This window comes from Nicotiana sylvestris, chromosome 10, assembly GCF_000393655.2.
Source record: "Nicotiana sylvestris chromosome 10, ASM39365v2, whole genome shotgun sequence".
Lineage (NCBI taxonomy): Eukaryota > Viridiplantae > Streptophyta > Magnoliopsida > Solanales > Solanaceae > Nicotiana > Nicotiana sylvestris.
The window spans coordinates 5,340,783-5,484,961 of NC_091066.1; the positions used below are offsets into that span (position 1 = coordinate 5,340,783).

Here is a 144,179-nt window from a genome sequence, read left to right on the forward strand (position 1 = left end):
AAAATAATAATATATATATATATACACACACACTTAAATAATTGAATATTCAATTAGGAAATATTAATATTTTTAATATTACTAATTACTAAGAATGAGTATCATTAATTATTAATTAAGTTAGAATGAAAAATAAAAAAAAAAAAGAGAAAGGAAAAGTATAAAGCCCATAAAGTGGGAAGGCAAAAGGCAAAGCCTTAAACAAAAAACTAAAAAGCCTGAAGGCTAAAAAGCCTTAACAGAACAAAAGGCTTATACGTTCATTCAACAAAGGCAAAAGGGCTGAGAAGTCTTATACGATAAACTGAAGCAGAATGCGACGAAACAGAGGCAGCGAGCCAGCGACTCACGCATGCAACGAAAAAAATTTTAGGGTTCTTTACAAATCACCTATTCTTGAATTCAGGTATATAAAATTTCATATTGTCAATTACCCTAAGTAGTAATAGATAAGAATTAAATAGTTAATTTCCTTCTTTCTCTATATTAACAGTAAAGTTCCGTGTTTAGGTGCGAAACTTTAAAATTAATTAAAATGCATTGATTTTTGTAGAATCGATTGTTTGATTGGTGTCAATTGGACTGGGGCTTACGTATTGGTTCGAGAAGTGTTGAGGTGAGTTGATATAACCATTTACCAAAGTGGTTTAACTCACAAAAGTATGCATACACGGTATTTGATAAATTGGCTAAAAGAGTGAATATGTACTTAATTGGAGTGAGTGAGTTCCTATTAGCTTAGAATTATTTTAGTTAAAGTTAGGTGATTTATTTTGATATATGTGCATAAATTTTTATATTTTTGTGTTATTCTTAAGTGCCATTTTCATGTTGAAAATTCATGAAAAAACAAGAATATTTAGAAATAATTTTGAATGCTTATTTCATTTTTATGCCTTACCTTACATTTAAGAATTCTAGAATAAGTATGTTCGAAAGATTTAGACTTGAAAAGTCACAAGAAGAAGTTTTAGAAAGAAAAGATTTTTGGGAGTATCCTTTATTCTGAGAAGGGGTTATCGTCCAGGTCGCGAGGGTCCTGACCAAGGCGTTGACTTCCTGAAACTACTTATGCCAAAGTAGGGAGCACACGAGCCGAGGGTCTCGTTGCTGAGAATTCACTTAGCCGGGCTAAGGTATGATATATGAGCGCTGAGAAACATGAAGCGAGTGGCGCCTCGTGGATTGGGCCTATTCGATCAGGTTGGGATCGAACCCGTGCCGATCACTCCGTGACTAAGACAGAAATAGGTCAGAATAGTTGGAACTCCCAAAAAATAATGAGAAGTATTTTTTTGAAAAAGAAAAGAATTTCTTTTAGAATATTCATAAACTGCTAGTATGCAATTATTTTAGAATTATTCTTATAAGCTTTATTTTACATGCATTTAGAACTTTTGCTCGTAATGTATATGTTAGTAAAGTTTCGCTCCCAGTTGTTGAGACTCACTGAGTACAATGGATGGTACTGACGTTCTCTTTTGGGAACCTACGTTGGTCTGCGGTACAACGTAGGAACCAATTTTGCAGGCGAGCAGGCTACAGGTTAGGACTTCCTTCTCTTCCAGTGCTATTGGTGAGCTCCACTTTTGTTCGTGGAGTATTCCTTTGAGTCATCTTTATTTAGTTATTTCTTTGTTTACTTAGAGAACTGGCCAAGAAATCTCATGTCTTGAGCAGTGCGTCAGTTTATCAGTAGAGGCTTCATAGACATAGTCATTCGGTTAAGATTTAGATATTTTTGATAATAACTTAGCAGTGATTCAGTAGTTACTATGAACAAAGTTTTGGAGTTGATTTATTTAAATATTTAAATTAATCAAAAGTATTTGGTTGGATGTTGCCTTGTTGCATATAAAGTTTGGAGTTATAATAGATTTGATAAGTAGAGATGATTCTCTCGGTCATGTTAGTGATCGAGTGTCGGTCCCGGCTTGTTCAGAAAATGTGTCGTGACACTATCCTTCGCCAACCCCACTTGCCATTTATTCATCAATAAAATATTTGGGAAGTAGATCTCATTAAAGCAGGAATATTTGCTGCCATTATTTCTTCTCTGGAACTGACGTCTCATATGTCACTTCCATTTAATGTTCATGACGTGTGGCATCCCCTGATTGGTTCTGCAACTTTTCAGCACCTTTTAGGGCTTTTTTACGGCTTCATCAATTACGAAGCGACAACTTCCATCATGACATTTCCAACATTACACCTTTTCCTTTGACGGTTGCTTCTGAGTATAAATATAACTTTCGTCTTTGTCTTTCTCATAAAAAAGTTTAGAATATTCACACTTGTTCTCTTCTTCCTCGTAGTACTATGTCTTCTTCAAACCCTAACCCTCGAAGAGTCCCCATTGTTGATGACCTTCCTCTTGCTCCTGTTAGGAGTAGAAGAGGAGGAAGACTTTGTAGTTTGGGGTCTTCATCGTTACGGGGTTCTTCTATACCTCCAGTGAGTTCTACTCCACCTTCTAGAACTAAGGGTTCTCTTTCCCATAGATCTTCGTCTAGAAGTAAAGATTCTAATGAACCCCTTCGTGAGCCTTTGGTAAATGAAAATGTTCCTGCTGAACTATCTTTTTACACTGATAGAGAATTGATCAGAAACCAAGTTTCTTCTATGTCTTCTTTAGATCGTGTTGATATTTACCCATCTCAAATTACTGAAGATCTGATCTCTATTGTTCGTATGGATTGCCACTGGAGACATGATTTCCCCATTATAATTCCCAATGCGAACCAAAGGATTACATCTTAATTGACTGGGTTTTATTTTGTGTATACATACCCTTTTACACTGAATTTTAAACCCCTCATTGATCCTGTTATCATCAAATTCTGCCATTTTTTCGATGTTTGTTTAGGACAGATTGACCCCATTGTGTGGAGGGTTGTTGCATGCTTAAGGAATTTAACTAATATGGCTAATTTGCCCTTTAATTTCTTCCATTTGGTTCACCTCTACTCTCCTAAACTTTTCATCCATGGGATTTTCACTTTAGTATCGAGAAGTAAGAGAGTGTTAGTTAGCCTAGAGGATGATAAGGACCGTGGCTGGTATGCCATGTTTGTTGATGCCCCTACTGTTGGTTTAGTGGGTGAAGAGAATGTTCCATTTTATGAGAAGTGGAATTTTTCACGTAAGTTTTCCTTTTACAACTTTTTCTATCCTTTCTCTTTATTTTTCTCGCTACCGTTTAACTTTTTCCAGCAACCATGGGAACTGTTGATGAGATTCCCAATTTCCGTGGTTGGTAGGAAAGTTATTGAATGTTGCTCCAATGGAAGGTATATCTTAGAAAAACCTGTCACATAGGTTTGGTTGGAAGGTGAAAACTCATGGTAAAGGCTTTTCTCATCTCTTCTTCTATTCACCCTTTCTTCAGAATTTGTTTTGATCCTTCTTTTTATCAGGATTTCTCATTCGAGGCATTAGTGTTGATGTTGTCGTAGCTTCTAGAGTTTCTTTGGAAAGAGCTCAAGAGATAATCTTGGGTTCTTCATCGAAAAGGAAGGCCGATACGACCCAGGATTCTGAAGAAAAAGAAGAAGACAGGATGGAAGTTCCTTGATTAAAAGGCCACTGGCCAGAAGACGCGTCTTTTCAGACGATAAAGCAACTCCTCCCCGTTCTATTCCCATAACCGAGCCTGTTGAAGCCACCTTGGTGAGCTCTGATGATGACACTCCTGCGATCGTTCGTGACTCTGATGATCAGCTTTTTTCCCGTGTGTTTGAGTGTGTATTCGAATCGGTTTATCGATAAATCGAATCGATTATTTGTTATCGGTTTATTAATATCGATTTATCGATTTCGATTTCGATTTTGAAATTTTTCTTATCAAGTTATCAATTTCGTCCTCTTCGGTTATCGGTTTATCCTAAAAAAAATATACCCTTATTCTATAATACTACCTTTTCCTTCACTTAAGTCCCTAATCAGCTAACCTTATTATTTCCTCCCTTCTTCAGCGCCGCTTTCTCTTCAATCTTCACTTCACTTTCTACTTACAAAGTACAAATCTAGCTCTGTTGATGATTCAAAACTCGCTACTGTCGCCGTTGATTATCGCCTTTTCGGAAAGCTCTTAGCAGGTACCATATAAAGATTATAGTCATTTTAATACTAAAAAAGGTTCTATATTTTTGATAGATAGCAATGACAAAGTTTTAGTGATACATAATTCCTTTTTAATTCTTAATGTTCTTCTAAGTGGATACAAACCAAAGCTAAAACTTTTACTTGCAGTTGCGCTCACTTGACAGCTCTCTCTAAGACGAGATTCACTTGGTAAGACTTTGTTCTTTTAAATTCAGTTTTTATTGAAAATTGCTGAAAGTCTTGGGTTGTCTTGTTTTATATCTAAAAATAGTTGTGAAAAATGGTTCCTTTATCTAGAACATCAAGAGATAAGGGAGGTCTTCCTTGAAATTTTGATTGCTGTGAGCAGCTTGTGGTCAGGGTTTATGACTTTGCTGTTATAGTATTAGAGAGTGTTGCCTGAATCTTGCACCAAATAACACGGTAGAGAACACCATACATGTCCGAGTTCTTATTTAAAGTAGGAAATTTGAAAAAGTAGCTTCGTCACATTGAAAGTAATAGATGCACTTTCTTGCTGTCCATCGGGTGTTAATGAAAGGCACATGAAGTTCTGCTATGTATTCTATTCCTTGTTATAGTTTGGTATCAGTAACAACTTTGCACTTAAGAGTCTAATATGGCTAAAAATGATAAAATTGATCAAGTGGTTGATGAAAGTAGAGGTTCTGAGTCTACTGCTACAACTACTCACCTAGATTTCCTATTCTTTCTAAGATGGCTCGAGATGTGCTTGCTATTCATATTTCAAGTGTGGCATCTGAAAGTGCATTTAGTACCGGAGGACCTATTCTTGACCAATTTAGGAGTTCATTAACTCCTAAATTGGTTGAAACTCTAGTGTGCCTTCAAGATTGGCTTAGGAGTAAATCGCTTCCTGTAAATGTTGAGGAAGATTTAGATTTTCTCGAGACACTTGAGGAAGGTATGTATATTTTAATTAACTTTATTGTATTGCTTAAGATATTTAAATAATATATTAATTGCTTGACTTGTTAATATATATTCTTATTAGATTTTACTAATCTTGGCAAAGAAGCTTCCACCGATGATGTTTGCTAGAGTTTGTTAGCTGCTATGTAAGTTCTCTATTTTAAATAATATACTTGTAAAAGAATGTGATGTATTACAAAGTTCTTAATATTTGTCTTAATTTCTTCCAGGTTTAAAGGTTAGGACTTTCAGCAAGAGATACCACATTTAAGGAATGATCATATTTAAAGCTCAAGGGAATGAAGTTCAAATTAATGATGTATTTTGTTTTGCTTAGAGAAAATGTATTAGAACTTACCAGTTTGGTATAAGATTTGGAGAGAATGAGGCATTTTAAGAGTTGATTCAACTACCTCTGGAACTATGCTTTGGAAATACTATTTGTTTTGTTAAACTAATATTGTTAACGGATTAGTCACCTTTTAAAGATGTTGCTAGTTCTGGTTGCCCTACAGCAGGGAGAGAGTACTAGTTCATGGTTTGGTTTTGTCATGCTTTCTTAGCCTTGAAATAATGTCATTTTGGTTTTGTCATGCGTTCTTAGCCTTGAAAAATGACATTATTTCAAGAAGATGGACAGCCATAGTTGCTTAACTTTGATGAATGATATTGTTCATTCTACTTTGAAGGTATTTTTCCTTTACTTACTAACAAGTTTTTTTTAAAAAAAAAAATTCTTATTTCTATGAGTTGTCACGCAGGCTAACCTCATTGGTATAGAATTGATGGGAAGAATTTCCCTTCTGGAAAGGAAAGCCCGTGAGTTTGAAAAGTCTATCCACGAGGCTGAGGAAATAGTCAGGGGAGCACAGCTAGAGCAGCCAATTGGAAAGAGCAGTTTGAGAATGCTCAGGGAACTATAGAAGAATTTCTAGAGAGTAGAAATCTCCTGGAGCAACAGAAGCGAGGTCTGACTTTTGAGTTAGCAGTTGCCAAGGCTTCTTCAAACCAATTTGAAAAAGATAAGGAGCGCCTTGAGTGTTCATTTTCAGAACAACTATCAAATTGCAGTGAAGAAATCAGAGAACTTAAGGCACTCTTGGCCAAGAAAGAAGAGTATGCAGGGGAGTTAGTGCAAAGCTTGACTCAAGCTCAAGCTGATTTAAAAATCTCTCCTGATAAGGTACATGCCTTAGAGAGTTCTCATGACTCCCTTGAAGCATCCTTTGATTCCTCTTTAGTTGAAAATCAAGTGTTAAAGAATGATCTTGCTATGTGAGAAAGGGAGTATGAACTTCTTGAGGAGAATTTTAACATAGAGGTGAGTTGGGCTTTTCTAAACTCTCATCGTGATGCTTTAATGGAGGCCAGTCAAGAAAACTTTGATTTAAACTCAGAGTTGGCCAAAGTTTTAGAGACCATTGAGAGAACCCAACAACCACTTGACTTTCCCTCTCCGTCAATTGAAGCTCTCGTAGCTGAAGAACCTTTAAATGAAGAAGTCGTTGATGTGGCAGTTGAAGTTGAAAATGCTGCAATTCCAGCCTTAGAGGGTGAAACTTCTATGACTCAGTTTGTGAAAGTTGAAGCTTCCGTGACTCTTGCTTCCCTCGTTGATCCTAACACTTCAAGCTCAGCTGAAACCGCTCTTGTTGCTGCTTCTTCAGAAGTTGCCACCGTGCCTGTGGCTGAAAGTGAAATTAATATTGCAACTTCTGATGTGCTAAACCCTTCAATTGGATGATGGTTTTATCTCTTAGTTAGTTTTTAAGGGATTTTTTGGTGAAAGTCCTCAGTTATCATAATGAGGCACTTGTATAAACTTTTATTGACTAAGTTTCTACTTAGTCTTTTTAATTATATTAAGAAGTTTTGTTAATACTTCAATGTGTTCTATTCTTGTCTTTTCCTTACTTATTTAGGACTTATAGAGTAGTTTAGCATTTTTATCCTTTGAAAATGCTTTATGATTCTTCTCATGACTTATTAACATGAGGTTTATAAAAGAGGGCCCTTTTATATATATCGACACTTAATGAAGAAGACGTCTCAACTTCATAATGGTGTTACAATACGATGAAAGAAATAGGAATACACATGTTTTGTTCAAAACAATTTTGACAAGTTTTTATTCATGAACTTGGACAAGCTTTTGAATATTACATGTGTTAAAATACATCTATAACTTTCTCGTAACTATTTTTCTTGTAACAGATTTTTACAATATAAAATAGACAAGGTTTTTCCTCATAACCCGTTTCAGCACATAGTCATGACCCTATCTTCATGTATTAAGAAGGGTTTGAGAGGTGACTCTGTTGTTCTCATGAGTTTGATACACTATGATGATATCAATCTCCTTTTGTTCTAATGGGAAAGAACACTATGATGAACGCTGGAAACTCCGTAACTTTTGCTCAACACTTGACACTTTGTATCTGTGTATGTAATATGTAGTCCCCCAAGTGTTTGAGCGGTGAAGTATGAAGCCTCAAGCACTTGTTTGTTTCTATCAATTTTGGTCCTTTTCCTGGAACAGAAAAACATACGAAACTCGGAGGTGCGATTAGAGATGAAGACTGCCTAACCCGTGTATATTTCTATCAGATTAATTTGTAACCCTAGGCTGGGAATTTTAGAATATTCCACTTTGCCGTGCAGGTCGTGACTCATCATTTGGTACGAGTTAGGGTTTTTGCCCAGCATTTAAAATCGTTAGTAGAGTTTTAATAATTCAAAGAAAAAAATTCTAATATAGCGATACCTGATCGTAGATACTTTCTCAGAAATAATATCTCTTTAGGTGGACTGCATTCCAATGTGAAGGTAGAATCTTGCCATCCATTGTCTCCAACTCGTATGCTCCTTTTCCTGCAATGTCACGAACTCTGTAGGGTCCTTCCCATGTTGGACTTAGCTTTCCTGAATTAGCAGCTTTTGTAGATTGGAACACCTTTTTAAGTACGAAGTCCCCAATTTTAAAGAATCTGAGGCATGCTTTCCTGTTATAATACCGTTCGATTACTTGTTTTTGTGTTGTCATTCTTATTAATGCAGCTTCTCTTCTTCCTTCGAGCAAATCAAGGTTCACCCGCATCTCTTCGTCATTTGATTTCTCCATTTCCTGAACGTACCGTGTACTTGGTTCTCCTATTTCAACTGGAATTAAGGTCTCCGCACCATAAACCATTGAAAATGGTGTTTCTCCCGTGCTTGTTTTTGTCGTTGTACGATAAGCCTATAGTACTCCAGGTAATACCTCAGGCCAATTACCTTTTGAATCCTGTAACCTTTTCTTCAAGTTGTTGATAATAACCTTGTTTGTGGATTCCGCTTGTCCATTACCCACTGGATGGTATGGTGTAGATGTTATCCTTTTAATTTGCCAACTTTGAAAGAATTTTGTGATTTGAGATCCTATGAATTGCGGACCATTATCACACACGATTTCCTTTGGTACTCCAAAGCGGCATATTATATTCCTCCAAATGAAGTCTTTAACTTCTTTCTCTCGTACCTGTTTAAATGCTCCTGCTTCTACCCATTTAGTGAAATAATCAGTAAGTACAAGTAGAAACTTCACCTGACCTTTTGCTTGTGGTAATGGACCTACGATATCCATTCCCCATTTCATGAAGGGCCACAGAGTTATGACATGATGTAATAGCTCCTCTGGTCTATGCATATTATTGCCGTATCTTTGACATTTGTCACACTTGGACACAAAACCGTTTGCTTCTTCTTCCATTTTAGGCCAATAATACCCTGCTCGAATCAGCGTTTTTACTAACGACCTTCCTCCTGCGTGATTTCCACAATGTCCTTCATGTACTTCCCTCATTACATATTCTGTTTGAGAAGGTCCGATACACCTTGCTAATGGTCCACCGAACATCTTTCGATAAAGATTTCCTTGATGTAAACAATAACGAGCAGCTTTTTTGCGAAGTGCATAAGCTTTTCCTTTGTCATCAGGCACGGTTATGTGCTGTAAAAAAGCAATAATTTCGTTTCTCCAATCCCATGTTAAATGATTAAAATTTACCTCGTTTTTATCAGGTTCGAGAATGGAATGAAATAAATGTACGACTGAAGCATTTGCATCGTTTGCTACGTCTGCTACAGATGCGAGATTAGCTAAAGCATCTGCCTCCGCATTCTCATCTCTTGGGATATGCATTACTTTTCAAGTTTGGAATTGCTATATTAGTTCCCGTACCTTTGCGAGATATTCTTGCATTCGTGTCTCCCTGGCTGTATAAGTCCCCAGCATTTGATTGACCACGAGTTGAGAATCACTCTTGATTATAATTTGTGTTATGCCGAGTTCTCGTGCCAATTCTAAACCTGCAATTACAGCCTCATACTCTGCTTCATTGTTAGTTATAGAATGACATTTTATAGCCTGTCTAATAGTCTCACCCGTAAGTGGTATGAGGACTATCCCCAGGCCTGATCCTTTTACATTAGATGAACCGTCAGTGAATAAAATCCAAGTCCCCGGGTTTGCACCATTAAAAACTTGTAATTCTTTTTCTGCTTCTAAATGCATCCTCTAACTAAAATCAGCTACTAAATCGGCTAATACTTGAGATTTTATAGCAGTTCTAGGTTGATAAATGATTTCGTATTCACTTAATTCTATGGCCCATTTTGCTAACCTTCCTGACAATTCATGTTTATGCAAAATGTTTCGTAATGGAAAAGCAGTAACTACAACAATGGGATGGCATTGAAAATAAGGTCTTAATTTTCTAGATGTCATTATCAAAGCTAATGCTAATTTTTCTAGTTGTGGATATCGTGTTTCAGCATCTAGTAAAGACTTGCTTACATAATATATAGGAGATTGTTTACCTTGGTCCTCACGGACTAAAACAGCACTTACCGCAACTTCTGACATAGCCAGATAGATGAGAAGCTTTTCTCCTACCTTTGGTTTTGCCAATAACGGTGGTTTTGACAAATAAGCTTTCAAATTTCTAAGTGTTTGTTGACAATCTTCATTCCATTCAAAATGATCTTGCTTTTTGAGTGCAGAGAAAAACTTAAAACACTTTTCTGAAGATTTGGAAATAAATCTCCCCAAAGCTGCAATTCTTCCCGTTAATCGTTGAACTTCCTTTTTATTAGTAAGGATATTAGGAATTTCTTCTATTTCTTTGATCTGAGAAGGATTTACCTCAATACCACGATTAGAAATAAGAAAACCCAAAAATTTACCTTATGCAACTCCAAATGCACATTTTTCTGGGTTGAGTTTCATATTAAATTTTCGCAAAATTTCAAATGTAACAGATAGATGAGAAATATGATCATGAAACTGCTGGGTTTTGACGAGCATATCATCTATATATACCTCCATTGTCTTTCCTAAATGCTCTTGGAACATTTTTGTGACCAACCTTTGATAGGTTGCCCCAGCATTTTTGAGACCAAAGGGCATTACTTTATAACAGTAAGTCCCCCTATCTGTGATGAAAGAAGTTTATTCTTCATCACTAGGGTCCATTTTAATTTGGTTGTACCCTGAATATGCATCTAAAAAACTTAAAAGTTCATGTCCTGCAGTTGCATCAATTAATTGATCTATATGTGGTAAAGGGAAAGAATCTTTCGGGCAGGCTTTGTTAAGATCTGTATAATCCACGCAAACCCGCCACTTACCATTTTTTTAGGTACAACAACTGTGTTTGCTAACCAATTAGGATACTTTACCTCGCGGATTGATCCAATTTTCAATAGCTTTTAGACCTCATCCTGAATCACCTGATTTTTGAAAGCTCCTTGCTTTCTTTTCTTTTGCTTTATTGGTGTGAAGGATGGGTCTTCATTTAGTTTATGAGTCATCACATCCGGTGGTATCCCTGTCATATCAGCATGGGACCAAGCAAAACAGTCCACGTTAGCTTTTAAAAATTTAATCATCATACCTCGCATGTCTGAGCTTAAATTGGCTCCAACGTAAACCTTCCGTTCAGGCCACTGCTCGAATAATATCACAGCCTCGAGTTCTTCAATTGTTGTTTTGATATTTTCATTCTCTTCAGGTTCTTGAATTGTATCAGGTCTCGAGTCTAAATCTATCTTTTCTTGTTCAGCTGAGGTTTGATCCTTGATTCCTTCAACTGTTTCTGTAATTGCTATTTTTCTTTATTTACGGTGCTCGTACCTATTACAGCATTGATACTCCTAGCTGTCTGCTGATCCCCACGAATTTGGAAAATTCCCCATGGTGATGGGAATTTAATAACTTGATGTAGAGTTGATGGGACAACATCCATATCATGTATCCACGGTCTCCCCATGATCATATTGTAAGCCATTTCCATATCTACTACCTGAAATTTAGTTTCTTTAACAACACCTGCAACAAAGGTTGTTAGAATTACCTCTCCTTTTGTTATCACACTTGAATTGTCGAAGCCTGACAAGGTATGCGCCTTGGGTATCATTTTGTCTTCAGCTTGCATTTCACGTAATACCCTTAGTAGTATAATATTTACGGAACTCCCTGGATCAATCAAAACTCGTTTTACATTAGTATCATGTACAAGTAAAGATATTACCAGTGCGTCATTATGTGGGGTTATTACTCCTTCGGTATCTGCATCATCGAATGAAATACTTTCATTTTCTAAAACCTGCCGTACCCATTTCCCGTGTGTTATCGTTACTTTAGAAACCTTATTGGAAGCCGTATATGTTACACCGTGAATATCTTCTCCTCCACTGATAACATTCACGGTTCTTTTGGGTGAAGGGGGCTTTGGTGGCTCTTGCCTATTTTTCATATAGGCTTGTTTTCCTTTTTCACTAGATAGCTCAGTGAGGTACCCTTGCTTCAATAGATGATCCACTTCACTCTGCAAGAATCTACATTCTGAAGTTTTGTGCCTACGATCATTGTGAAATTCGCACCAATGATCTGGATTGCGTCTATTTGGATTTGACCGCATCTCTTTTGGCCATCGTACCTTATCTACCATGCTTCTCAAAATAGCCACAATCTCAGAGATAGTGACATTAAAGTTATATCCGCCGAACCTTGCCTTTAAACTCCTGTCATCATCTCGTGACTCTTGTCTGTTCCGATCATTTCTAAATCTTGATGAGGAACTAGATTCCCTGTTCCTCGATTTTTGATCATATTGCTGACTATCTTGCTTTGACCGTGAGTCTTTTCCTGCAGGTCCTATATATGGATCGTACCTGTTTTTTCCTTATCTTTTTTCGGTTTCTAATTTTTTTGAACCGCCCCTTTCTTCATGATGAAACTTAGGTACGATACTTCTTCAATTCGCAGCTTCGTACTGTACCTATTGTAAATATCATTCCAAGTGGTTGCAGGGAATTCTCGAAGACTTTCTTTGAGTCTTCTCGTGGCTTCAGAACTTTTGTCATTTAAATTACTTGCAAAAGCTATTGCATCCCAGTTGTCAGGTACACGGGGTAGAGTCATTCTTTCACGCTGGAATCTATCAACAAAGTCTCTGAGCAACTCTGAATCCCCTTGTTTGATTTTGAAAATATCTTCCATTCTTTTCTCAACCTTTTGAGCTCCCGAGTGTGCTTTAATAAAAGAATCTGCAAGCTCAGCAAAAGAATTTATAGAATTTTCAGATAAAAGAGAATACCAGGTTAATGCACCCTTGGTGAGTGTTTCTCCAAATTTCTTGACCAGTACTGATTCAATTTCTTGTTTGGTCAAGTCGTTGCCTTTCAAGCCTGTTGTAAATGCAGTCACATGGTCACGTGGGTCTGTAGTACCATCATATTTCGGGATGTCAGGCATTTTGAACTTTTTAGGAATTGGAAGGGGAGCAGCACTTGGCTTCCAAGGTTGTTGTGAATATTTGTCTATATCCACTCCTTTAATTACAGGTGGAACTCCGGGGATTTGCTATATGCGTTCGTTTTGTTCCTTAAGCCGTTTCTGCAAGGTTAGTACTAAATTTTGCAAATGAGAATTATTTGAATTACCTGGTTCTCCTTCCTGTGGTTCACTGGGGGTTCCTCCATTTCCAGAATTAGCAAGGCCAGAACGAGGATTTTCCAATGTACTATTATTAGGCGTAGGTGTGGATGGAGTAACAGGTAATCAACTAACCAGAGCCTGAAGAGCTTTGCTAACCCGTGCATCGATTTCTTTTTGTAAAGCTTCATCTACCCCTTCAAAATGTTCAGATTGCTCTTGTTGATCAGTACGAGATTCAGGAGTGCCTTCACGAGATTGACGTGGTGAATTTTGAGGGGAGGGAACCACTTCAATGTTCTGTAAATCTCCTTGATTTTGATGGATTTGATTTTCATGGTTTCCCAAGGTGTTTTCATTGTTATTGTTGGTGTTGTTGTTTGACATGGTGATGACAATGGACAAGATGTAGCTTAAAAGAAAAGATTATCAGATTCCCGGTAACCAAACTAATTTGTTTAACCAAAAATCTGAGTCTTTGGTCAAAGCTAGAAATAAAAAGAAATTCGGGTTACTGATAATCAGGAGACGAAAATAATAAAATATTTTTGAGAACGATGATAAAGCAGTAAATAGTTTTGTATTTCGGTAAGATCTCAATAGTATTTCGTGTCCCTACAGATGTTGAGTCCTTCTCCTTTTATAGTTGATTCTAGGAGAAGGTGTGATGCCTTTGTCTTAATGAGACAATTATGAGCAATAAATGCCATTAAAAGAAACGTTACACAATAATTTTTAATAAATACAAAGATTCCTACGTATTTGATATTTAATGCTGAATTTGGACTCTTTTGCGTCATCAGATTCATATCTTCAATCCCCTCCGATCTTCGGTCTTTAAATAACTAGAATAGGTACGAGACTCGTGCCACTTAAGTAATGGTCTATACCTATGTTGCTTTCTTCTAACTCATATCTGTTGTCACCCGTGCCTCTTGACTAATTATTGCGATTTGACCTTCTGACCAGCACACGTGTCATGACACGTCATCTTCAATATACAGACTCAGTTTTTTCCCAATACAATTTTCACTTGCGACTTTAAAAAGTAGTAGTTGGATTGCTGATGCTCGCCGCTTGAATTACCATAAGTTCTTTTAGTATTAGGGTGATATGTTGTCACCCTAATATCGTCATCCATGTTCTACTTGGCGAGAATTAAATGTCAACTTCTGTTTAGCAATAGTTAACTGGTAGAAGTTGTTTAGTCTTAATTATTACAAGTTGTTTAGTTGCATTTTCCTAATCCTACGTTTTTGGTAGTTACAAAAGTAGCCAGAACCATTCACGGTGTATATGACAAGAATGATCTTTTCGTCCATATTAGTTAGGCGTGTTTATAGCGATATACTTTGCATGGAATCCCCCAAATTTTCTTATTGGTGTAATCGATAACCGAATCGATAAGCCCCAAAAATCGATAAATCAAAATTGAAAAAATCGAAACCTTATTGAAACAATAACGATAAGCATATGTACAAATCGATAATCGATAAGTAATTATGGATAAGGGTCAAAATCAAATCGATAAATCGAATGCACACCCATAGGTTTGACAGTGATAATTTGGGTTTAGTTTCTGATGAAGTACCCCTTGCCTCATTTACCATGCATGTTCCTGTGGCGTCTTCTTTACCAGTTGTAACTATTACCGTTACTGCTCTGCCCCAAGCTATTTTAACTTCTTCCATAGTTCCCTCTACTATTGTCCTTCATACTGGGGTTGGTTCCTCGAGTGGAAGTGGATCTATAAAGCAGATTATCATCGAGGTTCCTACCGATGTCAACCTTTTGAGAAAGTCAGGTCAGGTTGACGTGTGGTTGAAACCTCTGATCGGTCCAGTTTAGAAATCCAAGCTCGAGAGTCACAACTCTTTGACTTGGATGAATGACATAGTTCAGTCATCATTAAAGGTATTTGTTACTTTTCACACTTTATTACATCCTTATTTAATTAAGGTTCTTACCCCCTTTTTTTAGATCAATCTTGTTAGCACAGAGATGATGAAGAGAGTTTCTCATACGGAGCAGTTAATGCACAATTATCAAATTGAAGCAGACAACTGGAAAGGACAATATGAAAGCCTTCAAATTAATATGGAAGTGTTAGAAGAAAACGAGTGCACTTTAGAGCAACAATTAAAGGTTTTGACTTTAGAGAGCAGTTGAGAAGGCTTCCTCAAATCAAGTTGACAAGGACAAAAATCTCCTCGAGACATCGTTTTCTGAGCAACTCTCCAAAGCCAGTGAAGAGATTAGAGAGTTGAAGGCTTTGCTAAGTGAGAAAGAGGTTTACACTGGTGAACTTGTGCAAACACCTACTCAGACCCAAGAAGATCTCCATGAGTCTTCTAATAAGGTCAGTTTTTTAGAAAGTTCACTTGCTCCTCTGCAAGCTTCGTATTATTCTGCCTTGGCTGAGAATGAAAAGCTCTAAAACGAGATTGATCAATGGGAGAAAGATTATGAGATTCTTGAGGACAAAACTGTTATTAAAGTGAGTTGGGCGATTTTAAACACACGCTACGATACCCTTATGAAGGCTAGCCAAGAGGGTTTCAACTTGGATGCTGAGTTAGCCAAGATAAAGGAGACTATTGAAAAAACTCAGCAAGACCAATATTTTCATTCTCCCATGGATGATACTCCCGAGCATGTTAAAGATGATATGGGTACGGTAAATGCCCCAACTCCTTCAAGCCAGCTCGAACCTTCTGCTGCTAGTGATACTGCTTTAGATCCTTCTTCAGCCCCTCAGTGAAAATTTATAAAGTGTGACTCTTTTTTTTTCTTGGTGGAATGTGGTTTTAACCCTCGGTCCTATTTGGGGGTTTAGTTTTTTGGAAATGACAAGTCCCCAGACCTTTTCGGAGAATTTTGTATAAATGACAAATAGTTTACAGCTAGGTTCATACTCAGTCTAAACTTTAATATTAAGAAGTTTTTGTTTAACTTAATTTCTTGAGCTTCTGTTTTGTTCGTTCCTGCCTTTATATTCAAGATCCTGTTTGTTAATTCGTGGGTTTTTGTCTTACCTTTTTTTTTTTTTCTAAAAGGCTTTATTATCTTCATGGATATCTGAATCAAACATGAATTTTTTTTATGAAAGAGGTCCCTTTATACTTGGCACTTAATGAAGAAGACATCTCAACTTCATAATGGTGTAAATATACGAAAAAAGAAATAGGAACACACATGTTTCTTGAAATAACTTTGATAAAGTTTTTATCTGAGCTTTGTCAAGTTTAAGTAACATCTTACATGTATTTAAACATCTTCTATAACTTTTCGTAACTGTTTTTATTACAACAGATTTGCAAAAAAATAAATAAAATGCAAGGGATTTTTTTTATACTCATGACTAAACATTGTCTTTAACCTAGACATCATAAAACTTTGAAATCTATATGAATGTTTTTTGACTGGCTTGTGTTATTGGCTCATGATTTTGCTTTGCACTTATACATTTGATGAGTAGACTTTTGGGCTTGACTCGAATTTAACTTGCATTCAATCTTCTTTGCCTTCTTTATACATATGCCCTATGTATATTATATAGTCCCCCAAGTATTTGAGCTTTGAAGAATGAAATCTCGAGCACTTGATTATTCCTTCCATGCGGTCCTTTTCCTGGAAAGGAAAAACATACGGGACTCAGAGGTATGATTTTAGATGAAGACTGCTTAACCCATTTAAATTTCTATCAGAATAGTTGTAACCTTAGACCGGGAATTTATATTCTTCCACGTGTCTTGCAGGTCGTGATTCATCTCTTAGTATGGGTTAGCTTTTTGCCTATCATCTAAAATCGTTAGTAAAATTTTAATAATTCAAAATAAAATTTTAAAATGAGGGTACTTGCCCGTGATATTTCCTTTCCTTAGAAATAGTATCTCTTCAAATGAACAACATTCCAATGTGAAGGTAGAATCTTGCCATCCATTATTTCCAGCTTGTATGCTCATTTTTCTACGATACCGTGAATCTTGTAAGGTCCTTCCCAAGTTTGACTTAACTTTCCTGCATTATCTGCTCTCGTTGATTGGAAAACCTTCTTGAGTACGAAGTCCCCAATCTTGAAGTATCTTAGACGAGCTTTCCGATTATAATATCGTTCCATAACTTGTTTTTGCGATGCCATCCTTATTAGTGTTGCTTCCCTCCTTTCTTCATGTAAATCTAGGTTTATTCGCATTTCTTCTTCGTTTGAATCCTTAGTTGCTTGTGTATATCTCGTGCTTGGTTCCCCTATCTCGACTGGGATCAAGGCTTCAGCTCCGTATACAAGTGAGAATGGTGTTTCGCCCGTACTTGTTTTTGTTGTTGTGTGGTAAGCCCACAAAACAACAGGTAACACCTTTGGCCAATTGCCTTTGGATTCCTCCAATATTTTCTTCAAATTGTTGATAATGACTTTATTCGTTGATTCTGCTTGTCCATTACCCACCGGATGGTAAGGCGTTGAAGTAATCCTTTTAATTTGCCAACTTTGAAAAATTTATGTGATTTGTGCACTTATAAATTGCAGGCCGTTTTCACATACTATTTCCTTTGGTACGCTGAATTGGCATATGATGTTTTGCCAAATGAAATCTCTAACCTCTTTTTCTCATACCTGTTTAAAAGCACCTGCTTCTACCCACTTAGTAAAGTAATCAGTGAGTACTAGCAAAAATCTTACGTTGCCTTTGGCCAGCGGTAGTGGTCCCACGATGTCCATCCCCCAGTTCATAAAAGGCCACGGTACAATGACCGAATGTAATAATTCTGCAGGTCTATGCATGTCGTCTCCGTATCTTGGCAATTGTCACATTTAGCCACAAATATTTTCGCTTCTTCTTCCATTTTGGGCCAATAATAGCCAGCTCTAATCATGGTTTTCACTAAGGATCTTCCTCCGGCATGATTTCCACAATGCCCTTCGTGTATTTCTCTCATCACATACTCTGTTTGATAAGGTCCGAGGCATCTTTCTAGGGGACCACCGAACATTCTACGATAAAGATTACCTTGCTTCAAACAATACCGAGCAGCTTTTTTACGAAGTGCTTGAGCCTTTGTCTTATCCTCAGGGACAATTCCATACTGCAAAAAAGTGACAATCTCGTTCCTCCAATCCCAAGTTAAATTATTGAAATTTACCTCGTTTTTGTCTTGATCAAGTACTGATTGAAATAGATGAATTACAGAAGCATTTTCATCATTTGTCACTTCTACTGTAGATGCAAGATTAGCTAGGGCATCTGCCTCAACATTTTCTTCTCTTGGTATCTACACAACTTTCCAAGTTTGGAATTGCTTAACTAGATCACGTGCCTTTTCCAGGTATTGCTGCATTCTTGTCTCTCTAGCTGTATAAGTCCCCAGCATTTGGTTAACTACGAGTTGCGAATCGCTTTTGATTACGACCTGTTCTATGATAAGCTCGCGTGCCAGTTCTAAACTTGCAATCACAGCTTCATACTCTGCCTCATTGTTAGTAACAGGGTGACATTTTATGGCTTGTCATATTTTTTCACCCGTAGATGGTACCAAAACAATTCCTAGACCTGCCCCTTTTACATTTGATGAACCATCAGTGAATAAAATCTAAGTTCCTTGATTAGACCCGTTGAATACTTGTAGTTCTTTTTCTACTTCTAGTTGCATCCCTTGGCTAAAATCGGCCAAAAGGTTTGCCAACACCTGTGACTTTATTGCAATTCTAGGTTGATATGTAATGTTATATTCACTCAATTCTATGGCCCACTTGGCTAACCTACCTGATAACTCATGTTTATGTAATATATTACGCAGGGGACAGACAGTTACTACAGATATGGGGTGGCATTGAAAATAAGGTCTTAATTTCCTAGATGTCATAATTAATGCAAGTGCAAGTTTTTCTAGATGAGGATATCGAGTCTCAGCATCTAATAATGACTTACTAACATAGTGAATTGGAGACTGTTTACCTTGGTCTTCACGAACCAAAACAGCACTCACCGCTACTTCTGAAACAACAAGGTAGATAATAACTTTTCCCCATCTTTTGGTTTTGCAAGCAACAGTGAATTTGACAAGTATACTTTCAAATTTTTGAGTGCTTGATGACATTCTTCAGACCATTCGAACTGATCCTGCTTTTTTAGAGCTGAAAAGAACTTAAAGCATTTTTCTGATGATTTGGAAATAAATATTTCCAAGGCTGCAATTCTTCCCGTTAGTCTCTATACCTCTCTTTTACTTGTAAGTATATCAGGAATTTCCTCAATAGCTTTAATCTATGTGGGATTTACTTCAGTGCCACGGTTAGAAACAAGAAATCCCAAAAACTTACCTGATGAAATGCTAAATGCACATTTCTCGGGATTTAGCTTCATGTTAAATTTACGGAGAATCTGAAATATATCAGACAGGTGTTGAATATGATCCCCTGCCTGTTGAGATTTGACCAACATATCATCTATGTAGACTTCCATAGTTTTTCCTAAATGTTCTTGGAATATTTTGGTCACCAACCTTTGATATGTGGCTCCAGCATTTTTGAGGCCAAGTGGCATTACTTTGTAATAGCAAGTCCCCCTGTCTGTTATAAATGAAATTTTTCCTCATCTAGCGGATCCATTTTTATTTGGTTATACCCTGAATATGCATCTAAAAAACTTAACAATTCATGTCTTGCAGTAGCATCAATTAGTTGATCTATATGCGGTAATGGAAAAGAATCTTTAGGACAAGCTTTATTTAGGTTAGTATAATCTACACAAACTCGCCACTTACCATTCTTTTTTGGTATTACTACAGTATTAGCTAACCAATTTGGATATTTTACCTCGCGGATAGACCCAAGTTTTAAAAGTTTTTGCAACTCATCTTGAATCAACTGATTTTTGAAATATCCTTGCTTTCTTTTCTTTTGTTTGACAGGTGGATATGGTGGATCTTAATTTAATTTGTGAGTCATTACTTCCGGGGGTATTTCTGTCATATCAGAATGGGACCAAGCAAAACAATCCACGTTAGTTTTCAAGAATTCAGTCAACTTACCTTTCACTTTGTGGCTTAGGTTGACCCCAATGTAGACTTTCCTTTCAGGCCAAGGTGTGACTAATTCTACAGCTTCCAACTCCTCAATCATCATTTTGATGTTTTCATTTTCTTCCAGTTCTTGGATGGAATCGGGCCTCGAGTCTACATTTCCGCCCGTGTTCAGTAGAGGCTTGTGTTGCAGCATCCTCAACTAGATTCTGTAATTGCTATTTTTCTTCATTTTTTGTGCTTGAATCTGCTACTGAGTTGATGCTCCTAGATGTTTGTTGATCACCACGGATTTGAGGTATTTCCCATTGTGAAGGAAATTTAATAACTTGATGTAGGGGATATGGCACAGTATCCATTTCGTGAATCCATGGTCTTCCGAGAATTATATTATAAGCCATATCCATCTCTACCACCTGAAATTTTGTATCTTTGACAACTCCTTCTGCGAATGTTGTGAGTATCACCTCCCCTTTTGTTACGACGCTTGAATTGTCAAAACCAGATAAAGTATGCGCTTTGGGTACCAGCTTATCTTTGGCTTGCATTTCGTTTAACACTCTTAGCAAAATGATGTTCACGGAGCTACCTGGATCAATCAAAACTCATTTCACACTAGTGTCATGTACAACAACAACATCCCAGTATAATCCCACAAGTGGGGTCTGAGGAGGGTAATATGTACGTAGACATTTCCCTTACCCCGAGGGGCAGAGAGGCTGTTTCTAGGAGACCCTCGGCTCAAGAAAGCGAAGAGACGATATATTAGTACTATCAATAGACTCATAATAAAATAACATAAAATAAAATAACAACAATATAAGAAATATAGAAAGTACGAAAAAGATGGAAGATATAATAATATACTAGTGTCATGTACAAGTAGAGATATTACTAGTGCATCATTGTATGGAATTAGTACGCCATCTGCATCTGCATCATCGAATGTAATACTTTATTGTTCCAAAATATGTCGAACCCGCTTCCCGTGTGTGACTGTAACCTTTGAAACTTTCTTAGCTGCCGTATATGTCATGCCATTAATTTCTTCTCCTCCGCTTATAACATTAACGGTCCTTTTTGGTGAAGGAGGTTTAGGGGGCTCCTGCCTGTTCTTCATATATGCTTGCTTACCTTTTTCACTAAACAATTCGGTTAGATATCCTTTCTTTAAGAAATGATCAACTTCACCTTGCAACAATCTACAATTTGTCGTTTTGTGACCATAATCATTGTGAAACTCGCACCAGAAATCAGGAGTTTGTCTATTCGGGTTTGATCTGATTTCCTTTGGCCACCTCACCTTATCACCCATGTTTCTTAATCCTGCTACTAACTCTGATGTGCTAACATTGAAATTGTAATCGCCACATTTTTCCTTCGAGCCTCTATCATCATCTCGCGTCTCTCATGCGTTTCGCTTTTTTCCAAACCTTGATGATGAGCCTGACTCTCTATCTCTCGATCTATGATCGTACTTTGAATTATCCTGCTTTGAACGCGAGTCTCTTCCTGCTGGTCCCATGTAGGGCTCGTATCTATTTTTATCAGACCTTTTTCAGTTTCAGCACGTCTTGAACTTACCCTCTCCTCTTTTTGAGACCGAGAGATGATATCTTCTTCTATCCTCAACTTCATATTGTATCTGTTGTAAATATCATTCCAAGTTGTTGCTGAAAATTCACTTAGACTTTCCTTGAGTCGTCTCGTGGCTTCTGAACTTTTCTCATTTAAATTACTGGCAAAAGCCATAGCTTCCCAGTTATCAGGTACACGCGGCAACGTCATCTTTTCACGCTGGAATCTGTCTACGAATTCTCTGAGCAGCTCCAAATCTCCTTGCTTTATTTTGAAAATATCCTCCATTCCTTTTTCGACTTTTTGAGCTCCCGAGTTTACTTTGATAAATGAATCTGCAAGCTCAGCAAAAGAATTTATAGATTTTTCGGGTAAAAAATAATACCATGTTAATGCTCCCTTAGTGAGTGTTTCACCGAATTTTTTGACCAATACAGATTCAATTTCTTGTTTGGTCAAATCGTTTCCCTTAGTGAGCACCTATCCCTTCTTGTTTTCTTGGATCTCTGCCCGTGCCTGCTAGAGCTCGTGCCTCTTCAAATATCCTTCGCCAACTTTCATTCCTTTACCAGTCCACGTGCCATGACATGTCACCTCATAATTAATTCTATACATGAACTTAAATTTTCCCAATACACTTATTATTCCCTTGGTTTCTGTTGATGATATCGATATATTGTCTCTTTTCTCTTTTCGTGTTCTTGAGCCGAGGGTCTTTCGAAAATATCCTCTCTATTCCCTCGAGGTAGGGATAAGATCTGACATACACACTACCCTCTTCATACCCTTACTAGTAAGATTTTATTGGGTTATTGTTATTATTGCAAAGACGGATCTAAGATTTGAATGTTCAAGTTCGGAATTATACTCTTCCACAACTCATTAGTTTACTAGGTTCGAAATTTGTACTCATTTAATGAATTTTAAACAAATACAATATCCGATTGTAAACAATAATCGAAACATTCACCATACAAATATATTTCAAAATGTCAGCGACAATTCTTTTTCTGAGTGATTTTCTAAAAATATATATAGAGGATCGGAGAGTTAGTATGAATAATAAATTCATGAAAAAAAAATCTGTCGCTAAGTTACAATTAATATCTCTGCTATATTCTAAATGTTTGAATCACCTCCGAGATATTGTTTATTACAATCTTAAATATTATGAAATCACACTACCAGAAAACTGCCTCCAGAAATACCAACCGAAATCGGTCGGAAAATTGAAAAAACCGACTAATTTCTGATAGACTTTAGTCCGTCGAAATTAGGCTGATCGGTAATAAATAGAGACCGAAATTGATCGCAATTTTCGATCGATTTCGGTCAATTAATTAAATTTCACAAACGACCCAAAAAAGAAAATCTGTCGGAAAAATAATTATGCAATTAAAAAATGCACCATCTGAAAATCGAATCCGGGTTTGTACTGTGAAAAAAATACTATTCTACCGCTAGACCATTAGTACATTTTGCTTTAACATTTTATTTTATTTTATTTGTACTCTTTAATTGCATTTTCACGCGAAAATAACCTACTGATTTCGGTCGGTTTTATTAAAAATATAAAATTACCATCGAAGTCGGTCGGTTTTTTAAAATGACTGACTGAAATAACCGACCGATGTTGGTCAGTTTTTTTGAATTTAAATTTAAATTTAGTTTATATGAATAACCGACCGATTTCTTAAAAATAAATTTCGCGGAATGTTAAAATAGTTTTCAGCATTTTTGCGCAAAAAAAACCCGACCGAAGTTTATCGATTTCGTAAAAAAAAAGATAAAATATTTTGAAAAACCGACCGAAACTAAAGCCGGTCGGTTGATTTTGGCCGAATTTCTAGCTTTAATATTTAATATTTACGTGTATGTTTATAAAATAAAAAACGGGAAACGCCGTTGCCGGGGATCGAACCCGGGTCACCCGCGTGACAGGCGGGAATACTTACCACTATACTACAACGACTTTGTTGTTTGTTTGAAGGCAAGTTTAATTTAATATTCATTTCTGTATAGCTGTTTTTTCTTCATAAAATAGCACCAAGTAATAAGATTCAAAAATAAAAGAAGTAAATATGCGAAGAAATTAAGTGTCCGGATTCAACATATATATACATGAAATAAAGTTAACATTTTATAAACAATGTAATTTTAATTTTCGGAAAGGGGATTCGAATAAATCAACTAATGTGTACTCCAACTTCCTGGAAACGACATGAATTGATCAAGAAGATTTTATGATGTGTATACATGTTAAATTTCTTTTTATATTAATACATATAATTCAAGCCTATAAAAGTAATTAATTTTTTGGACCTATAGAGTTCGCCCATGTTATAACTAGTTCGGATGTAATTTCACTAGACAAAATTTATATATTATTCCATGCAAATACTATGAGAGTCATGAATTATGACCTAAAAATTCAAAAACGTTACATTTGAGATTTCAACCTATATTTTTCTTATGTTAAGGTAGGGATAAAGTCTGGGTACACTCTATCCTCTCCAGACATCACTAGTGAGATTACACTAGATTGTTGTTGATGTTGTTGTTGTATAATCAAAAAAATTAAGAGAATCAAATTCAAAATTTTATGCATATATACAAAAATTAATGTTATCTTGTTTACGTAGTGTAACTTTCCAACGAATTCAATTCTCACTCATTGCATACAACTCTGTACAATATGCATGTCCAACTAGTTTTTACAACTTGATTACCCTCTCAAAGTACGTGGCTTAAGTAGCTAAGGATTTCCTAGTCGAATTACAGCTTGTTTGGATGGTTGTTACCAGTTGTATCGTATCGTATTGTATTGTTACTTTAAATACAATGTTTGTTTTGAATGTTATTTAAATTTTATTGTATCGTATCGTTAAATCCGTCGTTACGTAACGATGAAATGTGTCACTTTATGTAACGACCGATTTGGTGTGGTCGCGTCGTTTCCTTGTGTTTTTCTCTCAATCTCACCCTTCATTATTATTAAATAATTTTATTTTATCATTAACCCTACCCTTTTATATACCATCTCATAATTTTTCTTTATAATATTGCAAGTTTATTCATCATATTACTGGTGCATGATACCATGAAACGACGACAAAACAACACAATCCATCCAAACATTGCATTCATCAAACGATACAATACAATACAATACAATACGATACATTATGAAACGATAGATAACAATCATCCAAACAAGCTGTTAGAGAAACTTGCAATAATTTGATGTGATTATAAAAAAGATTTCTTGCCCGTTAATGATTAATTTCATAAAATTTCTAAAATCAACCTTAATTTGTAAAGGGCGATTAAATTAATTCTATCATTTGTGAAGGGTGAATATCAATTTTCCTTTAAAAATTAAATTCCCTCTTCAACCTTGAACAATAAACATAACACATAAATACTCCTTTTGATTTATTTTATATGATCTTATTTGGACTCCTGTTTAAGAAAGAAAAAAAAGAATAGTTGAGTCTTTTGGTGCCATAATATTTAATGTGGCTATAAAACTTGTGACTTTTTTCTCGGACGGTCTTATTTTCAAGCTTCCACGATTGATCCAGATTTTTCATTTTCATAAAGCTTTAAGTAGGTGTTTGGACATAAGAATTGTAAAATTCCAAAAAATGGTGAAATTTTTTTCAAGTGAAAATGGTATTTGAAATTTAGAGTTGCGCTTGGACATAAAATTCAGTTTTTGAAGTTTTGTGAGTAATTTGAGTGAAAATTTTGAAAAATAGTTTTTTGGAGTTTTTCAAATTTTTGAAAAATTTTCAAAATGCATCTTCAAGTGAAAATTGGAAAATTTATGAACAAACACTGATTTCGAAAAAAAATTATGTCCAAACGGGCTCTAACTTTTCTCCCGTGAGAATTTAAGGTTAAGTTATTTTCAAAATTATAAAAGAGTCATTTAAAAAAAATATACTTAAAAACAAATCTATTAAAATATAGTCACATAAATTGAATGGAAGGACCATAATTGAAGAATTTTAACTTGATGGAACTCAATTAGAACTCTATGGCTTTCCTACAACAATAAGCATCACAAGGGTTTAGGAGGGGTTTTCAGGATTACGGCTTTTGACGGTTGTTTCTTTCCCATGTTTATCCGCCGTCTAATTCCTCCTAAAACCCTCTACATAGTCTCCTTACACCGGCAGTGGTCAGCTCGGAATCTCCGTTCCATTCACAATGCACACCAAGTGTTTGATAAAAGTCTTAAACCAGCTCTTGTTTCCATTCACCAATCCATGCTCAATTGGATACACCAAAACCGTAAAATTGAAGCTCTTAAGCTATTCAAGAATCAGCTCCAAATGGGTATCTCAGAAATCGATGAAGTTGCAATAGCCTTAGCTCTAAAGGGTTGTCGTGAAAATGTAAATCTTGGGTCTCAAATCCACAGCTTGGCCATTACCAGTGGGTTCATTTCATTTACAACAGTCCCAAATTCATTAATGAGCATGTACTGTAAAAATGGACATTTTAATAAGGCTTTGTGTGTGTTTAACAGCCTTGATTTTCCTGATAGAGTTTCTTATAATACCCTGCTTTCGGGTTTTGAAAATGGTAAAGAGGCATTGAGTTTTGCTCTTTGGATGCATTCCATTGGGTTTATGTTTGATGCTGTGAGTTATACTACTGCTCTTAGTCATTGCACGAATGAAGAGGAATTTCGCTTTGGTATCCAATTGCATTCTCTTGTTCTGAAGTTCGGATTGGAGAATGACGTTTTCGTTGGGAATGCACTTGTGACTATGTATTCGAAGTGGGGTAGTAATATGGCGGAAGCTGAAAGAGTGTTTTATGAAATGTTGCATAAAGATTTGGTTTCGTGGAATGCATTGCTCTCGGGCTATGCACAGGAAGGGAGTTACTCGTGCCAAGCCACTTTGGGGTTTAGGGAAATGATGAAGGCAGGAGTGAAACCTGATCATGTGTCATTCACCAGTGCTGTATCTGCTTGTGGACAGGAAAGATCTTTGGATCTTGCGAAGCAGATACATGGTTTGGTTATTAAGATGGCGTATGGTACTCATGTTTCAGTGTGTAATGTTTTGATATCGTTGTACTATAAGTGTGATGTCACCGAAGATGCAAATAAGGTTTTCCAAAGTATGACGGAACGTAACGTAGTGTCTTGGACGACAATGCTTTCCATCAATGATGAAAGTGCTGTATCTGTTTTTAATGGGATGCGGAGGGATGGGGTTTACCCTAATCACGTTACTTTTGTTGGATTAATTCATTCTATAACTGTCAAGAGTTCGTTACCAGAGGGCCAAATGATTCACGGATGTTGTTTAAAAACGAACTTCTTCTCAGAACTAAATGTTGCTAATAGCTTCATTAGCATGTATGCTAAGTTTGAATTAATGGAAGACGTGTTTAAGGTTTTTGAAGAGCTCGACCAGAGAGATCTCATATCGTGGAACGCATTGATTTCTGCATATGCTCAAAATGGAATGTCTCGAGAAGCTTTACAAACATTCTTGTCAGCATCAATGAAGTTGCTACCTAATGAATACACGTTTGGCAGTGTCTTGAGCGCGATCGCCTCATCTGAGTGCATTTCTTTAAAGCACGGCCAGCGATGCCATGCTTGTTTGATTAAGCGGGGTTTCAACAGGAATCCAATTGTTTCAGGTGCTCTTCTTGACATGTATGCTAAACGTGGGAGTATCGCTGAATCTCGAGGAGTTTTCTATGAGATAGCTGACAGGAGCCAAGTTTCGTGGACTGCTATTATTTCTGCTCATTCGAGGCATGGAGATTATGAATCGGTAATGGCTTTGTTTAAGGAGATGAGGAAGAAAGGCGTGAGTCCTGACTCAATAACTTTTCTTTCTATACTCACAGCATGTGGTCGAAAAGGGATGGTTGATATGGGAGTAGATATTTTCAATTCCATGGTTAGAGATTACTCCATTGAACCATCTTCAGAGCACTATTCTTGTATGGTGGATATGTTTGGTCGGGCGGGGAGGTTAAAGGAGGCTGAAATATTTTTGGTTCAGATTCCAGGAGGACCTGGATTGTCTGTGTTGCAAAGCTTACTTGGTGCATGTAGGATTTATGGAAATGTGGAGATGGCAACAAAAGTAGCCAATACTTTGATTGCATTAGAACCGGAGCAGTCAGGTTCATATGTCTTGATGTCGAATTTGTTTGCAGAGAAGGGGCAATGGGAAAAGGTAGCAAACATCAGAAAAGGAATGAGAGACAAGGGAGTGAGGAAAGAGATAGGATTCAGCTGGGTAGATGTAATAGGTAGCATTGATTGTTCTTTAAATTTGCATGGATTTTCATCGGATGACAAGTCTCACCCCCAGACCGAGGAGATATATAGGATGGCAGAATGGATTGGTTCAGAGCTGAAGTATTTGGAGCACGAAGAAGAAGAGAGCGAGTCTGTGGCATTAGCGTGTATAATATGAGTTCCTTAAAAAACTTGCTGGAACCTATTAAGCTGCTGCAGTTGAGAACCATGCTATTTTCTTGGTCACATTGTGGTTGATGTTGGTGCTGGTAGTTGCATTTTGTCATTATTTGAAGCTCAGGCGATCTACTTGTAGCAATGCATTTTGTGCTTTTCGGTGAACGATATCAACATCTGCTGATATACTCTATCTTTTCTTTTTCCCACCTATCTCTCAAACCAAAAAACTCTCTCAGGCCGGTACAAAGCACGTTTATGCCATATAGGCTTCTGAAATGGCTGACTATGCCAGGAGACTTATTGCTGGAAATCCATCACCGAGTAAAAAGTTACTGTAAGTGTTCTTTTTTACTTGTTTAAGCTGACCCCAACTAGTATGCGATTGAGGTGTTGTTGATTGATTGATTGTTCTTTTGCCTTATTTGGGTGTCTTTTCCAGTGCTATTCTACATATTCATATAGTATCTTGGTTGTGCTTCTTATTCTTTTTTGTATGTCTTCTATTCATGATGTTTAGGTAGTCAAAAGAAAAGGTTGAAGAGGTAGAATTACCTGAGAAAGCTGATATTTTGATCTCTGAGCCAATGGGTAAGCTTATCTAGTTAGTCTTGTTCTTAATATTTGATAGATCGATCATGTTAACTTCCTAGATAGAGCATTGTGTTGGTATACTTTGGTCATGCTGCGAGCTTGTTAAAGTTACTCTCTTGGAGTGACGACTAAAGTTCTTTATGAAACTTATCTACAGCTATGTGAGTGATACAGTGCTCATACCTTACAGGTACTTGATTAGTTAAAGAAAGAATGCTGGAGTCTTATGGGGGGCTTTGGTCCAGTTATAAGAGCATAGCACATACATGTGTGGGTTAGGCGCACGTCACAGGTTCGAACCCTTCTGCATACAAAAGTCTGGTATTTAAGTGGAGTAGTATAGAAGGGTGGGCTCATTATTGGCCGAGTTCTGAACCGTGCACCATTGACCCGCAGGGAATTCTCAAGAATTCTGGAGTCTTGTATGATTGCAAGACCAATTTTTTGTTCAAAATCTTTAATTTGCTTGTATACAGGGTTTTCCATCAGTAATAAAAATTGTTTACCTTATAATTTAGTCTTCCTACACTAATCAATATGGATCCCAAGGGCACCTACAGAGGTCTTTATGGTTGGCGGCTAGAGGAGCGATTTTGACTGCCAAAAATTTGAGTTAGAGGAGGGTCTCCTATGTTAGTTGGTGTTTCACGTGCACGAATTTGAGAGGATGTGGATCACCTTCTATTGTGAGATGGCATTCTGATTATGGTGGGAGATTTTGAGATGGTTTGGGTTAGTGTGGACCATGCTGAGTATAATGAAGGATGCTCGATTTAGCTAGGCATTTAGAAGACGGAAGAGAAGAGAAGAGAAGACATAGAGCGTAGGATATTGCTCCGTTGGCTTTAATGTGAGTTGTACGGAGTGAGAGAAATAAGAGAGCGTTTGAGGGAAGTGAGTTTGCTTTTGTACATTTGAAGAAAATTTCTTATCTTTGATATCTTTTTGGTACACCCATAAGGTTCCTATTTAAATTGAAGAATGGGTGTCTTCAGCAGAGAACCATTCATTTTTGTAGGTTCTCTACATTTTGGTATACTTCTATAGGGGAGTTTATCCCCCATTATTAATGAATTTCTTCCTTGTTCAAGAAAAATTCTCATTATTCAGCATTTGCTAATGTTTTGTTTCCTTAGTGTAGAATATAATGTCCTGAATTTCTGCAGACAGCTCAAGTCTTTTTTGCCAAAAAAGACTTCATTTTAAGATGCATTCAATAGAATCATGAAAGGATTTTTTGATCGGTATAGATTCTTGTTTTTTCTTCTCCTTTTTGTAATACAATAGTTATCTTTTCGATTTCAAGCGGAGTCGAATCCTTGCGACAAAAAAATACTAGGTGATTTTTCGCATCTGTCTAAGCATAGCAGAATTATCTAGTAACCGTACTAGTTGTATAACAGATATCCGATGAAATGGTCGAGGTGCGTGCAACTCGGTCCAATTACTACCGTTATTAAAAACTTCTCTAGTTTCATCTATGCCTGCTACCTCCCACGAGTAAAAGTACCGATTAAATTTGCCCATAAAGACTTAGGCGAATGGAAAGAAATCAAAAACATTTTTTTAGCGCACTTGGGCACATCCTTTTAGAATTTAAAAGAAAAACAATAATAAAAGGGAAAACGAGGTGAACGAACTTCATTCAAAGAAGAAATTAAACCAACTAGGAATATCATTAATTGGCTTTAGTTTGCGTACATTAATCCTCATTTTCACTTTGTTAGTGACACAATCAAGGGGTCATTATCACTGAGATTAGAGAATGTAAGGGATAAGGCAATTCCCCTCCGTTGTGTTAATTATGTTTAATATATCAAGGGAATTGATCCTTTATTCCTAGATGTATATTACTTTATTCTCAATATATGAATGTAATTGGTCTAATAAATCAAATTAACTTTTTAAAAATTTGATTTTGGGGGAATAAACGTAAACAAACCAAATCAATATCTCTTTTAGCTTATTCTCTTTTATAGCCAAATATACACTAGCGATATTGTCTGTTTTGGGTCTAGGCCCGTACGGTGCCACATATCATTCAGTATTGCACGCGAAGTGGCTCTAATATCATATGTAATAGCCCAACCTACTAGTGATATTGTCCGCTTTGGGCCTAGGCCCGCACGAGTTTAAAACGCGTCACTAGAGTTTAAAATATGTCTACTTATATACTCAGTATCTCTCCCGTGTTTTGTCAATGTGGAATTCGCGTAGGGTGTCACAGAAGGAAAAATCCCAATCAAATTCTTGAACAAATACTATACGTATCTTTTAAAAAAGCTCTCACTTTTTGCATATCCAATGAGATTTATACAGTATAATATGGAGAATAGATTCACTACTAATTTAAGGTGAAGAATACGATTAAGAAAGAGTGTTGATGCTTATTTGTCACTTTATTAAGAGAAAATTCCATTCGTTAACTAAACAAAACATATATGTATAGCTGGCCAAAGAAAGTAAAGGTATCATAAAATTCTCTTTTACCAATGCAAAAAGCAATTAGCTTGTGAATCAAGCCTTCTAATATATGAGATTAGAGTATGTAATCATCATCTAATTATGAGATGCCTTAAAATCTTTATACGCAAGAATCATTTTGCTAATGTATATCTTGATCGTGATTACATATTGTGCCATTTGATCCTATTATATTATATTGTTATTGATACTATTTGTTACTTTATTTTTTTTTTTTTAGCCGAGGGTCTATCGGAAATAATCTCTCTACCTTCATAAGATAGGAATAAAGTCTGCGTACACATTACCTTCCCTAAACCCCACCGGTGAGATTATACTAATTTTTTTTGTTTATTGTTGTTATTGTATATCGTGATCGTGAAAAATATTGAAAATTTGTTTTTTTTCTTCTTTTGGTATTTGTCTAGTGAGTACACCACTTTTTAAAAGGTAAAGTTTTGCCAACTTTGCATGCATGTAATTTTCAGGAGGGCATCAAAATTCAAAACCCTTTTTTCTTCGATTAAGAATGCATCACTACTTTTTTGCTTGTAGAATATAAGGTTTATATAAATCTCCAAATAATAAGGAGATGATCAAATTGTTAAGGAAATTGTAGAACTCGTTTTTATACCTTGAGAATAAGATAAAACATCAAAACGGAGTGACTATGTTGCAATAACACAATAAAATGTTTGCAGGGAACCTTGGAGTAACAGTAAAGTTGTTTTCATGTGACCTATACGTCATGAGTTCGAGCCGTGGAAGTAGCCACTAATGTTTGCATTAGGTTAGTTTGTCTACATCATACCACTTGGGTGCGGCCCTCTTCGGATCCAGTGTGAATCTCGGATGCCCTGTGCACCAAGCTGTCTTTTTAACGGAATAAAATATTTATACTACCAAAGATTGTGATGGGATGAATAGGACCCTGATCTCCATCCTTTTAAGTTCGAGTCTTTAGAATGAAAAAAATTCTAATAAAATGCGCTTTCCCTATACCTTACCTTATGCGAATCCCGATTAGTCATAATCTGAATACAGGGTCAGTCCGGCAGAGTTAGAGTGTTCCGAGCAGGTTCGGCTGAACCCAGTAGCTTTGATTCGAATCCTATATTTGTCTTTAAAAATTAAATATATATATATATATATATATATAATATTAATTTAGAACTCAGTAACTTAAAACAACTAGAATTCCGAACCCATAAACTTGAAGTTTTGGTTCCGCTTCTGTCCAAATAGTACAAGACACTAAGTGGGATACATATTTGCCACTTGTTTTACATCATTGAATGCGTAATGTATACATTGTGCAAGAATATTATCTTGTTTCGTGTGGCTTTAACTTTTGGCTTAGCTTTTAGGGGAGAGCTTGGAATTTGTACACAGAGATAAGCCAAATTCTTCCCTAACGAGGGAACCAAGGTCTTACCATACATCCGATAACCATAAAAATGTATAATAATTGTATTATATTTTTTGTGGATAATATACAAAAATGTGTATATATATAAAAATATACATTTTTCGCCTATTATTTTGAAGCGGCTATACAGAATCAAGAGTCCCTCTTATTCCTTTCCAGCTTCTGCTACAACATGTTGGAAATTTCGTCTCCCTTTGACATATGAAATATCTCCTATAGATTAATGTAATTTTCTCTCTATATAGTACATTCTAATGTTATCATTGCATCTTTTCGAACAAAGTAAAGGCACAACCTATACACAAAGTGTTAGATCTGAATTTAATGATGCAAATAATATATCTGTGCAGGAACTCAAGGAAGCATCCAAGATTGAAGGAATCAAGAGGAAGGAAAACATCCAAGATTGAAGGAATCAAGAGGAAGGAATCAATTAACCATCTGGAGATTCAGAATCAATCAGAGATTGATTTAAATGGAAAAGAATCAATCGAAGATCTTGCTAGATAATCAATCAAGCTGCTATTTTAAGAAAGAGCAATAATCAAGGAGTAAAACTCGCATTATCAAAGCCTGTAGAAGGAAAGCTATCAATGAGGAAGAGCAATGGCAAGCTGCTAATTTCAGAAGGACCAATAATCAAGGAGTAAAACTCGCTCATCAAGATCTGTAGAAGGAAAGCTATCAATGCCCTCTCATCAAGGAAGAGCAACGACAAATAACCTTATTCTTGGAAAGAATCAATCTCTTTCCAAGGATCAAATCTCTTGGATTGTCAAATCTCTTCAGCAAACGGCCTCCTACAAAGTATTTATACACATCCTTAAGGCTTAGACAAACATACTTTGATCGAACCAAACACTATCTCTTTGTTCTACTGCAAACAAATATTGTAGCTCTCTAAGACCTGTTGTGTAACAAGTTAGAGAAGAAAGAGAGAACAACACTGGTGAGGCATTGCATCAAAAGAGAAGAGTGATATAGGAACTAAGCTATCACGTCATTTCCATTGTACTCGAAGAAACGCATTCACTAAAGAGAAATACCTTGCAACCCAAGGGGACTGGACTGAGATTCACATTGAATCCGAACCAGTATAAAAATTCCGGTGTCTTTAATTCCTGCATTTACTTTCATCATCTTATATTTTGTTATTACAACCATTAGTTTATTGCATCTAGTCGACTAATTGGAAAATCAGTCAACTAACAGAGATTAAGTTTAAAAATATACAATTTACCCCCCCCCCTCCTGTACTTTCAATTGGTATAAGAGCAAGGCTCACATTTTTCTTTTGCTTAACAGTTTGTGAGAAAAAATTATGGCAAATCAAGTTATCATAGGAGCTCTCTTCCAGGAAGGAACTTCACAAGTTAGACCACCATATTTCAATGGACAATATTTCTCTCACTAGAAAGTGCGTATGGAGATCTATGCCAAGGCATATGATGTTAAAGTTTGGAGAGTCATCAAAAAGGGGAACTATCCCCTGCCAGTTGCTACTCCACCACTTGTTGATCCTGAAGATATAGACTCAAATATAAAAGAGCAAATGGAAGTGATACAAGTTAACAATAAAGCGAGAAACCTGCTTTATAATGCCATAAGTGGTGAAGAGTATGAGAAAATCTCTAGCTGTGAGACAACCAGAGAAATGTGGGACAAGATTGAGGTTACATATGAAGGAACCAACAAAGTAAAGGAAACACATATCAACATGTTGGTTCATGATTACGAACTCTTTTCAATGAAAGAAGGAGAGTCTATTGAAGAGATGTTTTCCAGATTCAGCAAAATAATTAGCGATCTAAAAGCATTTGGAAAACCATATACGAGTGGTGATCAAGTTAGAAAAATTCTCAGAAGCCTACCAACCACTTGCCAGACTAAAGTAGTCACACTTGAATCTCTGGATCTAAATAATTTATCCTATGATTAACTACGAGGAGAACTCATAGCCTTTGAAAAGACACATCTCAAGAAGACTAGTCAAGAAAAAAAAAAGGAAAACAGTCGCATACAAGGCCTCAACTGAAGTAGTTGAAAATAAAATCGATGATGATCCTGAAGCTCTACAATAAGATATTGCTATGCTATCAAGAAACATGAATGACTTAACGAGAAGATTCAGAAATACGAGAAAAGGAAGAATTCCACCTAGGCGATCCAGGCAATACAACGAACAAGACAAGAATGATGGAAAATACTATGAGTGTGGAAGATTTGGACACATTCAAGCTGAGTGCCCAGATCTAAAAAAAAAAAATTTCAGAGGCTTTAACAAGAACAAATCTTTTGGAAGTTGGAGCGATGAAGACAGTTCAGAACACGAAAAGATAGCAAATCTTTGCTTCATGACGATTCTGGAAAACGAGATGAACAAATCCTCGGATGTTGCACGGACGAGGACACCTCAAATGACGAATGCAAAGATGACTATGAGAACGGTTTCATGGCACGAGGTGAAACAAGTGAGGTAAGATCTTACAACTGTGAAAGATGCAATGAATTGCATGATATTTTTGATTTAACTTTGAAAGAGTCTCAAAAAATGATGAATGAGCTTAAGAGACTAAATGAAGAAGTTAAAGACTAGAAACTCAAATATGAAGTATGTGAAATTGAAAAAGAAGTACTTCAAGAAGAATTTGAGGAATTGCAAATGCAATTCAATGGCATGCGCAAATCCACCAGTCACAGTTCTGACAGATCAAACCAGGCGAATTACAAGTCAACTGAAAAAGGACCAGCCAGAATAAAGTCCACTAGTACTAATATTAATGAAAGACCTAAAGGTGGGTCAGGAGTTACGTGTCACTACTGTAACAAAAGTGGACATAAATATTCTTTTTGTCACTTTCGTAAAGCAAATATTTTAGGATGGGTTTGGAAACCAAAAAATAATTCTGAATCTAGCAATACTAACCCTCTAGGACCCAAGCAAGCTTGGGTACCTAAAAAAAAAGTAATCATTATGTTTTGCAGGAACACCACAGAATAAGCCGCAAAGGAAAATGGTACTTAGACAGTGCGTGTTCCAGTCACATGACAAGTGATAAAAACCTGTTCAAAGAAGTTACAAAAATTGATGGAGGAAGCGATAAGTTTGGGGACGACTTAAAGAGAAAGATAATTGGTATTGGAACAATTCCCTTCAATAACAACTATGACATTACTGAAGTTTATCTCGTCGATGGACTCAACTACAATATTTTGAGTATACGTCAACTATGCGACTCAGGATATGAGGTAAATTTTAAGAAAACAGGATGTGCTATTGAAGACGAGACATGTAAAACAGTCCTCCCAGGAAAAAGGTATGGAAATGTTTATATCCTTGATGGTTTTGAAAAGATAGATGGTCATATTTGCTTAACATCTATGTCTGATGATCCATGGTTATGGCATAGGAAACTTGGTCATGCAAGCATGCATTTGATAGAAAAATTGTCCAAACATGAGTTAGTTATTGGTCTACCCAAAGTGAATTTTTCTAGAACTCATATCTGTGATGCATGTCAAATAGGTAAGCAAACCAGAAACTCTTTCAAAACTAAAGATATTGTATCTACTTCTAAACCATTGCAATTGCTTCATATGGACTTATTTGGGCCTACTAGAACTGCTAGTATAGGAGGAAAAAGATATGTTTTTGTTATTGTTGATGATTATTCACGTTTCACTTGGGTAATTTTCTTATCTCATAAAGATGAAGCATTAAGAAATTTTGAGATTTTCTGCAAAATGGTTGAAAGAGAAAAAGGGATATCTGATTTCAACAATTCAGAGTGATCATGAAGGAGAATTTGAAAGTAGAGCATTTGAAGACTTTTGTAATGATCAGGGATACACTCATAATTTCTCTGCACCACGATCACCACAGCAAAATGGGGTTGTTGAGAGGAAAAATAGAACCCTTCAAGACATGGCAAGACCCATGTTACTAGATCATTCACTGCAAAATCACTTTTGGGCAGAAAGTGTAAGTACAACATGTCACATTCTCAACCGATGTCTTATAAGGCCCATTCTGAAGAAGACTCCTTATGAACTATGAAAAGGTAAATGTCCTAATATCGTTACTTTTATCCCTTCGGAAGTAAGTGTTTTATTCACAATAACGGTAAGGACAACCTTGGAAAATTCGATCCAAGGAGTGATGAAGGTATTTTTCTGGGCTACTCATTAAATAGTAGATCTTTTAGAGTCTATAATAAACGCACATTATGTGTGGAAGAATCTGTACATGTTATATTCGACAAAAATAACCCCTTGGTCGAGAAAGGAATTACTGCAGATGATGAAGACCAAGCTCAAGAAACTCAGGAGACAAGCAAATCTCAAGAGTCAACTGATAAATCTGCTACGATAGAGTCAGCTAATGAAATCAGCAGCAGTGTACCAGATCATCCGATCAAGTCGAGTATTAATGTAGTGCATCCAAATGAATGGAGAAGCGAACCTGAATATCCTCAAAATTCATCATAGGGGATCCAAATGAAGGAATGAAAACCAGAGGAGCTCTCAAAAATAAAGCAAATTTAGCATTAATCTCTCAAGTTGAACCAAAAAAGATAGAGGAAGCTCTAAAAGATTCAAGTTGGGTACGAGCAATGCAGGAAGAGTTAGATCAGTTTGGTAAAAATCAAGTGTGGAAATTGATACCCAAACCTAAAAATGTTATGTAATTGGAACAAAGTGGGTCTTTAGAAATAAATTGAACGAGGATGGAAAGGTCATAAGGAATAAAGCCAGATTAGCTGCTCAGTTATATTCACAACAGGAAGGAGTCGACTATGATGAAACTTTCGCTCCAATTAGCTCGCTTGGAGTCTATACGAATCCTTCTAGCATATGCGTCGTTTAAGGGATTTAGGTTGTTTCATATGGACGTCAAAAGTGCCTTTTTGAACGGATTTATTAAGGAAGAAGTATACGTGAAACAACCACCTCGGTTTATAGATTCAAAGTTTTCCTATCATGTATATAAGCTAACTAAGGCACTATATGGACTAAAGCAAGCTCCATGTGCATGGTATGATAGACTTAGTTCTTTTCTTATTGATCATGGCTTCACAAGAGGTAAAGTAGACACTATCTTGTTTATTAAAAGATCATTAGAAGGTAATCTCATTATTCAGATTTATGTTGATGATATTATATTTGGTAGTGCTAACCCTCTTATGTGCAAGGAATTTTCAAATCTTATGCAAAGTGAATTCAAAATGAGCATGATGTGAGAGCTAACATTCTTCCTTGGACTTCAAATTCAACAATCTGAAGAAAGAACCTTTATATGTCAGACCAAATACACAAAGGAACTGATTCAAATATTTGGCATGAGCAATGCAAAATCCATTGGCACATCAATGAGTCCTTCAACGAGTCTAGACAAAGATGAACAAGGAATTCCTGTTGATGAAACTAAGTATCGTGGAATGATTGGCTCATTATTGTATTTGACTGCAAGTCGACCAGATATTATGTTCTGCCAGGTTTCAGTCAGCTCTTAGGGAATCTCATCTGACTGCATTAAAGAGAATCATTTGATATCTCATTGGGACTGTCTCTTATAGACTATGGTATCCTCGCTCTAACTCTTTTAAATTAGAAGATTTTTTAGATGCTGACCTTGCAGGTGATAAAGAAGATGGAAAGAGCACAAGTGGTACATGACAATTACTTGGAAAGACATTGATATCCTGGAACAGTAAAAAATAAGCATCAGTTGCATTATCTACCACTGAAGCCGAATACATTGCTATTGGACAATGTTGTGCACACTTACTGTGGATGTCCCATCAACTGGGTGACTATGAACTTTCCTTTAAACCTAAACAAGTCTTTTGTGATAATTCAAGTGCTATTTATCTTTCAAAAAATCCTGTGCATCATTCTAGAGTAAAGCATATAGATATCAAACATCATTTTATTAGAGATCATGTTCTTAAGGGAGACATAGAAATATCTTTTGTTGGAACAACTGATCAGTTAGCCGATATTTTTACTAAGCCATTATTAGAGGATAGATTTTGTGCTTTAAGAAAATTACTTGGTATTACTTGCTTGAATAATAACCTGTAGGACCTATGTATAATACAGTTACTTTTGTAGGTTTAATAATTGTCTTTTACTCTTGCATTAATTACGCCTCCATTTTCCCTCTCTTTTCTTCTTCTTTCACATCAGTTCCGTCGTTCAAAGTTGGAAAGCCAATCATCACGTCTATTCAACTGATGCCTTTTCCTTTTTTGTACTCAACCATCAGAAGGTTCTCTTCTTAAGGCGGAGATCTCTTTTCAATCACTTTCATCCCTATCATCTAGAAAATCCTTCTCCAAAGCTCTGCTCAAACCACTATCGTTCAATGGCCAAACAACCCAAGAACCCATCCGCCTCCACCAGAAAAAGTACCTGCTCCAAAGCAAAACCCTTTTCTATGCCCCAGAACAAGTAGACCTAGGGTGCGACCACTCTAAGGGTTTTGCCTTTTCGCAGGGAGATTTGTTGATCCTTCTCAAATCTTAGAAGAAAAAGCCCTAGAAAACGACCTATGGAAGACCCCCCTACTCCAAAGAAATCCAAGATAGATCTTTCTGTCTCTCTAGAATCTGACCTAAATTTCTCGGATTCTCCAAACATGGATCTCTTCATTTTCTTGAAAGACAAGCCCATTGCTTATGGAAGGGTAGTCGACCTCGATGACATGAAAGAACTAAATTGTAAGGTAAAAATTCTTTTTGTTCATCAAAGGTGGTATAAGTTCTTCTTTATTCCTCCGCCTAAGGTCTATGAACCCCTGGTAAAGATATTTTATGCTAATCTTTGCTCTAGTAAACCTGATAAGTTGGAATCTTTAGTGTTAGGTAAGCACATTGTTCTTGATTGTGCCATGTTTTATTCACCCTTTCAGTATAAATGTTCTGGTTTTCCTATGCTTTTCAAAAATACATGGCCTGATGATTTTAAAATTTCCTTTGATCAAGCTAACGGTGTATTGCTGAGTGTCCCTCTGAATCCCTTCCCAACCAGTTAGGCCCCAGTGATGTTAGTTTCGAAAATTGAGTCCTGGATCACATTGTAGGAACTACTCTGCTTCCCCGCACTAGTTCCTTTTCCACCTTCTCTCAAAGAGACACTTTCTTAGTATACTGCCTTGTGACCAAACTCAAAGTTAAGTTATCCTCCTGGGTCATTAATTTCATGATTGAAAGTGCAGAAGATTCCACCAGTCTACCCTATGGGATGGCCATCACTCACATCCTGGAAGCTCACCAAATTTCTCTGTCCGCTTATCCTTTTATCACTGTTTCAAAATATTACAATTCTAGAGCCTTTGCAAGTATGGGATATGTGAGTGTGAAAGACTCCTGGGTTAAGAAGCACGAAGGTGATGTAAAGCATGCTCCTATAGATCCCAAACCTAAACCATCCGCCTCTCATCCCAGCCTTGGTGATCCTGATCTTGGCGAGAAGCGTCGTACCATTGACATTCAACTCTCTGAAATCAAAAATTTCCTCACAGCCACTCAGTCAACTGTTGGTGACATTCATGCCATTTCCAAAGAAACAAGGTCTGATGTGTCCAAGATAAGAGTTGTCATTCCAGAGTAAGGGAGAATGCTGTCAAGGCTTTTAGGGGAATTCATGACAGGTTGGATGGAATGAGCATCTCGGCCAATGATAGCTTTGAACAACTAAAAGAGGCCATCTGCAACACTCTTACCTATTTTCTGCGTTGTTAATGTGGTTGCTTAAGACAAATTTTTTTTGTTGTGCTGTTAACTCAGCCATTCGACAATTTCTGTTTTTGTTTTGTTTTGGTTGTTTCTTTTGTACTATAACTCTGCTGCATAATGCTATATGTTCTGTTTTAGTTCGTGGGTTGTTATGTTTATTCCCTTTTTGCTGATGCCAAAAAGGGGGAGAAGAGTATATGTATTTGTATACAGGTATAGTTGACTGAAGGGTAAATATACGCTAGCATCGACTGAAGGGTAAATGTCAACTAGCATCCTCTACGGCAGGAGTCGGCCACAACATCTATAACCATGGACTAGTCAACTGCATGAACTGAGAGGGAGTACCATAAACCAGTCAACCGTATACATTGAGGGGGAGTAAAACATAGGGAAGTCAACAATTGTTTATACATATATATTATTTTGTCATTATCTAAAAGGGGGAGATTGTTAGATCTGATTTTAATGATGCAAATAATATATCTGTGCAGGAACTCAAGGAAGCATCCAAGATTGAAAGAATCAAGAGGAAGGAAAGCATCCAAGATTGAAGGAATCAAGAGGAATGAATCAATTAACCATCTGGAGATTCAGAATCAATCAGAGATTGATTTAAATGGAAAAGAAGCAATCGAAAGATCTTGCTAGATAATCAATCAAGTTGCTATTTTCAGGAAGAGCAATAATCAAGGAGTAAAACTCACGTTATCAAAGCTTGTAGAAGGAAAGCTATCAATGAGGAAGAGCAATGGCAAGCTGCTAATTTCGGAAGGACCAACAATCAAGGAGTAAAACTCACTCATCAAGATCTGTAGAAGGAAAGCTATCAATGCCCTCTCATCAAGGAAGAGCAACGGCAAATAACCTTATTCTTGGAAAGAATCAATCTCTTTCCAAGGATCAAATCTCTTGGGTTGTCAAATCTCTTCAGCAAACGGCCTCCTACAAAGTATTTATACACATCCTTAAGGCTTAGACAAACATACTTTGATCGAACCAAACACCCTCTTTTTTTTCTACTGCAAACAAACATTGTAGCTCTCTAGGACCTGTTGTATAACAAGTTAGAGAAGAAAGAGAGAACAACACTGGTGAGGCATTGTATCAAAAAAGACGAGTGAAATAGGAACTGAGCTATCACGTCATTTCCATTGTACTCGAAGAAACACATTCACTAAAGAGAACTCCCTTGCAACCCAAGGGGATTAGACTAGGATTCACATTGAATCTGAACCAGTATAAAAATTTCGGTGTCTTTAATTCCTGCATTTACTTTCAGCATCTTATATTATGTTATTACAACTATCAGTTTATTGCATCTAGTCGATTAATTGGAAAATCAGTCAACTAACAGAGACTATGTTTAAAAGTATACAATTCACCCCCCCTCTTGTACTTTCACAAAGTATCCTGTGTTCACGTGGGGTTCGGAAAAGAATCGTAATCTAAGTGAGTGTGATCTAGACAGCCTACCCTGATACAAATATCACTGGCTCATTCCGCGGCTCGAAGCTATGACCTATAGGTTACACGGAAATAACCTGATCGTTGCTTTATGACTCCCTTCTCTCTAAACAAATTAATAACATCATTAAAAAAAAGGTCCAAACGCTGAATATAACTACTTAATTTTTCGAATGAGATGATTCACAAAATTTGACATAATATCGAAGCAAGTGGAGATTTTGGTTTGAGTCTCATCATTTATTGTCACCAAAAATTTTCACGTATTTGACCAAGAAGTCAATAAAATTTAAAAGTATACTATAATTTCATGCATTTAAGTAGTTTAATTTCCTCATGATTTTACTTGTACATATTCGACATCACCAAACAACTTCCTTTTTGTTTTGTGATTTTCATCATCAAATTTCCAACCAATCTTTTTGGGGCGAATCTAGCCTTAAGCCTATTGGGTTTTCGTCGACTTAATAGCTTTTGCTTAAATTTTGTATTTGTATTAAAAAATTTACGGTGTACTTATTTATTATATATATATATATATAACTCGAAATTGCTATAAGAACCTATAAACTTAAAATCTTGAATTCGTATATGCTTGCTTTTCATACGAATATGATCAATTCAAGCCATGCAATTGCATGAGAAAAGTCTCAAGACAATTCCAATGTTTCCTCTCCAATCAAAGATTAATTCCCTTTGGTGGGGTTAAGGATTTGGATATAAAAGGTAAACTGGATTCTCCTCAATTAATCCAATTATTCCTTTTCTAGAATTTTATATTCTTTCTTCTAGACTTTTAATTATATGTGGTCACATACTACATTTTCATTGTCTTACATCATTGTATACGAATTTACTTTTGATATACGTACGTGTCCATAGTCTATCTGTATTACGAGAAACGTAGAGTATTTGAAGAGTTCAACTTAACTTGATAGTGTATATATATATATTGTCGATGCATATAACTAAAACTTATATTATAGAGTAATTTTTGTACACTTATAGTGTACGATTTTTACACCATCAGGTTAAGATGATCCATAACATTAGATATATTAATTATAGTTGTCCTAATTTGATAATTTAAAAATATAACAAATAACTGGCTAAAATATACAGATAATGCAAAAGCTTCTTAACTCTATCATTTTATCGGTTAATTTATTGGAAACAACCTCTCACCTGCATAAGATAAGGGTAAGGTCTGCGTACACAGAGGCGAAAGTACAAGTCGCAATACGGGTTCGGGTGAAACTAGCAGTTTTTGCTTAAACAGTGTATTTGATATATAGAATTCATTAAATATATATGTACAAATATTAAATTTAAACTCAGTCACTAACACTTAAAATCGTCATTTTAAAATCCAGAACTCATAAGGTTGAAATCTCAGCTCCGTCTCTGTACGTACACATTATATTTTTTAGACCCTACTTGTGAGAATATGATGAGTATGTTAATTCTATATTATATGTAGTCAAGCTCTCTATATAAACCCTTATGACCCTCTTATATATCTCCCAAGCGCACACTTAGATATATTCCCATATATATTATTATTCTCCTTTCTTCTACAAACTTTTTATATTTTAATATCTCCACAAATATTAAGAAGAAGATCATGTCTGGTGTTTGGGTATTCAAGAATGGAGTACTCAGACTCGTAGAAAATCCAGGAGATCATTTCCAAGGTTCTAGGAAAGTGTTGGTTCATGTTCCTACAAATGAAGTTATTACATCCTATGCAATTCTTGAAACTAAACTATATAATCTTGGTTGGGAAAGGTACTATGATGATCCAGAATTACTTCAATACCATAAGAGATCTACAACTCATCTTATTTCTCTCCCAAAAGATTTCAACAAATTTAAAACCATGCATATGTATGATATTGTTGTCAAGAATCGCAATGAGTTTGAAGTTAGAGACATGTGATAAGAAAGACAAAAATCACAAGGTTTATGTTTTGATAACTAATTCTTAATTAATTCTAGGTGTGATTAGTCTTTTTGAAATGTTGTATTTTTGTTTTGGTTGGTTTTCAGAGTGTTGTAACTAGTTTTTGGTATGGAGTTTTGTTTAATTTCATGGTTTGTATGTTAGAATTGTTCTAGATTTAGGTTACTATCTGATGTTTCTGCTTTGATTTTACTATTATCTCGTTGTTGTTACTGCCTCCTTTCCTTCTTGCCTTCTTTATTGTTGTATTTCTTTTTCTATATTGCTATGAGTATGCTTGCCTGAGCTGAGAGTCTATCGAAAATAGTCTCTCTGCCCGTACAATGTAGGAGTAAAGTCTGCTTTAGTCGTACTATTATTTTGTCGTTGTTACTGTCTCCTTTCCTTCTTGCCTTCTTTATTGCTGTATTTCTTTTTCTATATTGCTATGAGTATGCTTGCCTGAGCCGAGAGTCAATCAAAAATAGTCTCTTTGTCTTTACAATGTAGGAGTAAGGTCTGCGTATATGCTACCCTCTTCAAACTCCACTTGTAGGAATACACTGAATATGTTATTGCTGTATTGTTGTTGGTACTTATGTTAGAAACTGTTGTACCTGCAAAAAGAAATATTTGAAAGCCAATGTAGTGCGTATATATTTAGATCGAGATCCCAATACGAATATCGGACGCCTGATAGGAGAAGAGAAAATAGGGTAAGGGAGTTTGATGTTGATGGCTTCCCATGCATTTAATGTACCATATTCCATTTTTGGAAAGTATAGTCCTCGGTTTTTATTCATGAATATATCTTTTCTTATAACCAAACAATGTTTCTATGCCTTTGAACTTTCGTATAAATCCAAATACATTCACATAAATCAGGAATTCTAATTACTAGCCAGAGTGAAATGAAGAATTATTATTGGAACCCATTAACCTAAAAAGGTGATTAGAGGTGCTTATCATATCTATAATCAAATACCAATTGTTTAGGAGTAGATTCTTATTTCACTAAAGCAAATCAGGGTATCTCCTCTACAACTACAACCCAGTAAAATTCTACAGGTGCGGAGTCTGGAGAGGGTAGTGTGTACGCGAACCTTACCCTTACCTCGATGGATCGGAATAGAGAGGCTGTTTTCGATAGATTCTCAGCTCAAGAAAACGAAAAAGAGGAAAAGAGATAATATATGAGTATTATCGACAGTAACCATAGAAATAATAACAGCATCATAAGAACTAGAAAATAGATGCAACACAATAACAATAACCAGTAAAGAAGGTCCGATGCTATGAAAAATGGAATAATAACAATCGTATCTCCTCTACGAGACCATTTAATCCCTTTTATTTTTCTCATATATATGCAAATCAAGAAGTTTACCTTTTGTACACTAACAAAGTAATTAAAAAAAATACAACCGTTAAACATGTTATTTCAAGATAACTATTGATATATGTTCATAATATATGAGATTAATAACCTGAAAAATTATAAGGGATTTAATCAGTGGCTGATGTAGCTTATTAGCGGAGTACTCTTAATGGAAACCAATATTTACTTATTTAAACACTAGAATATACTCCATATGTGAACAACTACTAAACTTTTAACAAATAATATATTTTGTACTCAAAATTTCATAAGTTCAATAAGTTTAGTGCGAAGAATTAACTTTAACGGCCGAATCCATCGAGTTTAAATTTTAAATCCATAATAAATATTTATACTAAGTGCGTACAAAAATAACTATTAAACAAGTTGAAGTCTACTATATAAATCCTTTTAATTTGTTGATTTTCGATCGAATTTAGTATATATGTATCAGGCATATTTAACCGTTCCGGCATCGATCCAATTTAGTATGTTAGATCCAATCTCATCATTACTTTTAATTAGGGGTGTACAAAGAAAAGAAAAATGATAAATTGCACCAAACCGATGATTCGAGTCAAACCAGAAAAAAAAATTTGATTGTGGTTTGGTTTGATTTGGTTTTAACTAAAAAAAAATCACACCGAAACCAAACCAACCCGATAGTACATTTCTAGAATTTTAAAAATATTTTATACATATAAATATATATATTTATTATAATGTAATTTATAAATATTTCTTAACTTTCTTACAGTTTCATCTTTTAACGTATTACTTCAAGAATATATAAATTTTATAGCCCATAAATGTAGTAGCTAAAACAAAATTCAAATCAATATTAATGCTGACAAAAGAAATTCAATTCAACACTAGGAATGATGATAGTATTGAATATCTATTTTTTAGTTTTACACTGGTCTATAATAAAAATGCTTAACTTATTTTATCATTTTCTTTAGTACTTAGTTATGTAATTAATAGTATTTATTGGCTATACTTATTTTAGCATGACCTATATAGTGTTTTTAGATTATGCAAACTTTCATTATGGCTTGTTAATTAACAATATATTGCTTTATGCAATTTTACTATCTTTGTTATTGAATATTTTAGAATAATGCTATGACTTATCTCATATTATTGTATTATTTTCTTGGAAAATACATTATATAGACATTGTATCTTACTAGGACTAAAAAAGTATTTGGAGTACAAGTTACATATTTTGTGCTATGAAGACTTTACCGGAAAAAAATTCAAAAAAAAATCGAGAATGAAAAACCCGACTTTGTTGGTTTGGTTTATCTATACTATATTAAAAACACGAAGCCCCTTAGCGAAATATCGTTTGCCTTTTTTACCCTTTAAAAAAGTTTTTACACTAGACAAAATAGTCATTTTAACTATTTTCCTAATATTTATGAATAATCATTTAATTATTTGCCAAATATTTAGGACTTCGAAATCAATTATATTTTATATACAAAAATCTTCCTTATTTAAATTATGCGTAATATAACATATATGAAAAGGATAAATAATAACAATCTAAAAAGAAAAGGAAGAGTAATATATGTCTTCGAAGAATCAGTCAAAATCAAATAATTGTACTGCTATCCTCCTTTCTTTTTCTCTAAATTAATACTGTTTACAACTAAGTTTTTATCACAATTATAAAGAATAATATTATAAACCTAATAATTTGTAGGAACGATACTGTTGTATTGCATAGAAATATTTGCACTTTGAAATCAAATAAAATTTCAAAATTATTTAATATTTTCTTATTTGAACTATGTTAGAAGTTCTAATATTATTAAAATTCTAAAATCAATTAGAATTTGAACTTATGTAGATATGTTTCTTGTTTGAACTACGTACAAAAAATCATAATGCATGTTACTTTTTCTAATATTTGTATCTTAATTTTTTTTTATTAAATACAACTTTATCTATCTAAATTTTTGTATCTTAATAATTTTCCTAATATTTAGGTATTAATTACAACACTAAAGAAGTTGTGGCTCCTATTTTCTCTCTCTCTCTCTCTCTCAAACGTTGCATCTTACATGCTTGTGTTATTTTCTAGACAAATATCTAAAATTTTAATAAATTATCTGTAATTAATATTTTATCTAACATAGAACGAATTTTTGAATGATATAAAATAGTCGTCTATTTAATTTGAAATATTTTTTTGTCAATGCTTTCTTTAGAAAAAGTACTTTCCGAGAGTAGTAGTTTGTATTTGACCAATAAATTTAAAATATAATTTTACCAATATTAGATCAGAAATTTGTGCTTGGCCGATTTCTAATTAAATTTTCAGCTTCTGTTACTACCCAAAAAATTGTAGATTTCCCTCAAAAGTTTATCCAAATACCTTAACTCTCTAAAATAAGAATTTTAGGAAGGATTTGAAAACTAATTTAATCAACGAAACTATTATCAGTTAGGAATTCTTATTTGAATACTTAGTATGAAAGATTTTAAATAAATTTTTACCTATAAAGTCTTTATTTGAATAGGTAGAATGCCTATTTTGAAGTCAATTAAAATTTTATTTAAAAGATCCAAAAGTAAAATGTCAAATATTATTTTACTATTATTTTAAAATAAAACTTTTTGTGGATAAACTATAATTTCAATTGAATATTTAAACCTTAGGATAAAATAATATTAAGAAAGAATCAAGAAAAGATATTTATTTACTTTAATGTTGAGAATGAATAATTAAGTCGGGATAAACTAATATTAATAATTTGAAACCAAGGATATTTATTTCCTTTAATGTTGAGAATAAATAATTAAGTCTTTGAAAAACTAACAACGAAAAATTACACATTTGATCGCACGACTAAAATATTTACGGTCGCTAGCCAATATGCATATACTATATTATATATTTTTCAGCTATTTTCCTGGGTGGATGACTATTTAAGTTAATCTCAAACAATTAGCAAATGAATTCAATTCAATTCTTTTACAAATTCATCATATGATTAAACTTACTTTTAAGTCAGCAAAACTCTTACAATACATAAATTTAGTTCTATTAGAAAGCATTGCGGTGAAAGAAATAAGAAAATAAAGTAAAATGGATTATATTATAATATTATGGGTCAAATTAGTACAAATACAAATTTGAAGCAATAAAGATGAAATAGTAGAGTACAAAATATTTTTAAATGAATTGTCATTAATTATAAAAAATTTTCTTTTTGCATTCAGTCCAACAAATAATGACTCTGCATATATTTATATTAAGTTATTTGTTATATATTATTAATTAAATATTACTCATTTTTAGAGTTTTCATTGTTCTATAGCTATTTATTCTAGGAACTATGGCCAACCTCCTCATTCGCAAATCTCTAAAAGACCGCAAGATTCGATTTTTCAATTAGCATTGTTTGTCAATGTTACGATCCAATTTAGGATCATGACCGGCGCTTAGGAGCAAGTGCCCTCAAGTAAGCCTCATCGGTATTTACAGAAAATCGGACAGAGTTTCCCCTATTTTAGGACTATCCAAAAGTTTTCCTGTCTCATAAACAAATAACAACCAACCAATATTCACCTAAATCAGTCACAACCCTCGTCAACTAACCAAAAATGAGTTTTCACCAAAATTACAAAACTTATTAACATAATAATACTAATCCCGTTTCAAAAATATGAAAAACAAATGCAATATCCAATATAACGAATGAATAACCATAACACTAATAAAAATGACTATGGAGCGACTCTAAGAATTCAAAACCAAAGACGATGACAAATAAATAGACTCTTCGCCCATGCGAACAAGTGTGGGGCTCACCAGGAACTATTAACTTGTATACTCCAATTAACGAAATCCTCAATCGCGTCAACTGCTGTCTCTGTAAAAAAAATAGCGGGGAATGAGTCGCTAGCTCAGTGAGTGATAACACTTAACCACAACCGTTTTTTTTCATGGGACAAGTCAGAAAACATGATCGTACAATAATTAAAAATATCATGAAATAAATGCCTTTTTTCAGAATCGGTAACAACAATCAATCTTGTCTGTTTTCATGTAAGCAGGAATCAATTAACAATTCAGTAATAAACTCGGTAAATATTGTCATATCCAATATTTTTGGGAAGGTTCCAAGAAAAGATCATGTAATCTGTATCTCTGTGTGGACCCCTTCATAATAAGAGTCAAATACAATTGTAGGTCCCTACTCGAGGGAAAACTGTTACTGTATGCTAGTTCTACTTTCCCACTAGCGAGGGCTATAACTTTAATCGGTAATCTGTGAATACGAGGTGCACCAGGTCTAACGAGCCCGCCGTTAGCTACGGGATCCTTCAAAGTTTCCTCCCATTTATACTCTTTCTTGTAAACAGTAAATACCCGTACAAAGGTATTTTTAAAATAATAAAGGGCATATCATTTCTTATCAAATCTTGTTATTTTATTTTGGTAACAGTAATCATGTCTCAAGTAACAGTAAAACATGTCTAGTAATAGTGAGAATAATTCAAATAATCGTAACATCTCAAGTAATGGTAAAACATATCTAGTAACGGTGAAAACATTTAGATTAATCGGTAAACATCTCAAGTAAACTGTTCGGTATCATATCAAGTAAAGGACTTGTCCGACATGCAATTTCAAAGCATCGGCAATACATTTATTTTCAAAATCATATATAAACCATGCAGGTTATGAAAACACAAATTGCGGTAAGATTACTACTCACAGTACTTGTGTCGAAATACCAAATTCGTCACCTCGAGCGATCTGTACGACTTTTCTTCAATCAATCTATAATCACGTCAACATTGAACTCGTGTTAATTTCCTTGTTTAGGCTAATTCTTAGTTAATTTAGAATACCCAACCTTTAAGGTTTCATATTTGACTTTTAATTCGCTGAATCATATTTACCCATGCTATGAGTAATTTAAATTAGTCCAAAATCTTCTTTTAAAAAAAGAAGAAGGCATTTATGTAGTTTAGTTCCATGTACTATTCAATTTCTTTACTCATGTGTATAAGTTAAAACTTAAATAGTATATTGTCTATAATATCTTTTTTTTTTGTTTGATACTTAAATTTTCAATACACGATAGAATCCCATGAACATATAAATCGGGATTTAAAGAAATCCTAGGAACTGAAGAAGAATCAAAGAAAGGGAAAATTGACCTTTTTATGTAGGAATCAATAATGAAGCTTGATAATCTTTCTTCCTTCTTCCTTCTTGAAATTTACTGATAAAAGCTTCTCTTTTCCCTTAAAGCATTGTTGCCTAGTGGTGGGCATCGGTTCGGTTCGGTTTTGAACATTATCGATTTTGCCTATCGGTTATCGGTTTACAAATATCATAACCCGATAACCAAACCGATAAGATATTGGTTATCGGTTATCGGTTATCGGTTAATCGGTTATATATCGTTATCGGTTCGGTTATCTGTTTACCCGATAACATAAAACAACTAAAAAAAATTGCAATATATAAAACAAAGAAATCAAACTGCCAGAACGTGTAAACTGCCAACTTTTGTTGTTTCTTAACAAAAGCACGCTCCCACTTCTGTGCAGTATCTACTGATGTCTGGCGGAGAACTGGTGGTGAGTCTTGCGTCTTGACTCTTGGGGGCTGCGACGGAAATAAGAATGAGAACTGAGAGACAAATGACTGAAGACTGAAGAGTGAAGAGGGAATTAGGAAAATAAATATCCCTAGTATATACTTAAGGGTAAATTAGTAAATTATATCATTCTTATTGGGTTATCGGTTTTTACCCAATAACAAAAATGCAAACCGAGCCCGAACCGATAACCCAATAAAAAAAAATTTAACCCGTTACCGAACCGTTAACCCAATAACCCAATTCCGATAACCCAATAAAGAATTAACGATTCGGGTGATCGATTTTACCCGATATATGCCCACCCCTGTGAGCCTTCCGCCCCTTCCCTTAATCCCTTACTTTCTTTTCCTATTGGCCAGATTTTCATCTAGTGGGCTTGGGCCCTTTTGGTTCATTCTTTTTTTTTAAAAAACAAAATTAGTTGCTAATGACCAATATATCCTTGTCTAAAATTAGGGATATTACAGTCAAATTCATAAGTAATAAAAGTTTTTTTTTGTGTTAGCTTTTTTTTTTCCAGTATTTGATCATGGAAATAAACAAGTTTCACAAGATTTTGTCACAAAGCTTTTACAAATCATAATATGGCATCAAAGAACTTTAGTGCGACATGATTTCTTTTTTTATTGAACTAGCTAATCAGCATTCATCATTTTTAGGAATTTAACTTTGTTTGAACTTGTAGTTTGTAATTTAAATATATTAATTAATAATATAAATGTAATTTGTCAAAGTTATATACTCATTGATATAGGTACACGCGCAAAGCGCGTACCCTAAGACTAGTAGATTTAAAAACCCGACACTATTGATTTGGTTTGATAATTAAAAAATTTGAACCAACCCGACTTATGTATACCCTACTTTTAATAAATAAGTTAATTTGAGAGGGAAAAGAGAATTTTAAAAGTAATATAATAGCATATGCAATGCCCTCAATTAGATGAACCATTACGATCAAGCTACATCTGCCCATGTTCTTGCTTGTGGCGAACCCAGGTGCGGAGATGGCCCGAGTCCAAGTCATGATCGAATTAGTCCAAGCACAAAAGTAGAAAAGTGCGTATATATATGGAGCTCGATTAAAAAATTATATATAGAGAGAGAGAAAGATAGAGAGAGAGCGCGCTCGATTAATCTGACAAAGCTACTGAATTCCCATGAACATGTAGGTTATATTTTAGATTTGCCACTGCTTTTGCTACACGATGATTAGCTAACTGATATTAATACTTGAATTTTTCTTCATGTCAAAAGGGAATTCAACAGCTCACATATAACTAAAAAAAAAATATTTTTACTCTATTTACATAGTGTAATTTTTCGACGATTGGATTTCGATATATTGAACCCCCTACACTCTGCTTAGTTCCGCCATTGGCTATATATTAGCTAGTCATCACCTTGTTGAAGATAAATGACAAGTTTTTCGTAGTCACTCTTTTTGAATTCTTAGTTATTTATGGTTGTGGAACTAGTAATATTCTAGTTTAATGTAATTTCAGAGTCGACATATATTATATTATTTATATAAAATATATTTATAAAAACCAACGAGATTAACAACAAAGTCGTTGTAGTATAGTGGTGAGTATTCCCGCCTGTCACGCGGGTGACCCGGGTTCGATCCCCGGCAACGGCGTCTCTTTTTTTGTTACCAATTTTCTTCACAGCTGAGTCATGGCTCCTAACACCATCGAACCCCTGTTCGATCCCTGCTCTTAGCTCAGGCAGAATTAGAATATTTTGGATTTTTTTTTTTTGTGGTTTTCTATTCGGTGTTTGATTTCTCCATTCCTCCGTTTAATGGATAACCATTTGTTACTAATGGAGAATTTCTTATCATCGTAAATTCAGATGATAATATTTATACTAACGGAAACCATAAACTTCACACACAATAGAGGGCAGGGCCGTCGGGTGCACTAAACTCCCGCTACGCGTGAGGTTTGGGGAAGGGCCGAACCACAAAGATCTATTATACGCAACCTTACTCTGTATTTCTGCAAGAGGCTATTCCCATGGCTCGAACCCGTGACCTCCTGGTCACATCGCAACAACTTTACCAGTTACGCCAAGGCTCCCTTTCTTCAGACACAATAGAGGGATATGATAGAATTTTAAAAAACATATATATAGATAATGAATGAAGTTTCTTCTTCCATTTTATCCCATTCACCGGTACTAATCATTGATACTGTAAAAGTCGTTTTAGTGTTTTTGTGCCAGCTCATGATGTAAATGAGTCGCACATACACCCTAGTACATGTTCTTCGACACTGAGGGCACCCCTGAAGAGCAAGGGATCCCCAATTAATCCAGATTTACCTAGCATATTCAATTTCAGAGTTTGAAATCAAAAATTTTAATTAAGAATGAAAGATCATATTCATCGCACAACAACTCTTGGTAGCAGCAAAATTTAAAATATAATATTAAAGAAATGCTTAGAAAGGGCCAAAGGACTATTGTTTCTAGGTTTTGGTAAAATCTTAGCTCTTGTCCAAGTACCATTAAATTAATGGAGTTTTACATATATACTTGTCACATCAAAATAAATTTAAGTCACACTTTCTATAATAAATAAATAAATAAAATGTTTATAATCATAAGTAGAGAAAGAAATATGGTGAACACCATGGTTTTTATATTAAATGAAAACAATCTTCACACATTAAAACTGACATAATATTTTGCCTATTATTTTAGCACATAATTTTTTTTATTTGATAATTATGGTATTTGAATTTACGTACATTTCGATTAATTTCGTAAAATAATCTTTTTAAATTCAGTTTAACTAGAAGTACAATGGGGCATATTTGAAAAGGCATAAACTCAATGGCTGACCAGACCACATCTTTTGATATATAACCTTCAGGGGCTCGAAAAGTCAAGAATCATTTCAGAATTTGAAAAAAAGGGCAAATCTAGATGTGTCTTCTTCAGCCATTGGTTATAATTGTAAGCAGTAAGATTCTGTTTGTTACCTTAAAAACAGAATAAAAGCATTTTATTTTATATTATAGCACAATATTTGACGACGATGATGTTCGGATTAGCTTGCCTGCATCTCGACTAAAGTTATTCAAAAGAGAACGAAATCGTTAAACGAACCGATTAGGCTTATTGGTATCGGATTATCGGAGTAGATGAACGGATTAAGATTTTATAATTAACGGCTTAACGGTTTGGGAGTAGATTACTCAATTATCTTATTGGGTAAACCGTTAACCCGTTAACAATTTTTATATTTACACTTTTACCCTATGTATATAAACTTGTTGCTACATTATTGCATAAGCAGTTGTACATAGATTGATAGAACTTTTTGTAGCTAATAGTAGTCGTCTCTGGCTTCTCATGAATTATGAGTGGACATGAATTGAATTCCTCTCCGGGCCATTTTACTTAAGTTGGGTTTGTTTCATTACTTCACTTACAATTAGAGTTTGAAGTTTGTCTGTAAGTGGGTTTTTCTAATTGTTTTGTGGATAACAATGATAAACAGACAGTTTCAACTATGCATTTGGCCATTTGGTATTGATTGTTCAAAAAATTCAATTTTGTTTAAACGATAAACCGTCCGATAATCGTTAATCCGATATCAATATGTTCGTTGTCTTATTAGATGGCTAGCGGATTACTACATTTATTTAAGTGTAATTATCCGCCTTATCCGCCCGATAAGCACCCCTAATCTCAACTAGTTTATTGATTACCTACTACTTTCCACCATTACAAGCAGAAGCATATGTAGTTAGGGTACATGTTGAACCTCAACATATGCATTTTTTATACCGAGTAAGAAGGTGGAAAATCACTAAAATTTAATAAATTTTGAATCGATAATTATACTCTAAAAGTGCAATGAGTTCAATGGTAACAAAATAAAGATTACAACAACAGCTAGAAAACCCAGGATAATCTTACAAAATGGAGTCTGGGAAGGGTAGTGTGTACGCATACCGTACCCTACCCTGTGAAGGTAGAGAGGTTGTTTCTGATAGACCCTCGACTCAAGAAATGTAAACAAAATAAAGATTGAATCATGGATCCGCTTCTGAGCACAAGTACCGGATAACTTTGCTCGCCAAAACTTAGAAGAAAAGTCATCTAAGTTTTTTTTTTCCTCTAATGGGAGTTGAACTCTGGTGAATAACATAATAACTCTAACATAAGCAAACTATACAATAGATTACAAATGAAGTGAAGGTCTTTTGCAGAACAAGTTCAAACAAATCTAAAAATGGTGAATAACATAATACTTCTAACATAAGCAAAACAACCCCCTCCTCTCCTCCCTATCCCGGACCTCGGTTCCCTTACCTCAGGATCAAAATACAAAAATAAATGAAAAAGAATAGACAAAATTGTTCTTCAGATTGAGAAACTCATAGGCGAGTCGATGCTTTTGAGGTTCGTTTGTTCATTCCAAGGATTATCACAATTACTGTCACATCGTCGTGATATTTCCTCCTCCTCCCAGCTGGTATGCTCATCAACTCTTCCTTACTAAATCCTGCAAATTTATTGAATTAATTCAAACTTTTCGCAGCTATATCCACAATGCAGTTGATAGCCGATACAACCTCAGAGGATCATCAGCTCAAAATTCTATTCTTTTGCTGATCTCACTGTGTTAACTACTTAAACTAAAAAATGCTTAGTAGTATGTGATAGGTTGTGTGGTTATCATATAATGTAGTTTCATTGACTTTGTTATACCCTCAGGAAGCAAAATTGTGCTGACAGTCGAAATAGTAGTCTAATAGGTACTGTTCGATTAAGTTTAATACGTCGTCCATCCCAATTTATGCGACGGTATTTGACTAAACATAGAGTTTAAGAAATAAGGAAGACTTTTGAAACTTGTAATCTAAAATAAGTCATAGATAACTGTCTGGTTATAAGGGTAAAATGGTCATTTTAAAGTTGAATTGTTACTAAATATAAAAAAAGTATCATTTTGGGACGGACTGTAAATGAAGGAGTGTCACATCAATTGGAACGGAGGGAGTATAGAACATCCACAGATAAAAAAATAGTTGATATGGTCGAATGGAGATGATATCGATGCAGATGTCTTACCTGCACAATCTGCTGCTCGAATTACAAGCTGCTCCAGCAGAAATTTGGCTGGATCGCCAAAAGGGTAACGTTGAATATAAGAATGGACAAGCTTTACAACCTCATCATTGTTGAAGAAGTCAAATAGACCGTCGCTTCCAAGTACAACAAAATGATCAGAACTTGATATTTCATGTACAGTCAGAGACGGTTGTACAGAAATATATGGAGGACTGATTAGATTTCGGACGCGAAGAATTCCCATCAAAGCATCATTCATACTCTTCTGCAATAAGAAAATGAAGTGTTATCCTTCCTAATAGGTAAGAAGCAAAAGATTAAAAGATTATATCAATTTTGGCACCAATACGATGCCACAACGATAGTCATCTAGTGTCCATTAGCATAAATTGGCTACATAAATGAAAACTTCAAAATTCTCAGTAATTTAAAGAAACAAAAAATGCAGTTTGAGATAAGGCGCGCCAAAGTATAAGGTAACTATAAGGTGCACCAAAGCAAAAGCAATAGAAGTTGCACCTTTTTCAAGTAACCAACTCCAAGTGCCCGAGTAACCTTTAGCTTTCCCTTGACTTTCCCACCCACGATCGTTGAGTGATCTTCAGGATGATTCTTTAATAGTTGGATTCTTTCAGATTCATTATCGACAGTATGACTAACAGTAAGCTGAACAGCTTGCAATCGTCCATCACTATTAGTAACGATGCTTTCACCACAAGTTGCCAATACAGCTCGACTATCTCCTGCATTGAGCACATACAAGTTCTTCCCAAGTAGAAGCGCAACTAATACACAGGATCCAATCGATACTAAGTCAGGACGGTCATCCATTTCCTGTTCAACCATGTGAAGGAAATCGTTCTCAGCTTGAGTAAGAGCCTGTTCCAGGCTATTAAGTACTTTTTGCTTAAAAGAGGTACACGGCTTCTCCACATCTAAATAAGGAAGCGCATTACCAAAGCAATCAACATATGAGCCCTTATTAACTTTAGAATCTCGTTCGAGTTCCCAGTCCAATAAACTAAGGTAATGTCTAATTGTTTCATACAATGTTCCAGCCAGAAAATCAGCTGCATCTCTTCCATTAAATCCATCATATATGGCACAGAAAAGCGAGTCGTTCTCTTCTGAACAGACAGCCTGTACTCTGTCTTCACCCGCAGCACCACCCGCTATTTTAACTTCTGTTGCATTAAAGAAGCTTTCACTCGAAGATTTCATTGAAGATGAATTGTCTTCAGCTAGCTCACTTGGAGAGGACGGACTACAACTTAAGTTTGACAAACTACTCTGAAAAGACGATGACAATAAATCCAACTTTGAAAAGGATGGAGAAGAGGGTATCCTGCGGAATGAAGTAGGTGAATCCAGTGCGGGCAGTATCTCAGCCCCAAGCAATCCGTTGCAAATATTTGTGTTAGCTAGTGTGGCATTGGCACTTAGAGCAGCACCAGAAAGGCAAGAGAAGGAACTGTTGGCTCTTCGAAGTTTAGTTCCAGGACGCATGTCAATACCATCTGATTCATCGCCAGAATCATCAGTGTTGGAATTACAGTGATATCCAAAACTTACTTTGATTTCCGCTCCAGGATCAGTTATTGCTTGTCCACCCATCATTTGTGCCTAGAAACAAGTCAACAATCTCCGTTAGATCCCATACCATTTTTAGACCAAGGACAATACTACGCTACATAGTATTTTACAGCAAATACAATTTTTGTTTTGATGTGAATACATATTCTCAAGAATCTTGAGTATGCTATTACAAGACATTCTCAAATCTCAACTACTTTAAAATTATTAAACAAACTACTGCACACTGGACGGACAAAGAAGCTAGTCAATAAAAAAGAACCTCCAGTTTCTTCTCCTTCCCAAGGAGGGAATTCAAATAATCGCTCGTAAACTAGAAATTAATCAGGTAGCAAATTGCCATAAACAAGTGTTATGAAATAGCCCTGCTTGGCTTATCCTTGATTGTGTGGTGGAAAAATTAGAAACGCTAGATGTTTTCATTTCTAGAATCTATTTATTCCAAACAACACAGTTCTGCAGTACCCTAGATCAAACCGTGAACATCACCCTAGATCAAACCAAAACTGCGAAAGCCCAAAATTATACATGCTCATTTGAGATTGGATATTGTACCACTATTTTAATCCTTGTTGGAATATAAAGTTTAGCATGCTAGATGAAGTTGAATAGAAAATGGATCCATATAGCCAACTCAATCCAAGAAAATAAGGCTGGATATCTAGCATCTGGTACCCACTGGTCCGACTAATCCAGAATTCACGCCATGTAGAGCTCACTAAGAAAGATATTCTCATTCGCTCTCTCTTCTTGTTCTTTTCTAGATTTTAATTGGTAATACTAGCTTCTTTGGCATATATTGTCCACTACCTTCCTATTGCATTTCAGATAAGAAGTTGTTTTTACATCTTTAACCAGTGATCATTGCGTCAAAACTCCCCAGTAGTAAGTAATACTATTGCATTTCAGATAAGAGGTTATTTTCACGTCTTGAACCTAGTGACCAACATATCACTAAAGGAGCAAGGCTCCAACTAATAAGAAGTGGCGGAGCCACATACAACCAAAGGGTGTCAATCGACACCCCTTCGCCGTAAAATTACATTATATCGATAGATATGTTTTTTTTGTTTTACGTATATATATTATACGTTGACACCCCTTAACTTTTTGGTGTATTTAATTTTTATATTTTGACACTCCTTAGTAAAAATTATGGCTCCGACACTGCTAATAAGCACTACTAAAAGTCATAAATAACAAATCCTTTTCAGATAATTTATCCATTTTCAAGATTATACATCCCAAGATACTGTTAACAATCCAAAATTTCCTATATGAAAATAAAACACATATAGATTACAACATGAAAATGACTAGTTTCTCATGAAAAACACAAAACAAGCAAATCCACACCAACCCATTAACTGAAATAACTGAAAAACAGAAGCAAAAAAAATTGATAAAAAGCAAATCTTTTACAAAGAGTTTCACCATTTTCAAGACAAGATTATACAAAAATATAGTATTAACAATCCAAAATCTCCCAAATGAACATAAAATCATAGCACATGCAGATTACAATAACAAGATCAGTATTATTGCTAGTTTCTCATGGAAAACAAAAGCAGCAAATTAATCCAATCCACACCAACCCCATTAACTGAAATAACTGAAAAACAAAAATAACTGGTAATTTGCCAATATAAGTTAAAATTATAACCAAAAACTAACCTTACTTGGATTTTGATGTTAACCCCAGATGACAAAAACAGCCAAGAAGCTGAAAATGCTCAATCTGTGTGCTTAGTTTAAATTGTTTACAGAAGCAAAGTGTTAAAGAACAGAAGGAACAAAGAGAAATAAAGATAAAAGTTTGTGATAAAATTGGATGGCGTTTATTAAATGGAAGAAACAAAAAAAGGGGCGGCTCGGTTGGAGAAAATTTCTATGGATGACGTTGATAGAGGAAGTCAGAATTTCTGTACAAAGATTCACTTCACACCAATGGTGGTAATTTTGTTATACAGTAGTTTGAGGAAAAAACAAAGTGCAGGCTTTTTATTATTTTGTTATTTTGGGAGGTTTCCTAATTGGCTTGGGACTCTTAGGCCTTGTTTAAGATTAAGACGTCTATCAGATTAAGATATTTGAATCTGAATATATATTTGAATATATTAAGATATGTATTAAGATTTGAATACTAAATAATTTAAACTGTTTGATTTTTAATATTTGAATATATAAAATTTATTTTTATTTAAAAATTAATAAATATAAAATTCAAATAAAATATTAACTAATCTAATATTCTATCAAGAAAATATATAATTTTTAAAAATATGATGGTTGTTGGTGGTGATGGTTAATGGATGAATACCGACTAGAGAGGGTGGTTGGTGATAGTTTTGGTTGATCATGGTGATTCATGCTAGTAGCTAATAGTGATTGGTAGTGGTGGCGATTATGATTGAGGATAGTGGTGGTGGGTGGTGATAGTTAATAATGGCGGGTGGTGGTAGTAGTTGTGACTAAGGAATGTAGTGAATGGGTGATGGTAGGTTAATGATGGGCAATGTTTGACGTGGTTGTTGTTGATGGTGATAGGGTGGTCAGTTGTGGTAGTTGAGGTGAATGAGTATTGATTGAGGGTGAGAATGATGGTGGTCGGAGTGGTGTGGATAGTGGGTGATGATGGTGGCGACTATGATTGAGGATGATGATGGCGTGGTGATGTTGGAGGTAGTGGTAGTAGAGTGGTGGTGGTGGTTGAGTTTAATGGTGGTGGTAGCATGGTGGTAGTTGATAATGGTAGGCGGTGGCCGCAGCTAATAATGAATATGTGATAGCTTCTTAATGAAATTAAGTCTCTGTTATAGATCTTAATTATACAGACCCATTAAATGGTTGTGAAGGCAAAAAAATTAAACACACATAATGATTAAGATCTGAATTATTAAAATTCAAACTTTAAAAACAAATGCACTTAATACCTGAGATCTGAATGAGTAAGATTCAGACCTCTATTAAGTGTGAGGCCTTAATTATGTTTTGTTGGAAAGTTATTTTTATCTATTTAAAAAATAATGAAAGAAAATTTTATTTATTTTACTTCACAAATCAAAATAGTGTCAATCCTTCAGAAAAAGTTATTACGACGCACGAAGCATCACAAGTTCACGTAGGGTCCAGAGAAGTGATATATTCTAAGGATGTGATGTAGGCAGGTCATCATGATATAAGCATTGGTAGCTGATTTTACGGCTACAACTTGTGACATATAGGTCACATGGAGATAATTTTAACTTTGCTCTAAGGTTCCCCTTTCAAGTGTCAATCCTTTAGAAAAAACTAAGTCCGATGCACGAAGCATCCCGCGTCCACGCAGGGTCTAGGAAAGGGCCTCACTCCAAGGGGGTGTGATGTAGGCAGCCTACCGTGATACAAGCATCAGTGGTTGATTTCAGGGCTCGAACCTGTTACCTATAGGTCACACGGAGATAAGTTTACCCTTACTCCAAAATTCCCCCTTCTAGTGTCGATCCTTTAGAAAAAGGGTAGCCCGATGCACGAAGGATCACGGGTTCACGCAGGGTCCGGGAAGGACCGCATCCCAAGGGGGCAATATAAGCAGCTTACCGTGATGCAAGCATCAATGGCTGATTTCACAAATCAAAATAGTGGCAATCCTTCAGAAAAAGTTATTACGACGCACGAAGCAACACAGGTTCAAGTAGGGTCCAGAGAAGTGACATATTCTAGGGATGTGATGTAGGCAGGTCATCGTGATATAAGCATCGGTGGCTGATTTTACGGCTACAACTTGTGACATATAGGTCACATGGAGATAATTTTATCTTTGCTCTAAGGTTCCCCTTTCAAGTGTCAATCCTTTAGAAAAAACGAAGTCCGATGCACGAAGCATCCCGCATTCACGCAGGATCTAGGAAAGAGCCTCACTCTAAGGGGGTGTGATGTAGGCAGCCTACCGTGATACAAGCATCAGTGGTTGATTTCAGGGCTCGAACCTGTTACCTATAGGTCACACGAAGATAAGTTTACCTTTACTCCAAAATTCCCCCTTCTAGTGTCGATCCTTTAGAAAAAGGGTAGCCCGATGCACGAAGGATCACGGGTTCACGCAGGGTCCGGGGAAGGACCGCATCCCAAGGGGGCAATATAAGCAGCTTACCGTGATACAGGCATCAATGACTGATTTCACAAATCAAAATAGTGTCAATCCTTCAGAAAAAGTTATTACGACGCACGAAGCATCACATGTTCACGTAGGGTCCAGAGAAGTGACATATTCTAGGGATGTGATGTAGGCAGGTCATCGTGATATAAGCATCGGTGGTTGATTTTACGGCTACAACTTGTGACATATAGGTCACATGGAGATAATTTTATCTTTGCTCTAAGGTTCCCCTTTCAAGTGTCAATCCTTTAGAAAAAACGAAGTCTGATGCACGAAGCATCCCGCATTCACGCAGGATCTAGGAAAGAGCCTCACTCCAAGGGGGTGTGATGTAGGCAGCCTACCGTGATACAAGCATCAGTGGTTGATTTCAAGGCTCGAACCTGTTACCTATAGGTCACACGGAAATAAGTTTACCTTTACTCCAAAATTCCCCCTTCTAATGTCGATCCTTTAGAAAAAGGGTAGCCCGATGCACGAAGGATCACGGGTTCACGCAGGGTCCGGGGAAGGACCGCATCCCAAGTGGGCAATATAAGCAGTTTACCGTGATGCAAGCATCAATGGCTGATTTCACAAATCAAAATAGTGTCAATCCTTCAGAAAAAGTTATTACGACGCACGAAGCATCACATGTTCACGTAGGGTCCAGAGAAGTGACATATTCTAGGGATGTGATGTAGGCAGGTCATCGTGATATAAGCATCGGTGGCTGATTTTACGGCTACAACTTGTGACATATAGGTCACATGGAGATAATTTTAACTTTGCTCTAAGGTTCTCCTTTCAAGTGTCAATCCTTTCGAAAAAACGAAGTCCGATGCATGAAGCATCTCGCGTTCACGCAGGGTCTAGGAAAGGGCCTCACTCCAAGGGGGTATGATGTAGGCAGTCTACCATGATACAAGCATTAGTGGTTGATTTCAGGGCTCGAACCTGTTACCTATAGATCACACGGAGATAAGTTTACCTTTACTCCAAAATTCCCCCTTCTAGTGTCGATCCTTTAGAAAAAGGGTAGCCCGATGCACGAAGGATCACGGGTTCACGCAAGATCCGGGGAAGGACCGTATCCCAAGGGGGCAATATAAGCAGCTTACCGTGATGCAAACATTAATGGCTGATTTCACAACTCGAACTTGTGATACATAATACAAACATTCAATGATTAATTCCATAGTTCGAACTCCTAATCTATAAATCACACAAAAACAACCTTACATTTGTTTCAAGACTCCCATTAAAGTGTCAATCATGTAGAAATGGAGTCGAATGTGTTATGTGAGTGATTTTTCATATGATTGTTTTTGTACTTGCATTTAAAGTTCGTGTGAATATCATGTCATCACATGGTTTTAAGTGCGTACAAATAACATATTTTAAATATTTATATACATTATTTTAAATTTTATAATAAGAATCCATATCAAGAAAGAAATATAGTTCATTCATAATTAAATTAATTTAATTTATTGTAATTTCAAGTGTGAGTAATTTCTTTCCCTATATAGCCACATATCAACTTCCCCATCACAATAATAGTCAGATTTATAGTCCCCACATAATTATGGAGGATAATTTTATGCCTCTACTCCACCCATCCTTCTCAACACCTTTTGGAAGATATTAGATATTTTACTGTAGCTTTCTATCTTCACCTATTGTTTTATTTTTATAATTATAGTATTCGTCATAAGAAATTGACAGATTCTTATGGGTATTATTAACCCCATAATCAATAACCTAGATAATTCAATAAATTATCGTTAAGCTAAAAGCGTAGCATGATCTCTAGCAAGCTCATGACCCCGGAATATCTCTCTTATTAATTGTTAAAAGAAAAATTGTATAAGTGGTGTAGTATTATTGTTAAATTACCAGTCAAGTTTTAAGTTGGTTATTTATGTAACTTGTGCGTACTCGATTAATTTTATAGAATACTTAATATTTCTCACCAGTATCAGGTAATTAAACATCAAAGCTTGAACAAATAAAAGAAATTACCTAGTTTTTTGCTTCTTTTGGGATTGTTATTTTTCCCCTTTCAAGAATTTATTTATCAGAAAAACTGCACCTTCAAATTTTAACATATACAGTCAAACCTCTCTATAACAACCTCGTTTGTTCCGAATATTTTTGGATGTTATAGCGAAGTGCTATTATATAGAACATATATTATAACATAACATGAAATTTGGTTCCGAAAAAGTTTAATTTTTATAGTGAAGTATTGTTATATATGGTTGTTGTTATAGAGAGATCTGACTGTATTTCATATTTTAAAATGTGACCATATAACTTAAGAGGTATGTAAATGTTGCACTAATTATTTTAGCAATCAGCAAATTTACAACGTCAGTCCCTTTGTTTTTCTTTTCTTTTTGGTCTTTCTTTTCTTCTTTTATTTATTATAGTCTGGCTAAAGTGAGAGAATATAACCCAAAAGCAAATTTGAGATCTAGAACTCGTGAATTCAAAATTATATATATATATATATGTATATATATATGTTGATTATTTAATTTTTATTGAATATGTCTAAATAATTTGAGACGATAAATTTCAGTTAAATTCGCAGAACTCGTCCAAAATTGTTCTGCGAGGAAATCCTATTGGACTATAAGGGGATCTACGCAGCCCAATTGGCCCAATAGGCCCAACTTGACAATTAGGGAAAGTAGCCACGAAACAGTGAAAGTTTTGTTTAATGACCAGTCCTGTAAATAGCCCCCTAACCTACCACTTAAACTAAAAATAACAGGTGAATGTACAATATATTTATAATTTATGTATTTCATGATATATAATCTATGTTTAATCTATATATATGACTAGAAAAGTAAACAATTAATATGACCGGCTATTTGTGTAAAAATTCCAATTTTAATATCCTATTCTAAGCCTCAAACAAAATCCTTTTTAACTGTGAAATTTACAGAATGTAATCCTTTGAGCAATTCACACGTAGTTCCATACTTCCGTTACATGTATGTGACAAAAAATAATGTTATAATTTTACTATTATAGTGATCACAAGTTCAACAATCATACATGATTTTAATTTTGTAACCCCTTGCCAAAGATCCTCCGTCTTAAGAAGCAAAACAATTATTTGGTTATGCTATTTTGGGCTTTGCTCTAACCGAAGTTATTGCATCGTTTGCCCCAATGATGACCTTTTTGATCTCATTCGTATTCCAAGTCCGTTAGTAAGAGTTTACGGTGGGTGGGTAAGCAGGAGGGGATCCATGTGGTTAGATTAACTGGCCGAGAAGGTTAGCGAGGTTCCTGCTATGGTGAAGTGAAAGATCTTTCACTATAGTGGGAAGAAGACAGGTGGGAGCGAGCGGAGCAAGAGCAAAGCAAGCTCTAGTGGTGGATTGTCTTCGCGGTCCCATTTCATCGACATAGTCAGAAACAATGGATGTTGTAAACGCACAAGTGAAACAGGAATGAGTATAAATAGGCCACTCGGGTCCACTCTATAGGAAGAAAATAAATAATAGACAATAGATCAGTGACAACAACATAAGCCAGAAATAATATCACCCTCGTAAGAAAGTTGTTAAGTGAAAAGGTTGGTAATTTGTGTCAAAGGCATACAAAATTAGCAACCAATAATATAAACCTAATAAAGATGCTAAAGTAAGATGCCTCCAATGGACACCAAATCAGCACATCTTTTCTCTAAATTGTGTAGGCACCACAGTGTTACTGTGTTAGCATCAGTGTTTGTTCTTAAATCTTATATTTCCGGGATTTCCAAAAATATTGTCGTATCGAATTCCTTAAAAATACATTAATTTTGAAGGATCTGACGCATCGTATTGCATTTTTAAAGAGTCCGAGTAATATAACCTAAAATTGATCTCATAAGATGTGAATAAATCCTTCTTCAAGTCAAGAAATATACCTTTTTCTCCCTTTTATTTCATCTAAATATATGTGCATAATAAAAAAAAAAAGAAAAAGAAAACTTTACACTCATTTGTTTATATCTAGCCACATTAACTTACCATGGTTAAGCGACAAACTGAAGTAAAAATACTTTGTTAGGTCTCTTGGTTAAACAATAAATGTATATGTGGAATACACATGACATGTTATTATTGATTTAGTTTTAATCATCGGCATGAATTATGTAATCTAAGCAGTGAAACTCCTTCTAAATATAGTGAAAGAAATTTGAAGAGATAACAAAACCATTGAACAAGCAATGCTTTTCTATTTTTTCTTTTTCTTTTTTCATTTCTAGAATATATTTGGATGCAAATTCTTATATTGCCAAGCAGGTAAGGCATTTGGTCCCTCAACTTTAATCAAATAACACAGTCTTCTTATCCTCTTTAAAATCCAAACCAATTCCAAAATTATCAATTGCATACAACATTCTTGTCTCACACACACACACACACACAAAAAAAAAAAAAAAAAAACTTCCCCATTGATCAAAGGATAACATATCCTTTGATCAATGGGGATTGTGATAAAAAAGAGTTACAAATTGAAGAAATTACAAGTTCGAACAAGAAGGGACAACATTTTAATTCCTTCATCATTTTATTCTACCATTATGTTAGTATTCTCATTTGTAATATCATCACAGAGTATGTTATAAACTCTGTGATGATCATTGAATATTTGGTCATTTCCAGTTCTTTCTTTTTACATGATTGCTAGTAGGTGAGGCCTTTTCAATGCCTCAATAGGATTAGTAAGGTAAGGTTTAGCCCGATTTGTGTTGCCTTAGACCTATGCCTTTGGAAAAAATATCCACACGGCTATGAGATTATATGCCCTCGTGAGACGTTGCCGACAGCTACACCAGGAATCCTCTACATGAGGCTGTCATCATAAGGCGATGGGAGGCGCAGAGGAGTGATTATATAGCCAAGGCATATGGGCAATAATACCGGTGTTATTGTCCCCCTTATTTGTACTTTTCCTAATTGTTGTATTTTCTTTTCTTTTTTATTAATAAAAAACTAACCCTAGGCACTTGCCTAGCGGATTGCCAAAAAAAAAAAAAAGGATAACATATCCATATGGCTGAGTCCATATTTCCTGATAGGGTGAAGCAAAAACAAGCAGATAATGACATCAAAAACATGTTATCTGCTCTAACGAAACGCCTAGGCAGCCTTCAACGTGTTCATAATAAGGCGTCAACAGGGGACTCGAGCCAGAGTGATGACGATGATCATGGCACGAAAATCATCACTCTGGCCAGTACTAATGTAGGAGCCAGTATGCGCGGTGTGACGGAGGAGAAAGCTGGATTTGAAGGCGATCCATCGGAGGAAAATGAAGCATTGAAAACATATGTAAATAACAATTTTCAAACACTCAACAATTCCATTATGTTAGGTTGTAGCTATTGTACTAATGACCCTGGTGTTCATTTGGATATAACTGATTATATGGAGCATGACCAAAAGCCAACACTATTAGGACATGAAAAGAAGAAAGGAAAGAATAAAGGAAGGGAACCTCCAAATATGACCACTATTTGGTGCGTTCGGAGTAGGATAATACCAGAGGCGGATCAAGAATTTCAATCTTTATAGGTCAACGTTCTAAGTTCTTTGAGAGTATGAGTTCAAAACATAATGTTTGTACTAATTTTTTAAGTTTTTACATATATATTTATGGTCTAAATAACAAAGCTGAAATGTGAGGAAGCTGCTAAAATTTCATTCCATGTTCCATATGAATATTGAAGGGGAGCCTTGTCGTAACTGGTAAAGTTGCTGCCATGTAACCAGGAGCTCAAGGGTTCGAGTCGTGGAAACATCCTCTTGCAGAAATGTAGGGTAAGGTTGCGTACAATAGAAACTTGTGGTCCGGCCCTTCCCCAGACCCCGCACATTACGGGAGCTTCGTGCACCGAGCTGCCTAGTGGAGCATTGTTTCTTTTACTGTCTCCATGTTTTCCTATTTTTCTCTTTCTTGATCTCTTTGTAATGAGAATTCTTCCATTGAATTTTATAGTCAAATATTTCCCTTGAGCTAAAAACCATTACTATAGTATTGCTGTCTTCATTCTACTAAGCTTCATTGAATTCAACAGAAAAAAAAGGCTCCCGCTATGCACAGGATCCAGGGAAGGGTCGGACCATAAGGGTCTATTGTACGTAGCCTTACCCTGCATTTCTGCAAGAGGCTGTTTCCACGACTTGAATTCATGACCTCCTGGTCACATCGCACCAACTTTACCAATTACGTCAAGACTCCTCTTCGCTTCATTGAGTTCAACAAGTATAACAAATGCAGAATACTGTAATTTGTATTTTCAAAAATGATAATTACAACTTGCTACTATAGTTCTTTCTTCTATGTTATCATCATATCCTTAGATTTTTCTTTCTTGGTACTTTTACAGTGGCAAGAATCTCTCATGTCCATCCGATTAAGGTATAGACTTGATTCTTTGAAGTTGGTTCTTGAAAATATAACAAAATTTAGTTCATAGTTACATGTTTAGGAAGAAAACTTAGTTCAAAGAAACTATAGAAATATTTCCAGAGAGGTTGATATCAAGGAATCGCGCGTTCATCGTTGGATTCATGAACTTGAAACCTTAGCTCCTTGTCCTTTTTCTCTGCAGTTTCTTGAGGAACTTTCTGAATTTCTTTAGTCTTGCCCCATAGTAGAAAGTATAGTCCGACGATTACAATAACTGATCCCATCACACTGATCATGTTCAATTTTTGAAAAAATATGTGTCAGTTGTATATACTATTATGAATTGAAACATTGTCTTAGGTAAAAAATTAGCAGCATTGAAAGTGTTGAATCACCTTCCGAGATTGAGTTGCTCGTGTAGAAAGGGAACGTCTAACATCGCTGCCATAACTTGAACTAGAGGACTGAATGCTGCAGTAAAGACAGGTCCCCTCTTCTTAACACACCATGACATTCCAACATAGCATAAGCCGGAACCAATTAACCCCTGTCACAAGTAGAATACAGTCAGACCTCTCTATAACAACATCGCTATATAACAGTCATTCACTATAAAAGTCGAGCTTTTTATGGAACCAATTTTATGCTATGCTATAATACATGTTCTATATAACAACACTTCGCTATAACAGCCAAAAAAATCAGAACAAATAAGGTTGTTATAGAGAGGTTTGACTCTACATTATTGATAATTTAGACTCCACAATAAGATGAAATTTAAGTGTACTTACAGTATAAATGACACTCAACATATCGATCATTTCCTTTGGAATCCAAATGGAAAGTCTTCTATTAATAGAAAAAGTTAAGATAGCTGATTGTATGGCGCTGAAGAAGGTCATAATAACAGTGCTAGAGTATTGACATGGATATTTCTTTCCAATATTTGATTGAAGAAGGAACCACGAGGACCACAAAAGCGTTCCAGCAAATAAGATCAACGAGCCAAAAATCCATCGTTCTTTTCTTTTAGAGGAACTATTGTGCTCTTCCATTGATTGAGATGCAGTTTGTTGGTCTGAAAAATGGATTAAAGGAATGCCTTTGTAAAATGTCAATAACAAGGCGCCTCCGAGGCATATCAATGTACCAATCACTTTGGCTCTTCCACTTCTATCTTTTGTGTTAATTGTCTCTAACCTGCATTACAATCATATGATATCCTTAGATTGGATCAATATATCAAAGGGGAGAGTCGTAACTTTGTAAGTTATATTTACTTGTTGAAACGAGAGAGAACGAATTCTCATACCCGAAAGGTAATGCCATAAGGAATGTTATCACCGGAACCATGTTGACAAAGGCACATGCAAAAGTTGCAGAAGTGTATTGTATGCCAAGAAGGAATAAGTATTGTGTAAGAGATGCCCTACGAAAAAGGTGTCTAAGTTATGCTGCTAAAATTTTAGCAGAAAAACATAGAGCATAGACAATCTTTCAAACTAAAATAGAAGATAATACAGTCAGACCTCTCTATAACAGCATCCCTATATAATATCACTTCACTATAAAAGCTAAGCTTTTCCGGAACCAATTTTTATGTTATGTTATAATATATGTTCTCTATAACAGCACTTCGCTATAACATCCAAAAATATTCGGAACAAACAAGACTGTTATTAGAGAGGTTTGACTATATAATCTTTGTTATTCTACTTACCCAACAATTGCACTCAAGAATAGGTAGCACAAGATTCGAGAGGTGAGTTTAGGTCTAGTATTTCTGCAAAACAAGAAGATTATTACATATGAAAAGTTGTAGCATAACTTCAGATAAGTGAAAAGTAGGAAGAATGATTCATACCTTTCAAGAAAAAAAGCAATAGGGGCTAAAAATATAGTCGAAACTGACTGTCGATAAGTGATGAAGACCAAATGGTTCATACCATCCATGATAATCTTCTTAAGAAGTATATTACTTATCGCGAAAGCAAAATCAATTGACAACATCACAAAGATTGGATACCATTCCACATATCTCTTCATCTTAGTTTTTTCTTCACTTCCTTTCTGTTGTGTGCTTCTTCTTGTGTGAATTACTCTGTGGTTTTAAAGCTGAAGCTGAGGCAGAAGGCAGATATTTAAATTCTGTTAAGACTGTTGTTTGTTCCACTAAATTCTGGCAATCACATCAATGCATTAAAGGTTCAATAGATTTAGACATTTGTTTAACATAAGTATACTCTTGCCTTTTACCTTCCTTTTACTTGAAAGATTGCTACTATTTCCCTTTTCCTTACTTTTGATGGATACTTTTGGCGTAACGGGTAAAGTTGTTATCATGTGACCAAGAAATCACATGTTCGAGCCGTGGAAACAGCCTCTTGCAGAATGTAGGGTAAGGCAGCGTGCAATAGATCCTTGTGGTCCTGCTTTTCCCCGGACGCCCCGCTTAGCGAGAGCTTAGTGCATCGGTCTGCTTCTTTTTTCTTTTTTTTTTACTTTTGATTGATATGTGTGGCATAACTGGTAAAGTTTAAGGTCACATGTTTGAGCCATGAAAACAACCTCTTGCAGAATGCAAGGTAAGGCTGCGTACAGTAAACCCTTGTGGTTTGGTCCTTCCCCGGACCATGCGCATAGTGGGAGCTTAGTGCACCGAGCTTCCCTTTTACTTTCCAGCATATGTTAATTGTAAGCGAATCGTTTACCTCAACAACAGGTTCATCAACATACAGTATAGAGAATGTTATTTTGACCATCAAAGGATGTGGTGCAGCAGATGTGGCTACTCTTTCCTTAATCAGAGGTCTCAGATTCGGGCCCTGGGTATGGAAAAATCCTTGATAGAGAGCGCTTCCCCCCGAATGGGGCCCTACGCAGCGCGAATCCGGATATAGTCGAGCTCCAATGAGGGTACCGGACACCGAGTGGAAACCAAAAAAAGAAAAGTGTTATTTTGGGAAATTTTATTTTGCTTAGTATTAACTTAGATAGGATATAGAACATTTTTAACATGTGAGTCAACTAATGGATATTTTCAATCTTTCTCTGTTAGTATATAGATAAACAGTTTATGGCATCATTGTGGGTGGGGTTCAATTAAATATGATTCTATTTGCCAAAATTTCCTATGGCATCTAATGCATTATCTCTCCTTGGTTCTCATGTTTAAGTGTAGGAGGCATCTAATGCTGCTTTTAGAAAACTTGTAGTATAGAATCTTCAGATTACAACATTGAACAGAAAAATTTACTGTCAATACATCATATTCCTTTGGATGGATAATAGCATCTGCTGCTTAGAAATTCTTTTAAGTCAGAAAGCATACACCTTTGTCAAACCAAGTACAATATGAATTGAGAGAGGGAAGATATGGTTTCCAAGTTAACCAAAAGATAACGCATGTGTCCTAAGATGAGCTCAATGAGAACAGAAATTTTGTGTGGAACAGAAGGGTAATAGCTCGTTTGATTCTGATTTCTAGTACGAATATGAACCATGACAGCTTGGCCTAATAGTCCTTCTGAACTTGATCAGTGACTAAGAACTTGTTTGATTTTAGTTCATAAGATAAGTTTGCCAAGTCTAACCAAAAAAACTAAGCTAGCTCAAGATCAAATTTAAGAGTCAAGTCATCAGTTGCCTTAGGCAAAAAGAGAAATAGAGAGTGTCAGACCATTGAACAATGCTAGGTATAGTTTGGTCAACTATTGTTCCAACAATGAGTTCGCGAGTTTAAGGTCGTATCCTATATATATGTGCCAAAAAAAAGTATAACGGCAGCTCAGCGCACAAGGCATCTCCCGTTCATGTAGGGTCCAAGGAAGGGTCGCACCGCAAGGGGTGTGATGTAGACAGTCTACTGTAATGCAAGCATTAGCAACTACTCCCATGGCGCGAACCTGTGACCTATAAGATATACATTTCAGAACTCACTCTCTCAGCTCAGAACCCACAACGTCTAAATTCTGAACATGCCAGTGATAAGAAATTAGATAGTATTAGCATCCTAAAGGTCTTGACTACTAGGAAAATCACTGGGAACTATGTAAGAATTTTCACTTGTGTAAGCCTTAGGAAAAATCAGAACTATGCTTGTATCAGGGTAGGTTGCCTATATCACACCTTCTTGGGTGCGGCCCTTCTCTGGACTCTGCGTAAACGTTGGATGCTTTATACATCGGACTGTTTTTTTAAGTCTTTATTCGTTTGGTTAATGAAAACATGGCAAGTGCTTAATGATGAATCAAATGTTGAAATTCTTGTACAAAATTTAAAAGCTTTAAATAGAAAAATCCCACTTTCTTAGTAAAAATGAGGACCACCAAGAAGTAGTTTGGCAACAAATCATATCAATGTTTTTAAGTAACATCAAATTCTTTTTCAATGGAAAGTAGGAGTTACATAATAGACATGATTTTTCATGCCCTTGTCTTAATCCATATTCTTTTGTTCCTTAACCATGATTTGAGCTGGAAATCTACATCTTTAGTAATAGGAAATCCAAAATTATATACATTTTTGCTTTTACTTTTAGTTTTTTCATGAGTAAGGAACCTCTAAAAGTCCAAGCATTATCACCCTAATAAATGGTCAAGAATTAATCAAGATTACTAGTACCTTTAGAGGGCATAATCCTTCTTTATTACATAGCCGAATATAGGACGAGTTCTATAGGTTTAACTGAACACACTATTTTCGGCTAAAATTATGTATACATACAGCACAACAACTATTACTACGCCTCAATCCCAAGCAACTTCAGGTCGGGAATATGAATCCTCATTGACTATCTCGCTTCATTTAAGTTCATCTCAGTTCAATATTAGACTAAAAAGATTATTAGAAGTTCTCTGTATTTCCAATTGACAAATAAATTTCCATCATAAATTGACTAGTTTTATGCAAGTTGTCAGCCTGGCTACCGCAACTTTCTCCTTTTTTATATCCGAGCTTAGGACCAGCAATTTGAGCAAGCTCACTACAAGAAAATAGCTTTTTTCGACTACCAAAATAGGTGAAAAGTAGTCGGAAAAGTATCTGTTCCAACTACTTTCCGACTATTTTCACGTAGTCGGAAAATGGTACGTCGGAAAAACATGTCCAACTACTGTAATCGGAAAATTTATTTTGGCAAAGTTCTGAAAAGGTTGGTATTTTTTGACTGAAGTAGTCTAATTATAGTCGGGGAGGATTTAGGGGGACTGAAGGGGGTTCACACGAACCCTCTTTTGCCCAAAAAGTACAACGTATATGTAAGGCAAAATTTGTTTTTTACCTTTATATACTCCCTCACTTTCAATTTACGTGAACCTATTTCCTTTTTGGTCCGTGCCAAAAAGAATGACCCCTTTCCTTATTTGGAAACAATTTACCTTTATGCAATGATTTATAGCCACACAAAATATACGTGCCTCATTTTACACCACAAGTTCAAAAGTCTTCTCTCTTTTCTTAAACTCCATGCCCAGTCAAATGGGTTCACATAAATTGAAACGGAGGGAGTATTATATTTTGAATTCCCTTGACACAGTTCAAAATCTGTTTCTTTTTTGAACTCCCTTAGCGGAAATTCTGTCTTCGCCACTATTATAGTCGGCAAGCTATATATACATTATGCAAAAAAAATATTAAAACATAAAATATATACCAAGACCATACTTCCAAACTCACTAAATGTAAATCTTGGATTCGCCTATGCTTCAATGCCTATCGTAGGCATCATATATATATATATATATATATATATATATATATATATATATATATATATATATATTCTCTTACTCCTGTTTTACCCTTTTCAAATACTTGTGTTCTATTTTTTTCCCCATCTTCCATCTATACAGAATTCTGCGAGTAGTATGCAGTAAATCATTCAATGCTTTACAATAAAAAGTTTTGGTTCTTCGAATAATCTGCTTTAACAACAACCTAATTACTATTAATACATTGTTTTGTGCACTTTAACATGATTCATTACATGTTTATCTTGCAAAATGTGTCGACACATCAACTTCATATTCAGTTCCCTTTTTAGGGAAAATACAGAGTAGTGTAAGCAGTCACTAATGATTGCATTAGGCAGACTGACTACATCACACCCATTTGGTTGCGGCCCTTCCCCAAGCTGCATGAACACGAGATGCCTAGTGCACAGATTGTAGGCATTGACGGCTTAAATAATAAAGATACTTAAAAATCCCATTTGATATAATTCAAAAATAACTACAGTTTAATTTGTTGTTCAATAATATGTATAGTACTTCAATTTTACATAAACGGTCAATGGTAAGTTAATGTGTATACATCTAGGTTCATGGCTTGGTTAAGCGGTAAGGACGCAACATGTGATGTGCGATTTAAATACTTGTCACGAATCCTGTGCAGGTAAAATTTGGTATTCTCCCTCCGGTCCATTTTAGTCGTCATGTTTTTTTTTAAACTACATCATTTCTGACTAGTTATTTTTCGTAACCGCGACAACTAAAATAGACCAAAGGCCGTGTTTATTTAAGTTAGGAGAAGCATAGAGGGATCTACCCATACAGGGGCGAATTCAGTTCAATAGCTACGGGTTCCTGTGAACCCAGTAGCTTTTGTCTAGAACTTGTATTTATATTGAAAAATTCATTAACTGTTTAAGAATATTTAGCTTGGAATCCAGTCCGTTCATCCAGTTAGTATTGCATATTAACTTGAAATTTTTATAGGAATCCATAAACCTAAAATCCTGGATTTGCCTCTGTGCCCATATACTCTGCGGAGTTTAAAACCCTTGTGTGTGGACACTAAAAGTTGCATTAGATAGGCACAGCTGAACCATCAACTAACTATATGCCAAAAAAAAAATTCTTTTCCCACAAACCATGCGAATTAAAAGGGCGGTCCGATAGACAAGGCATCTCACGTTCACATAAGATCCAGGAAAAGACCGCATCTCAAGAGGTATGATGTAGACAATCTATCCTAATGCAAGTATTAGTGACATAAACCATGCAAATTCCATGCATAAAATCAGAAAAAAAAAATTGTCGTGGCTTCAGAAAATTCAGATATCATACAACTTTAAGTATGTTAAACATTAACTTATTGTTGCAAAATTTTAAGTGGTTGTATTTGAACATTATTACACCAAATATTGATCACTAAAAAAGTTGCATGACTGTGTTTACTGAAACATGCAAGAAAAAGATTCTTTATAGCTTTATTTAGTTAAAGAGATGAACTTCAGTATATGGAAAAATGAATCATCTTTCAATTATTCAAAATAGATAAGACAACACATAGCACGTTTTGTATAACTAACAAATTAAGGTAATTGTAACTAATTAAATTCCTAAATTTGGATCCTATCTCCTGAGTTTTACCCACTAAATTGACCGTTAGGCTATACCCTTAAGTGCAATATCGCCAGATCTAGTGAAAGAGGCAGAGTTGGATGTAGAAATTTATGGGTTAGTTATGGGTTCAATTGAACACATAACAATCGACGCGGAGTAGAAATTTATGTGTAAAAATTCATTAAAATTGCAAAAATAATAGATTTGAACCCACAACTTTAAAAATATAATGGGTTCAATGTTAAAAATCTTAAAAGTTGAACCCATAGAGTTTAAATCTTGGATTCGCCTCTGGAAAGAGCTACGAGTTCACCTGAACTCAGCAACATTGATTTAGACCCGATATATAACAATAACAACAACAATCTATTAAAATCCTATAAGTGGGGTCTGGGGAGGGTAGTGTATACTCAGACCTTATCCCTACCCCGATGGGGTAGAGATGCCGTTTCCGATAGGCTCTCGGTTCAAGGAGACAGAAAAGATAAGAAGAGACGATATATCAGTACCGTCAACAGAAATCATGTTGGGGTTTTTAAGCATTAATGAGGCTTAAAGAAGGTGAATGGGAAATAGAGGGAAATGAAATTTTTAAGTAAAATTTTAAGTTTCCCCCCTTGATGAAGGAATATTGTCCCATATTGGAAGAGGAAGAGATTTTCTATGGGTATATAAGCAATTGCTCTTCTTCTAGCTCTTAAAGAGTTGAGAAGAAGGCAAGCCTCGCGCCGTCGTCGTCGTCGGCTCGGCTTCGGCTTTGGACAATTGATTAATTAATTTTTTGGACCAAATTTATTTGTTAATACTAAAATATTAACAGAAATGCTATTAAATATTTGTTTTAATAATAAAATATTAATATTAAAATAAATATTAATATTAAATCCAATCCGTAAATGTTATGGCATTTATGTTATGGCCGTTTTGCATAAACAGCCATTCTGAAGAGTTGCACCTCTTCAGATTTCAGCCCAACTTTGTCTATAAATACAAGTCTATTCTGCTCAGAATTTCCATACGATTTTCTGAGTTTCTCCGCCTTCTTCTGCATACTTTTAACATCAAACAAAGCAACAGTAAGTGTGATTTGCTACCGAACTTTTTGTTAGCTAAAACATTGGGGTTTGAAGTACGACTACACCAGTGTGTAATTCGTTCTATCCTGAGAGGAAATAATCAATAACCTTGGGTACTAGGAGGGGTAAATTCCTTAAGGAAACACTATGAATTCAGTGGGCTCGAATTGGTTTTTTTTAATTTCGTTTACATTTCTGTTTATGTTATTTTATTTTCTCCAAAATTGTTTTACAAATACAGATTATTAACAAATCATAGAAATAATAACAGCATCATAAAAACTAGAAAATAGATGACAAGCAATAACAATAAATAGTAATCAAGGTCCGGTGCTATAAAAAATAGAATTTTAAATCCTATAGCAAAGGTTGATACCTTATTTATTATAAATAAATACCCTTTTAAAAAATTATCCCATATTGAAGAGTCTGTTACCTTCTTTTTTTTATTGTACTTCAATGTATCTCGCTATATTCCATGTATTTCATTGTCTCGCTGTATTCTATGAATGTATTCATATGTTATTTTAATTAATATAATTTATGTATTCAGATGTATGTGTGTGTGTGTATATATATATATATATATATATATTCAAATATATCTGCAGTATGTATTTATATGTTTTGCACTATAGATGAACTGCTATACTTCATGTATTTTTATGTATTTAATTGTATTCAGTGTAATTATATAATTTAAATATATAAATCTATTTGTAAAAATACCACTAAAAGATATTTTAGTAAATATACCACTAAAAAAAGAAAGGATGGATTGAATTTCTGAAGATTGCTCTGTTTTTTAGGTGTTTTTCGATTGAGAATACTTTCTATAACTGAAAATACAAATTTTGTGTGTTATAATTGAGTTTGTTGAGTTATATTAGGAATCTATCGCGTTAATTGATTCACTTACCGTTTTTAAACAGCAAAAGACCTATTTTCACAAATTTCGTTACTGTATTCGCGAATGCAGCTCGCGAATACAGTCAAATACATTCTCTGCTTAGCTGAACTCCCCTGTTTTTCGCCGAGTTTTGCTACTGTATTCATGAATACAGTAACAAAAATACATTAACGACTGAAAACATAGCTATAGGAAGTAATTTAGTAAATGGTAGCTATAGCAAGCTAATAATCACTAAAGCATAGTGGTTTCTGAAAATTTCTCATGAAAAATAGAAGGATAGTGTGAATACAACATTAACCACTAGCCGTCTAAGATCAACCCTATCAAACTAACCTCACCCCCGGCACAAAAAAAAAAGTTCAACTATCTCCTTGCCTACAACACTAATGCTCGACTTTCACACCTTCCTAGACCCTATATATATGTTAAAAAATCCACAACAAAAGCACAAATAATAGATTTCGAATCATTTCCTAAATGAGAGTAAAGCTAAGGTCTTTTTATGTTAAAGTAGTCAATACTTGTGTTAAAAGTTGAGTTAAGGCATGTCCTTCAACCCTTTTGTACCTGCATTCTTGAGTCATTATCCACCCACAATAATACAAATGCCATTGCAAACCAGTGGCAGGGGCAGACGCACGTTCAACCAGTGGCGAAGCTAGGAATTTCTTCAAGAGTGTTTAAATTTTTTTAAAAAAAAAATACGACAAAGGGTGTTCAATATGTATTATATACCTCTAAAACGTAATATTATACCTATGTACACAGTATAATTTTTCGACGAAGGGTGGTCAGTTATAAGCATGTGGCTTCGCCACTACGTTCAATGATGACGTGTTACGTGACACCACTTTGTTGAGAAATTTTATTGAATATATATATTAATACTGTGAGGAAACGGATAAATAGGAAAAAATGCCATCATTAGACATAGATTGTCTCCTAGCGTGTTGCTTATATGGTTAATTTTGTTCTAAGAGGTCATTCAAACCACAAGTAGCTCGTACTTTTTACAAATATTCGAGAGAGCCTCTGTGGTTAAAGATTGTGATTAAGTAGAGTTGAAATCAAGACCTTTCCTAATTTAAGACTTAACAAAAATAATGAACTAAGGTTATTTCTTGTTAAAAGTATGATAATTAATACGTGACAGTCAGCCAAGTAATGATAATAAGAAGGACTAGGGTATAATTAAAGTTATTTATTTTGTTCTTCTATAAATTTCGACATTGCCTATAGAAATTCCTGCGTACACCTAGGTTTAGCAGAATATAGTGTTTTAATACGTGACAGTCAGCCAAGTAATGATAATAAGAAAGACTAGGGTATAATTGTTACAACTCTGACGAAATAATCTAACATAAAATTGTATAAGACCTTAGTGATTAACCCAACGTGTGGGATTCCAACTTCCATAATAAAATTATTATCTTTAAAAAGGATGAATAATGATATTATGTAGCTACCATGTGTTTCTTGGCCGAACTTTATATATACGTGAAAAAGTTAAGCATGTATAAATAAAAGGTTAGATGTATATTTTAGAACAATGTCTCTCAACTCAGAATTCATAACGTAAAAATTCTAGATCTGTCGCTGTCACTTTCTCTGCAAGATCTAGATTCTTAGTCTATCCAGACACATCCACCTACACTAGTATTATATGCTGTCTCAAGTACTTAGAATAGGCCATGAAAAAAGACTTATTAAAATGAGACAGAAGCAACTAATATTAACCATCCATTATTTGGTACTCTTTTCTTTTTTGCTGTTTTAAGTATACCTTTTTCCATTTTGACTAGTTTCACTGAATAAACTGGAGCATCATTTTGTGGACACATGTTAAATGCTACCCTAGGATGCCGGGTAAGCAACCCCCACTTCCAACCGAGAGGTTGTGAGTTCAAGTCTTCCCAAGAGCAAGGTAGGAAGTTCTTGGAGGGAAGTATGTCGGGGGTCTATTTGGAAACAGTCTCTCTACCCTAGGGTAGGGGTAAGGTCTACGTACACACTACCCTCCCCAGACCCCACTAAGTGGGATTATACTGGGTTGTTGTTGTTGTTGTTGTTGTATGTTAAATGCTAAGTACTTCAAATTTAAAAAAAAAAAAAAAAAGAGAGAGAGAGAGAACAAAACTTGCATTATTCAACATTCTGCTTTTCTTATTCCAAATCAAATTTCTGAAAATTTTCCAGTTTTTTACACTAGAAATGAAGATTATGCAACACTTATTAATAATTCTAGAGATATGATTTCTATGCCATTCAAAGCAAGCCTTGCTCCTCTAATTAAAAGATTTCATTCCCTTGAAGATCTGCACATATATTTTCTTGTATTTTATAACATTAGAAAAGAAAAAGTAATTTATTGGATAATTTTTATCTATAACAGTCAAACAATATTTGAACATAAAGTATTGTTATAACAGCCAATCGCCCAGGACAAACAAAGCTACTATAGATAGATTTGACGGTATAAACAATCTTTCAAGTACTAGGATAAATTTGGTCTGAAATCTAAACGAAGATACAATAAAGGATTATACAAAACAGCGACGACAAACCCAGTGAAATTCCACAAGTAGGGTCTGGGGAGGGTAAAGTGTTTGCAAACCTTACCCCTACCTTATGACGGTAGAGAAATTGTTTCCGAAAGACCCTCGGCTCAAGAATTATACAAAAGCAAGAAAAAAAGAGAAAATGTATATATATTCAAATTTAGCACCTATACTGAAGATGCAAATCTCAACAAATAATTTATTGACATGGGCAGCCCGGTACACTAAGCTCCGACTTTGCGTTGGGTCTGGGGAAGGGCCGGACCACAAGGGTCTTGTACGCAGCCTTTCAATAACCTCAACAATGACCAACAACACAAGTCAATATCTTTCAACCCAAGAAGCCATGTACACAGTATATGTATTACATCATAAACCAAATGTAATAGCAGACAAAATGGGACAAGACCTTCAAATCTAAACAGTTATAACAAACATGCCAACTGGCTCCAAGAAAAACTTGAAGTATCATCACTTGCTTATGCATTATCATCCGGTGTCTTCGGTTCCTCTCTTGGTTTCAAAGACGCCGAAGGCGATGGAGCACCATCTTGACCCATTTCAGCTCTCAAATCGTTGATGCTTTGTTCAAGTTCATCGATTCGGTTTCCCATCTCGTCAAGTGCAACCTTGTCAAGGACTAAACATACTTTTTTCAAGCTTGATCTCATAAACAGAGGTAGATGCCATGTATAACATAAAGACATATTTGGAATAGTTTGATATGAAAACCATCCAATATGAGAACTCTTACCAGTATGAAAGAGGACAGAAAGCAAGAGCGCCAGACAATAGCTAAAAAGTTGATGACAGTAATGAAACCCCTTTTAAAATTTTCTAAGAGACTAAAGAAGTTTAGATTATGTTGACGGATTACCACAACCCCTACAATCCTAAAAAGTTGAAAGACAGCAGAGCTGGAAAACCATGAGCCACTCAAGAGCCTCAGAACCAAGAAGGCGGTTAACACCTTCTTGAATTCAGAGTTCTACAAAGTGCTACATATAACTAAATGCATTTTAGATGACATTAATGTAAGCAACAACTGGATCAGATAGGGAACATCAAATTTAAAAAGGATATTTTTCGAGATGATTGATTCAGACATTGTCTGAAATCTGGTTTGCTGCAATGAGAAAAATATCAGTTAGATAACTCTAGTTGATACATATGAAGAATCCAAGGGGTTGCAGAGTGACCGTACTCACCATTTGCTGAAGAAGATTCTGGACCTGGAAGAGAAGGAAGGACAGAAGTAAGAGTTAGCTAGCATAAATGCATGTTCTCATTTCTGTCAAATGATGTGCTAGTTAAAGCTGTCAGAGACCAAAAAAAAGGGACAGCAACACCAAATATGTTATATGTCAAGTGCACGGAAATTGATCCAAATGTCATGGTATTAGCATCATGATAAAGCCATATTTATGAATAAAGTTAGCTCTTTAAAGGGCCAAGATTGTATGTTAGAATTTTAATTTGATGATGAAAAAGAAAGTAATTTTTTATTCCAAATTCCCAAGTAATCACGCTTGATAACTCAGTGGTGAACAGATTGAGATGATTAGAAACTTTAGAGATCGTTAGCAAGAGGAGGAGAATGAGCTTAAGCTGCTGAAAATCAATTAAAGAAATTAAAGTTGTCTTTGCCAGAAAACTTACAAACACAGTCATATCAGCAGTGCTTTGTTTTGAATTATCTCCATCATGCCCATCCTGCCAGAAAATTGTGATAGCTACGTTTAGAATAGTGCCAATACAGCAGCTCAGACGCAGGAAAACACGCATTTGAATAAAACATACTATTGATTGAAAGCTCATTCTCTAATCTTTAGAGGGGGGTGGGGGTGGGGGTGGTGTTAGAGAGAGAGAGAGAGAGAGAGAGAGAGAGGTGAGAAGGGTCTAGATAAATTAATCAAATGACCCGACCTCTATTTCCACATGGGCTACTTTCAGCAAGAAAAAAACTTGGAAAATTTCAGAATTAAATGTTCTATAACTGCTCTCCCCCATCCCACACCCAAACATATACTAACAAGGTACACTTCAAAGTCAAGGACTAACATGAAAACTGATTCACTTAATAGTCTATGAATTAAAGTTCTCACGATGAAAGATGATATACTAAGAAAGTTCCATAAGAGATCTCTGAATTAGAACAAATTGTGAAGGGTAAAGAAAGCTGTTCTAATTTTCTTGAACTGTTTTATAAAATCTAAGTACTACTCCTGGTATTTTAGAAAGCTTTAAAATGTCACTGGCAGCTTTTTCAAACATGTTTAGGGTGTCAACTCCAGCATTGAACAAATATATTTATCTTGAATTGCTGTTGAACAAATATATTTACTTTGAATTGCTAAGTTTAATTCATCAAGGCAACTGATTGGATATCAAAAATAAAGTGTCTCAAAGAGTTCGCGACAATAATCCTTTCCAAGTATTCAAAGCGTGGGATTGTTATTTGTTATTGAAATTATAACCATCAACTAAAAATGAATGCTAAGCAAAGATATACACAGTAACAAAGTACATGGTAGCCTCGGGGCAACCAACACATGACAAGAAAGCTGCAATGTATGCAGGTTCCCAAAATGAACACCGGTACCATATTTCTGACTTCATTAAGAACAAGGTGATGCAGAATGCACCTCAGTAAACCTTTTTCACACACTTCTAACAGCAATCTATACTCTTAATTCATACATTATACGGAAGTGGTAGAAATTTTTCATTTATAAAAACAAAGTAGTGTCAGCACGTGTAGAAAATAAAGAAGAGCAACGTGAAAATTTCCTTTCTCTGTATATTTTCTGCTGTACAAGGCTAAGGTATAAATACAAGAAGAAAAGGAATCTAGGCTAAAACAAAAATGCCAAGTGGCATGCACTTAATGGCTAAGTTATAACTGAAAAATTCCTACACTATAACTAACCTGCCAGATAAATACAAGAAATATAAAAAGCTATTTACAGGGTGTATATATCTTGTTCTCTGATCTTCTAGAACACATGGCCTTGGGCTGCAGTAATTATTTTAAGCCATGTAGATAAGGCAGCCCAACATAAATGAGGCCCAAATCTTCTCCACAGATCAAAGAGCAAAACCCGGTCCAAATATGTATATACAAAGGCTGAGAAATATCGGACATAGACCAAAACCTAAAACACTTCATCTCTCAACTTTCTTTGTCGGAAACTTCTAAAATCGACTAACACCAACACCCCCCCTCAAGTTGGAGGGGGAGGTACGAACACCCAACTTGCCCAGTAGATGATGATGAAGTGAGCCTGTTAGAGGCTTAGTGAAGAGATCGGCAAGCTGAGAACTAGAACGAACAAAAGAGAGAGAAATTAGCCCAGCAAGAAATTGTTGGCGCATAAAATGACAATCAATTTCAACGTGTTTTGTCCGTTCATGGAAGACTGGATTTTTTGCGATGTGGAGGGCAGCTTGGCTATCTGAGTGAAGGGGAACGGGCAAAGAAATGGGTATGGAGACATCGTCGAAGAGGCGGACCAACCAAGTGAGTTCGGCGACAACACGGCGCATAGAACGATATTCGGCTTCAGCAGAACTGAGAGAGATGGGAGACTGCTTCTTGGACTTCCCGGAAATAGGAGAGGTACCTAAGGAGATATAAAATCCACTCACTGACCGGCGAAATTCCGGGCAAGTCCCCCAATCAGAGTCACAAAAGGCGAGTAGCTGAAAAGAAGTTGAAGCAGACATAAATAGGCCAAGACCGGGATCTTTCAAGAGATATCGAAGCACCCTAAGTGCTGCATCAAAATGAGGTTGTCTGGGGTCTTGCATGTACTGACTTAAGTGCTGCACCGTGAAGGACAAATCTGGTCTGGTATGAGTAAGGTAATTGAGTTTCCCCAGCAAATGTCTTTACAAAGTCGGGTCTTTGACAGGATCCCCTATCACGGCCAACAAACGCACAGAAGAGGCAAGGGGAAAGGAGACAGGACTCAAATTCAAAGAGTCAAATTCCTGTAGTAGATCTAAAGTGAACTTCCGTTGAGAGAGAATCAAGCCTTCAGGTTCTCTGATCACTTCCATGCCTAAAAAGAAATGTAAGTCTCCAAGGTCTTTAATTTTAAACTCCTGATGTAAGAAATCCTTTAGGGCATGTAATTTGTATTATCATTTCCTGTTAAAAGAATGTCATCAACATAAACTGCAACTATAGAAATACATGATCATGTCTTTTTGAAGAAAAGTGAATAATCATTCATGGAATGAGTGAAACCCTTAAAATTTAGAGTTGTAGTAAGTTTAGCATACCACTGTCGTGAAGCCTAACGAAGCCCATAAAGCGATTTCCTTAGTCTACAAACATGATTAGGAGAGGGTGGTGTAAGTCCAGCAGGAAACCTCATATAGACTTCTTCATGTAAATCACCGCGTAAAAAAGTATTATTTATGTCCAACTGATAAAGGTCCCATCCCTTTTTAACAGCAGTAGCTAAAATACACCTAATTGTGGTCATTTTAACCACCAGTGAGTAGGTCTCATTAAAATCAATGCCTTCCTTCTAGATGTCGCCCCTTATCACTAACCTTGCTTTCAATCTCTCCACTGTCCCATCAGAATGCTGCTTAACTTTATAAACCCACTTGCATGGAAAAGCTTTCCTTCCTTGTGGTAATTCCACCACTTCCCAAGTTTGATTGTGTTCTAGTGCCTCAATCTCCTTTGCCATTGCCTCCTGCCATCCTGGATGATGTGCAGCCTGTGTAAAAGAGACAGGTTCTTGTATATTTGAAAGGGAAGCATATGTTGGTTAGCACAAGATAGACCACTAAAGGAAATAGAAGAAGGAGTAACAGGTGTGAGAAAGCAAGAGTTGCTCACATCTGTGACTTGCAAGGCATTGCAGATATAATCTTTGAGATAAGCTGGAGTGATGTGAGGTCTAGAAGACTTTCTGATTAGATTCTCCATCATAGGTTCAGTTCTAGGAGAAGAGAAGAGAGGTGGAGGATTGCTGGACATGGACTGAGGAGAGGGACTTGAACTATGTCTAGAAGGAAGAGGTGATGAGACTGGGATAGTAAGAGGGGATGGAGCAGGAATAGGGTGAGAAGGTGTAGATCCTGGAGAGATGGTGGTGTGAAGGTGAGAAGTGGATGTATCAGGGAGTGGTATATCTAAAGAAGGCAAGTGAGCTGCAGGTAGGATAGGTGTAGAACAAGAGTGTGAAATAGAAGCAAATGGGTAGAATTCCTCATGAAAAACTACATCCCCGGAAATGAAAGTTCTCATAGTTTTAAGGTTAAGCACCTTGTAGCCCTTCTTACCATGTGGATACCCTAAGAATACACAAGCAACTGCCCTTGGATCAAATTTAGTTCTGTGGTATGGGGTAGTAGAAGCAAAACACAAACGACCAAAACACCTCAAAAATGAATAGTCTGGTTTGGACTTAAATAGAATCTCATAAGGTGTTTTAGAATGCAAAATCCTTGAAGGAAACCTATTGATTAAGAAAGTGGCAGTGAGTAGACAATCCCTCCAATAGGCCTTAGGCAAATGTGATTGAAATAATAGGGCCCTAGAAATCTCTAATAGGTGTTTATGCTTTCTTTCTACTACTCCATTTTATTGAGGAGTGTGGACACAACTGGTTTGGTGAATAATACCTTGGGATAGAAAGAATTTTGATTACAGCGTACCATTTCCTAACTCAAAGGCATTGTCAGACCTTATAACTTTTACCTTAGTGTGAAACTGTCTTTCTACCATTGTTAAAAAGGATTTCAAAGTGGTGAAAGCATTAGACTTTGTACTTAACAAGTAGGTCCAAGTGCCTCTGCTAAAATCATCAACAATGGTTAGGAAATAACTAAAACCATCATGAGTAGGGCTGCTATAAGGTCCCCAGGTATCCACATGTAGCATGTCAAACACTTTCTTGGTAGAAATGGTGCTTAAAGGAAAAGGTAACTTTGTCTGTCTTGCCATAGGACAAATAGTACAAGGAGTAGAAAAAACAGAACACTTTGGAATATAGTCTGATGAAATGTTCTTCATATTACTCAATGGCATATGGCCTAATCTATAGTGCCATAGCTTTTCTTTTACATTTGGATCAGAAAACACAAAACAAGAATTAAAACTAGGACTGGAATGTGAATTACTTTTGGAAACAGAAAAATTAGTTGACTTAGATAAACTCTTAGGAACATCAGTTGAATGACTTGATTTGAGAATGTAAAGTCCTCCCTCTTCTCAACCAATCTTCATAGGGCTCTTCAGTGAAGGGAAGGGGTGAATAAGACATATTTCCTGAGTTGTCTGCATAATTTATGCACGGATAAGAGGTTGAACCTGCAGAATGGAATATATAGAACATCCTGTAAAACCACATTAGGTAGTAATGAAACAGAACCTGAATGAGCGACTTTGACTCTATAGGAATTAGGGAGTTTTACCATGAGAGGTTTAGGTAAAGCTTTAAACTCAATGAAGAATTTTCTAGAAAAACACATATGCTCTGTAGCTCCACTATCTAATATCCATGAATTGCTGTCAATTTGAAAAAAACAGGCATAGGAGTCAAAAAATTTAGCTATACCAGCACAACTCAGGATGGCTGAAGCATCAGAAGTGCCTGCTCCCTGCTGTCCCAACTTCACCTGTCGAAGAAGTTGCAACAATTCTGCCGCATTCTTGGGTGAGTGCCTGAACATTTTCTGCATTGTTTGTTGGTTGGACTCTTGCTTCTTCTGAGTTAAAAACATTGTTTGCTTGCACCTGCCCTCTTCCTTGAAATTTCTTCTGATTTGTGAACTTAAAGTCATTAGGGAAACCATGAAGCCTATAACACTGCTCTATGGTATGACCTGGCTTTTTGCAATAAGCACAAATCTCATTTCCCTTCTTAGACTGAGACATACCCTTCTGTTCTTTGTTATTTTTGAACTTACTGAAGTTTGCTGATTGAGTGGCAACATTAAAAGAGGCCGAATCACCAGGATAAACAGGTGTAGCATGGATTTCCCTTAGGGAATAGGCTTGACCAATGTTAGGTAAAGGTGAGGTTAGCAAAATGTTGCTTCTGACACCAATGAATGCATTATTTAAGCCCATCAGGAACTGCAGTAGCCTTTCATCTTGATGTGCTTTCTGTGTTTTAGCTTTAGCTCCACAGTTGCAATCACACACACAGGCAAAAAAGGTGTTGAGAGCATCAAGTTCATTCCATAGGCTTTTCATTTTAGTGAAATAGCTAGATACACTAGTGTTACCTTGCACAACAGCATTGAGTTCCTTTTGCAATTGAAACAACTTTGCTCCATTTGTCTGACCAAAATCTATCCTCCAGGTCACTCCACAAATCCTTTGCACTTTGGGAGTAGAGGACAGATTCAACTATCTCTTTTGATAGGGAGTTCAACAACCAGGAGAGCACCATGTCATTGGTGCGAGCCCAAGCCTTTTGAAGTCCAGAATCTGCATCAGGGACAACTAGGGATCCATCAATGAACCCTAGTTTGTTTTTGGATGATAGAGCAATGACAACTGCTCTCCTCCATCCTCCATAACTCTTGCCATCAAAAACTGAAGATACCAGGTTCATGCCTGGATAATCTAAAGGGTGAAGGTAGTAGGGGTGAGCTGAGTCTACAATCCCTGCTCCAGTAGGAGCTGCTGTAGCAGGAACACCAGTAGTAGAAGTAGTTGAAATATGGGTTTCAGGAGTACCCATGATTGATTGTGTTTAAGAAAGGAGAATGATGAAAGAAAATGTATTGAATTATGAGCAGATCAGACCTGCCCTGATACCACGTAGAAAGTAAAGAAGAGCAACGTATGAAAATTTCCTTTCTCTGTATATTTTCTGCTGTACAAGGCTAAGGTATAAATACAAGAAGAAAAGGAATCTAGGCTAAAACAGAAATGCCAAGTGGCATGCACCTAATGGCTAAGTTATAATTGAAAAATTCCTACACTATAACTAACATGTCAGATAAATACAAGAAATATAAAAAGCTATTTACAGGGTGTATATATCTTGTTCTGATCTTCTAGAACACATGGCCTTGGGCTGCAGTAATTATTTTAAGCCATGTAGATAAGGCAGCCCAACATAAATGAGGCCCAAATCTTCTCCACAGATCAAAGAGCAAAACCCGGTCCAAATATGTATATACAAAGGCTGAGAAATATCGGACATAGACCAAAACCTAAAACACTTCATCTCTCAACTTTCTTTGTCGGAAACTTCTAGAAATCGACTAACACCAACAGCACGACACTATAGAGTCTACTAACTTCAGAGGCGGATGCAGCAAACGGCTCATCTAAACCCATTACTTTAGGCGTGGAGCATAAACTTATGAGTAAAAATTATCCATTTTTTGCAACAAATAGCAGTTCTGAACCCATAATTTTATAAATACAAATGAGTTCAACGCTAAACACCTTAAAGGTTGAACGCATCGAGTTATTTCCTAGATCTGCCTCTGCTAACCACCAAGGGTTATGGTGGAATGGATAGGATCTCTTCACCCTTAATCAGAGTTCTCGGGTTAGAGTACCTTGAGAACTCTAAAGATTTGTGCTTCAGTGATCAGTATTATCAACTGCAAAGTCTAGAGCACCTCGAAAAGCCTCTACTTTGTCTTACAATTGAAATTATTACAAATAGAACAATATGGATATAAACAATTCGTCGTAGCCAGTCTCAACTTTGGGAGCCCTAATTGTTTTTGTTGGTTAATTTATTGTGCTCACTCAAGTCAATAATCACAAATTTGCTTCAACTCCAGTCCTCCTTTAGCTAAAGAAAACATAATACAACAAAAAAAAAGGAAATTTTTAATGAAAAGAGGAAATTTTACGGGTTTAAAATTTTAATCTTCATAATTGCTAAAATGTCAGGTCGATTAAATCAAATCTCCGGAACAACTGCAGCAATTCCGTTAATAATATTCAGTCCGATTACAAAATAAATCACAATGCAAACAGAAACGGAGTCATTATAATGCCTAAATCTGAAAGCAAAAAAGGTGCAAAAAGGTAACTTTTTATTTTTTTGGATTACTTCAATACATGTAGAAAAAACCTGAAAATTAGAATTGATAGAGAAAATGAGCTTACCATTTTGTTCAGAATTCGATAGTAGCGCCACGAGACAGACAGAAATTGGGATACCAAAAAATGGTGAAATTTGGGAGGTCTAAAAAAGATAGATAATTTGAATTTGAAATGACCAAAATGGGTGCTTTTGTAGTGACCCGACCCGACACTCGGCTATAAAGCAAAGTAAGATTCACTTTATTTTTACCTTTTGAATCAATAATAATTAGATTCCAATTATAACCGAAATAACCTTATAAAGTTGAATGATTATAATACCCTTCAACATATTATTATTTCAAATATAATTTTGTACTAATATGTAAATATACATAATAAAAAAATTAATTAAAAAGAAAATATTTAATTGAAATAAAGACAAAGTTGGCAACCCTTTGAATCTTCATCAATACAAAGTAACCTCCTATTAAATGTTAAATAATCCTCCACTTACATGAATATGGTTAATTGGGAATCCTATCAAACGATGAATTATAACTACACGTTAATTTGTTGTAAATCATAAAATTTAAACGTCAATCCCTTTGTATTTTTCATTTGTGATTTATTAGTTCGCTTTTATTTTTCAAAGACCGAAATAATCTTATAAAGTTGAATGACTATAATATCCTTCAAACTATTATTTTTTTCAAATATAATTTTGTACTAATATGTAAATATACATAATAAGAAAATTAATTAAAAAATATATTTAATTGAAATAAAGACAAAGTTGGCAACCCTTTGATCTTCATCATTACAAAGTAACCTCCTAGTAAATGTTAAATTCTCCACTTACATGAATGTGGTTAATTAGGAATCCTATCAAATGCGAAATTATAACTACACATTAATTTGTTGTAAACCATAAAGTTTAATCGTCGCTCCCCTTCTATTTTTCATTTGTGATTTATTGGTTCGCTTTATTTTTCAAAAATTTAATTTATTCTAACCTTCCATTCATGTATCACCAGTTAAGAGCTAGTTTTTATAATTTCATAACTGGTTTACAAAAAAAAAAATATTAGCAAACTTAATTACATTAACCATTGTTCTCTTCATTGTTGTAAAATTATTTGGAGAATTTGAGGAGTCGCTTTAATATTTTTGTGCACGTTATTTTTGTGCACGTCGATCATAATAATATTAATGTCATTTTAGAGAATGAAATGTGTTTTTCTTTTCTTATGCTATTGTCACTATTTATGGACAATTAACATGTGTTTTGCATTATGTCTATCCACTTACTTTTATACACCAGCTTCAAACATTTTATAAGCATTAAAACGAAATAAATTAAACACTTTTCGAGCAAGATAATAAATGCACTGAACTTTAGCACAAAGAAACGAGTAAAATTTAGGATTAGAAAAATCTTAACATTAACACTGTACCCAAATAAGTTCCTATAGTAGTTCATAGTCCAGGGTCCTTCTAAAGGATTATATAAAAGTAGGTTTTTTGTAGAATTATATTATTAGCTGTTTTACAAAAATAATATAACAACAACAACACAGTAGTTATTCCATTAATGGAGTATGGGGAGTGTAGAGGGTACGAGATCTTACCCTACCCTAGAGGAGTAGAAAGGCTGTTTTCGTGAGACGCTCGGTTCAGAGACAAAAGATCCGTAACAATAACAGAAACCAAACAAATAATATCAGCGCTGTAACACAACAAATAAGTGAAAGGACAATAATAATGATAATAATAAAAAATAGAAATAGTGTGATAAAACAAAAACCGGTAGCAGCCTAGACAAAACACTATCAGACTAGCTGGAACAACGAGAAAAAGCGGTTAGCTACCCCCTGATCTACAACTCTCATGTTCGACCTCCACACCTCCCTATCCAAAGCCATGTCCTCAGAAATCTGAAGTTGTGTCATGTCTTGCCTGATCACCTCACACCAATACTTCTTAGGCCGCCTTCTACCTCTTCTCGTACCTACTGTCACACCTCCTTTTTCCGCCCCCGCGAGGGGTGAAGGAGTTTTTCTAATTAAAGGACAATCGAAACGGGATTTGTTTATTTATTTCAGAGTCGCCAAAACGGCACCGTTTGGTGCATCTGAAGGGTCTTTCCCAAAATAACAACACGCTAGTTCTTTAGGACGCGTCTTAATTAACCTTAATTTTCTTAAACTCGGGTGCACATTTATGTGACCCAAATCCAAAATCTCAACAGAGCTGAAATATGCCAACAACCACGGGTGCATTGATGTGACGTGGTTCGAGATGTGTTTCCACGATGTTGCAATTCCTGATAAAATAATAATAATGACAAAAGCGGTTAAAAGTTAAAATTCGCACATAGGTTCAATATGTATTAAATCAGATAATCAAGCCGAATATGACAGTTGAGCGACCGTGCTAGAACCACGGAACTCGGGAATGCCTAACACCTTCTCCCGGGTTAACAGAATTCCTTATCCGGATTTCTGGTTCGCGGACTATAATACAGAGTCATTCTTTTCCTTGATTCGGGATTAAATTGGTGACTTGGGACACCCTAAATCTCCCAAGTGGCGACTCTGAAATAAATAAACAAATCCCGTTTCGATTGTCCTTTAATTGGAAAAACTCCTTCACCCTCGCGGGGGCGAAAAAGGAGGTGTGACAGCTCTGGCGACTCTGCTGGGGACATTAGACCCATAACCACTGGTTCAGGGTTAGAAATCGAGCTTAGAATAAATTGTTATGTTCAGCCTTATCTGATATTTTTATGAGATATGTGCTTCATGTGCAAAATAATGTGTGTTACCGCTTTGATATTATTTGGCTGTATATATAAACTGCGCCGAAACCTTTCTCTTCTTACCTTCGGGGATGCGGCTCACTGGTTTGAGACTCCCTATTCTGTTAGTGTCATGCCCAAGTAGAAAGAGGCTCGGATAAGTTACAAAGCCGGACGACCCCGCGGGTCCTCGGTACGTAGCCCCCTCCTCGACTCGAGTTGTCCGCTCGGGTAAGCCGGGTCTAGAACAAAGCCCAGTTTGAAACTTAGTAAAACATGACTTCATGCCAAATCCCTAGGAGGAAAACGCTTATTTGCATCACGTTGCATTTGACTTAGGGGGCTCAACACAGGGGTTGGGCCCGTCTAGGAATAGCAACCTGGAACAAAAGACCATCCTGCTGCATTTTGTCTGTTGGCGCATTTAATTTGCTTCGAATTTGCATGCTGACTGGTGGGCGAAAACGGGAATTTTGAAAAATTAAGAGCTGCTCATTTAAGAAAAAACAAATAGTATGAAAACGCCGCCAAAATTTTGATTTTTGAGGAGAGAAAATTGGATTCGTGATTTAGCTAGTTTTTCTTACCCGAACTACGATTCTCACCGGATGTGAGATACGTAGGCAACCCTTATCGGGTCCAACTTCCTATTTTTGCAAATAATGATATATATAATAAATATATATAGATAGATAGATAGATATATTGCTTCTTTCATAAAAGAGTCGGGTGATGCCATTTTGCGGAAATAGCCGAATGTTCCCGAAAGGGACGCCAGAAGGCTGTCTTTGCACAAACGGCCGTCTTTGGCCATTTTTCTTACCTTTTGGTCGGTTAAAATCCCACTGCCTTAAAATTTTCATCCCTGAAGAGCTGAAAGGTCGTATTGGGAAAGTCAGTCTTTCTTTTCTCAAAGATTAAGGGAAACAGGAAAAATAGTTTTGGAGTCAAAATAAAGATTTTTGCTTTCGTCTAAATCACCTTAATAAATGTACAGAATGAGCACGAGTAAGAGTTCATCTGGGGCCATTATAAACAGAGTCCCTTTGGGCTTACGCATGTTGTGGAATGACTTGGAAGAATCAGGGCGAGATACAGTCAAAATATACTTAGGAAATTTGGTTGGATTGCGGGACATCGAACCGCGAGGGGACATTATAAGGGCTTTAATTTCATTCTGGGACTCGGCACACAATGTATTTTATTTCTCGGACTTTGAGCTCACCCCGACGCTAGAGGAGCTGGCAGGGTACATCGGATGTCCTAAAATCCCTATGAGAGAACAATATCTCATTGAACCAAGGACCGTGACCATACACAGGTTCCTAGACACCGTAAAGATCCGCAGAACGGTACATAACCCAGAGTTGTCAGAAGGGTTTTGTAGTTTGGCATTTTTGTACGACAGGTACGGTCATCTTGGAGGGTTCAACAATCCCGAGAGTAAGATCTGCAGTGGGGAAAGCCGGCTGAAATGGGAAAGACATAGGTGTATTGCTTTTATGATAGCCTTTCTGGGTTTTCTGGTGTTCCCTAGAAAGGATGGGAAAATTAACATACAAATCGCTGAGGTCGTCAGCACTTTGCTCAAGCAAGACAACAGCACTCTGGCACCGATGATAATAGCAGACATTTTCCGCGCACTCACTGTTTGCAAAACCGAAGGAGGTTTCTTTGAGGGATGCAATATACTACTGCAAATGTGGATGATAGAGCATCTATGTCATCTCCCTCAGTTTCTGAAATATGGGTCATCACAAAAGACCTGTATAGAAGAGTTTTCCACCAGGGTCGACGGGTTTAGCCTGCCAGAAGGGGTCACCGAATGGGTCACTCTGCTGCGCTCTGTTTCAGCAAACCAGATAGAATGGGCATTTGGGTGGCTACCCATAGATGAGGTCATACACATGTCAGCCATCAAGAGTCATTTGTTGTTGATGGGTCTCCAAAGTATCCAGCCTTATGCGCCAAACAGAGTATTGAGGCAGTTGGGGCGATGTCAAATAATCCCGAAGGAAGAGGATCTCAGTAGCCAGGTGGTCGAAATCGGGTCTGGTGGGCAGTTCCCTGAAGCAGTCGTTAGAAGAATCTGGAATGAATGTCAAACCCTGAAAGTAGATACTTGTGTACAAGATCGGGCCAATGGCGAATTGTCGCCAAAATACCTCACATGGTACAGAAGAGAGCTTGAGCACCAGAGACCAACTAAGAGAGCTCACGTCCAAGACTTTGCAGAATCGTCGCATGCACAGTGGGGCTGGTTAAGGAGGGAGGAAGACTACCGGGCTGAAATCGGGAAGCTAAAGCAACAAGTTGAAAGGCTTATATTTGAGAACAACGTGCAAGTCGCCTCTAAGCAGGGTGAAAAGAACAAATTAGCCAAAGAAAACCAGACACTGAAAGCCCGCATTCGCCAAGTCAGTAAGAGTAACAGCGACCGACAGAAACGTCGCTCCGACGAAAGATTGATAGCAGAATTGAGAAATCAAGTCAGCAAAAGCCGAGAAGAATTAGAGATAACGGAAGCTTGCATAGCAAGAATAAAGGTCAGATGGGCAAAAGGTATGATGGCCCGAAGGAAGCATCTGCAACAAGTCATAAGGGATTCTGAAATGAGCATCGGGATATTAAGGAAAACGAACTCCGCTCTTCAGGAGCGAATCTTCAAACAAGCACGAAATGCCCAAGCTGACAGAAGGCGTTGCTACGATGCGATGGCCAGAATGGAAAGACAAATGGAAAAGTTCCAGGATCGACTCGCCGACAATGCTCAAGCACTGGGATTAAAGAACCAGAGAATAGAGCAATTGTTCGTTGAGAGGGACAACATTCGAGGAAGGATTGATGAGATTGGGCACTACATCTACATGAGATGCCTAGCATGTGAGCAAATACCTCGGGATACCCTCCTTGAGTCCATCATGGGCTACGTCCACCGGATCATGAATGAGTTGAAGAGCTTGCAGAGAGGCCTTACACCAAAGTCTGCGAAAAGGCCGAACGATGCCTCACAAGCCCCTAAATTGGAATTTTAATCCCTTGTTCGAGTCTTGTTTGTTGGCTTTATTGTCTTCCCATATGTTGTTTTCTTTTTCTTTTTCATCGAGTCAGGTTAAGAACTTTGGAATCTGTACTATTGTTGTTCTTTATTTGAGATAAGTAATTTGTAATAGCAAATTTTGGTGATGAATTAAATGATTCCAAAAGAATTTTTGTCTTTACTTTGTGGCAGAACTACGCCCGGTCTGATTTACGCAGGGACGTGATACGTAGGCAATCCACATAAGATTCGATCGCCACTAAAAAGAAAGGAAAAGAAAAAAAAGGAAAAAGTCAAAAAAAAGGAAAGAATAATGGAAATACAGGGGTTCCCAAAGCACTTTAAAGGCGCAAATAAACAAGCCGGGATGACGCATGTGTTTGAAGCAAAGCATGTTAGAAATGGTTAACTGCCTAGGAGCATTGCATCCCCAATGTGCTATTATCAAATCTGTTAAACTCTAACGCTAACAAGTTTGTTGTTTTCTACAAATACCAGACAGTTAGTTGTTAAAGCATTCTGGCAACACACCCTTATCGAACCAGATCCAAAGGACCAGTACCAACAAGCATGACTACTTCGGAAAATAGTACCTAGGAAGAAAGGCCGGTAAGCCAGTTGTTGAAAGAAGCAATGGAGAAGATAGAAAGGATGGGACTGGAGATGCATGCAATGCAGTTAGCTTTGGCCAAAGCACAAAAGAGCCCTGAACCACTAGGGCATATGCCGGAATACCCTCACTCTGGCCCTTCAACAAGCCTCCCGAATCACCGCTATCATCAGGAAAGAAGCCCCCATGATTCCCAAGCTCTACCACCTCATCAACCTCTCCCAACACCAAATGTTCCCACTTTTATGGGACCAACATCAGCCACCCTGCAAAGATCAACTAGCGAGCCGTTGTTTCAGGCTCATGATACGCAATACTATCCCCCTGAACTCACATTCAATGCACCAGAACCTCATACCTACAATCCGCACTTGGAGGTACCGGCGGATATTGGAAAGCCGGTTAAGGTCCCGGAGCAAGATAAGGTAATGAGGAAGTTCAAAAGCTTGGAGCAATCCTTCAGAAGCCTGCATGGATTGGGCAACCAGGTCAGCGTGGCCTACAAGGATCTATGCCCTTTCCCGGACGTCCAACTCCCGGCTGGGTTCAAGATGCCTAAGTTTGATTTATATGAAGGGCATGGTGATCCCATGGCACATTTGCGGGGCTTTTGTAGCAAAATGAGAGGGGCAGGTGGCAAAGATGAGCTACTGATAGCTTATTTTGGTCAAAACTTGAGTGGATCGGCATTGGAATGGTATACCAGGCAGGATTCCAGCATATGGTACACGTGGGATGATCTAGTGCAGGCTTTCGCGGGTCACTTTCAATACAATCTCGAGATAGTCCCTGACCGTCTCACATTGCTGAGGACCGAAAAGAAGCCTGGGGAAAACTTTCGTGAGTTTGGTTTCCGCTGGAGAGAACAGGCAGCCAGAGTTGATCCTCCCATGAGAGAGGGAGAAATGGTGGACTACTTCCTCCAAACACTGGATCCAACTTACTTTGGTCACTTGGTGACGACGGTTGGAAAATCCTTCAATGAAGTAGTAAAGATAGGGGTTATGATCGAGGAGGGGTTGAGGTCTGATAAAATCCTGAATTACTCAGCACTCAAGGCAACGACCCAAGCTATTCAGAGCGGCACGGGAGGCGCGCTGGGGAGGAGGAAGAAAGAAGAAGTCGCCACGGTTGAGGCAGGCAGTTGGTCTAGGTTCGGCAAACCATACTACAACCAACCCAGACCCCACAGGCCAAGTTATCCATACAACCCACCATAGCACTACTATCCATCTCAAGAACCACACTTCTCCGTGCACCAAGCCCAAACATACACTCAGCCTCCGGCTCGCCCGCAATGGCACGCGCCGGCTCCCCAGAACACATATGCACCACCACAAAATACCTACCCTCCACCACAAAACACCTATCCTCTACCAAGAGCATACAGGAACCCTCCAGGGGCGGGCTTTCGAGGAAGTCAAGCTACTAGAAATGACAGGCTACAAAGACATAGGGCTTTTACTGAGTTGGGAGAGACCTATACCGCCGTATTCCACAAATTAAGGCGGCTAGGTTTGGTGAGTCCCGTCGAGCCTAGAGAGCAAAAACCCCCACCCCAGAATTTGGACCGATCGATAAGCTGCGAGTACTGCTCAGGAATGCTGGGGCATGATACTGAAAAATGTTGGAGGCTGAGGCAAGCAATACAAGATCTTATTGATACCAACAAGATCGAGGTCCAGGCGCCGGAGGCACCTAACATCAACCAGAACCCATTGCCAACACACCACAAAGCTCACATGATTGAGTTGGTGTATGAGGGAGGAGAGCCGAGGAAGCCCTCACAGACAGTAATGATGATCCAGGCCGCTCCGAAAGAAGAATCGACCGGTGGAAGACCAGGGGTACAGTTGAAGGGGGGAGGTGTCAAGCCAGTGGTGATATTAGGAAAGAGTCCGTACACCACAACAAAGAAACCAGAGCCAGCCAAATTGGTAATATCAGGGACATCACCCACACCCGCAGTTGTGTTGAAAGGGGTATGCAGGGAGCTGGTCACCATAAAGCCAGTAGTCCATTTGACAATGATTGATAGCAAGGTCGTGCCTTGGAAGTATGAAAAGGCAGTGGTGATGTACAAGGGAAAACAAGTGGAGGAGGATAGTTGTGAGGCGTAGGGACTGACCCGATCAGGACGGTGTTTTGCTCCAGTGGAGTTGAGAAGACTCAACCCAGCTGCAACAAAGAAACCTGTGTCAGAAGAGGAAGCTGAGGAATTCTTGAAGAAGATGAAAGTGCAGGATTACTCCGTGGTCAAACAGTTGAAGAAAACACCGGCCCAGATCTCGCTGTTATCATTACTGATCCATTCAGATGAACATCGTCGGGCCCTGATGAAGATACTGAATGAAGCTCATGTGCCCAACGAGATTTCTGTAAACCACCTTGAAACGATTGCCAACAAAATTTTTGAGGTGAATAGGTTAACATTCTCGGAGGATGATCTGCCAGTGGAGGGCACGGAACATAACAAAGCTCTCTACTTAACTGTCAAATGTGAAGATTCGGCGGTTACTCGGATATTGGTGGATAACGGCTCAAGTGCCAATATTTGTCCATTATCCACCCTGAACCAGTTGAAGATCAACCACGGAAGAATCCACAAGAACAACATTTGTGTCCGAGGATTTGACGGAAATGGCACAGCCACCGAAGGGGATATTATACTTGAGTTGACCATCGGTCCGGTCCAGTTTACCATGGAGTTCCAAGTATTAGATGCCGCGGTATCTTATAACCTTCTGTTGGGACGACCGTGGATCCACGCAGCTAAAGCAGTGCCATCCACCTTGCATCAGATGGTCAAGTTCGAGTGGGATAGACAAGAGGTCGTACTGCACGGCGAGGACACTGCGTGCACCATGGGAGGCGCCATTGTGCCTTTCATAGAGACCAATGATGACAAAGGTCCCTGGGTTTACCAGATTTTTGATGTAGTGTCGGCAAATAAGATTTTCGAGGGTGAGATCATTCAGCACCATAGGGTAGCTTCTGCAACGGTCATGATGGTTTCAGAAATGCTGGGTAATGGGTTTGTGCTGGGAAAAGGCCTGGGGGCTGAGCTTCAGGGGATTGTTCAACCCGTTTCCTTGCCCAAGAATTTGGATACCTTTGGGTTGGGGTTCAAACCGACTGCGGCAGATGTAAAGCAAGCGCGGAAAATGAAGAAGAAAGTTTGGTTTCTTCCCAAACCTATGCCACGTCTCTCAAGATCTTTCGTTAGAGCAAGTGCCAAGGGGTCACCGGTCCCGAAAATTCTCGGACCACTGATTGGGATAGACGGGGATTTGAACCAGAGCTTCGAAAGACAGTTCACTGATGTCAATATGGTAGAAGTTGGATAGAGTTCCAGCGGAGCAGACATACAATTTGTGGGGCCTGAGGACAAAACCAACAATTGGACGGTTACTCCTCTTCCTATCAGGGGGGAGTCCTGGTAGTAGGCTTTGATTTTTTCTTTCTTGTTTCGGATTATTCCAGGGTGTAATCCAAATCTCATTTTGTTTTGTAAAAGTGTGAACCCTGTTATCCCGTAATTTTAATAAAAATCTCTTCTCTTGTCTCATTTTAATTTTGTTTTGTTCTTTTTCTTTCTAAGCAGTTCTCTTTTTACTGGTTCTAATGACATGGCATGCACAATGGATCTTCGACCTAGTCTAAAAAATCAATCCGACTCCGACTTAATGATACAAGAGGTCGATTGTGACGATGAGTCTGAATATGATGAGGATGAAGCCTTCGAAGAAATAAACCGAGAATTATGCCAATATGAAGAAAAACCCAAGCCTAATCTGAATGACACCGAGGTTGTGAATCTAGGGGATGCAGATAATGTCAGAGAAACCAAAATCAGCATCCACATTGAGCCAAACATCAGGGAGGAATTAATCAAAACCCTCATTGAGTTCAAAGATGTTTTTGCATGGTCATACGATGATATGCCGGGACTAAGCATCAATCTAGTGGTTCACAAGTTGCCCATTAACCCGGCATACCCTCCAGTCAAGCAAAAACTGAGGAAGTTTAAAACAGAGATGAGTGTGAAGATCAAAGAAGAGGTGACTAAGCAGCTGCAGGCGAAGGTTATTCGGGTCACTCGATATCCCGATTGGTTGGCCAATGTGGTACCAGTGCCGAAGAAGGATGGGAAAATCAGGATATGCGTCGACTACCGCAATCTCAACAAAGCAAGTCCTAAGGATAATTTTCCATTGCCCAACATCCATATCCTGATCGATAATTGCGCTGGGCGCGAGATCGGATCCTTTGTGGACTGCTATGCGGGATATCATCAGATCTTAATGGACGAAGAAGATGTGGAAAAGACAGCTTTCATTACACCATGGGGAACTTACTGCTACTGGGTAATGCCATTCGGACTGAAGAATGCTGGGGCAACGTACATGCGAGCAATGACCACTGTGTTTCACGACATGATACACAAAGAAATTGAAGTGTACGTAGATGATGTGATCATAAAGTCTTGGCGTCAGGAAGACCATGTAGCAGACCTAAGGAGATTTTTTCAAAGACTTCGAAGGTATGATATTAAGCTCAACCCGGCCAAATGCGCCTTTGGGGTTCCATCAGGAAAGCTGTTAGGATTTATCGTCAGTCGACGGGGTATTGAATTGGATCCATCCAAGATCAAATCCATCCAAGATTTACCACTGCCAAAGAACAAAATAGAGGTAATGAGTATGTTGGGGAGACTAAATTACATCAGCAGGTTCATCGCTCAACTCACGGCGACTTGTGAACCCATATTTCGGCTGCTGAATAAAGACGCTGAAAGGGTAGACTGGACGACAAAGTGTCAAGAGGCTTTCGACCAGATCAAAGGGTATCTGTCCAATCCACCTGTGTTGGTTCCACCTGAGCCGGGGAGGCCATTAATTCTTTATCTAACGGTCCTGGAGAATTCGTTTGGTTGCGTGCTGGGGCAATACGACATTACAGGAAGGAAGGAGTAGGCCATTTATTATCTTAGCAAGAAGTTCACAGTATATGAGGTCAAGTACACTCAACTCGAGAGGACATATTGCGCCCTAACTTGGGTGGCTCAGAAGTTGAAGCACTACTTGTCTTCGTATACTACTTATCTCATCTCCCATTTGGACCCATTAAAGTATATTTTCCAGAAACCTATGCCTACAGGGAGGTTAGCAAAATGACAAATTTTGCTCACATAGTTTGATATCGTCTACGTGACGAGGACAGCCATGAAAGCCCAAGCGTTGGCTAATCACTTGGCTGAGAATCCCATTGATGAAGAATACGAGCCTTTGAGGACGTATTTCCCAGACGAGGAAGTAATGCACACAGGTGAGCTGGAATTACCCGAGGAACCAGGCTGGAAGCTTTTCTTTGATGGAGCCGCAAACGCGAAAAGGGTTGGAATAGGAGCAGTACTCATTTCTGAAACAGGACGTCACTACCCTGTTACGGCTCAGCTACGCTTCTATTGTACCAACAACATGGCAGAGTATGAAGCATGCATTTTGGGTCTGCGACTAGCTGCAGACATGGATGTCCAGGACGTTTTGGTCTTGGGAGACTCGGACCTCCTGGTGCATCAGATTCAGGGTGAGTGGGAAACACGGGATTTGAAACTCATACCATATCGACAATGTTTGCACGATCTGAGCAAGCGATTTCGATCAGTGGAATTCAGACATATCCCGAGAGTTCATAATGAAGTTGCCGATGTATTGGCCACTTTAGCATCAATGTTGCACCACCCCGACAAAATGTATGTTGACCCGTTGCACATTCAGGTTCGCGATCAGCATGCTTATTGCAACGCGGTACATGAGGAAATAGATGGCGAGCCATGGTTTTATGACATAAAGGAGTACCTCAAGATGGGGATATATCCAGAGCGGTCCACTAGGGACCAAAAAAGAGCCCTTCGGCGTTTGTTGAATGGTTTCTTCCTCGGTGGAGGAGTGTTGTATAGAAGAACCCCAGACTTGGGATTGCTAAGATGTATAGATGTTGTTCAAGCCACAACAGTTATGGCAGAGGTGCATGCGGGAGTCTGTGGGCCACATATGAGCGGATATGTATTGGCAAAGAAGATTCTCCGAGCAGGGTACTATTGGCTCACTATGGAGCATGACTGTATCACTTTCGTGAGGAAATGCATCAGTGTCAGATACATGGAGATCTGATTCATTCTCCGCCGACAGAGTTGCATACAATGTCAGCGCCATGGCCATTTGTTGCATGGGACATGGATGTCATTGGGCCTATCGAGCCGGCAGCGACCAACGGCCACAGGTTCATTCTGGTGACCATCGACTACTTCACCAAGTGGGTTGAAGCTAAAACTTTCGAGTCGATAACCAAGAAGGCAGTAGTGGATTTTGTTCAATCTCATATCATCTGCAGATTTGGGGTCCCAAAGGTGATCATCACGGATAATGGGGCAAATCTTAACAGCAATCTGATGAGGGAGGTATGCCAACAGTTTAAGATTACACACCGCAATTCCACCCCATATCGTCCCAAGGCGAATGGAGCAGTGGAAGCAGCCAATAAGAACATCAAGAAGATACTGAGGAAGATGGTAGAAGGATCTAGACAATGGCATGAGAAATTACCCTTTGCCTTGTTGGGTTATCGCACTACAGTCCGGACTTCCATAGGTGCAACTCCTTATTTGTTGGTATACGAAACTGAAGCAGTAATACCAGCAGAGGTCGAAATTTCGTCCCTCCGAATTGTCGTTGAAGCCGGGATTGACGACGATGAATGGGTCAAAGCTCGACTAGAGCAGTTGAACTTAATAGATGAAAAAAGATTGGCAGCAGTGTGTCATGGCCAGTTGTATCAGAAAAGAATGGCAAGAGCATACAATAAGAAGGTGCGCCCCAGAAAATTTGAAGTAGGGCAGCAAGTATTGAAACGGATCCTCCCGCATCAGATCGAAGCAAAAGGCAAGTTCGCCCCAAATTGGCAAGGGCCTTATGTCGTAACCAGAGTGTTGTCCAATGGTGCTTTGTGTCTAACAGATATCGAGGGAAGATGTGTCGACATGGCTATCAATTCTGATGCCGTCAAAAGATATTATGCGTAATTTCTTTGATTATGGTAGTTATTGGTTCGTTTGCTTGTATTTGGTACTTATTGGATAATGAAATGACGGAGGCAATTCTTTCTTCTATCCAAACACTTTTAACATTTGCTTCCCCCTTTTGAGCCTTAAGTTATTCTTTCATACCCCTCTTTTGGAATCACTAATGGGAAAAGATATGAAAAAGAAAAAGAAATTAAAAGAAAAATGGAAACAAGATAAAGATCATAAGGAAAACAAGGGAATTAGGAACTACGTTTGACCTGATTCCTCAAAGAGGATACGTAGGCGCCTCACGACTCGGTCATAGTGCGCATAATATGCATAGCCCAACATAGTGTAAATATAAAATTCCCCAAGCAAGAAAACTGGGGCAGGAGTTATGTTTTTGAATCTCCAAAAAGGGTTTGATTCCAAGAGTTGTAACATTCCACCCATCAAAGTTACGTTAAATATTTGACACACAAACCCAACATCGATGTCCCAAAAAGACCTCTCGATCAATATCTGAGAGGTGCCAGGTTAGGCCAATGGAAGCCGAGAATAATACGCTGAACTCCAGCAAAGAAGAGGGTCATAAACCGGAAATGAATTGATGACCGAAAAGAATCTCCGAAAGAGAGAATCATATCGGCAACACTCCAATCCCCCGTTGAAAGATAAAATGAGAGAGTCTTAATCGGTGAAAACCTTCGCAGACACCATAAGGCGACGAAAGATGAGAGAGACAAAACGAGAGAGTCTTAGCGGTGAAAACCTTCACAGGCACCGTAAGGCGACGGGAGTTGAGAGAAAAGAGAGAGTCTTATTAGTGAAAACCCCTCGAAGGGCACTGTAAGGCGACAAGACAGATTGGCAAAATGATCCGCATTTGCGAAGAGGTGGGCACCTATTTATCCCCAGCAAGTAAGGCCATCGGGCAGATTGATTGATATAAATAGACTGGGTTGGGAATCCGTAGTGCACGACATGATCATAGGGACCAGTCATACCATCAGATAAGTTCTTTCCTTTTCTTCTTCTTCCCCCCAACATTTGTTCAGCAAGATTTTTCTCTTTTTCTATCTTTTTCATTTCTTTCCAGAAATTTGTTTTGAAAAGGATTTTTCAGAGTTTACTACCAGGGGACAAAGTGGTACAAAGCAAAACGTGAATGGGACAGGCCAAAGCTGAGGCAATAAGACAAAAGGCGTTTGTTGCAAAACCAAAGGACAAATTGGCTTAGAAAGTTAAGGGGGATGTGAAGAAAAGCGGAAAACGACGGTTGAGGGACTTATGGACCAGGTTCCAAGAAGATCCCCCATCAGAACGTTGATAGATCACGGACCAAGGTCCGAGGTGGTCAGACACCACAGAAAGGGGGAAGGAGGCGGGGAGAATTAATCCGCCGCAAGATAACCCTAACCGTCCTATCCCCGAAAAGGTTGTCCCCAGGTGATAACATCCTATGCCCTGCAGTTCTGGGAGGGAATAAAAACTTCTAAGAGAGTAGTTTTGGAATTAAAGAGGATTCCCACAGTTTGTTCTGAAACAAGAAGGCGGGGAAGAGATAAATGGAAAACCATCCCCAGTAGACATATCATCCCCAGCAAGCAACTTTATCCCCAACCAGTTTTGGGAGCACAGAAAGGGAAAGGAAAAAATCATCCCCCAGCAGGAATGACACGGCTGCTCACCATGTTAAAACTAACAAAATTTTCTTTGTTTGCTACAGGAAAATAAAGGTTGATGATGGCAGAAAGACACGCCGCAAGAAAGGTCACCAAAACCGGGGCAGAAAATTTTCTGCCATTGTCAAAATTTTCTCGGAGGAACGAGGAAGCAAACTCAAATATTTTCATGTCTTAGTTCAATAGGCGCCCACCTGTATAATTAGAGGAATATTTTCATGTCTTAGTTAAATAGGCGCCCACTGTAAGCACGTGATTTTTGCCCTATATGAGAATTACTCCCAAAAAATTCAAAAATAAAATGATTTTTCTTTGGTGTACAATTTTGTGATATTTTGAAGAATTATTTGTATTTGTCTGTGCGTGTTTATTCGCTAAATTAATAAAAAATACAAAAATATGTCGCATTTTGCATGTAGGATTTAATTCTACAATTGTTAGTAATTAAAATTGTTTTACAAAAATTAAAAATTACAAAAATAGGCATCGTTTGCATTTTTAGCATTTAATGTCCAAATATACAATTTTATGCTTAATTAATACTTAATTGTGCGTTAATTGTTATTGGGAGTTAATTTGCGCCTTTATAACTTAATTTAGTTCTTAATAATAGTTTAAGTATTTTTATAATTTAGTTTTAGAAAAATAAAAGAAGAAAAGAGAGCGAAAATATAAAGAAAGTCGGAATTGGGTCTCTTCTTCAATTTCAAGCTATAGGCCCAAAAAATGGCCCAATCTTCCCTACGACCCAGTCCATTTCGAACTGGGTCGACCCAGTCCATTAACCCAACACCCCTTCTTCATTTTTGTCCAACACAAAACAAAACCAAAAAAAAAATAAAAAAATAAAAAGTGAATTATCACTATTAATAGTTTTATTTTTTGTTTTTTTATATATATAAAAAAAATCCGAAAATATTTTATTTTATTTATTATTTTTAAAAAAAATATATATATATATATAGTAATTTCGGAAATGATTTTAAAAAAATAAAAAATAAAAAAATAAAAAAATGTAAAAGAATGTAGAAAATTTAAAAAAAAAAGTAAAAAGTTTTAAAAAATTTAAAAGTAAAAGAAGGTTGGAATTAAAAAATAAATATAAAGATATCTGAAAATTTAAAAAATTTAAAGTAATTGAAAGTAGCATTTTTAAAAGAAAAAGAAAAGATAGTGGTTTATTTTTTAAAGAAAAGTTAAATAAAGTGAGATTCTCTTTTAAAAAAATAAAAAGTGGGATTTTAAATAAGATAAAGTAATTAAAGTTGGAATTTTAAAAATAAAAGTAAATAAAGGTGGGATTTCTTTTTCTAAAAAAATAAAAGCAATTTGTAAGTGGGATTTCTTTTAATTAAAAAAATAATAAAATAATAAAAAACAAATCTGAAAATTTCGAAAATTTTGCTATAAATAGAAGAGAAAATTTAGGAAGAAGGGTGGAAAAAAAGAGAGGAAAAACTAGATAGAGAGAAGAAAAAAAAAGGGGGCGGAGTGAGAAGTATACACCCGATATACATTCTGTATACACTGAATATACAGGGGCAGAATTCATTTTGGAGAGTTTTGAAGTTGGAAAAAAATAGTTACTGCTTTATTGCCTCGCTTAAGATCTGAAATAGTCAGAACCTTCCTGCCTTTTACTTCTTCACTATACTTGGAGTCGTTTATAGTCTCCTGGGTTTTCTGCTATTCCTACTGTACTGGTTTGCGATGTTGCTGAATCTGCTGTTGCTGTGTTATTACTGCTGCTGACTTCTCCTTCTTTTGTTCTTGTACTGCTGTTTCCAGGTACACATTTGTACAATCTCGGCTTGAAGCAAAAAATGAAATATTAATCAGGCTTTGTTCCTGTTGAATTCCTCCTGTTTAGATTTGTGGTTGAATATAATTTTTCTTTCTTCGTATAAAGATGTAGTTGAATGATTAATGAATAATGAGGTTGCATATGTATACTTTCTTCATCTAATAATGTTATTTTAAATTACGGAGAATAATTAATCTGTTTTTGATATTATGGTCAATCTCATGTTCTAGTATTATTGAATAACAGAATATAAAATGAAAGCAGTTTTTCTTTGTACAAACTCGATCGCAATTTTCCATTCGCATTAGCCGTAAACTAATAACTAATAAGTTACGTTTTTCAGCATGTAAATAATTAAGAGATTTTCTTTTAGTTTAGAGACGAACTTAATAGAAAATATAGTCATTGTAGGTTTATCCTGTAAAAATAAAAATGAGACGAGCCTCGCCAAATAAAACGTATAGATTGCGGGGCCCTCACAAAATGTATGGTTTAATTAGAATTCGGAAGGACCGTTTAGCGAATTTCACGGTCTTCCCCAAAATAATAACGCGATAGTCTCTTTAGGCGCGTGTTTAATATTTTACTTTCTTAAGCCTGGGTGTGCATTTCATGCGACCCGAATCCAAATCCCAAAACATCAAATAAAACGTGTTCCGGATTGTGGGTGCATTTCATGTAACGCAGTCCAAAGACGTGTTTTAAGCGATGTTCATATTTCTTTTAAAAACAATAATAATAAAGCGGTTAAAAGATAAAATTTGCACATAAGTTCATATTTGTATAAAATCAGACAATCAAGCCGAATATAACAGTTGAGCGACCGTGCTAGAACCACGGAACTCGGGAATGCCTAACACCTTCTCCCGGGTTAACAGAATTCCTTATCCGGATTTCTGGTACGCAGACTGTAATATGGAGTCATTCTTTTCCTCGATTCGGGATTAAAATTGGTGACTTGGGACACCCTAAATCTCCCAAGTGGCGACTCTGAAATAAATAAACCAATCCCGTCTCGATTGTCCTTTAATTGGAAAAACTCCCTTGCACCCTCGCGGGTGCGGAAAAAGGAGGTGCGACAGCTCTGGCGACTCTGCTGGGGATTTGGCCCAGAATCACTGGTTCAGGGTTCAAGAATTCGAGCTTAAAATAACTGTTATAGTTGGCTTTATTTATTATCTGATTTTTACATGATATATGCTTAATGTGCTAAATGATGCTTTTACCGCTTTAATATTATCTGAATTGTGTATATAAAACTGCTACGAAACCCTTCTTCTTTCTGAGTCTTCTAAATTTATGGTGTACACGTGCGCGTGGCCCACCTTTCTGTTAGAAGTCATACCAAATAAGACGAAGTTGGGACAAGTAACTAGGCCGGACAGACTTTCGTGCTCCCGGTACGTTGCCCCCATTTCGGCTCAAGCTGTCCACTTGGGTAAGCCAGGGTTAGAACAATATGCCTCAGGTTTTTCACTTAGAATAACTCAGCTACATGCCGGATCCCTAGTAGGAACGTTTGTTTGCATCACGTGCATTTGACTTTGGAGGCTCAACATAGGGGTTGGGTCTGTCTAGGACAGGTGTACCAAAAATGAAAATGACCATCCTGATGCATCTTACTTGCTCCTACTTGCGCATTTATTTGATTCGGACTTGTGTGTTGACTGACTTTTGAATATCAAGAACAATATTTTGAAATGAAAAAAGAAATAGCGGTTAGAGAATTGATTGTTTATATTTTTAAAAAAAAAACTCAATGCCTAAATATTGTCAAACCTCTACCGAAATTTCGAGAAAATGAAAAAAAATGTTTTATTAGTTTGTTTTACTAAAAGCAAAGAAAAAAAGTCGTTGTTCTGTCTTATTTTTTTAAAAAAAAAAATATATAAAAAATATATAAAAAGGAAAATAGTTTGTCTTCCCCTGAAAATGACAATGAAAAAGAGTCTTACTTTTAAATTAGTTTTATTTATTTGTTTCTGAAAAATTCAAAATGAAAATGAAAAGAGTCGTGCTTTGAAAGTGGTTTTGTTATTTGTTGCTGAAAAAGAAAAAAAATCCTGTTTTAAAATAGTTCGGTTAATTAGCCCGAACTACGCGGGTTTGATTCTCACCGGATGTGAGATACGTAGGCAACCCTCATCGGGTCCAACCCCCATTTTTGCTAAAATAGCCAAAAACCAATAAATAAATAAAAAACATGTTAAAATTTTAATTTTTTTTCATAAATAAGTCGGGCAGTGTCCAGCCTCCACTTTTTGCTAAAACAAAATAGCCAAAAAAAATATGTCAAATTTTAAGAGTCATAAAGAAGTCGGGTGATGTTGTTTTATCGAGACATAGCCGAATGTTTCCGAATGGGACGCCAGAAGGCCGACTTTGCATAAACAACCACCTTTTGGGTCATGTTTAGAATTTTGGTCTAGTTGACCCACACAGCCTTAAAAATCTTCGTCCCCGAGGCGCTGAAAGGCCGTGTTTGCAACACCAGGTTTTTATTGTAATTTAAAAAAAAATAAATAAATAGTCGGCGGTCAGGTGAATACCGTTTGAATTTTGTCATAATAAGCCGAGCCAGCTTCGGCCGCGTCTTAAACCGTTCTTGCCGAAATAGCCTCAGAGTATCTTTCAGTTGTCGAAAGGCTATTTTCGTAAAAGAACGGACAAGTGTGTAAAGTGTCATAAAATAATCCTCTCCGGCCTCAAAATTTGGACGGGGCCACATTTGCAAAAATAACCGTTTGGTTGCATTTGTCAAACGGAGAAAGGAAGCTGGCCGTTTGTTTTGGAGTTTGTAAAACTTTTGATTATAATATGTGGGTCGTTTGATTTTCTAGTTTGTAGGTCATTTTTAAACCTTTGAAACCCAATTTGAAAATTGAAAAAAAAATGATTAGTATTGCTTATCTTTTATTGGTCCGAACTACGCAAGGTCTGATTCATGCGGGGGCATGATACGTAGGCAATCTCTATAAGATTCGACCACCACAATAAAATATATATAATAAAATAAAATAAAATATAAGTGAATAAAATTTTCAAGAAAACTGGGACGACACAAGCAGTCGAGCAAATGCATAATAGAAAGGGGATATTTGTCTAGGAGCATTGCATCTCAACGTGTAATTATATATGTGTTAAATTCTCAAAACTAACAAGTTTGTTCATTTTCAGAATTCAAGCAGTTAGTTTCTCTAAAGAGTATACTGGCATATTATCATTATCACACGAGATCAAAAGGACGAATACCCGAAAGTATGTCTATCCCAGATGTTGACACAGGTATTGAGCTAGAGGAGATGGATGTCGGGAAAATGAAAGAAGAGATGTTTAAACTCAAACAGCAAATGGCTGAAATGTACCAGGCTTGGTCTACAGGGCAGTTACCCCTATCTTACCCAACTAACCCTGCTCCATCAATGACCCAAACTCAGGATAATATTACCACTGAATTATCCCCAAATTTCCCCATTTACCAACACTACCGAGGAACCAACTCTCAAACACCGTAGTCTCCACCTCCAAAACCAGTTTCATACTTTCCTCCACATGTGACTCCTGTTTTCGTAGCACCTCCCCCGGCTACATTCCACAAATCTCCTAGTGAGCCTACATTCCAGGCCCAGGACAACCAATATTACCCCCGGAGCCCACCCTCAAAGCCTCCGAAATCCATTCAACTGCTCCTCGTTTTGATCTCCCAACCGAAATTGACAAGCCAGCCAAAAATGCTGAACAAGAAGAAATGTTCAGGAAGGTCAAAAGTCTAGAACAATCATTCCGAGACATGCAGGGATTAGGTGGGCAAGTCAGTGTAGCTTACAAGGATTTGTGCTTGTTCCCAAATGTACAATTACCAGTTGGTTTCAAGATGCCTAAATTTGACCTATACAATGGGCACGGCGACCCAGTAGCCCACTTAAGGGGTTTCTGTAGCAAGATGCGAGGAGCTGGGGGAAAGGATGAATTATTGATGGCTTACTTCAGTCAAAGTCTAAGCGGATCAGCTTTGGAGTGGTATACACGCCAGGACCATGGGAGATGGTACACCTGGGATGACCTGGCACAGGCATTCGCATACCATTTCCAATACAATCTGGAAATCATCCCAGATAGATTATCTTTGACAAAATTTGAGAAGAAACATAATGAAAGTTTCAGAGAGTATGGTTTTCGGTGGAGAGAACAGGCAGCAAGAGTGGATCCTCCTATGAAGGAGAGTGAAATGGTAGACTACTTCCTCCAAGCCTTGGAACCAACTTACTATGCCCATTTGGTTTCAGCGGTAGGGAAATCATTCAACGAGGTAGTGAAGATGGGAGGTATGGTGGAAGAAGGCCTCAAGACAAATAAAATTATGAGCTATTCAGCAATTAAGGCAGCTACTCAAGCTATTCAAGGCAGGGTAGGAGAAATCGGAAGAAAGAAGAGAGAGGAAGCAGCGGTAGTTGGTTCAGGAATTTGGTCGGGACCCAGAGGTTCACCGCCTTACTATAATCAACAACGACCTCGCCAATCAACTTACCACCACAATTCATCCCAACACTACTATCACCTTACAGAGCCCCATTCTTCCATTAACCAAGCCCAAACATATACTCAGCCTCCGGTTCGCTCGCAATGGCGCGCACCGGCTCCCCAGAACACACATACACCACTGCAAAACACCTATTCACCACCAAGAGCCTACAAGAACCCTCCAGGGGTAGGTTTCCGGGGAAATCAGGCTTTCAGAAATGAAAAAATACAAAGAACATTCACTGAGTTAGGGGAAACCTATACTGCCGTGTTCCACAAATTAAGGCAGTTAGGCTTGTTGAGTCCTGTTGAGCCCAGATTGCCAAATCCCTTTCCCAAAAATATGGACCACTCGGTAAGCTGTGAGTATTGTTCGGGGGCTCTCGGTCATGATACCGAGAAATGTTGGAAGTTGAAACATGCAGTACAAAATCTTATTGACACCAACAAGATTGAGGTTCAGACACCAGAGGCACCCAACATCAATCAGAACCCGTTGCCGGCACAACTTGAAACCCACATGATTGAGCTAATGCACGAAGGAGGGAAGCTAAAGAAACCCTCACAAACAGTGATGATGATCCGTGTCGGTTCAAAATAAATGTTAACCAGTGGGAAAACGGTGGTATAGTTGGAAAAGGTGGATAACAAGCCAGTTATGGTGTTGGGAAAAGGGTCCAATGAGGCAGATGTACAGTTTGTGGGGTTGAAAGCAAAAATCAACAATTGAATGGCTACTCCTCTTCCTATACGAAGGGAGTCTTGGTAGTGGGCTCTGATTTTCTTTTTTGTTGTCTGGATTATTCCAGGGTTGTAATCCAAATCTTTCTTGTGCTCGCCAAAGTGTGAAACCTTGCTATCCCGTATTTTAATAAAGTGAAAGTTTTTTTCCCTCATTCCTTATTTGTTTTAATTTTTCTTCTTATTTTTGTCTTCTGAACAGTTCTCTTTCTACTGATTCTAATGACATGGCATGCACGACGGATCTTCAACCTAGTCTAAAAAAAGAAATCAATCAATCTGATTTCGAACTTATAGTACAAGATTGTGATGATAAGTCGGAATACGATGAGGACTAAGCCTTCAGAAAAATTAACAGAGAGTTGAGCCAAGTTGAAAAAAAAAAAAAAAAAGAGCCCAACTCAAATGACACGGAAGCCGTCAATCTAGGGGATGCGGATGACATCAGGGAAGCTAAGATAAGCATCCACATGGAACCAAACATCAGGGAAGAACTAATCAAAGCACTTACTGAATTCAAAACATTTTGCATGGTCATACGACGACATGCCGGGCTTAAGCACCAATCTAGTGGTTCAAAAATTGCCCACTGACCCGGCATTACCCCCCGTCCAGCAAAATTCAGGAAGATCAAAACCAACGTGAGTGGGAAGATTAAGGAAGAAGTGACCAAACAGCTGAATACTAAGGTTATTCGGGCCGCTCGATATCTTGATTGGTGGGCTAATGTGGTGCCAAAAAAAAAAAAAAAAAAAAACGGAAAATCCGAGGTATGTGTTGATCATCGCAATCTAAACAGAGCAAGCCCGATGCTTTATGATCCACAGATATCGAAGGGAAATGCGTCGACATGGCTATCAATTCTGACGCAGTTAAGAGATATTATGATTTCTGGTAATTGTAATTGTTGTTTGTTTGTACTTAGCATTTATCAGAGAATGAAATGACGGAGGCAATTCTTTCTTCTATCCAAACACTTTGACCTTTGCTTCCCCTTTTGAGCCTTATTTACTCTTTCATACCCCTCTTTTGGAATCAGTAATGAAAACGAAAAAAAAAGTAATGATAATAAGAACAAAAGAAAAGTCAAAAAAAAAAGGAATGGGAACTACGTTTGACCTGATTCCTCAAAGAAGGATACGTAGGCGCCTCACGGCTCGGTCATAGTGTAACATAGTGTGCATAAGGTAACATATTGTGACAAAATAAAAATCCCCAAGCAAGAAAAACTGGGGCAGAAGTTGGCGCTTGTAATTTTGGCAAGAAAGTTTGATTCCAAGAGTTGTACTATTTTACCCCTAAAAATTATTTTTGAACTTTTGATACCCCCTTCTCCTTTCAGCCATACATAAAAATCCCTATTGATGTCCAAAAAAGACCTCCCGATCAGTATCTGAGAAGTGCTAAGTCAATGCAAATGGAAGTCGGGAATAACACTCTGATCCCCAGCAAAGAAGAAGATCATAAGCTGGAACTGAATTGATAGCCGAAAGAATCCCCAACAGAGAGAGTCATATCGGCAACACTCCAATTCCCAGCTGAAAAATAAAATAAAATGAGAGAGTCTTATCGGTGAAAACCTTCACAGGCACCATAAGGCGACAGGAGTTGAGAGAAATGAGAGAGTCTTATTAGTGAAAACCCCTCGAAGGGCACTATGAGGCGACAAAACAAGATTGGCGGGAAGGATCCGCAAAGAGTTGAGTGCCTGTTTATCCCCAGCAACATGAGGCCGTCTGGAAGGTTGATTGATACAAATAGACTGGGTTGATTAATCCGGAATGCGCGACATGATCGTTGGAATCGGTTATATCATTCAGATAAGTTCTTTTCTTTCCTTTTCCCTAGCATTTGTTCAGAAAGACTTCTTCTTTTTTCTATTTTTTGAAATCATCACTTTTTCATTTCTTGGTTTAAAAGACTTACCTTCCCAGCAGTTTGTTTTTGAAAAGGATTTTCAGAGCTTACTACCAGTTGCCAAAATGATGCAAAGCAAAATGCGAATAGGACACGCCAAATATAAGGCGATAAAGAGAAAAGAAGTTGGTCGCAAGACCAAATGATGAAAGGGACCTAGATCCCAATAGGACCAAATTTCCAGGGGAAGTTGGAGAAAAACAGGAAAACAACAGTTGAGAAAATTGTGGACCTAATTCCAAGAGGGCCCCCGACAGATCATCGAGATGTAGGAGCATCCCCAACAGATTTTCGACCAAGTTCCAAGAGGGTCGGACAACATAGAGTGGGGAAGGGAGAAAGGGAAAAAACCATCCCAGTAGGAGTATCATAACCAACCACCGGGTTTTTAAACTAACAAATTTTGTTTGGTTTGAAACAGGTAAATGGAATGGCAGTGAAGACCATAAGGGAAAATGCAAACTGGGGCAGAAAATTTTCTTTTCAGTTAGAAAATTTTCTGGAAATCAGGTACCCATTTGGGGAAGAATAAAGATAGCACCAAGGAAGTGGTCTTTGAACCAGGGTTTCCCCCAACATAATAAGCTTCCAATGGAGGAAGTTGATCCCCAGCAGACAAAACAAAGAGATGACATTTGTGCTCAGAAAAGCAAAGAGCCATTATCCTCCCCAGCAACTTCCAGAAGAATGAAGCATCGATTTGAAGGGATAAAATTCCCCAGCAGCGTTATCCTCAACAACGTTATCCCAAGAAGATAACACTTTTATCCCCAGCAGTGTTAAGAAAGAAAAAAAAATTGAATTTGAAGGAAGGAAAGAAAGGAGACTCCCCCAGTGGTATTATCCCCAGCAATCAGGCATCCACCTGGAGAACAAGGATGAGTAGTTGAAGTATTAGTAATCAGGCATCCACCTGGAGAACAAGGAAGAGCAATGAAATATCAGAAATCAGGCGTCCACCTGGAGAACAAGGAAGAGCAATGAAAGAAACAACAATCAGGCGTCCACCTGGAGAACAAGGATGAAGAAAAGAAATAGCAATCATCTGGAGAACAAGGATGAAGAATTGAATTAGCAGTCAGGCGTCCACGTGGAGAACAAGGAAGAACAGTTGAAATATCAGAAGTCAGGCGTCCACCTGGAGAACAAGGAAAAGCATCAAAACTGGGGCAGAAGATTTTCTGCCATGGTCGAAAATTTTCTCAGAAGAACAAGGAAATCAATTCAAGTTTTAAGAGATAGCAAGACAACAAGATTTGGAGAAAAACAGTCAGAGGTAAGACAATTCCAAGATGTTGAAAATGGGATCATCCGCCCTCGAATAGGATATTTTGGGATCATCCGCCCTCGAATAGGATATTTTGGGATCATCCGCCCTCGAATAGGATATTCTGGGTTCATCCGCCCTCGAATAGGATATTCTGGGTTCATCCGCCCTCGAATAGGATATTTTGGGTTCATCCGCCCTCGAATAGGATATTTTGGGTTCATCCGCCCTCGAATAGGATATTTTGGGTTCATCCGCCCTCGAATAGGATATTTTGGGTTCATCCGCCCTCGAATAGGATATTTGGGTTCATCCGCCCTCGAATAGGATATTTTGGGTTCATCCGCCCTCGAATAGGATATTTTGGGTTCATCCGCCCTCGAATAGGATATTTGGGTTCATCCGCCCTCGAATAGGATATTTTGGGTTCATCCGCCCTCGAATAGGATATTTTGGGTTCATCCGCCCTCGAATAGGATATTTGGGTTCATCCGCCCTCGAATAGGATATTTGGGTTCATCCGCCCTCGAATAGGATATTTGGGTTCATCCGCCCTCGAATAGGATATTTTGGGTTCATCCGCCCTCGAATAGGATATTTTGGGTTCATCCGCCCTCGAATAGGATATTTGGGTTCATCCGCCCTCGAATAGGATATTTGGGTTCATCCGCCCTCGAATAGGATATTTTGGGTTCATCCGCCCTCGAATAGGATATTTGGGTTCATCCGCCCTCGAATAGGATATTTGGGTTCATCCGCCCTCGAACAGGATATTTTGGGTTCATCCGCCCTCGAATAGGATATTTGGGTTCATCCGCCCTCGAATAGGATATTTGGGTTCATCCGCCCTCGAATAGGATATTTTGGGTTCATCCGCCCTCGAATAGGATATATGGGTTCATCCGCCCTCGAATAGGATATTTTGGGTTCATCCGCCCTCGAATAGGATATTTTGGGTTCATCCGCCCTCGAATAGGATATTTTGGGTTCATCCGCCCTCGAATAGGATATTTTGGGTTCATCCGCCCTCGAATAGGATATTTGGGTTCATCCGCCCTCGAATAGGATATTTCGGGTTCATCCGCCCTCGAATAGGATTTTATTTTTTAAAGTTGTTGAAATCAGGAGCCCCCTGAAGAACAGAATGGCGATGTATTGGTTGAAGAGAGGAATGACATTCATTTTTAAAGTTGTTGTTGAAGTTGGGAGCCCGCCCATAGAACAGAGGCATACATTTCAGTCTTTAATTTTCAAGCATTGAACTTGGGAGCCCGCCCAGATAACAGAGGCATACATTTCAAGTCTTTAATTTTCAAGTATTAAAATTGGGAGCCCGCCCAGATAACAGAGGCATACATTTCAAAATCAAGTCAGAGGACAATAAAACAGAGGGTTACAATAGGAATCCCCAGCAGGAAACAATAAAATTCCCCGGCACCGGGAAACAGAAGGTTGCAACAAGAGGTCACAGTACAAACTCAAGTACATGTGTCAAAAGAAGTAAAGCACCGAAAGAAATGCAAGCAGACAAGGAAGCAAGGCAACAAAAACAAATTGTACTCTAGCCTAGCTTCTTGTTTTTTTAAGCACGGTGTAACAAGGAGATCGGTAAGCAGTAGTAATAGCATGCAACAACAGTAACATTGCAGTCCAACGGTAGTCCCAGCTACCAAAATTTCTCGAACTACATTGACCTGATTCCTGTTTAGCCCAGGATATGTAGGAAACCTTTGAAGCAAAGGTTCGGTCAAATCTTTTTCAAAAAAATGCTTCAACGGAGTACTCGGATGGGCAAAAATCGCTCGCTTTATCTTTGCACGAAAACCCTTCGTGTCTCCGGGCAAAGAGGGGCAGCTGTAAGCACGTGATTTTTGCCCTATATGAGAATTACTCCCAAAAAATTCAAAAATAAAATGATTTTTCTTTGGTGTACAATTTTGTGATATTTTGAAGAATTATTTGTATTTGTCTGTGCGTGTTTATTCGCTAAATTAATAAAAAATACAAAAATATGTCGCATTTTGCATGTAGGATTTAATTCTACAATTGTTAGTAATTAAAATTGTTTTACAAAAATTAAAAATTACAAAAATAGGCATCGTTTGCATTTTTAGCATTTAATGTCCAAATATACAATTTTATGCTTAATTAATACTTAATTGTGCGTTAATTGTTATTGGGAGTTAATTTGCGCCTTTATAACTTAATTTAGTTCTTAATAATAGTTTAAGTATTTTTATAATTTAGTTTTAGAAAAATAAAAGAAGAAAAGAGAGCGAAAATATAAAGAAAGTCGGAATTGGGTCTCTTCTTCAATTTCAAGCTATAGGCCCAAAAAATGGCCCAATCTTCCCTACGACCCAGTCCATTTCGAACTGGGTCGACCCAGTCCATTAACCCAACACCCCTTCTTCATTTTTGTCCAACACAAAACAAAACCAAAAAAAAAAAATAAAAATAAAAAGTGAACTATCACTATTAATAGTTTTATTTTTTGTTTTTTATATATATATAAAAAAATCCGAAAATATTTTATTTTATTTATTATTTTTATTTAAAATATATATATATATATATATAGTAATTTCGGAAATGATTTTAAAAAAAAAAAAAAAAAGTAAAAGAATGTAGAAAATTTTTTAAAAAAAAAGTAAAAAGTTTTAAAAAATTTAAAAGTAAAAGAAGGTTGGAATTAAAAAATAAATATAAAGATATCTGAAAATTTAAAAAATTTAAAGTAATTGAAAGTAGCATTTTTAAAAGAAAAAGAAAAGATAGTGGTTTATTTTTTAAAGAAAAGTTAAATAAAGTGAGATTCTCTTTTAAAAAAATAAAAAGTGGGATTTTAAATAAGATAAAGTAATTAAAGTTGGAATTTTAAAAATAAAAGTAAATAAAGGTGGGATTTCTTTTTCTAAAAAAATAAAAGCAATTTGTAAGTGGGATTTCTTTTAATTAAAAAAATAATAAAATAATAAAAAACAAATCTGAAAATTTCGAAAATTTTGCTATAAATAGAAGAGAAAATTTAGGAAGAAGGGTGGAAAAAAAGAGAGGAAAAACTAGATAGAGAGAAGAAAAAAAAAGGGGGCGGAGTGAGAAGTATACACCCGATATACATTCTGTATACACTGAATATACAGGGGCAGAATTCATTTTGGAGAGTTTTGAAGTTGGAAAAAAATAGTTACTGCTTTATTGCCTCGCTTAAGATCTGAAATAGTCAGAACCTTCCTGCCTTTTACTTCTTCACTATACTTGGAGTCGTTTATAGTCTCCTGGGTTTTCTGCTATTCCTACTGTACTGGTTTGCGATGTTGCTGAATCTGCTGTTGCTGTGTTATTACTGCTGCTGACTTCTCCTTCTTTTGTTCTTGTACTGCTGTTTCCAGGTACACATTTGTACAATCTCGGCTTGAAGCAAAAAATGAAATATTAATCAGGCTTTGTTCCTGTTGAATTCCTCCTGTTTAGATTTGTGGTTGAATATAATTTTTCTTTCTTCGTATAAAGATGTAGTTGAATGATTAATGAATAATGAGGTTGCATATGTATACTTTCTTCATCTAATAATGTTAGTTTAAATTACGGAGAATAATTAATCTGTTTTGATATTATGGTCAATCTCATGTTCTAGTATTATTGAATAACAGAATATAAAATGAAAGCAGTTTTTCTTTGTACAAACTCGATCGCAATTTTCCATTCGCATTAGCCGTAAACTAATAACTAATAAGTTACGTTTTTCAGCATGTAAATAATTAAGAGATTTTCTTTTAGTTTAGAGACGAACTTAATAGAAAATATAGTCATTGTAGGTTTATCCTGTAAAAATAAAAATGAGACGAGCCTCGCCAAATAAAACGTATAGATTGCGGGGCCCTCACAAAATGTATGGTTTAATTAGAATTCGGAAGGACCGTTTAGCGAATTTCACGGTCTTCCCCAAAATAATAACGCGATAGTCTCTTTAGGCGCGTGTTTAATATTTTACTTTCTTAAGCCTGGGTGTGCATTTCATGCGACCCGAATCCAAATCCCAAAACATCAAATAAAACGTGTTCCGGATTGTGGGTGCATTTCATGTAACGCAGTCCAAAGACGTGTTTTAAGCGATGTTCATATTTCTTTTAAAAACAATAATAATAAAGCGGTTAAAAGATAAAATTTGCACATAAGTTCATATTTGTATAAAATCAGACAATCAAGCCGAATATAACAGTTGAGCGACCGTGCTAGAACCACGGAACTCGGGAATGCCTAACACCTTCTCCCGGGTTAACAGAATTCCTTATCCGGATTTCTGGTACGCAGACTGTAATATGGAGTCATTCTTTTCCTCGATTCGGGATTAAAATTGGTGACTTGGGACACCCTAAATCTCCCAAGTGGCGACTCTGAAATAAATAAACCAATCCCGTCTCGATTGTCCTTTAATTGGAAAAACTCCCTTGCACCCTCGCGGGTGCGGAAAAAGGAGGTGTGACACCCACCTGTATAATGAGAGGAATATTTTCATGTCTTAGTTCAATAAGCGCCCACCTGTATAATGAGAGGAATATTTCATGTTTTAGTTAAATAGGCGCCCACCTGTATAATGAGAGGAATATTTTCATGTCTTAGTTCAATAGGCGCCCACCTGTATAATGAGAGGAATATTTTATGTCAATAGGTGTCCACCTGTATAATGAGAGAAATATTTTATGTCAATAGGTGTCCACCTGTATAATGAGAGAAATATTTTCATGTCTTGGTTCAATAGGCGCCCACATGTATAATGAGAGGAATATTTTCATGTCTTAGTTCAATAGGCGCCCACCTGTATAATGAGAGGAATATTTTCATGTCTTAGTTCAATAGGCGCTCACCTGTATAATGAGAGGAATATTTTATGTCAATAGGCGTCCACCTGTATAATGAGAGGAATATTTTATGTCAATAGGCGCCCACCTGTATAATGAGAGGAATATTTTCATGTCTTAGTTAAATAGAAGGAATATTTTCATGTCTTAGTTAAATAGGCGCCCACCTGTATAATGAGAGGAATATTTTCATGTTTTAGTTAAATAGGCGCCCACCTGTATAATGAGAGGAATATTTTCATGTCTTAGTTCAATAGGCGCCCACCTGTATAATGAGAGGAATATTTTCATGTCTTAGTTCAATAGGCGCCCACCTGTATAATGAGAGGAATATTTTCATGTCTTAGTTAAATAGGCGCCCACCTGTATAATGAGAGGAATATTTTCATGTCTTAGTTAAATAGGCGCCCACCTGTATAATGAGAGGAATATTTTCATGTCTTAGTTAAATAGGCGCCCACCTGTATAATGAGAGGAATATTTTCATGTCTTAGTTAAATAGGCGCCCACCTGTATAATGAGAGGAATATTTTCATGTCTTAGTTAAATAGGCGCCCACCTGTATAATGAGAGGAATATTTTCATGTCTTAGTTAAATAGGCGCCCACCTGTATAATGAGAGGAATATTTTCATGTCTTAGTTAAATAGGCGCCCACCTGTATAATGAGAGGAATATTTTCATGTCTTAGTTAAGGAAGCCATATCCCTAGCGGACCGAACAAAATGATGAAAACTGGTATTCAGAAAAGCAAAAGGCCAGTGTCATCCCCAAATTCACGAAAGAAAAGCACCGGAACAAACACAAGCCGACAAGAAAGCAAGGCAACAAGAACAAGTTGAAGATAGATGAGATCTTATGATCCGTAGTCTAGCCTAACTTCTTGTTTTCTTTTAAGCACGGTGTAACAAGGAGGTCGGTAAGCAGTGATAACATCATGCAATGGTAGTAACATTGCAGTCACATGGTAGTCCCAGCTGCCAAAACTTCCCGAACTACATTAACCTGATTCCCCTTTAGCCAGGGATATGTAGGAAACCTTTGAAGCAAAGGTCCGGTTAAATCTTTTTCCAGAAAATGCTTCACACGGAGTATTCCAACGAGCAAAAATCGCTCATATCCGCTCACTTTATCTTTGCACGAAAACTCTTTGTGTTTTCGGCCAAGAGGGGCAGCTGTAAGCACGTGATTTTTGCTTCACGGAAAAACTACTCCCAAAGAAATCAAAAATGAAACAAATTTCCTCTGTGCACGATTTTGAGAATTTGCGTGACATTTTGATAAAGGTTTTGTCTATAATGCTCGCCTCACTATAGTTAAAAATACAAAGATACATGTTACATGCATTTAGGAATAAATGGTACATTTAGGAATTAACTAACCGTAATCTGGTTATAAAGGCGAAAATCACAAAAATATGCATTTTTATTCTATTTGTTGTCATGGTGATTTTATTAAAAGTCTTAAATCGTATGATAATTGTTGTTAAGTGTTAATTAATAGTTGTATAATTTAATTTTGGGTTTTAGGAATTTTTGTTTAATTATAGGGAAAGGAAATACCGGATTTGGGCCAAAAATTCAAATGAAAATCAGGCCCAATCCGCTGCACTGACCCAGTCCGACCACCTGACCCTTCAGATGCACCAAACGGTGCCGTTTTGGCGACTCAAATCAGAGTCGTTGATCTGTTGCAATCAAACGGTCCAATGCAACCCCTGCTAAGTCAAAACGATGCCGTTTTAGGCAAGCTGATCTGAGCCGTTCACCTACATGGATCCAACGATCCCTGGCTTCCCTCATGACCCGACCCACTCCCCTCTTAAACCGACCCCCACTTAACCGAACGACACCGTATGGATAAGCTCCCCTAATCCTGGCCATCGATCTTGATTGATCCAGTGGCCAGGATTATACCATCCACCCCATATATAAACCTAACCTGCCACCCCACGCCCCAAACCAGACCCCCCCTTCACACACTATTCACCTTCGTCCCCAGAGACCCCCCTCTTAAACCCTAGCCGCTTTAGGTTTTCCCCACCATAAACCCGGCCACCCGGAGTCTGATGGCCACCAAAACAACACCCCTGATGCACCCAACCACCCTGAACACGAATCCACCAACCATTTACCTCGAATCACCCTGCAACTTCTCGAATCTTCAATTAAAGATTCGAGCAACAAACAGATCTACACCCACCGACCCCAAACTCACACCACAACACCTCTTGACCTTCCTCACCCCCTGAATGACTTTGGTTTTGTTCGAATCTGACCAGAACTGAACAAATCCCAAATTATACCCCCAAGAACCCTATAACTCAGATTTATGGGGGTCTGTCCAAATCAACAAAAGATAGGGATCTAATAGACTTTAACCGAGGTGTTCTCGGTTGAGAACACTGCGATTAAAGTCCGTTCGTCCCCATAAATGGTCGAGTCCGAGTTCGAGCTTGAGTCAGTCTTAATTTCGAATCCCTAAGGTAATTTTCCTTTCTCTTCTGTTCTCCTATAGATTCTGTCTGTCGTTCATGTTTGGTTTGGTTTTGCTTCTGATTTTTCTGTCAATTCTGTGAACCCTGGGATAGGGTTTAATTTGTCTTGGTGTTTTATTGATTGTTTGTTGTCTATTATAGCTTGTATAGTCGTTCAAATAAGTGTTGTCAATTAATCTGTTTAAAAATTAGAGGAAACATGATAGTAGTTCATCAATGTCCTCCATGTATGTTTGCCAGCCCTGCATCTGTATGCTAATTTGTAATGAACCTGTGGAATATGTTCAGTTTCTGTCTTTGAACTAGACTGCGCATTCATTCAGTAACCATTCAGTAACCCCATGATCTGCATAGTTTGCCATAGAAGCCTATTCATTACTGCCTTGATCTTAGCCTATTGGTTGTTGCCTGTTTGTATTTTTGACTGTGAGATGGTCAGGTTTGGCTCCCAATATGACCAACTCATTTGGCTCGATTGACATCCCTTTGTGATCTGATTTTGAATTGAACTTAGATTGAGTATTGGATATAGCTGTAGAAACCTAGGAGATCAATCAGAAATCAATGTTAAGCTTATATAGTTGGTAAGTTCAGACATGTAAGGCTTAGGGTAGTACAGTAATATGCAAGTGGATTAACTTAAGAATAAGGGTAATTTTGGCATTTGACATAATTTAATCAGGGATTAATTTAAGAACCTGTCAAGTGGTATTTAAAATACTTTTAATCTGCTGACAATAGGGTACTAGAATAGCATTAAACTAATGCAATAGTGGGGAACCAAACTTGGTAGCATGGGGGTAATTAAATATTATAGGCTGCTCATGCCTTTGGGCAGAAAACACATGCTAAGGGACTGTCAAGAGGATGGGCATTGGGCATTTTTTTTAGTTTTAAGGAGTTATGGGCAGAATGTGAGTGCTGGGGGGTAAACGAGGCAGCCCGGGGCTTGCTTGTATTTGGCCTATAAATAGGCTCACTTAAGGTAGAATTAAGGGGAGACATCAAAGAGATAAAAGGTTGGAAAAAAAGATAAAAAAAGGGATAGAGAGATAAAGGGAGAAAATCAGGATTAAGGTTAGACATCAGGGTTTAAGAGGGTTAGAAAAATCAGAAATCAGAGGCTGGATAATTTTTAAGTGTTGAGAGTTAAAATAGTGCTGGATTTCTGAACATAACAAGCATAAGTCATTGTGTTTCTGCACCTGTTTTCTTTCTCTGTTTGGCCTGTCTCTGTTGGATACACTGTTGGGTTTTTCAGCTTAGTTTTCCTTAGTTTCCCTGCTGGTACAACACTGTTTCAGCTGGGTATTTTGGGTTTTGTCTGAAAGTTCACTAGATTTCTGTTTGGTTTAAATCTGTTGTTGGTTTCTCTACTGGGTATTATTGGATTTTGCTTTACTGGGCCTACTGTTAAATTACGAAAAATCTGACTGCTGGGTTGTTGCTGCTGATTGCTGTCTTTGTGTTGCTGCTTTTCTGTTGCTGCTGTTGCTGTGTGTGTGCTACTGCTGCACTGATCTTCTTCTTCTTTTGCTTTCCTATACCAGGTACATGACTGATACTCTGTCAATGTAAGCTGAAAGTTGAAACATGAATATAGGAGTGAAGAGCTGAAGTTGCCTCTTTTCGAATTTGTTTCAGTGGTGTATTGAACCCTGAGTTGTATATATAGTAGTTCATATCTTCTATTAGGATAATGACAGTAGTCATCATGCATAACTAGACACCCACATATGGCAACTTAATGGCTCATCATCTATGTATGTCATTAGCTAGAAAAGAAGCGATGGTGTAGTAAGCAATACCCTGAATTTTTAGTTGTGTTTGTGGTTAGCATATCTTCTAACGTATGTTAAGTGTTAAACTGTCCATTGTTAGTTAATCTCACTTCATTTAGCAGGCTGTCTCGTTATAACTTTCAACAATACCGTTAGAGTATACAACACCTGTTTACATTTCTGCCTTATAAATGTTGGGCCTGAATCGAACGAACTGACCAGGCCCTTATCGGAAAAGAAGTGGCCCAGGTCCAGTCGATACAGTGTGCGCTGGGCCTGAACCTATAATATCCAAACGACTGCCCATATACGCGTTCATGTTTCGGATTTTGCAAATCATATTCGGAACCCAACTATAACTAACTTATAAGCATGTAAATAAAGTTGGACCATTTTTCTTTTTGCATTATTAGAGACAAACTTAATAGAAAATATAGCCATTATAGGACGACCTTTTAAAATAAAATGAGGCGCGCCTCGCCAAATAAATTACACATCGCTGGGGCCCTCAAATAAACACATAACCATTTGCTAGACTTTTGAGTTGTCGTTTAGTGAATCTTCACGGTCTTTCCCAAAATAACAACACGCTAGTTCTTTAGGACGCGTCTTAATTAATCTTAATTTTCTTAAACTCGAGTGCACATTTATGTGACCCAAATCCAAAATCTCAACAGAGCTGAAATATGCCAACAACCACGGGTGCATTGATGTGACGTGGTTCGAGATGTGTTTCCACGATGTTGCAATTCCTGATAAAATAATAATAATGACAAAAGCGGTTAAAAGTTAAAATTCACACATAGGTTCAATATGTATTAAATCAGATAATCAAGCCGAATATGATAGTTGAGCGACCGTGCTAGAACCACGGAACTCGGGAATGCCTAACACCTTCTCCCGGGTTAACAAAATTCCTTATCCGGATTTCTGGTTCGCGGACTGTAATACAGAGTCATTCTTTTCCTCGATTCGGGATTAAATTGGTGACTTGGGACACCCTAAATCTCCCAAGTGGCGACTCTGAAATAAATAAATAAATCCCGTTTCGATTGTCCTTTAATTGGAAAAACTCCTTCACCCCTCGCGGGGGCGGAAAAAGGAGGTGTGACACCTACCAAAGCCAACCGATCACACCTCATAACTGGAGCATCTATGCTCCTCCTACCCGAACCATCTAAGCTAGCCTCCTGCATCTTGTCGTCCATGGGAGCCACGCCGTCCTCTCCCGAATATCTTCATTCCTAATCTTATCCAACCTAGCGTGCCCGCACATCCATCCCAGCATCCTCATTTCGGCTACTTTCATCTTCTGGATATGAGAATTTTTGACTGACCAACACTCAGCCCATATAACATGGCCAGTTTAACCACCGCTCTAAATAACTTACCTTTAAATTTTAGTGGTACATTTTTGTCACACAGGACTCCAGACGATAACCTTCATTTCCTCCACCCCATCCCGATATAGTGCGTGACATCAGCGTCGATCTTCTATCTCCCTAGATAATTATCCCTAGGTACTTGAAACTCTGTCTCTTAGGAATGACTTGTGAGTCAAGCCTCACTGCCGTTCTACAAAAATAATAACTATATATATAAATAGGATAATTACATGAGTTTCAAACTGAAATTTGGATGAATAATTCTAGAGCTGCCAAAACGGGCTAGCCCAGCCCAAGCCTCGTAGCTTTTTAAATTTGGTGGGCTAGGACGGGCTGGCCCTCCATATATATGGGCCTTAAAATGGTCAGCCCAGCCCTTAGAGGGCTGCGGGCTAGGGCAGGCCGACCCTTCAACTTATTTAGGAAAAAATATTTCTTCAAATTTTTAGATATTTTTTCGTGACATAATCTTTTAATCATATGAAAGACTTCTGTTTATTTAGAGTGCACAAGAATCTTGATATTTGATAAGGAATCTCGTAATTGAAATGCAAATTCTCTATATCTCTAGCTCTTCTTTTTTAACGTTACATGGATATTTTTTTCTTACACTTTCCTTAGATTCAGGTAGTGCTTCGATAAGTTTATATGTTAAGGTTTTTTAATTTAGGTTTAACATTATTTGTGATTTCATCATTATAGTCCATGAAATTTTTAAAATTCATGAAATTTGCTAGTGTTTTTCAATTTTCTCTAGGTATTAAAACTTGACCTTTTTCTATACTGAAGAGTAATTTAATAATTAATAATATATTAAAGTAACCAAACTGATCATTGACCACTTAAAGTAATATTTCTTTTGAAAAAAATTACTATTGGCCACTTAAAACTTTCCTAGTCCGTTGTTAATTAAGCAAAAGAAAAACTAATCTTGTCATACTACATGCATATCAAAAATATAAATTCTAGTTGATATGGAAGGATAAATGAGAATTCTAAGGGTGAAAAATATGGATTATAGTTAATATTTTTTTAGTTTTTACTTTTTAAAAATATTTAAATATGAATTTAATTAATTTTTTGGCCCACGAGCCAGCCCACACACAGTCTCGGTCAAGCCTCAAGGGCCAGCGAACTGACTTGGGCCGGGCTTATAAGCCTCAATTTTAAATGGGCTAAAACAATCTCAACCTAGCCCTGCCCAAGTAGCGGGCTGGGTTGGGCTGACCTCACGGGCCAAGGCCATTTTGATGGCTCTAAATAATTCGTTTATTTAGTTTTATCCTTTTTCCCACCTTCAGAAAAATAAAGCATGGGCATTTCTATTAGTGTTAGAATTTTATGAAAGGTAACTATCTCGATTTCATAGATAAATTTATATAGAATCTTTGAAAAAAACTTTCTTTCGTAATAAAGAAAATACTTACGAGTACTTTGTTTGGGATCTGATACACCGGCTAATTTTATATTTTGTCCTTTCTAAACTCCTAATCTATATTATATTAAAAGGAGAGTAGTATGCATTGTGGTTAAGCCAAGTGGCAAGCTAAAATAAAGCCACTTGGCAATTTTAGAACAACATTAATAATTAAAAATTATATATAGAAACATAAATAATAGAAGTAGTTTAATAAATCTTATACATAATCTAAATAGATCTTAGACAAATCAAATATATCTAAATAGATCTTACACAAATCTAATTTATATATCTATATTTAAATTTGTATGTATATTTGTATCTATATCTATATATTGATCCACTCATAGATTTTCTTCTATATTAGCTAGAAATATGGAGGTGAAAAATTAATTAAAAACTGTAATAAAAAAATAAAAATATATAAAGATGTAAATTGAGATAATCTATGACTATTATACTTTGGAGTAAGTTAAAATATAAAATAAAACTAAAATTTACTTAAGATATTTAAAGATTTATTGAGTTTAAAATTTAAATAAATTCAAGCAGCAAAATAAGATCTTACATAAAGTATATAAATTATTTATAAGGTAAGAGAAAAATTAAATCACCAGCAAAAGATATTTTAATAGCAAGAATAATAAATTCATATTAATATTGATGAATCGTGCAAATGAATATTTTATACGTAAATATTACTACAATATTTAGATACAATATGTTCAAATAATTAAGAAAATATTTTTTATGATTAATATTTGAATTGAGTTCAATTAGTTTAAGTTTGAAAGCATAACATAATTTTTTAAAAATATGGTTCAATTAAGAAAATAGAATGATAAAAATTATCTGAATTTGAGATGAGAAAGTTTTTTAATTTATATCTATATTATATTAGAACGAGTGTGGTAAAAATAGATACTAAATTCAAACATGATAATAAAAATTCACATGACATTGTAATAATATTCGGTATTGAATAATATAAAATAAAAAATAAAGAATAAATAGAAAAAAATAAAAATTCAGATTTTTTATCATAGGAAAAGGATAAAACTTATTTAAATTTGAGATGAGAAAGCTTTTATATTATGATAAGAAAAGTCATAATATAAGTCCACATAACTCAAGTCTAATAGTAAAATCAATAACTAAAGATATTGAACATTAAAATAAATTAGAGATAATGTAAGGACATTTATAAACCACAAGTTTATAAAATAAAATAAAGTAAATATACAATACTTAAAAATATTATTAAATTTTAAATAATTTAAAATTTTCAAGCAATATTTTTAAAACAAAATAAATATTTATTTTATAATTAAAAAATTATATATTTATCTTATATTATTAAATAAAAGTAGTTGATAAAGATATTAAATAAAGTTACAAGTTAATAAAAAGCCACATAAAACGTAATAAGACTATATATTAGATTAAAAAAATAGCAAAATTACGTTAAATTATTAGAAATGAAAAGAAAAGACTATTTGAATTTGAGATTAGAATGTTCTTAACACTACGATACAAATTTTCAAATTATGGATAATACCATGAAATTGAAGTATTATTTATGAAAAATAAAACAATAATAAAAAATAAATTTTTAAATTACAAAATAAATTTCTAATATAGGTAATTTTACAAAAATTAAATTTGTATATTACAACTAAAAAAAGAAAGAAAAATTATTTAAAGAAATAAAATGAGAGTGAAAATATTACTACAACATTTAGATTTAATATGTTTAAAAAATTATGAATTTATTTTAATATGATTAATATCTGAATACAGTGCAGTTAGTTTGAGTTTAAACGCATAGCATAATTTTTTGAAAATGTGGTTCAGTTTAGAAAATTAAATGATAAGAATTATTTGAATTTGAGATGAGATTTTTTTGTTTTTGAAAATATTACGTAAATAAATAAAATCACATTAAAAATATTATTACAATATTTAGAAATAATGTGTTCAAAAAAAATTAAGAATTTTTTTCTATGATTAAATAAAATTTTAAAAATATAAAATAAATTTCTAATATTTGTAATCTTACTAATGAAAATTAAAAATTGAATTGTATCTTATAGCTAAAAAGAAATAAAATTTAACTGCATCTAATGCAATATTAATTATAAGAGAACTCAATACATTTGGAACATGATAATCAAATAACTTATATATTAATATTTTATACTAATTAAAAGTTACAATTTAAAACAAAATATGACATTATTTTGGTTATAGGTAAAACATTAATATATAACTAATTAAAATTTATTGTAGGGAAGAGAACGTATATAAAAAAATGGAGGTAGTGAGAGGATACTTATACTTTAAATTAATTTAAAAAATAGATAAAATAAAATTATGAAATTATCTTTAAAAATATTACTGAAAAATTTAAATGATTAAAATATTATGAATAGGAGGATAAAAACATAAAAATATATCAAATTTCAAGAATAAAACATTTATTTTTATTAAATACTATTAACATGATAATAAGCAAGACATTAAGTTAATTGTAAGCTAATAAAAAATTATATGATAATATAATAATATTAAATATTAAATAATACAATAACTACAAGAAAAGAACAAAAAAAAAATTACGTAAAAATAATGTGATGAATAAGTCATATTTGACTTCCAGATAAAAATAAAGTGATAGTAAGAATTTTATTAAAATAATATGATCTAATGCACTCGAACAAGATAGATCACAATATGACATGTTTAGTATTCATTAATAGCGATAGCGGAATGAAATGCAAGTACCAAAATCAAGGGGTTAGGTTGCTACAAATATATATTAAAAAGATTGGTTGCTCACTACGAGATTTGAACAATAATTTCATATCCGGCTTCATAATTAAATTCTCATATTATATAATTTTTATCTGAGTGGTTTATATTTTAAGGTTATTTGTATATGATTCAAACAACCTACATCGCAATTTGAAATGATTTGTCCGCGCATAGCGCGGGTACTAATACTAGTTATATTAAAAGGAGAGTAGTGAAGCATGAGGTTAACCCAAGTGGCATATTGAGAAAAAGCCACTTGGCATTTTAAAACAAAATATAAATAGATTTTATGACAAAATCTAATATAGATTAACAAGATTATGAGAAAATCAAAATTAAATTGTTCAAGAAATGTTTCTATAGTAAAATTCTATTTAAGGAATATTCTCCCTTCAATTTTGGTTTTCGTTCATGATACATTTCCCAACTCAAGGCTTGTCTATGTGATATTATCCCTTTAATTTAGGTGCCTATTTAATAATATATATATATATAGGCAGAGTAATTATTGATCTGTATTTATATTGTAAAATTTTATTTTTAATAAGATAATGATAATTTACAATGTGGTTAAGCCGAGTTAAGACACATAACAAAATTAGGAATAAGCTAATAAAAATTGCAATAAAATTTTTTGAATTAATAAATTATATTTATATATCTATATCCATAGCCATATTCATATCTATATCAATATTTTTTATATACATAAAATAAGAGGATAGTTTATAATGTAGTTAAATCAAGTGGCAAAATAATAAGAAGTCATTTGGCTTTTAGGATAAAATTAACAATTAATACTTAGAAAAAATATTATTAATGGAAGTAATTAGTTCAACTCTATCCTAAATTTAACGTAAATCTTCTATATCCTCCTCCTCCTCCTCCTCCTCCTTCTTCTCTGGTTTGTTTTATTTTTCATTTTCACCTTTCATATTTTATAATAGGCTATTATATAACAGACTTACGAAAGTTATAATAAATAATCGTAATACCGAACTTTACATTGGTAGATTACTAAGAAATGTCATATTGTAGATAAAGCCACGTAAGTAAAGTCTAATAGATAAAACAAACAAAAAATTGAAGAATAAAAATAAATTAGAGATAAATAAAATAAATATGTAATACTTAAAAAAAATTGAAATAATTTAAGAATTTAGAGCAATAGTTTAAAATAAAATAAATATTTATGCAAGATAAAAAATTTACATATATTTGGATAATGATATTAAATGAAGTGACAAGTTAATGAAAAACCACATGAAATTGTGATTATACTATATATACAGTTTGAATTATATTTATAATTTGAATTAGTTTAAATAAATAAATTAAATAGCTAGATAATATAATATTATTGATACATTTAAATGATAAAAGAGTCCCAAGTAAGAGGATAAATTGTAAAAATACATTAAATTTCAAGAATGAAAAAATTATAATTACCGATGATTATTATAAGAAAGATTATCAAAATATCAAGACAGTTGGTAAATTAATAAAAAATCACATGACAGTAGACGATATTAAGTAATGAGTAATACAATAACTATAAGCAAAGAACAAAAAGAAAAAAAAATGTAGAAGGATAAGACATATTTGAACTTGAGATGTAAAACAAAATTTTAGTAAGAATTTTATTAAAATAATATGATTTAATATGCTCAAACAAGATATATCACAATGTGACATATTTAGTATTCTTTAATATTGATAGCGAAATGAAATGCAAGTAAGAAAATTAAGAGATTATGTTGTTGCTAGACTTAAGAAAGTTAAAATAAATAATTGTAATGCCGAACTTAACATTAGTAGATTACTAAAAATGTCATATTGTGGATAAGGCCACGTAACTAAAGTCTGATAGATAAAACAAAAGAAATGGAAGAATAAAAATAAATTAGAGATAAATAAAATAAATATGCAATACTTAAAAAAATTATTGACTAATTGAAATAATTTAAGAATTTAGAGAAATAGTCTAAAAATAAAATAAATATTTATGCAAGATCAAAATTTTACTTATCTATTTATATTATATTTAGATAATGATATTAAATGAAGCGACAAGTTAATGAAAACCACATGAAAATATGATAATACTATATATTAGACTTTAAATATATACTTTGAATTATACTTATACTTTGAATTAGTTTAAATAAATAAATAAATTAAATAGATAGATAATATAATATTATTGATACACTTAAATGATAAAAGAGTCTCGAGTAAGAGGGTAAAGTGTAAAAATACATTAAATTTCAAGAATAAAAAATTATAATTATCGATAATTATTATAAGAAAAATTATCAAGACATTAAGTCAAACTAATAAAAAATCACATGATAGTAGACAACATTAAGTAATGAGTAATACAATAACTATAAGCAAAGAACAAAAAGAGAAAAAAATGTAGAAAAATAAGATATATTTTAACTTGAGATGTAAAACAAAGTTTTAGTAAGAATTTTATTAAAATAATATGATTTAATTATGTTTAGATCACAACGTGATATGATATTAATTAAGGAACGAGATGCAAGTAATAAAATCAAGAGATTATGTTCTTACAAATTCAAAAAGAAAAAAATAGCTTATCCAGTACAAGATTTGGAAAATGATTTTATGTACTTTTCTTTCTTAATATCTAATGATTATCTATAATTTTTATGTGAAAATTTAATAGTAAAGTTATTTGCACATAACCTAAATAATACAAATTATAATTTGACATACTTTGTGTCCGCGCATCGCGCGGGTGCTAATACTAGTAATAATAAGAAGGTAAAAAAAAGTAGTCTTTTAATTAATTATCCTTAATTATGTTTTTACTACCTCTTAGTATATTCATATTCCTATAAATAATGAATAAAAAAACAAAAAGGAAGAAGGAAAAGATTGCGGCGCCATAAACACACTCCCTCTCAGTCCGACACCACCTTTCACTCTCCACTCAAAACCCTAACTTCGATTCATATGCTAATTTCTATTAATTCTTCGTAATTTTTTTCGAATATCTTTCTCAAAAGTTTGTATTAATGGAGCAAAAACAGAAAGAGCAGAAATTTTTAGTTTCATCTGCATCAATGGTTTTACGTTCTTCGTATTCTATAGTTTTGGAAACCGGTTCGGTTTTTTGTCGGTTCACTTTTCAGTCCGGTTCACCTGAGCTTCGATTTGGTCATGGCTCAAATGACGTCATTTTTGTTAATCTTCAATCTTCCCAGGTAAAATTTTATGTATTTTGTATATATAATTCATTTTTGTTCATGTATGAATATTGAGGATTTAGATAAAAACTAAATTTTTGTTAGAAACGACGTAAACACTACAAATCACAAAATTTCTTAATTTCTTATAGATAATTTTACTGTATGTTTTAGAAACTTCATAAAATACTACATAAAGAACAAAACATTTTAATTAAAAAGGCCATTTGAACCAACTAATCATGTTACTCCGTCCGTCACAATTTACGTGATGCAATCTGACGACTGGGCATGTAGTTTAAGAAAGGAAGAAACATGTAGTCAGTGTGATATTTGTGTTGTTACAAAACATCTTATTAAGGGTAATAGAAAGTTTAAAATTAAATTTAAATATAAAAAGTAAAGAGTATCACGTAAATTGGGATGAAGGGAGTAATTTTTTTAAAACTAGTAAAAATACTATAACTCATAAATTTCATTTAGATAAATCTATTATATATTCGGAAACTACGTTAATATACTATAAAGAACAAAACTTTAAAAGTTGAAAAAGCCATTTGAATAACCAAACCATGTTAATGTTATATATTTGGGATGGATGGTAAGTATGAAGTAATAATAATGATGGTGATCTTTTGGCTCACATTTTCTGCACTTTCTTATACATGAATAACCTTATTGAATTAGTTAAAGTTGTGGTGGGGCTTTCACATTTTGTACATTTTCTCTCACGTTTTCTAGTCAGTAACCAACAGTCAAACAGACTGACCAGTGGTTTTTAGCAGAGAAGTGCAGAAAATGGAGAATAAAACTGAAAACGTGATAATTTTAACTGATGCATGCTCGTTAGGATTTATCTTTAGCTATGTGTTTGAGGGGCATTATCTTAGCCTTGGTTCTTCTTTCATTTTTCCAGTTATTCAAGCTAGGCCCTGCTGACTCTCTATGCATATCTGAAGCTTCTGAAGCCAATAAAGAGGTATGATATATAGAGCATAAGGTCGTATAATATTGTGATACTGGACTGATTAGTTGTTTTTTACCTGCAAATAAACTTAGAATCCTGTTCAGTCCGGTAAGGATTTCTAGAGATGTTGTGATGTTGCAGTACCTTTTGTCAATGCTGATTTTTCTAGTGAATGTTATACCATCAATGGAATCAACAGACTCTTAGGAATGCTTCCACTTCATTTGATTTTGATTAGAATAAAATCTAATTATTAACTACCATAATTACAGTAGCATTAAAAGATTATCTATTAGAATATGCTGCCTGTACGAGTCTCATGCTCATATATTTGTTTGTAGATGATCAAGCACTACTCTGCAATCTGCATAATGCTGAAAACATGTACTACTGCAAACTTGTGTTCGACGTATTATTAATTTAACATGTTGCATTAGGATTACACGGTTATGTATGTGGAAAATATGTGTGTTTGTCAATTGGTATACATCACTTATCTTGTCCTGGAAAATAAGTCAAATGTGCTTATTTTAAATTTCAATTGGAATATGTTTGTGAAATTTGATGTTGTCATATTAATGTTATGCATTAACTTTGGTCTTTTGAACCAGATACCATATTCAAGGGGAATTTCCATTCAATTTAGAAACGAGGAGGAAAGTAGGGCCTTCCATTGTGCATTTGAACAATGGAAGAAGGAAGTGGTTGTTCAAGGTCTGTTTTGATGTATGTCTGCAATTGCTCTGTAACAAGTTTCCATGCTACCTTGTGGAGTAGCCACATTCTCCTTTCCAACAACTGCTGCAGCTTTTCATGTTTGTTCAAGATTTATTTGATTCTTTGCAGTTGTCTAGATATTGTTGTTACTGAGATGCTAGTCTCATGATTCTGTGTGGTGAAATAACACTTGTTTTTTATAGCATTCTCTATGTGACATTTACTTAGATACCAATTTGTGAATGTTTGAAGTGTTGTGGAAAGAATCTTTACTTTTACTGGATTTTGTTTGTGGCTTTTTTTTTTTTTTTTTTTTTTTTACGATTGATAAAGGTATTCTATTAAAGTGCAGCAAAGTGCTATTAATCCATTGTCAGTGTTGAGATGGAAGCATAGTTATTGAATTAGATAAATTAGATAGTTACTTTCTTAACATGTCCCGAGGTATTAAGAGCCTTATAATCTGCCAAGTGTTATCAACATTTGATTGGTTATTGTCATCTATTCTACTATGGGTTGCCTTGGATTACTAATTCCTTTGTTGAGTTTTTCTAAAGCACTTACTTTTATTCCCCACAAAAACTACAGTTTAGATACTTGACCTCCTAATAAGAAAAAGCTGGTTTTAGATATTTGATTATGTTTATCATATCAAAAAAGAAAAAAGAAGATATTGACTATGTTTAGCTTAATCTAGGTATACAAAGTCAATATGAAGGTTCAAAAACGTCTTGCCGAGATTCTCCATAAATGTTCTCCTTTTACTATATAATTAATGGTTTTTCTTTCTTTAGCTCGTGTAAATAAAAAGGGAACTGCTCTTGCTGCCATAAGAAAGTAATATGGTTCCTTCCCTTTACCATCTCGGTATCTTATTAATAAAATTTGACCTTATCAAACAAAAAGAAAAGTAATATTGTTCCTGTCAAAAACTTAGGAATGTTTCACCATGACATGTTACTTCCCCATTTTTGATGAATTGATTACGTAAGATCAATGCATTTAAGGACATCTATAGTACTGCTCTACTCAGTGAAGCTAACTGTAGTTACTTAATGAAAAAGAATCTGCGATTTAACTGCTTTTCAGTCTCTTAAGATATTAAACTTTTGTTTCTTACACCACAAGTGGGCTAATGAAATTTTTGATATAAGAATAAATAATGCTGACTTGTGTAAATGTAACTTGTTCTTGTCTTTCTTTCAGAATGTCCTTTGACAAATGGAGCAGTATCAACTTCGAAAAGCAAATTTGATGACAAAATAGAGTCATCTTCTGCCAAAATGTACTTTCACTACTATGGGCAGCTATTGCATCAGCAGAATATGTTGCAGGATTTTGTAAGGACAGGTAGTATTCTGAACTTTAATATTTTCTATGTTTTTCCTCTGGTCATGACCTGGGAATTTCTTTATAGAGGTTCATAGTGTGTCACGAGATGATGTGCTCCCTTTTGTTGCTCCTAGAATATTACGGAACTCTTCTCTTTTTAATTTCTAAAGGATCAAATAGCTAAATCCCACTATGGAGAGTTTGACTTGGCAAGTATGAAAACTTGCAGGAACCTATTATTCTGCTGTTATTGAGAACCGTGCTGATTTTCTTGGTCGCATAGTGGTTGATGTTGGTGCTGGTAGTGGCATTTTGTCATTATTTGCTGCTCAGGTGATCTGTTTGTACCAATGCATCTTGTGTATTTCGATAAATGATATCAACCATGGCACAGCCAGTTATGCTGATATCTCTACTCTCTATCTTTTCTTTTTCCCACCTCTCTACACCCAAAAAAAAATCATAGGCCGGGGCAAAGCATGTTTATGCCATAGAGGCTTCTGAAATGGCCGAATATGCAAGAAAACTTATTGCTGGAAATCCATCACTGAATGAAAGAATTACAGTAAGTGTTCTTTTACTTGTTTAAGCTGACCCCTCTTAATATGGTATTGAGGTGGTGTTTATGGATTGATTCTTCTTTTGTCTTTTCGGTGTCTTTTCAAGTGCTATCCGACTTATTCTTATAGTATCTTGGTAGTGCTTGTTATGCTTTTTTGTAATGTTTCATCCATGTATGTTTAGGTAATCAAAGGAAAGGTTGAAGATGTAGAGTTACCCGAGAAAGCTGATATTTTGATCTCTGAGCCAATGGGTAAGCTTGTCTAGTTAGTTTAATTCATTATAGATCATGTTAACTTCTAAGATGGAGCATTGTGTATACTTTGGTCGTGCTGCAAGTTTGTCAGACTTTAGGTTATTCCCCTGGATTGACGGCTAAGTTATTCATGAAACATCACTATAACTGTATCGGTGTTAATTATTTGATTAAATGTTTGCAAAGCGAGTAAAGATAAGCTTGCTGTTAGAGTATGTTTTCAAGAACCTATACTATTAAAGACAGAGAGTATATGAAAGATTAAGACAATGGCAACATCTGATCTGATGAATGCTTGCGCAATCTGTGGACCAAACAAAAATGAAGAGAAGATCCATTTTTCCTATGTGCTAGGAACAATTCCGATTGCCTATAAAAGCTGAGAGCATTAAACACAAATATACATGTCCAGTAGCCAATGCACATCCTAAAAACTAACAAAATACATACTACAAGTGGAGTTGCATTTAAATTTGTATTGCCTGATTATCCACTATTTTCCTTATAGGGTGAAGATTCCTAGTATTCAGCATTTGCTATATTTGTTTTCATATTGTGGAATCTAAAGTCCTATTTTACTACAGACAGCTGCAGCTTTTGCCAGAAACTTCATTCTCAGATGCATCAATCATGAAAGATTTTTTTTTTCTTTTTTCTTTTTGTAATATTTGCATCTGCATCTTATAGCTAACTAAAACAATAGGTTCCTTTTGGCCGTTAAAAATGAGCACTTCTTTTTTAAGTCCAAGAAATAATTTTCTGTTATTTTCTTTCAATTCTGGTTTTCGTTTTAGTTATCTGAACAACATACTTTTGGTTCTGTCACTTATCTCTGTCTTTTTCTTTATAATGAAATGGGAAGTCAAAGTTATAGAGGACTTCAGGAGAGGCTGCTTTGTTCATTACGAGTCAAATGCAGTCCAGCATTTTGCAAAAAAAAGCTGGGTTTGTGTGTAGGTGGAGACAGTGTTATCAAAGGCGAAAAGCTCTAAAAAGCAATGTAGATCTATTAGGGTCTTAAGTGCAAAGCGCACTTAAAGTGTGGGCTTTAGTAAAAAAAGGCGCGACTATGGGAAAAAATAAAATATATATGTTATTCAAAAACAAAGTAACCGATTCATTTATAATGTTTTCCTTTACACTAATATGTTTATTTTCTGATTATATTTGCTGTTTAGTGCCACTTGATTCCCAATACAATTCATGGGCAATGAGGGGCATGTCTTAGTTCCTTGCCTTACTCTGAAGCGCAGCTTAAGAGAAACGCCCTCCTTGAGCTTTTCTAAGCTTCAGGGCTTAAGCACTCCTTAAATGAGCCTTTGACAACACAGGGCGGAGAAGAAGAAAAGAAGGGCTATCATCTATTTACCTGGACATTCTTTCTTTGCTCGTGATATGAATTTTGTTGAGTTCTCTTTTCAGTTCAAGCAAAAAATAGGATTGCAATCTTCCAAAATATGGTAGAACGTGTTAATCCAGAATAACCAGAATGCAATGAATATTCTATTCATTGCAAAAGGGACATGCTTAAACCTGCTGAGTGTGTGATGCAGTGCTTATACCTTACAGGTACTTTGTTAGTTAATGAAAGAATGTTGGAGTCCTACGTGATTGCAAGAGACCGATTTCTTGTTCAAAATGGAAAAATGTTTCCTGGTGTTGGAAGGTAATTTTATTTCTTGTCAGCACATTGAGGAGCCTTGCCTTGTCAAATCAATGATGATGTCTGCAATTTTCTTGTAAGGATTTGTTCTCATAGTCATTTCGCTCAACTGTTCTTTGTTTTTATCCCATCAAATGTCTCTGTCATGCCAAATAATTTGAAGCTAATATTCTTCATTAAATTGTTATTTTACTGTCTTATCTTTCTGGCATATTGAGTGTGCTGCTAATTTAGAAATGAAACGTGACATTAATATTAGTGTTAGATATAATATCTCAACTTTTGCATGTGAGTTGCATTGGTAATGATTATTTGCTTCATCTTGAGTAGCGCAGCTTGTTCCTTAAATGGATTAGTTTAGGAGATTGGAGTATGTTGATATAACTAATTGACCCACAGTTTCAGCTATCCACTCTAGTTTTGTTTTCTCAGGGCTTTATATGAACTTTCAAGCTTAATTCTCAGTCTCGTCTGGTGTGTATATATGTTGGCTGCCAGTTCCCCCTTTATTCTTTCTAAAGATCTTCTTTCCCCTTTTGCACATGTTTACTTGATTACTCATAGCATTTGGGCTGAATCTAATGCATATTTCCTTCCTTTATTGGTTGCATTTACATATTTCTGCACGAATTCCATCAAGTGTCTTAGCATGCATTACATAAACCAGCATGTAACCGTTTTATTTCATTTGTTTCGTCTCGGATATGATGTTATCACCATTTTTAGCTTATGTTTCCTTTTACTCTTGTAGAATACACATGGCACCATTTAGTGACGAATATTTGTATATGGAAATAGCAAATAAGGTACACACTGGATCATATCACCTTTTTTCTTGATCTTGGAGTAGTTCTGTTCTAAAATTTTCTCCTTTCTTCTCTGGATCCCCTTCATGTTCCCCTCCTCCAACCAAGAGAAAGAGAGGAAAGAAAACCGCAGCTCCTTCTCTTCAGGGAAGGAAGATTGATGGATACTATGTTTTCTTCCATATTAAGTGTTTTGATTGATTTAAGAGGTTTGTTGAGGCGTAGTAGTAGTTGAGGTGGATAGTGTTCATTTGTAATTGTGGTGTTCCCAGAGAAGATTCTGAAACTTTTCTTGAATGCACTGTAGCCCTCCTGTAAAAGTTGTTCTTTTGCAGTTTTGCCAGTGAAAAGTACTGAAATTTTGTTCATCTGCGCTCTTAAGAGAATGAGACCTCGATTGCTAACGGAATATCTTATGAATCTGTGGCTGGGTAGATATGAGGATAAGATAGAAGCAAACTGAATGCCATCTAAATTCAGTGTGACAAGTAGAACTTTTGGTATTCAAGCTTTAACATCACCGTGGCTGTCTGTTGAATCTTCATTGTCTTTCCTTTTTCTTTTTAACAAGTTTTAATGATTCAGGCAAGTTATTGGCAAAAATCTCATTGTCCAAAACCTTTATCCAATTACTACTAGCATTTACCACTAGCTTCTACAAATATCTGATAGGCTGCACTTGGACTTTCTTTTGCTTTTATATGCTTTATTTCGTCCTTTTGGATTATATGATTTAGTTACCATTGTTTTCATTATCTTTTTGAACTGCCAGACAATATCTTGATATTACTTTTATTCCTTGTCATCCAGGCGACCTTTTGGCAGCAACAAAACTACTTTGGGGTTGATTTGACACCTTTGCACGGATCTGCTTACCAAGGATACTTTTCTCAGGTCAATATCCTATAGATTAGGAACTTTTGACTTGGACTGGCTTTAATGACTATACTTGTCTGATCTCTGAATACTTCACTTTGACTTGGCAGCATTTTTAGGGCTTTCTTAAATGTTTCATTTTCCTGCTGTATGGAATTCTCTTATTGATTAGTTACTTGTACTTCTAAAAGTGCAATCTGTGCTACAATATCCAATTTGTATTATGGAATCTTCAGAAATAAGGGTGTTTCAGAAGTGTCACTTTTGTTTGACTTCCATGTATCTAGAATATCCCTACATGTATTTGGTGGTCAGTTTGGAAGGAGAAAAACTGTTCTCTTTAGATGTCTTGAGGGTAAAAAACAAGTCTAGATTATACAAGTCTCACTTATCAAAGAAAGAAATAGAAAAGGAAATTAAAAAACATTTGTCTGGAATATGTCCACATATCAATGGTCACTGCATTACTTGCTTAGGTGCTGAAAGGGGGGGGGGTTCCATATTTGTTTTGAAAGCTTGCGCCAGTGTTAAATCCATCCGTTCGTTTTTTGGCATGTATGAGAGCGCTGTATTTTGTATTGGCTTTTCAGATATTTTCTTGGGTTTTAGAAACTCCCAAAAATGCTCCTTGAAAGTTCATTATACTGACACATATTATGTATTCTTCTTCTTTTTTCCCCTCCTCTTGAGTGTGTGGAGGCTTGGGCTTATTCAAAGTCAATGTTTTAAGAAGAAACTATTTTGATTGGCTGTGTTAATCATCTAAAAGTTTATTTATTATAGAGGGAAATTAAAAGATGCCCCTTCACGTGAGGGCTAGATTCGCTCTCACTCTCTCGCCAAGCATGTGAAAATGTTTTTTTGTTGATGTGTAGATGTGATACCAAACTCAAGACCTCTGCCTGATTTAATACCATGTTAAATTGCTTCAAACGCCTCATCAAGAAGTTTTAAGTTATTGGAGAGGGGACATTTCTATTTATTTTGTTATGTCTTTAACATTTTCTAGTGGGAAGTTGATTGAAGGAACTTGAAAGATCCAGATGCTATAAAGTATGCTAGGTTACTAGTTTGATCTAGGCAATAGTCCTACCAAATCTAACTTAACGCTTAAAATGTGTCTAACCAATCAATATGACACATAAGACATAAGAAAAAAGCGTTAGTGAGGGGTATTATCTTAGTTCAATATGAATATATGGTAGGAGGGACTACTTGTTTTTTTCTGTCCAAAATATTGAACTGGTGAATGAATCAATTAGTTTCTTATTCAAATGCAATAAACCAGCTACTTTTAATTTAATAATTTGGCTTCTAAGATGCAATAGGTGTAATTTATTCAGGAAAAAGAAATGCAATAGATGTACTTGTTAGCCAAAGATTTTGTGTATTTGTGATTTATAGTCAAAGCTTAAATATTAGATAAAGTTTTGGTTGTGGTATGCATCCTTCTGACTCATACTCTTTTTCCATTTTCTTTGGATATTCTTGTCCTTTTGCAGCCAGTTGTTGATGCTTTCGATCCTAGGTTATTGGTAGCTCCTGCAGTGTCCCATGTGATAAACTTCAATTCCATAAAGGTATTATCAATCAACATTTTATTCTATATGACGTAAAAAGAAGTGACAATGCATTCTGTATTCTGAGTAGGCCTACTATTCCTTTTCTTTTCCTTCTGATACTGGAAAAGGACTATTATTAAAGTATGGCAATGGTTGAATAAGAAAAAAATTTACTGACTCGGGGGTCACTTGGTTAAAATGTAAAGGAAATGAACGGGGAGGAAACTATACAGATACTGTTTCCTAGTGCGTAGTTCTGAGTAAAAATGCACTGCAGATTAGGTCTTTCTCTGTCCATAGCAGTTATTTTAAAAAATATCTTTAAAGTAAAAGATGTACTCTCCTTTCTTTATATGAAAATTGAATAAGGCTTCACAGAGATTCAGTTTCAGGATTCAAGATAGTATACTAACATTTGATGGATAATCATGAAAAGAAATAAATTTGACATAAACACAAGGTAGCGGTAACTTTTAGGTGTAAAGTATGCTTTTCCAATCTACTTCTGATATGCTTTCCATTTATATTTAATCTTTATGATATTCTTGAAATGAACAAAAAATGTATTTACCGTGGAGTGGGAGGTGTTAATGAAGGGAAGATTTAGCTGAAGTGAAATTACTCTTTTAACTGTGCGTTATCAGATTTGTTGAATAAGTAACACAGATTGTGGGCACTAAACTCTATCCAGAAGTTGTTGAAACATGATATTTCCTGCATCTATATTACAGGAAGAAGATTTATATGAAATTGACATCCCGTTGAGATTTCTGTCTTCTGTTAGCACTAGAATTCATGGGCTGGCTTGCTGGTTTGATGTACTTTTTAATGGAAGGTAAACTTTTTCATCCCCTTGGTTCTGGCACTTGGGCTTTTTCCTTTTGTTGCTAAATCTTTCCTCTTTCTGCAGCACTGTGCAAAGGTGGCTGACCACTGCTCCGGGTGCAGCAACAACTCATTGGTATCAGCTTCGGTGTGTCTTACCACAACCACTTTATGTCATGCCGGGACAGGAGATAACTGGTCGGCTTCACCTAGTTGCCCATAAGGCACAAAGTTATACCATTTACCTAACATTGTCAGGTAGGTCTTTATTATGGTTATTTGCAACATGTCCATCATGTCTGGTCTCTAATTCCTATCCAGTCAAGATTTGCTTATGTTTCTTCAAGAATCTAACATGTCATTAATTTGAATAGCTCTTGTTGGAGATATGCTCCAAACGTCATCTGTTAAACTTGATCTGAAGGAACCGTATTACCGGATGTCCCAGCCCCAGGCATATTCATTAGCACAAGATCAACAACCTAATCAGCTATTACAAACACAGGTATTGCAGATTTCGTAATCACAATTTTCACTGTCAGCCCTCCTCTGCCTCCCCCCTGTCTAGGTTTTCTTGATGTACATAAGCTTTTAGTGATGCTTTGAAATTATTTGAGGTGTAGAGATTCTTACTAAATTCTTTTGAGCCACACCTTTACAGTGGTAGTTTTAGGCTTCAGTTTTTTATAATAACAAACGATGGCGTGAGTTGAGCCACGTCACGAGCCTACTTGAGCTTGCTGTCTGTTTACACTTGCTTGATCTAATTCATTTTTCTTAAACTTCTTTTTTCTTATGAGCCTCATCTAAAAGTTCAAGTTGTTAAGTAGAGAAGGGTAGAGGAGCGGACCCATTATCCACCAAATTTTGAACCATGTGCCCATAGCCCTCAGGATTTCTTGATTATTAAAAAAAAGGTTTAAGTTGTTAAAGAGCTGCCACCTTATTTACTTTAGTCTGCAACACGCCACATCATGTGCGATCCCAACTATGTTTCTTGGCAAAGCACTAGGAATTTGTTTTGACAATGGGTAGCACGAGATTTGAATTCCGGACCTCTGCATGTTTTATCACCATGTTAAAGTTTGTAACTGTCTTCTCTAAAAGCTTAAATTGTTAAAGAGAGCACATGTTAGTTTTATTTTAAATTTGCAACAAAAGCTTTAATACATGATTTTAACTTTTAGAGAGCATGATATCCAGTATTTGTAGGCTGGCTTACAAGCAAGATTTATTTGTTACCTTTTATTGCTGTTAGTGATAGCTCAAGTTTTACCTTTTCTATCTTGAACAGGACATAGAATTACCATCTCGAGATGAAGATGGCTCAATCCTGATGCAACCACCTTCCCCAAATTCAGGCGCTGATCTACATTCACTTTGATATTAAAACCCAACCCTGTGAATGTGCATCTCGACGCGCTCTTGTATGTGTAACATTATAAGTGTCTTGGCTAAGCTATGGTCCAAGTTCTAACTTGAATAATTTACCATTTACATCTTCGATTGACATTGCAGACTGCATGTTGAATGCTTCCATATTAAACTTCATATATGTGGCTATTTGAGCTGTGCAGTAATATATATACTCACCAGTTTTATTGGTACAGTTTCTCAATTTCCTTCTTTCCTTATGGCGTTTGGACATTCAAATGCCATTTACGTGACCTTTTGTTTGGGTTTGGCATCGTTGTTAGCTATGTTGCTCGGAACCTCCAAAATGTCTCCACTCTTATGTGGATCTTTGAAAAGTAATGCATTTTTGGAGGTTTTGATACGTGTGCATGATATTTTTGGAGAATCCAAGCAACATAGGTTGTTACTATACATGTGGTTGGTAAAAAACTAAAAGGTACAAGATAGAAATTGGTTGGTGTATTTCCTTTTGGTGGACATACTAACAATCCAATTTGGAGGGGGTACTAAAATGTGTATTAGAGCAAACTACCCCAAATGTGTATTCAATTTTTTGCAAAAACTGAAATTTCTATAACATATGATTAATTTTTATAATAGTTATTATAGAGCTCCTTGTGCAATACATCAAGAAACTCTTTTAACTTTTGACGTCTTTTTTTACATAGCTACATCCTGCAATAGTGCAATCCCATTGAAAAAGAATCACTCTAGTGTTCAATTTCTTTTTTAGTTTCATTAAATGAATTTTCATACAAATTTCATTATTCAAAATTGTCAAAATGGAATTTTGAGATAATTCTTCGGAATATGTAAGTGAATCTGGAATGTTGAGCAAAAACTGGATCTTTAGAATTTTTTTTATTAAATAAAAACATGGCAACCTCCTAACAATGCCAGTGGAAATATTGACT

At 36.0% G+C, this 144,179-nt stretch overlaps 7 protein-coding genes, 1 long non-coding RNA gene and 2 other non-coding genes across 13 annotated transcripts; 5 read left to right on the forward strand and 5 right to left on the reverse strand.

The window, feature by feature from the left end:
* Positions 1-23,510: 23,510 nt before the first annotated feature.
* TRNAD-GUC (transfer RNA aspartic acid (anticodon GUC)) lies at positions 23,511-23,582 on the reverse strand. Its single transcript has one exon. It is a non-coding gene; the product is annotated as a tRNA-Asp (tRNA).
* A 2,045-nt stretch (positions 23,583-25,627) lies between these two features.
* Positions 25,628-29,458, forward strand: LOC104229634 (pentatricopeptide repeat-containing protein At4g32430, mitochondrial). 3 transcript variants are annotated; one of them, XM_009782298.2, is made up of 4 exons: positions 25,628-28,407; positions 28,591-28,661; positions 28,855-28,956; positions 29,061-29,458. In XM_009782298.2, exon 1 carries the CDS (start codon positions 25,735-25,737, stop codon positions 28,069-28,071), a length of 2,337 nt encoding a protein of 778 aa, XP_009780600.1. In that variant the 5' UTR covers positions 25,628-25,734; the 3' UTR covers positions 28,072-28,407; positions 28,591-28,661; positions 28,855-28,956; positions 29,061-29,458. The 3 variants fall into 3 exon arrangements, with proteins under 3 accessions (XP_009780600.1, XP_009780599.1, XP_009780601.1); XM_009782297.2 differs by having other exon boundaries at positions 28,855-29,458; XM_009782299.2 differs by having other exon boundaries at positions 28,595-28,661; positions 28,855-29,458.
* Positions 29,459-43,302: 13,844 nt separating this feature from the next.
* Positions 43,303-43,937, forward strand: LOC104229635 (flowering-promoting factor 1-like protein 3). Its single transcript, XM_009782301.2, has one exon. The coding sequence runs from the start codon at positions 43,387-43,389 to the stop codon at positions 43,699-43,701; it is 315 nt and encodes a 104-aa protein (XP_009780603.1). The 5' UTR covers positions 43,303-43,386; the 3' UTR covers positions 43,702-43,937.
* Positions 43,938-52,285: 8,348 nt separating this feature from the next.
* Positions 52,286-52,357, forward strand: TRNAD-GUC (transfer RNA aspartic acid (anticodon GUC)). The gene has a single exon. It is a non-coding gene; the product is annotated as a tRNA-Asp (tRNA).
* A 2,517-nt stretch (positions 52,358-54,874) lies between these two features.
* Positions 54,875-59,430, reverse strand: LOC104229637 (probable protein phosphatase 2C 40). Of its 2 annotated transcripts, none has more exons than XM_009782302.2 (4): positions 59,074-59,430; positions 56,326-57,429; positions 55,807-56,071; positions 54,875-55,237 (listed from the first exon to the last, which is right to left on the reverse strand). In XM_009782302.2, exons 2-4 carry the CDS (start codon positions 57,421-57,423, stop codon positions 55,110-55,112), a joined length of 1,491 nt encoding a protein of 496 aa, XP_009780604.1. In that variant the 5' UTR covers positions 57,424-57,429; positions 59,074-59,430; the 3' UTR covers positions 54,875-55,109. The 2 variants fall into 2 exon arrangements, with proteins under 2 accessions (XP_009780604.1, XP_009780605.1); XM_009782303.2 differs by having other exon boundaries at positions 59,079-59,362.
* Positions 59,431-66,582: 7,152 nt separating this feature from the next.
* LOC104229642 (uncharacterized) lies at positions 66,583-67,104 on the forward strand. Its single transcript, XM_009782309.1, has one exon. The coding sequence runs from the start codon at positions 66,583-66,585 to the stop codon at positions 67,102-67,104; it is 522 nt and encodes a 173-aa protein (XP_009780611.1).
* A 701-nt stretch (positions 67,105-67,805) lies between these two features.
* On the reverse strand, positions 67,806-70,107 carry LOC104229638 (WAT1-related protein At3g30340-like). The gene is made up of 6 exons (XM_009782304.2): positions 69,807-70,107; positions 69,663-69,725; positions 69,255-69,371; positions 68,734-69,142; positions 68,338-68,489; positions 67,806-68,230 (listed from the first exon to the last, which is right to left on the reverse strand). Exons 1-6 carry the CDS (start codon positions 69,986-69,988, stop codon positions 68,074-68,076), a joined length of 1,080 nt encoding a protein of 359 aa, XP_009780606.1. The 5' UTR covers positions 69,989-70,107; the 3' UTR covers positions 67,806-68,073.
* A 9,857-nt stretch (positions 70,108-79,964) lies between these two features.
* Positions 79,965-89,075, reverse strand: LOC104229640 (heat shock factor-binding protein). The gene is made up of 5 exons (XM_009782307.2): positions 88,945-89,075; positions 81,495-81,548; positions 81,044-81,067; positions 80,919-80,961; positions 79,965-80,457 (listed from the first exon to the last, which is right to left on the reverse strand). The coding sequence occupies exons 1-5, from the start codon at positions 88,945-88,947 to the stop codon at positions 80,315-80,317; spliced, it is 267 nt and encodes an 88-aa protein (XP_009780609.1). The 5' UTR covers positions 88,948-89,075; the 3' UTR covers positions 79,965-80,314.
* LOC104229639 (uncharacterized) lies at positions 81,559-88,935 on the reverse strand. Its single transcript, XR_011402792.1, has 3 exons — positions 86,417-88,935; positions 84,123-86,169; positions 81,559-83,988 (listed from the first exon to the last, which is right to left on the reverse strand). It is a non-coding gene; the product is annotated as an uncharacterized lncRNA (long non-coding RNA).
* Positions 89,076-131,959: 42,884 nt separating the features above from the next.
* On the forward strand, positions 131,960-143,467 carry LOC104227153 (probable histone-arginine methyltransferase 1.3). The gene is made up of 15 exons (XM_009779316.2): positions 131,960-132,302; positions 133,201-133,263; positions 133,863-133,965; positions 135,175-135,318; positions 135,530-135,633; positions 135,767-135,865; positions 136,045-136,114; positions 137,687-137,783; positions 138,532-138,586; positions 139,397-139,480; positions 140,965-141,042; positions 141,756-141,859; positions 141,935-142,107; positions 142,224-142,354; positions 143,144-143,467. The coding sequence occupies exons 1-15, from the start codon at positions 132,114-132,116 to the stop codon at positions 143,231-143,233; spliced, it is 1,584 nt and encodes a 527-aa protein (XP_009777618.1). The 5' UTR covers positions 131,960-132,113; the 3' UTR covers positions 143,234-143,467.
* Positions 143,468-144,179: the final 712 nt, after the last annotated feature.

Coding starts and splice junctions, on each gene's coding strand:
- LOC104229634 (XM_009782297.2), top strand. CDS start 25,735: ATGTTTATCCGCCGTCTAATTCCTCCTAAAACCCTCTACATAGTCTCC.
- LOC104229635 (XM_009782301.2), top strand. CDS start 43,387: ATGTCTGGTGTTTGGGTATTCAAGAATGGAGTACTCAGACTCGTAGAA.
- LOC104229637 (XM_009782302.2), bottom strand. CDS start 57,423: ATGATGGGTGGACAAGCAATAACTGATCCTGGAGCGGAAATCAAAGTA. Junction 56,072..56,325: donor GAGTTGGTTACTTGAAAAAG/GTGCAACTTCTA, acceptor TTCTTATTGCAG/AAGAGTATGAATGATGCTTT. Junction 55,238..55,806: donor TCGAGCAGCAGATTGTGCAG/GTAAGACATCTG, acceptor ATAAATTTGCAG/GATTTAGTAAGGAAGAGTTG.
- LOC104229642 (XM_009782309.1), top strand. CDS start 66,583: ATGGCTGAGTCCATATTTCCTGATAGGGTGAAGCAAAAACAAGCAGAT.
- LOC104229638 (XM_009782304.2), bottom strand. CDS start 69,988: ATGAAGAGATATGTGGAATGGTATCCAATCTTTGTGATGTTGTCAATT. Junction 69,726..69,806: donor ATTGCTTTTTTTCTTGAAAG/GTATGAATCATT, acceptor CTTGTTTTGCAG/AAATACTAGACCTAAACTCA. Junction 68,490..68,733: donor TGTTGAGTGTCATTTATACT/GTAAGTACACTT, acceptor TACTTGTGACAG/GGGTTAATTGGTTCCGGCTT.
- LOC104229640 (XM_009782307.2), bottom strand. Junction 80,962..81,043: donor AGAATCTTCTTCAGCAAATG/GTGAGTACGGTC, acceptor TTCTCATTGCAG/CAAACCAGATTTCAGACAAT. Junction 80,458..80,918: donor TGAATCAATCATCTCGAAAA/ATATCCTTTTTA, acceptor ACAAGGTTGCAC/TTGACGAGATGGGAAACCGA.
- LOC104227153 (XM_009779316.2), top strand. CDS start 132,114: ATGGAGCAAAAACAGAAAGAGCAGAAATTTTTAGTTTCATCTGCATCA. Junction 135,866..136,044: donor CACTGAATGAAAGAATTACA/GTAAGTGTTCTT, acceptor ATGTATGTTTAG/GTAATCAAAGGAAAGGTTGA. Junction 137,784..138,531: donor ATGTTTCCTGGTGTTGGAAG/GTAATTTTATTT, acceptor TTACTCTTGTAG/AATACACATGGCACCATTTA.